This window comes from Capricornis sumatraensis, chromosome 2 (genome assembly GCF_032405125.1).
Source record: "Capricornis sumatraensis isolate serow.1 chromosome 2, serow.2, whole genome shotgun sequence".
In the NCBI taxonomy this organism is placed as follows: Eukaryota; Metazoa; Chordata; class Mammalia; order Artiodactyla; family Bovidae; genus Capricornis; species Capricornis sumatraensis.
Window position 1 is genome coordinate 95,769,725 of NC_091070.1, and position 144,179 is coordinate 95,913,903.

The 144,179-nt window shown below is 43.0% G+C and overlaps 1 protein-coding gene across 1 annotated transcript; it reads right to left on the minus strand.

Annotated features, from left to right (window-relative positions):
* Positions 1–14,559: 14,559 nt before the first annotated feature.
* LVRN (laeverin) lies at positions 14,560–83,934 on the minus strand. Its single transcript, XM_068966485.1, has 20 exons — positions 83,246–83,934; positions 62,039–62,181; positions 60,500–60,639; positions 56,265–56,391; positions 49,225–49,379; positions 47,837–47,950; positions 40,426–40,569; positions 39,367–39,432; positions 39,208–39,273; positions 38,397–38,569; positions 36,746–36,822; positions 36,238–36,377; positions 33,955–34,010; positions 30,465–30,618; positions 28,910–29,004; positions 26,872–26,979; positions 25,505–25,672; positions 25,150–25,290; positions 17,540–17,615; positions 14,560–14,700 (listed from the first exon to the last, which is right to left on the minus strand). Exons 1-20 carry the CDS (start codon positions 83,932–83,934, stop codon positions 14,560–14,562), a joined length of 2,973 nt encoding a protein of 990 aa, XP_068822586.1.
* Positions 83,935–144,179: the final 60,245 nt, after the last annotated feature.

Consider the following 144,179-nt stretch of genomic DNA (forward strand, 5'->3'; position numbering starts at 1 on the left):
ACTTGCAGCCAAATAATTTTAATAAACCCAATGTGATACAGGATGTGGCTTATAAAGTAATTAAACAGTCTGATTTTGAGAGTCAGGAGCATCGAGGAAGGGGCTGCAGTAGGAAACTCTCTAGTTTAACTTCCTAAGTGCATTAGAATCTTTCTCAGCAGCTACTGAACAGGCTTTCAGTGGGTTTATCTAAGCCTCTACTGGAAGGATCCCAATGAGATGAATCCTTACTGTCTGGTACCATTATTGAAGGTTATCGTTTGATTAAGGTACTGTTCTGTTGTGAAACTCTTATGAGCCGTACTTTTGAAAGGAAAGACTTCCTAGTGGGAATCAACATGAAGGTTCAGAAGTGAATGAAGCTGATAACCTGAACTAGGACCAGTGGCTTGATCACTGGAGGTGCTCACTGGGATCTATTATGACTGCTCTTTGAATCACTCACATAGCAAGCATTGATTAAATACTGGTGAGGCACCCTGTGAAAGATGAAAACACAAATAAGACATGATTCATCTCTTTAAAAGAGTCCTATCTCTGATGTGACCTCTCATTTCAAAGAGGAATGCTTCCAAACTTTTTTTTTATTCCATGGAGAATTTGTTCATGTTTTCTTCTTCTTTATGGTGTATGTGTTCTGCTGTGTATTCTTCACCGGTTAATTTGTTTTTTTTTCCCCCACCGCCTTTGCAGAGGTCCCATTCTAATCATTTCTGATTATCTCTGGTCATAGCATGGAGGCCATTCTTTCTGGCTTCGCATGTGCTCCTGGCTTGCAATTCCCCTGACTTGGAATGTCCCTTTTACTGATCAAGACTAGGAACTGCACGGCTGACTGCCACCCTGCCTCCCCCATCCTACCACTCCAACAGCAAGCATTGCTTCCGCGTGTCTCCACACTCTGCCCCATTTTCCTGGTCGCTCAGGTGCCAAGGATGTACTAGAAGACTACTGAAGACTTTCAATTCTAAGGGAAGGGTTTACAGCTTCCCCTAGGGTCTGCTACTTCGTATTGGAAGGCTCCGCATATTGTTAAGGATCCATCGGTGCTGTGTGCTCAGTCGCTTCTGTCATGTCTGACTCTTTGTGCCCCCATGGACTGTAGCCCACCAGGCTCCTCTGGCCATGGAGTTCTCCAGGCAAGAATACTGGAGTGGGTTGCCATTTCCTTCTCCAGGGGATCTTGCTGACCCAGGGATCGAACCCAGGTCTCCTGTACTGCAGGCAGATTCTCTACCCCTGAGCCACTGGGGGAAGCCAGATCCACAGAACATATATCTGCTCTCAGATTTCTTTCACAATTGGGTCCAAATTTTACTTTATTTAGCAGTAATTAGTCATGGGATGTGATTTTCTACTTTACTCTGACTCCTAAGTTCATTGAATAAGGCATTTTCATCTCTGTTTCATACTCCACACAGTTAACAGGCCAGCTTGGGGCCCTAGCCTAGTTTATCTGCCTTTGATCCTGCTATCTCCACACGTGACTACCAGGGCCATCCTCCTAAAATCGCCTTACACCGTGTCACCTTCCTTCCGCCACGGCGGTGGAGTTTTGTGATCCTCACCCCTTGATACATGACCTAAGTCTGCTCTCCCAGCCTCACGGTCACGGCATCCTTTCGTTAACCTGGCACTGAATGTCACTAGCCTTTCCTCAGTCCTGCTGCGCAATTAAGAGTCAGCACCCTGCTTCTATGTTTCCAAGCTTGTGTTGTAGTTGTTGTTGTTTAGTTGCTAAAGTGAGTTCGACTCTTTGTGACCCCATGGACTATAACTTGCCAGGTTTCTCTGTCCATGGGATTCTCCAGGCAAGAATACTGGAGTGGGTGGCCATTTCCTTAGGGGATCTTCCAGATCCAGGGATCAAACCTGGGTCTGCTACACTGGCAGGCAGATTCTCGATCACTGAGCTGCCAAGGAAGCCCTGTGTCATAGTTAGTTGTCTATATACTGGTCTCTGGTACGGGACTTATCTCAAAGCAACAGATTTCTTCATTTACTTTCCTTTTTAACATACTGACAAATTTAATTTAAAAAAAACCTCTTGTATCTGCTAGCAAAATATTCTAAATTATACATCAAAAAGGCTAAAAACAAAAGAATAAACAAAAATATAGGGAAACATTCAAACAAAAAACATACAGTTGGCAATCTTAATTTCAAACTTTAAGATGAAAAGAATTAGGAAGGACAAGAGAGCATCATTTTTTGTATTTATAAAAGATATATAGTCCCAATATAGCTGTGATGATAATGGAGCTTTATGTAAATAAATAACATAATATCGACATAATACAAGAACTGTTGGAAGCAAGGGGAGAGTAAGACTTCTTCAGTTCTGCAGCGTATGTCATGGCCGTGAGCACACTGGGGCTCAGCACATGGTTACTGCCATAAAGGAGCAGTGCCGCACTGGACTAGCAACTCAGGGAGCTGTTTCCTGGGAATCCAAGCAATAAAAGACACTTTCCCCAGGGTCTAACCCACACCCCCACCCATACCCCCTCCCACGCTGCCCAGGTAAGTTCAAAGGTAATAAGATCCCTGTCTCGCATAACTCGCAAACACACAATAGAACCCAAGAGCACTCCCACCCCATGAACCTCATCTCTGCAAAGTGCCCTCTCCTTTTACAACAGCTGCCACCCAAATGAGCAGAGTGCGGATCTCAAACTTAAACTTTTTCTTATTTAGAACAGAAACGGACTCACAGACGTAGAAATACAACTTATGGTTACCAAAGGGGAAGTGGGAAGGATAATTGGGAGTTTAGGATTAACGCATATATACTATTGTACAGAAAATAGATAAATAACTACCACCTACTATATAACACAGAGAACTATTTCAGAAGCTTGTGGTAACCTATAATGGCAAGGAATCTGCAAAACAACATATATGTGTGTGTATATGTATATGCTGTACACCTGGAACTAATGCAGCACTGTAAACCAACTCTACTTCAATAAAAACAAAACCCCAGAAAACACAAATCAAACCTAATGATGACATATTCGTAGGCTGTGTGTGCTTAGTCGTGTCCAGCTCTTTGCAACCCCATGGACTGTAGCCCATCAAAACTCGTCTGTCCATGGAGTTTTCCCTGTAAGAATACTAGAGCTGGAGTGGGTTGCCATTTCCTACTCCAGGGACACATTCTCATGTGTATTAAAAAACAAAACTAACTGCTAGATATTAGTAGTAGTTATCTCTGGATCTTTGTCTTACGCTATATTATTTCCTACACTTATCCATTTCCTGTAATAAACATGCCTTTTACAATTTTTTAAAGTATTAATATTTCAAAAAACACTTCTGAGAATAAATGTTCTCTTGTAGAGTGGCAAAATATGTCCAGCAGATGGCGCAAAACCTCAATCCAGAATTAAAATAGATTAATAAAAAATGATAACCCTACTCCTTCAAGAAAGCACATGTGGAGGGGACGTTTCCTGGTGATCACAGATCAGCCAACGTGCACGCTGGCTCTAGAATTTGTGTTCCTCGAAAGTGATCTGTTTGACCTCTTCTACACCCAAAGGCAAGTCACTGTAAAGGAAAGGAAGACTATACAGAGGGGGCGTATGGAACTTCCAGAGGGTGCAACATAAGATTTATAGAGTGTCAACGTGATGTCACACCTGCAAAGGGTTTTGCAGGTTGTAGAGTCCCATCAGTTTTCACACATTGTTTTTTAGATTTTTCTCAGAGTAAACCCCAATATATTGAGCCAATAAAACTCTAGCTATTCTAATTGGAGTGGGGGTTAGGGACAGGAGCAATCCTGAGCCTACTCTTTGTCCAAGTTTCCCCACCCCCGAACCCGGAGCTGCCATAATCAGGCATTGGCTATACTTAATCAACAGCTATGCAATCCATAAAATACTTCTAAGAAGCCCTAGAGAAACCCCCTAAGGGCAATCCAGTACTTTCACTTTACTATTCTCCTCAGAGGAGGGGAGTTTCCGCTTTGAAATGGAAACATGCATAAAAACAAGCCAAAAAAAGTCACTAATTGCTTTTAAAAGAAAAAATCAGTAAGGACATTCAAAATCCATCAATAAATTCAATACTCATACATTCCACACATTTGACATCTGCAATTAAAATTTATGTTGAATTAACTTTGGATTCACTTAAATCCTTTTTATGATTTAAAATCCTTTTCAATCCTTTCCATGGTTTATGCAACCTACGGGAAATCAGCGTTTCAGCTAAAGCAAGCTTTCCTTAGAAATGTAACCATATTCTTGGATAAGCACATTCATTTGTATCAATAAAGTTTACTTGTATCAATAAAATATTCTTAAGCTGTACTCTCTGTACCATCTAATTTGCAAAATGCAATTATAAACCATGACAAAAAGTGATCTGACAGCAAGAAACTAGGTTTGTTTTTTTTTTAGAACTTTTGGAATTCCATAAAGATCTGACTAAATAATGTTTACAAAGAAGAAGTAACAACCTATTTAAATGCATTCGCCTGAAGTTTCTTTTCAATGTAAGTCCAAATTTAGCTTTAAGAAATTATTTTTAGAAAGTTCCCCTTTGTTTTGAACAACATATTACCTGAAGCACTGCTTGTTATTTCTAAGAGTTGCCTGGCTGGTTAGCTGGCTTAGTAGCTCAATATTGTCCTCTCTGTGACCCCATGATTGCAGCCCCCCAGGGTCCTCTCTCCATGGGGATTCTCCAGGCAAGAATACTGGAGTGGGTTGCCATGCCCTCCTCCAAGGGATCTTCCCAACCCAGGTCTCCCGCATTGCAGGTGGGTTCTTGACCGTCTGAGCCACACTGTTTGGTTTATGGTAAGGATGTGGATTAGGGTTTCCCAGGTTGCACTAGTGCTCAAGAACTCCCATGCCAGTGCAGGAGACGTAAGAGGCACAGGTTTGATACCTGGTTAGGGAAGACCCCTTGGAGGAGGGCATGGATTAAAAGGTTTCACCTGTGGCTTCTCAGCATATTAACCATGTTCCAAGCTGATAGTCGGGAACTTCCCTGAAAACCTTAGCTGGTAAAGAATCCGCCTGCAGTGCGCGAGACCCGGGTTCAATCCCTGGTATGGGGAAGATGCCCTGAAGAAAGGAAAGGCTACCCACTCCAGGATTCTGGCCTGGAGAATTCCATGGACTGGGGTCGCAGAGTCGGACACGACTGAGCGATTTTCACTTTCAAGCGGACAGTCAAAACACAAATACCGAAGTAAACAGGGTTTGGCAGTAAATGAGCTGGTCTTAAATTCTGACTTCTGGGGAGGGGTGCTTCCCTGACAGGGCAGCCACCGCGTCGGCCGCGCCTGCAGTGGTTAGGCAAGCAAGGCCGAGGCTTGCCTCAGAACCGGCAGATGTTAGGTCCAGTCCGGGTGCGGCCCGGGACGTCGGTGGGCCTTAAAAAAACAAACCACGCACTGACTTCTGCTGTCGGTGGCACAGGTGGTAAAGAACCCGCGTTCCCAACGCAGGAGACGCGGAAGAGCCGCGAGTTCGATCCCTGGGTCGGGAAGGGAATGGCTACCCACCCCCGGGTTCTTGCAGAGTCCCGTGGACAGAGGGAGCCTGGCGGCCGGCACTCCATGGGGTCGCAGGGAGTCTGAAGACGGGACTGAAGAGTTCAGAGTTTAGACTGAAGAGTGTAAGCCACGGCTGAGGCGGCTGAGCACACACGCCCGCCTCTCCCGGCACTGGGGCCTTCAGCCTGTTTCCCCGGGTGCTAACATCACAACAGTTAGACTGACCTGAGCGGGTGACTAAGCGGTTGTGTCTCAGCTCCAAATCCACCGTCTCGCCCCCGCGGTGAGACGTTAGCACCCGGTTCTGCAGACCAGTTTGACTCTGCCGACAGGGGGCGCCGGCGGGCGACAGGAGGCCGGCGGGGGCGAGCGCGCGTGCGCCTTCTGGCTGGTTCCTGGTTCTGCAGCAACGGGTTCTCCTCGCGCAGGGGCTGTTGGGTTCCAGTTCTCAGGGCCCCCCACCCACGCTCCGTCCCCGAGGCCCAGCCTAACGCGTCCCCGCAGAACTACCAGCACCAGCTGTCCCGGGCCCCGCCCCAGCAACTGACCCATGAGAAGGCAGTCACCACTGCAGGGGCTCTCCCCGAGGCTGAGGAGCCAAGCCCCACACCGGGCTCGTCAGCCAGGGGCCACGCCACGGGAAGAGGAGCCCCCGGGAAACGTGTCTTGAAGGCCAGCGGGGCTTACTCTCAGGAAGGCCGGAAGGCCGTGGGTCACAGACTCCACTCAAAGGGCGCAAACAGAATCTCGCACTCTCGGGGACCCAGGGCACAGACCCACTTGCTGATCTCGGGGGAGCCTCCTGGAGAGGCAGGAGGCAGCTGGGACTCACCCCGGAGACACAAGCACTGTCAGCAGCCCCTTGTGGGAGCTCGTCCCACCACGAGGACGCTGGAGGTGGTAAACACCGTTTCAGAATGCTGCCTCCAGCTTATTAGTGCCGGTCCGGGCCCCACCCACCAGCCAGTTTGCACTGGATCTGACGGCCTGGGGCTGAGCAGCCAGCTGGGAAGAGACGCAGCCCCACCCATTAGCAGGCCGGCTGCTGCAGGACCCCCTGAACTCCCGGGGGGGGGTCACAGCAAGGTTAGGACACTGCCCCGCCCACCAGAGGCCTGGCACTAGCCCCCACTACCCCAGAGCACCACAGCCAGCGACCCCCACCCCCCAAGTGTGTCCATCGGTGGACTGGTACTAGCCCTGGCCCCTCCCTTTTCTAATTAGTAAAAACGCTAATTAGAAAAGATACAAGCATGTATGGATGTGAGAGTTCGACTGTGAAGAAAGCTGAGCGCCGAAGAATTGATGCTTTTGAACTGTGGTGTTACAGAAGACTCTTGAGAGTCCCTTGGACTGCAAGGAGATCAGCCCAGGGATTTCTTTGGAAGGAATGATGCTAAAGCTGAAACTCCAGTACTTTGGTCACCTCATGCGAAGAGTTGACTCATTGGAAAATACCTTGATGCTGGGAAGGATAGGGGGCAGGAGGAAAAGGGGACGACAGAGGATGAGATGGATATGAGTTTGAGTGAACTCTGGGAGTTGGTGATGGACAGAGAGGCCTGGCGTGCTGCAATTCATGGGGTCGCAAAGAGTCGGACACGACTGAGCAACTGAACTAAACATGCTCCCTATGTTTGTGTGCTGTGCTCACTGGCTCAGTCATGTCCGATTCTTTGTGACCCCATGAACTTTTGCCCGGCAGGCCCCTCTCTCCATGGGGGTTCTCCAGGCAAGAATACTGGAGTGGGTTGCCATGCCCTCCTCCAAGGGATCTTCCCAACCCAGGTCTCCCGCATTGCAGGTGGGTTCTTGACCGTCTGAGCCACGCTGTCTGGTTTATGGTAAGGTTGTGGATTAGGGTTTCCCAGGTTGCACTAGTGCTCAAGAACTCCCATGCCAATGCAGGAGACGTAAGAGGCACAGGTTTGATGCCTGGTTAGGGAAGACCCCTTGGAGGAGGGCATGGATTAAAAAGTTTCACCTGTGGCTTCTCAGCATATTAACCATGTTCCAAGCTGATAGTCGGGGACTTCCCTGATAACGTAGCTGGTAAAGAATCCGCCTGGAGTGCGCGAGACCCGGGTTCAATCCCTGGTATGGGGAAGATGCCCTGGAGAAAGGAAAGGCTACCCACTCCAGGATTCTGGCCTGGAGAATTCCATGGACTGAGGTCGCAGAGTCGGACACGACTGAGCGATTTTCACTTTCAGGCGGACAGTCAAAACACAAATACCGAAGTAAACAGGGTTTGGCAGTAAATGAGCTGGTCTTAAATTCTGACTTCTGGGGAGGGGTGCTTCCCTGACAGGGCAGCCACCGCGTCGGCCGCGCCTGCAGTGGTTAGGCAAGCAAGGCCGAGGCTTGCCTCAGAACCGGCAGATGTTAGGTCCAGTCCGGGTGCGGCCCGGGACGTCGGTGGGCCTTAAAAAAACAAACCACGCACTGACTTCTGCTGTCGGTGGCACAGGTGGTAAAGAACCCGCGTTCCCAACGCAGGAGACGCGGAAGAGCCGCGAGTTCGATCCCTGGGTCGGGAAGGGAATGGCTACCCACCCCCGGGTTCTTGCAGAGTCCCGTGGACAGAGGGAGCCTGGCGGCCGGCACTCCATGGGGTCGCAGGGAGTCTGAAGACGGGACTGAAGAGTTCAGAGTTTAGACTGAAGAGTGTAAGCCACGGCTGAGGCGGCTGAGCACACACGCCCGCCTCTCCCGGCACTGGGGCCTTCAGCCTGTTTCCCCAGGTGCTAACATCACAACAGTTAGACTGACCTGAGCGGGTGACTAAGCGGTTGTGTCTCAGCTCCAAATCAACCGTCTCACCCCCGCGGTGAGACGTTAGCACCCGGTTCTGCAGACCAGTTTGACTCTGACGACAGGGGGCGCCGGCGGGCGACAGGAGGCTGGCGGGGGCGAGCGCGCGTGCGCCTTCTGGCTGGTTCCTGGTTCTGCAGCAACGGGTTCTCCTCGCGCAGGGGCTGTTGGGTTCCAGTTCTCAGGGCCCCCCACCCACGCTCCGTCCCCGAGGCCCAGCCTAACGCGTCCCCGCAGAACTACCAGCACCAGCTGTCCCGGGCCCCGCCCCAGCAACTGACCCATGAGAAGGCAGTCACCACTGCAGGGGCTCTCCCCGAGGCTGAGGAGCCAAGCCCCACACCGGGCTCGTCAGCCAGGGGCCACGCCACGGGAAGAGGAGCCCCCGGGAAACGTGTCTTGAAGGCCAGCGGGGCTTACTCTCAGGAAGGCCGGAAGGCCGTGGGTCACAGACTCCACTCAAAGCGTGCAAACAGAATCTCGTACTCTCGGGGACCCAGGGCACAGACGGTAATGGGAAAGCAGCCTGGGCCAGACCCACTTGCTGATCTCGGGGGAGCCTCCTGGAGAGGCAGGAGGCAGCTGGGACTCACCCCGGGGACACAAGCACTGTCAGCAGCCCCTTGTGGGAGCTCGTCCCACCACGAGGACGCTGGAGGTGGTAAACACCGTTTCAGAATGCTGCCTCCAGCTTATTAGTGCCGGTCCGGGCCCCACCCACCAGCCAGTTTGCACTGGACCTGACGGCCTGGGGCTGAGCAGCCAGCTGGGAAGGGACGCAGCCCCACCCATTAGCAGGCCGGCTGCTGAAGGACCCCCTGAACTCCCGGGGGGGTCACAGCAAGGTCAGGACACAGCCCCGCCCACCAGAGGCCTGGCACTAGCCCCCACTACCCCAGGGCACCACAGCCAGCGACCCCCACCCCCCAAGTGTGTCCATCGGTGGACTGGTACTAGCCCTGGCCCCTCCCTTTTCTAATTAGTAAAAACGCTAATTAGAAAAGATACATGCTCCCTATGTTTGTGTGCTGTGCTTACTGGCTCACTCATGTCCGATTCTTTGTGACCCCGTGAACTTTTGCCTGGCAGGCTCCTCTCTCCATGGGGGTTCTCCAGGCAAGGATTCAGGAGTGGCTTACCATGCCTTTCTCCAGGGGATCTTCCCGACCCAGGGATAAAACGGGGTATCCTGAATTGCAGCCGGATTCTTTACCAACTGAGCTACCTTTATAACAGCATTTTATACAATAGTTATAATACGGAAGCAACTGCGCAGTGGTAAAGGATCTGCCTGCCAATGTAGGAGATTCAAGAGACACAGGTTCAATCCCTGGGTAGGGAAGAACCCCTGAGTAGAAAATGACAACCCACTCTTGTATTCTTGCCTGGAAAATCCCATGGAGGATCCTGGCTGACTACAGTCTATGGGGTCACAAAGAGTGGGGCACGACCGAGCGCGCACACACCCAAGTGCCCATTATTGAATGAATGGATAAAGAATATGTGGTGTATATACATATAATGGAATATTAGCTGCAAAAAAATGAAATCTTGCATTTTGCAACAACATGGGTGTACCCAGAGGGTATTATGCTAAGAGAAATAAGTCAAAGAGAAACAAATAATGTATGATTTAGTTTAGACCGAGAATCTAAAAAACAGGACAGATGAACCCACATAAGGAAACAGAAACAAGGTCACTGATACAGAGAACAAACAGGTCGTCGTTGCCAGAGGGAAGGAAATACTGGAGAGGAGAATAATAGGAAAGGGTGATGAAGAAGTACAAGCTACCAGCTAGTAAATAAATGTCACAGGTAGGAAGTGCACAGCGTGGGAAATATAGTCAATAATTCTATAATGTCTTCATATGGTGACATCATAACTGGACTTATTGTAGTGGCCATTTTGTAATGTACAGAAATATAAAATCACTATGTTGTGAACCAGGAACTCTCATAGTGTTGTAAGTAAATTATACTTTAAAAACATGAGCTTCCCCCAGTAGTTCAGCTGGTAAAGAATCTGCCTGCAATGCAGGAGACCCTGGTTCAATATCTGCATCAGGAAGATTCCCTAGAGCAGGGATAGGCTACCCACTCCAGTATTCATGGGCTTCCCTGGTAGCTCAGACAGTAAAGAATCTGCCCGCAATGTGGGAGACCTGGATTTTATCCCTGGGTTGGGAAGATCCCCTGGAGGAGGGCATGGCAACCCACTCCAGTATTCTTGTCTGGAGAATCCCCATGGACAAAGGAGTCTGGCAGGCTATAGTCATGGGGTCGAAAAGTGTCCAACTGGACTAAGCGACTAAGCATACACTTCAAAAACAAACCAACTCCTGGAAAAGAGATCAGATTTTTATGATTACCAAAGGTAGGGGAGGGATGGAGGGGTTACCTGAAGGTATTCAAAAGATATGATTAAAAGAGAAATTATCTCAACTTTCAGAGATAATAAATACTAAGGCTATAATGTATAATATGATAAATATAATTAACACTGCTTTATATGTATCATATATGAAAGTTAAGAGAGTAAATGGAGAATTCTCATCACAGGAAAAAAATTTTTTCTACTTGTTTAATTTTGTGTCTATGTGAGACCATGGATGTTTACAACCCCATGGACTGTAGCCTGCCAGGTTCCTCTGTCCATGGGACTCTCCAGGCAAGAATACTGGAGTAGGTTGCCAGGACCCCGCCCCCCCCCCAGGGATCTTCCCAACCCAGGGATCAAACCCGCATCTCTTATATCTCCTGCATTGACAGGCGGGTTCTTTACCACTAGCACCACCTGGAAAGCTATATGTGTAAATCTATCCAGTTACTGAGAACTGCTAACATCAATACCTTCAATTTCAATCCAACAACAAAGGGTTCATTCTAGTTTTTCCTTTTGCATATCAGCAACTCCCTTCTCCAGCAGTGAGAAATCTGCACCCTACTGTCATTTGTAAATTGTCTTATTTGATCCATACCCCAGTGGTAACCATGCTTCCATCTCTGCCTGCCCCTCATCCCATAGAATGACTTCCTCTTTCTCCTCAGGCACTGATACCTTATGCTGAACCCCCCTCCAATCTGAACGTCCTCTCCACCCCACTGTGGGACTCCCCGACTCTCACCCTGTTTGGGCTCTGATGGTCTGTGTCATAAGCTAGCTCCTTGCACCGTGTGACCACTCTACTCAGCCTTCAAGCTGCTCCCTGCTGGCTGGATTCCCTCTTCACCTACTCAAGCTCTTACACCCTGTTCCAGCTGCCCCTCAGCTCCCACTGATATTGATGCCTCACTCTTAGGACTGACCTGTTTATGAAAGGAAGGGGAAAGGAAGAGTCCAAATAACTCTTCAACACATGTACAGTGAAGAACGTCTTTGCTGAATGTTGTGTAATTGGACAGAAGATTGAGCTGGAGGCAATATATGTGTAGTTTCTAAAGCTGACTACTCTATATAATTCGTTTATACAAAGGAGCAGTTATATTTATTTTTAAGCCTCTCTTAAACCTTGAGATAATCCTGCTAGAGTCTGGATGGAAAAAAAGATAGCATTTACTGGAGTAAACAGGAAAAGTAATCAAGCAGGGCTTTTAAAAGCCCATTTTGCTTCTTCCTTCTTCAGAATAAATTGCTGTACAAACTGGCCCCAGAGCTCTAAGTTACGGAGCATCCAGAGTCCTCAAGACTAAGGCATTCGTTCTTTCACTTAAGGTCACCAATGGAAGGTCACCAAATGGGTCTGAGGAGCAAAAAAGGACAAGATTGTAAGGAAAACTTTAATTTCTGACTGTCAAATTGAAAAAAATCATGAATACATTGCATATCTTATGAACCTGTTGTAGGATGAACAGTACAAAGCAAACTGGATGGGTCAAAAAATTGTGTTACAGTTGTGGTGCTAGTAGACAAGCTGGCTCATTGGTCATGAAAGTATTTCTATCATTTAGACAAATCTGCCACAGTGTCACTGCCTGACTTACTGCTATCACAGTAACCAATAATTACTTCTTTTTATACTAAATATAAGGCATGATTTAATAAAACGTAATAAAATGCTTATCTGGAGTAACTGGCTTCCTCCAAGTACAAGAAAGTGTATATTGTTCAAAACTCTTGTTCATGTTTAGAGGAAGGACTATCAGCAAGATATCTGTGCATTTGGTTTGAATAAACGTTTTCAGTGCTGTGTAAAGACTACAGAAGCTATACTATAATAGGACTTGGTCAACAAATGGTCTGAAGAACCTGGTGTGCTCCTCTGGTGGGCCTGGCATCGCCTACCAACAGGCGTCAGGGCCCACTCGGACCCCCGGGCACCAGCGTCCAAGTACACTTGGTGGAGTGAGAGCACAGGAGGGGAGGAAGATCAAGGAGAGGGGATATGGACAAGCAGGTGGAAGGACAGCTGAAATGCCTGGAAAGGGAGAAGGCCAGGGGAAGCCAAGGGGAGAGAGCGGGTGGAAGTGGAGGGGAGGAGAGGAGGAGAGAGCAGTGGGGAGGATACGTGACACGGTGATGGAGAGATGCGCCGGACGATTGGGAGAGACACAGGAAATAGAGAATGCACATTTAAAAAAACACAGGGCGATAGTGCACAGTGATAATTCGAAGCCATGGAGGCGGTTTATTGCTTACATTTTAAATTGCTGAACTTAAAGAACAGTCTCCTGGACCCACAATCCATCATCAAGTCTGCGCAGACGGCTTTGGCTTGTTCTCACGCCCCATAGTTTCCCACTCCCTTGCAGGGAGAATCTTCCTGTAAGGTGAATATGAAAGTGAGCTAAAAAAAAACCCTTAGATCACATTTTCTTGAGCTTATATGACATATTTAAAGGCTTTTCCTAAAGGGCAGCTGCTATATAACACAGGGAACTCAGCTCGGTGCTCTGTGATGACCTACAGGGGCGGGAGGGAGGCTCAAGAGAGATGAGACCTATGCATACATACAGCGGATTCATGTGGCAAGCAGAAACCAACACAACATTGTAAAGCAATTATATTCCAATTTCTTTTCAATTTTAAAAAGAGGTTTTCCATTGACATAATCAGTCTTTACAGCATCACTCTGAGGTAGATAGGAGATGTGTAGTTTTACCCCCATTCTGTAAAAACAAAATCAAAATTAAACAAGAATTAAAACAGTAGACACACAAAGTCTAGAGTAGGGTGATTTGCCTTAGCAGTCCTGATTAAATCAGAGGTAACAAAACTGAGCTAATTCTGTACATGGGGACTGATGACAACGTTTAAAGTTGTCCAGACTACAAACAAGTTCAATTTGGCCAATTGAAACCCCATTTCGAACTTAATCCCCCTGAGTGCAAAGTTGTAAAGATGATGATGCTCTGGTTAAACCGTTAGTCCTATTTCTCTTTATTTGACCATTTTCCTTTGCACCAGAGATGAGCCCATAATTGCTATTTGTCTGTTGACATCACTATTTTTGTGGCTACACTTTGGCTGAAAGACAGTCCATCCCACAGGTGAAGTATACAGTCCAGAGCTTCAGCAGAGCCATGGTCTCCATCTGGTCTCCACAACAGCGATCCTCCAGGGACTTCCTGGGTGCTATGACCCGGTCTCTTTGTGACACCAGGAGGTCCAGTAGCCAGTAAAGTGTGAGGCGACGCAGCAGACACTGGGGAGAGAGACAGGGGCAGGAGCAGGCTCGTTTCTTGCCTCTGGGGCACTTAACGTGGCTCATAAAATTGTTCTTTTAAAAAGTTGCATTTCTGTGGCTTTTTCTGTCTACCAGTGAATATTATTTTTCTGGTTTCTGTTTCATTACACTGTTGTGTCATTTGCTTATTACTCTTTTCAGTATTGAACTAAATAAACCCTAGAATTGCAAATTTGTGTTTCCCTCAGAAAAGAATGCTCTCATTTACCTAATGATGTAATATTCCACTGGCCTTCACAACAGAATAAGCGAAATTTTGCAAGGTAAATTTGTTTTTCCAAGGCATTTAAAGTAAATTGTGTGGTTTGTAGCCTGACATGAAGCAAAATCTTCCCCAGAAATGCAGCACGGTTGGCCAAATCCCCAACAGTCGCTGAGCCACAGAGCCAAATGCGACAACATGGGAGGAACAGGACTCTGAGCAGCACATGTGACTGAAATGCAAACAACAAAACATGGGGTTTTCCAGACTCCGAGAATATTGGAAGACAAAACTGTGAGCACATTCTAATCTGCAAGTGAAAGGCCAAAAGTCACCAGTAAATCATGTGTTTTTCCGCAGCCACGCCGCTATCCTGGCACTTCGCTCTTTGCCTTTCAGGTTCTCGTCCCTTATTGTCTGTAACTTGGCCTGAACTGTGAGTCTCTGGTGCTCCTCCAACATGTTACTGCAAAACTGCTGCAGCTGAAAGAACAGATAGATGGTCAGTCCATCAGTGCCGCTGAACTTCTCACTTAGACACAGCAAGACACAGCTCATGTGAGGTAGCAGCGTGATCTTGCAAACAGATGAATGGCAGTTGGAATGAGCAGAAGTGTGTGTCCCTGAGGAGACTGCAACTGAGAAAATATGACGAAGAATATGCCTGTCCTGAAGAAGCCGATGTAGAGAGGAAGTTCCAGGAAGTAGAAAATTTGTCTACTTTATTTGCTGCTCTATTCCCCCAGCAGCACACAGTAGGTCTTCAACAAAGATTTCCTGATTCGTGTTGGATATTAGACCAGATTTGTGGACAGAGAGACCTTCCCTCTTCTCAAAAATAACGTAATTTCCAAAGTGCAAACCCAGTACACAGCATCTGTTTCTTTACAAACGTTATCCTTACGAGTACTTATAGTGGATCGTCCATTGGCTAAACTTCACTGAGTCAGGTCAGGCATTCAGTTATAAGAACATTTGTTCCAATATCACATACAAGCCAGATGCCAAGCGATGGACAAGATATATGTCAAAAGTCTGTTTCTGTGTCATTGGATAAGAACTCAGAACACACGTTACCATAAAATGATAGTGTACCCTGCTGTTTCTCCTCCTGGCAGGAGGGGAAGGGGACGGCAGAGGATGAGATGGTTGGATGGCATCGCTGACTCAATGGACATGAGTTTGAGCAAGTTCTGGGAGTTGGTGGTGGACAGGGAAGCCTGGCGTGCTGCAGTCCGTGGGGTCGCAAAGAGTCGGACAGGACTGAGCGATTGAACTGAACTGATCCTGTTTTTTAGTCGCTAAGTCTTGTCTGACTCTTTTGTGACCCCATGGACTAAAGCCCATCAGGCTCCTCTGTCCATGGGATTCTCCAGACAAGAATACTGGAGTGGGTTGCCATTTCCTTCTTCAGGGGATCTTCCTGATCCAGGAATCAAACTCCAATCTTCTGCATTGGCAGGTAGATTCTTTACCAATGAGCCAACAAACTTCACAAAAGGTCACTTAAACTTTTAATATATTTGAAATTAAGTAACAACAGGGTTGTCATGCCTAACTATATAATGCAGAAGAAAAGTAAGGTTCTAGGATAAAGTAGATTAAGGGGAAAAAGCAAACCTCTCTCTCTCCCCCACACCTGGGCATTCCTGCCAGGCAGTGGGAGCCACACGCCAGCAGCATGGTCCCAGACTGAGTCTGCAGGGGGCGGGAGGGGAGTGTGGGACTGTGGGGGGCTTCATAGGCGCTTGAGAGCACGAGAGAGGCCAGGTTCCAGCAGACAAGAGAAGAAAGACCAGATCAAGAGATGTGAGAGTGGATAAAAACTGCTGGTATGGAGGGGAAAAGGGATTCATGTGACTTTCATTTTCCTTTTTTAGTAATTATTTTCGATATTACCATGTGAACTGATACAAATAGGACTGTTGGGCATGAACAGCTTTTCGATAAGGATATTCATGGGAGCTAACTTACTTGTTTTCAAAATTGCAATAATTGAACCACTACTAAATCCATTTCTGTGTTTTTTAAAAAATGAACCATCAGTGATTGTAGACTTTTGGAACTTTGAGGAGTGCTAAAGTTATACAAACTTCATTCACTCATTCAATAACAATGGGAACACTTTTCCAGCTTCTGTAGAGATAAAGTTGAACTGAGGCACTTTTGAAGAGATCAACACACAAACTCAGTTTTGCTTGTAGGAGCTGCCACTTCAGCATTTTTGGGTGTGCCCCTCACTCTCTTGTCTGGGGAATCCCTGATAAATTAAATCCTGACAGCTCAGTCTCAGGCAGGCCAAAACTCAAGCAAAGATCCTTCCTCCAGGAATTATCAGTTTTTCCTCTCTCACAGTAACAACTACATAGGATGATTTGGGTGCATGGAGGAGAGGGTGTCAGTCAGTTAATTAGAAGTGTCCCAGAGTATGTGTGTGGAGCAGGGTCTAAAACGATGATTAGGAATTATCCAGCCAAAGACAGGCATGAAGAAGCCATGAGACAGAGGTAGACTGTTTCTGAAATCTAGGAAATGTGCAACGACATAATTTAAGAAATTTTCTAAGTGGAATGGTGTAACTAAAGGAAATGTGTCCAGAGGTGCCTATGTTCTTATTCTCTGAAACAGTTCGTGAAGAAGGCAAAACTTAAGACGGAGAGTAAGGCAGCCAGATTATGAAGGGTCTTGTGAGCTAATGAAAAGACTTCTAAATTTTTTGTGAGAACTATGATGAGCAGGGCAATGAGTGGCAACACTGTGACGGATGGGAAGGAGGGAAGACAGGACCAGGGTGCTGAGGCCGCAGTCTGTTCCAATGACTCAGATGTGAAATGGTGAAATCCAACCCTCCATGAATAAGAATCGGAGAAGGCAATGGCACCCCACTCCAGTACTCTTGCCTGGAAAGTCCCATGGACGGAGGAGCCTGGTAGGCTGCAGTCCATGGGGTCGCTACAGTTGGGCACGACTGAGCGACTTCACTTTCACTTTTCACTTTCATGCATTGGAGAAGGAAATGGCAACCCACTCCAGTGTTCTTGCCTGGAGAATCCCAGGGACGGGGGAGCCTGGTGGGCTGCTGTCTATGGGGTCGCACGGAGTCGGGCACGACTGAAGCGACTTAGCAGCAGTATGAATAAGAATGGTCTCTATTTCGGGAGCAAGGCAGAATTAAAAGACATTTCCTGCACAGCGATAATAGCACCGATAGAGCACAGAAGGTAACAATTCAGATAAGCTTATTATTTTTAATTTTAGCAACTCCAAATTACATAAAAATGGCTTCTACGTTATCATAATTCACACTATCTATACTACTTACCTCTAAGATCTGTGAATCTGTACGTATGGTTCTCCCGATTACATATAGTAGGGTAACCAATGATTGTGTTCCATACCTATAAAGCAACAAACCACTAATCAGGAGTGGAAAATGTTTCGTGAGACAAAGCTACACAGCAGGTAAATGCTAAGTATACAGTCCCTACTAACCCCTAACTCCCAAATCTAAGCAAAACATATATAAAGTAGTTTAGCTTCATCTTTTAATAGAAAATTCATGCTGTAGAAAAGTCTATTAGCACGAAGAAGTAATTCCAGTTAAATACTGATTTATGTAACACATGGTTTGAAAAGTTTCATATAAATGTAAAAAGCTCTCCTTAAAAACAGTAACAGCAACTGCACTCATCTTTTAAAATGAAGTGGTTAGAATAGATGTCACACACCCCAAATTAAGAACATTTAAAAGAGAACAAGGAAATATTCAATGTACATTCCTTAAAAATGTGGTTAATACAGAATCAGTTTCAGAAGCTCTGACTTAAATACCATGAAAGCTTATTGAAACTTTCGTATTTGTGCTTTTTCAGAAGAGGATCCATATCTTCAGGGATTCTCAAAATGCTGGTGCTCCCTGATGGCTAAGTACTCTGGGTTTCCTTGACCCCCCTCAAGAGGCCTGGCCACTGAAATTCCCTTTTAGTTTAGTGACCCTGAATGCCTGACAAGAACTGCCTGACAAACAGCCACGAAGCATTGCTGTGGAAAGACAGCAGATACGTACCTGCTCAGAGTGCTGCTGTGGTTAAAAAAGCAAAGAAAGACTTTTGGATGCGTTAAAAAAAGAAAGAAAATTAAAATAGGTTAATACAATGGAATGGACAAGAAAGGATTGAACTACCGTTGTCTTATTCATAGCTGAGTCACACAACTGACTTACTCCCAAAATGAATACTTGAAACTAAAACTTGTGAGAATTAACATTGGCATCTGTGTGACGAAGGTGGAAGAGAACAGTGCTTTTGTCCTTTTTTAAGTTCCCAGCTGTAAGGTAAACTGAATCTACTTCAGCACAGTGGAGAACAAGCGACCGTCTACATATAATTCAGGCAAGCAAACCTGTTTCTATGGGGAAAGAAGAAATGTTTCTTAGCTCTTCAGTTTTGCTGGCCAGGTATAAAAAGCCTGTGAAATGACTCAAGAAATTTGACACAATTTGAGAAGAAACTGAGTTTAAAAAATAAAAGGTAGGAAATGGGAAAACAGTGTGGAGATTCCTTAAAAAACTGGAAATAGAACTACCTTATGACCCAGCAATCCCACTGCTGGGCATACACACCGAGGAAACCAGAATGGAAAGAGACACATGTACCCCAATGTTCATCGCAGCACTGTTTATAATAGCCAGGACATGGAAACAATCCATCAGCAGATGAATGGATAAGAAAGCTGTGGTACATATACACAATGGAGTATTACTCAGCCGTTAAAAAGAATACATTTGAATCAGTTCTGATGAGATGGATGAAACTGGAGCCGATTATACAGAGTGAAGTAAGCCAGAAAGAAAAACACCAATACAGTATGCTAACACATATATATGGAATTTAGAAAGATGGCAATGATGACCCTGTATGCAAGACAGCAAAAAAGACACAGATGTGTATAACGGACTTTTGGACTCAGAGGGAGAGGGAGAGGGTGGGATGATTTGGGAGAATGGCATTGAAACATGTATACTATCATGTAAGAATCGAATCGCCAGTGTATGTCCGATGCAGGATACAGCATGCTTGGGGCTGGTACATGGGGATGACCCAGAGGGATGTTGTGGGGAGGGAGGTGGGAGGGGGGTTCATGTTTGGGAACGCATGTACACCCGTGGTGGATTCATGTCAATGTATGGCAAAACCAATACAGTATTGTAAAGTAAAATAAAGTAAAAATAAAAATTAGAAAAAAAAAAGGTAGGAAATAGAAGAAAACTACTTACATTGCTAAATGTGTGATTTTTCTAGCAAATAAAGAGAAAAGCTATGCTAAAAGCTGAGTTGGGTTCGAAGACACCTTGGGACAACTTGTAAATTGTCAAAATGGGGAATCACATATAGTTAAAAGCATCGGTGTGGACACTGAATGCGATGATGTGTGTTGAAGCACCTATCAGGGTACGTGGCACTCTTCCTTCCTATTCTTGAAAGTTTAAAGAGGAGATATTTTTGAGACAGATGATTTCTTTCTCCTGTTGAAAGAGTAATCTCTCTGAAATAGCACTCAACAAAAATACATGTTACAAATAGTTTATCTGCCAGTAGTGTATTAACGTGAGGGCAGGACCCAGTGTTTGTCGGTATGGCTGCCCCTTCAAGAAACTGGTGACATTCAGGGCTGCTGCTGCTAAGCCGCTTCAGTCGTGTCCGACTCTGTGTGACCCCACAGAGGGCAGCCCACCAGGCTCCCCCGTTCCTGGGATTCTCCAGGCAAGAACACTGGAGGGGGTTGCCATTTCCTCCTCCAATGCGTGAAAGTGAAAAGTGAAAGTGAAGTCGCTCAGTCGTGTCCAACTCTCAGCGACCCCATGGACTGCAGCCTTCCAGGCTCCTCCACCCATAGGATTTTCCAGGCTCAAGAGTACTGGAGTGGGGTGCCATTGCCTTCTCCAACACTCAGGGCTAGCCAGGGTGATTTGGAACGTTAGTCCATCTCACCTTGCACACCTTCCTCTTCCCTCCTTTCTCGCATCCGTCCCCCCCCCCCCACATCCCTTCTCCCGCCACATCTGGCTTCCTGCAACAAGCATGGAGGCACCCGGGCATCCAGCCTGACCCAGTGACAGGCGATGGGAATGGGCCCTCCCGTGCCTCAGCATGCCACTCTGATAACATCTTAATTCTCTTGGTTGTTTCAATCTAACCCTTTCAGCTGCATGTTCCCCATCATGAAATAGAACAGAGTAAAGTGAAAATGAGTGTAAGTTTTCAAGCTTAAGACTTCAGCCAGTGCAACACATTTGGAGAGAATTCCCTGCTGGTCTGGTGGTTAGGTCTCCATGCTCCCACTGCAGGGGATACAGGTTCGATCCCTGGTGGGGGAACAAAGATCCTGCAGGCTGTGTGGCTCAGCCAACATATACATAATTTATATTATTATAATTCATATATTATTATTAAACATATTTGTTACATACAATAAATAATAAATTTAAAGAAATAAACTGGAGCAATCAAAAAATGAAAGAGAAAAGTGCTGCCAATTAAAATGGCACAAAAAAATTAAATAAGTAAATAAAATGGCACAAAGTTTTGGGAAGTTAAAAAACTTATCTGGAGAAGAAATTAAGCATTTGGTGAAGAAGAGGGTAAGATTTATTCAGGTTGAAACAGATGACACTTTGTATTCTATATTCAAGTAAAACTAGGGTTTTCCTATGGGCCACAAAGTCTACATTGTTTTATAAAAGCCGAAAGCAAGGTAACAAGGATAATACAAATAACGTTTCTACTGCATCCAATGAAACATCACAAAAAAATCGTGTTGCTTTATGGCTATTTACATGTTCTTTCATAGGGTCTGTCCACAGCTGCAGATATATGTAATGACTTCTCTATAACCTGAAAGATGTCTTTATGGTTAATGGAAGCTCCTTCACTGGGATCAGGACCCAAAAGATCTCTCTCTAAGAATGAACTAAATGCCCCGTGACTGCCGGTACAGAGCCCTGAACAGGGGAGTGAGAGAAGCAAGAGCAAACCATTGTGCTCAAGCGAATAGTCCTACACACACTTTCAGATCAGGCTCCCTGGGCTCAGCTGGGAACAGACGTTCCTGGACTGCTACTGGCAGTGTCTCAACTGTTTCGCTTGGCCAGCCCTACCTGCTGCTTTCCGGGGCCTTACGCTCCAGCCAGTTATGCAGGCCTGTCCCCAGTCAGACTCTCAGCCCTGCCCTCCCAGCATTTACTGGTGTCCTCCTCTCCACACAGAAGGGGGTTTCTTCCAACTCAAGCCCCTTCTTCTCTCAATCCCCAGAGCCCTTTCCATCTGTCCTCTGTAGTATTTATCAGACACCATGTCTTCATCACTTTATAACCCCTACAACAGCTTGAACCAACTGTGCCTTGGCATAGAAAAACTAGAACATTTATTACCAGAAAAACCTTACAGTTGATCACATACAACTTCTTCCATTTTATACAACTTTTTAACCAAGGCCTAAAACTTAACTAGTGGGCCATCAATAAACAAAGGTTGGTCTAGTTTCAGTTCCAGATAAGAGGGTGAGAGAATTTAGTTTCTCATCTGTCTTTGTTTTGGAACAACTGAGGCACCGGCAGAATGACAGTTTATGTCAGCACAGACAGTACAAAGCAGGATCACAGTGACAAGACACTGGGCTAGATGCTAGATTTCCTTCTGAAGGGCTTCTCGGAGCTTTGTGATGCTAACATATACTGTGAATTTGAGAGAGTTAAAGTAGTTCCCAAACTGATTCGGCTACTGCCTCCCTTGTTTACACAAGGCTTGTCAGTATCTTCCATGAATAACGCTCAGTGACTTTCAGAAAACTAAGATCATGGCATCTGATCCCATCACTTCATGAGAAATAGATGGGGAAACAGTGGAAACAGTGTCAGACTTTATCTTTTCGGGCTCCAAACTCACTGCAGATGGTGATTGCAGCCATGAAATGAAAAGATGCTTACTCCTTGGAAGGAAAGTTATGACCAACCTAGACAGCATATTAAAAAGCAGAGATATTACTTTGCCAACAATCCATCTAGTCAAGGCTATGGTTTTTCCAGTGGTCATGTATGGATGTGAGAGTTGGACTGTGAAGAAAGCTGAGCACCAAAGAATTGATGCTTTTGAACTATGGTGTTGGAGAAGACTCTTGAGAGTCCCTTGGACTGCAAGGAGATCCAACCAGTCCATCCTAAAGGAGATCAGTCCTGGGTGTTCATTGGAAGGACTGATGCTAAAGCTGAAGCTCCAGTACTTTGACCACCTCATGCGAAGAGTTGACTCATTGGAAAAGACTCTGATGCTGGGAGGGATTGGGGGCAGGAGGAGAAGGGGATGACAGAGGATGAGATGGCTGGATGGCATCACCGACTCGATGGACATGAGTTTGAGTGAACTCCGGGAGTTGGTGATGGACAGGGAGGCCTGGTGTGCTGCGATTCATGGGGTCCCAGAGAGTCGGACACGACTGAGCGACTGAACTGAACTGAACTGAAACATTCTGGAGAAACACGAGTTTCAAAGCTAACTCACAAGTGATCAGTCACATTTTAGCAAATTCAGAATAAATCCTGTTCACTTAAATATGATAAATGTTAAATTTGTCATAGCATTTGTTTACTTGTCTCATATCATTTTATGAAGACTGGTGACATACAACTATTTGTGTTAAATATAACTGTTTAATAAGTGAGAAGTAAATATTCTGCTATACAAAGAATAAGGTAAGCATCCTGGTACCATTTTAATGTAGAAAACATTTGAATATTAATTTGAAATTTTATGTCCTCTTATAATCCACATACATTATTACTATTCAAAATCATTTTCAAAATTCAGCAAGACTGGTGACTATAAATTGAATCCTAAAAATAAATCTTTTAGATGTAGAAGGCAAATTTACTTGAGTCTCAAAGAAGTTTTGTAGCAGAATGGGCAAGTGAACTGAGATTAATTTATCATAAATAGAAAAGAAAAGCATCTATTTTATGAGCATAGCATTTTGTTAAAAGATAAAAAAATTTAAGCCATGGTTAAAAGTGAATGCATTTATAATTCTAAGAACTGCTCAGGGATGATGAAATATCCATTTAGAGTTGTTCTTTTAAACAAAGGAAGTCCTTCTATACTCGTGTTTAATACAGTTAGATCATTTAAATAAATTACAAGACAATGGACTTTTTAGAGTATTGCAAACATGCTTCTGTTCTCCAAATGCAGAAAAAAATTCTTCTGAGGGATAAAAATTAAAACACATTTAAATTAAGAGCAATCTTTCCCACAGGTTGATCAAGCCATTTGCAAGAGCTTCACTAGTTAGATGTGCTTTGTATGGTATAGAAAGAGAGGGAAAATGAACCGAGGGGCTGTTTTACCCCATAGAGCAGGGCTGTGCAATCGAATTCTCTCCAGGATGGAAACGCTCTCTGGTCTATTACGGTAGCTACTGGCCACACTGAGCACTTAAAACAAGGCTAGTACAACTGCCTTGAACTGAATTTCAAATTTATTTAATTGCAGTTAATTTACATTTAAACAGCCATATGTTAGCTAGTAGCCAGTGTATTGAGCAATGCAGCCTTAGTTAATTTTTTAATCTGGTGCCAGTTGGTTCCTTGTTAAACTACACCTGGGTCACTCAGGGGACTGTCGAAAGGTATAGATTTTGCACCTATTCTGACAGATTCTGATTTTTAAGGAGTAGGTGGGCTTGGAAGCCTTTAGATGTATGGGACACTCCAGGTGATTACAAAGCTCTGCCTCCCGGGGGCGGGGGCGGGGGCGAGTCAGTGGTAAACAATCCGCCTGCCAATGCAGGAGATAGAGGAGACCTGAGTTTGATCTCTGGGTTGGGAAGATCCCCTGGAGGAGGAAATGGCAATCCATTCTAGTATTCTTGCCTGGAAAACTCCAGGGACAGAGGATCCTGGTGGGCGACAGTCCCTGGGGTTGCAAAGAGTCAGACTAGACTAGGCACGCAACATTAGAAAGGGTCAGGTTTGTGCTTGCGCTCCCCTGTCTGTGTGTGGATATGACCCTGGACTGACAGGCACCATGTCACCTTCAGACACAATATGAAAGACCCTTAACACTTACAAATACACACAAGTGCCCGGCACTAGGAAGCACTGAGCCTGGGAAGTAATGTGAAGCTGGGTCTTAATTCTGGGCTTTTAAGAAGGCATGGTTAATTAAGGCTTTCAGTGACTGTGAAGCTGGGGAGATCTCAGCCAGGAGAAGGATGTTGAATCTCATTGTCTTCCTGCCCTTTGACCGTCGCCGAAGACCATCAGTAAAATAGCTTCATTCCCTCCCCCTCCAAAAAAGAATGTATGGTTAAGTCATGTTCTAAAAAAAGCAATTATTAAAGGCAAGCTATTTGATTCATGCATTTCAATGTCTATTTTACCTGACAGGCTATGAAGCAAGCATATTTAATCTTAAAAGGTGAAAAACATAAAATGTTCTATAATATGGAACCCAAATATATCAAGGGAATCTGACAAAAGACGCAAGCTCAGCATCCAAGCATATGTAGTAATATGTTGCATATGTTGTTTCTTAAAGATATGGCGATGTATTTCACAAAACAAAATGGAAAATGTACACTCATACCGAAAAACACGACTTACTCTAATCTGTGTCTCTGAAGACAAGATTCTTAGTGGGCAAAATGGGGAAACTGAGGTAGATAAATATCTCATGCAAAACTACATTCACAAAGAAAGCCAAAACCAAGGATAAGTGATCTTATCTTCCACGAAGCTGGTGTGTGGTAAGACTAAATGCAGGAAAAATAACCACTTTTCTAGGCAACATGAAGGCTTTTAGGGACCTAGCCAGACTAAACCTGAGCCATTCACCAGCTGGAAGACATGAAGAAAAGGGTGGTTTCACATTTCCTCCTCACCTTTCGCTCACAGCTTGCCAATTGTTGATTAAAAAGTCCTTTGCAACATATCGGCCAACTTCAGATGCTTCTGCAACAGCTTCGATGACATTTGTTTCATTAAAAGCGAAAGGAGACACAGTAATGGCATAATCCATATATCTGTAAAAGCGCGTTTGGCAGAAAATAAATATGTAAAAATTATTCAATAGAAAGAGTATAAGTGGAGTTAAAAATCCCATATGGTTCTAAGTTAGTGGTGCATAAATATGTTTCATATTAATTCTTACATTAGCTCATGTCTGTTTTTCTCCCTTCAGTTTATTAATTGCATTCCTCCACCAAGAACTTTTTCAAGTTAAGTTATAATAATCACCTGTTAAGTATCCATGGATCTTTACTGCAGCTCATTGCATAAGCAAGTTGAATCCTTTCTTCTTCCTTTGTGTTATTATTGTAGATTTTTAACAAAAAATCCCATTCTTTATCATTTCCCAAAGCAATGCCATAACATAAAATAACATTTTTAACTGGATTAGGTATTCTGTAAGACACAACATGCAATGATATTTTTCATAGCAGTTAAGATATATATTAATCTAGGTTGTCACATATTTAGAAGTATGCTGCTGCTGCTAAGTCACTTCAGTCGTGTTCAACTCTGTGCGACCCCATAGATGGCAGCCCACCAGGCTCCGCCGTCCTCGGGATTCTCCAGGCAAGAACACTGAAGGATAAATCTAGAAAAAATGTCTGCCATCTCAGATATGAATATCAAAAGCTGGAATCTAGAAAAGCAACTGTGAAAACTGTCATTCACACTAACATCTTGAAGTCATCAAATTAGTTTAGAAACTAAGGAGGTTTGAGGGAGAAACAAATTAGAATAGTACAAACAGTGTATGTTGATAATTCTGTTTGATTTCATATATTATTATCACATTTTCTAAGAGTCCATCTGAGGGCATATATTCAAGGTAATATAATGAAACGAAAATGACAGAGTATTGGTCTCAGCTGTCAATGAAGCTGAAAACTTAGAGATGCGCTGATGCACTTTTATATGTATGAATAAATAACCATAAAGTACAACCTAAATAAGCACAGGTGCTTTTTAGCGAATGTACTGGTAATGAGAGGTCCTGAGTGAGAATTCAGTGTATAAATTCTGATCTATTTTGAACTGTGGTATTAGAGAAGACTCTTGAGAGTCCCTTGGACTGCAAGGAGAGCCAACCAGTCTATCCTAAAGGAAATCAGTCCTGAATATTCATTGGAAGGACTGATGCTGAAGCTGAAACTCCAATACTTTGGCCACCTGATGCGAAAAACTGACTCATTTGAAAAGACCCTGATGCTGTGAGGGATTGGGGGCAGGAGGAGAAGGGGCCGACAGAGGATGAGATGGTTGGACGGCATCACCGACTCAATGGACATGAGTTTGAGCCAGCTCCGGGAGTTGGTGAAGAACAGGGAGGCCTGGCATTCTACAGTCCACGGGGTCGCAAAGAGTCAGACACGACTGAGTGACTGGACTGAATTGATTGTTATGCACAGACCTTCATGAGACAATTCTGTGTGTGTATCTGTTTTTAAAGGATATTTGAAAAAAAATAAAAAGAGAAAGAGATTATGTAAGTAAAAACAAAATGTTCCTTTCCAGAGTAAAAGCATCAAACATTGAGAGACACTGTTGGTGCTGAAAGAGGGCAAAAAGAAGAGCAATTATAATAGGACTCTTACTCATTCTCTGGATGGTTCATCCAGTTTCTGAAGAGTTCTCTGGACAGCTGAAGACAGTCCTCAAGACCCAACCAACATGCAGTTCCAAAAACTTTTTCCAGTAATATTCTTGAAGGAAAAGTCAAAGAACATTTATTTTTCATTACTACATTTATATTTTTCTGCTTCCAAAAATATGTGTTTCATAAAAAGATGGGTATTTTAAAAACATCCTTCCAATAATATCAGGTTTGTTAAAAAATAGCCTTTGTGGATGGCAACTATATTTAAGGTTCAGGGAAATATTTGCTGAGACGTTCTCAGGCACCAAATAAGCTCTCAGACTGGTATTTTTTTGAAGGTAAGAAATAAATTACTGCCATCCTTCATCTCCCTCAAACACACATTGGTGTACACGCACACCACATCTGTTATCAATTTATTTTTTCTCTCTCATACAACAATTGGCTTACAGATTTTAAAAAATGACTTTAGAGTATCTGATATAATACACTTAAAAATAAAGTTCTTTCTCTACACATGAAAACAGAGGGAATGGTTTATTTCTCTCCTCTGATGCTCTGCCTTCCCTCGCTTCAGCTTCCATTTTTCCCTCTGCCCCTCCTAGCTATTAATGTCATCTCCAGAAAAGGAATGGAGGTTTCTGTTTTGTTTTCATAGTTGAGCAGAGGTATGTGTTATGATTGCAAAGAAAGTAGGTTCAAAAGAACATGGAGAGAGAGAAACAATGATAAATCCAGATAAGTGTGACGTGTGACTCCTCACACTCTGCAGTTTGGAGTCAGAGTTTAAAGGAACTCAGAAGGGTCATAAGTTTTCCAGAAAATACAAGAGCCAAATCTCCTTTGTTCCACCCTCCCTCTGGTTTGCTCTCTGCCTGGCCTGACCTTCTGATAAGCAGTAGTAGTAAGACAGGGGTGGAAGGCTTCTGAGAGACAGCTCTGACCACTCACTACACATTCACTCCTCTCTCCACCCTTCCCAAGCTGGCAGCAGCAAGAAGGAATTCTCTGGAAGCACAATCTAACTCCCGAGGTTGGCCCCAGGATGCTACAAAAAACAGGTCATTTCAGGCCAGTGCAGGAGAGCCAAGGCCACAGCTGGTTAACAAAGGTGCTGCCTGGTTGGGCCTTTCTGCTCACCTATCCACTTGCCTATCCACTCTCCATTCCAGCTCCTCCCCCTGTCTTCCATCCATCTGGAAATCCAATGCCATGTCCTTCTAGTCACACTCTCTAGGCTAAAATCTCTCCCCTTTTAGAAGGGAACTCGTGAGAGAGAATAATCACCTTTTGTACAGTTTGTATTTTTTGCTTGGTTTAACTGACTTCAGCCTGATATTGACTAGAGCTGTAGATGGAATTCCTGCACCGTTCATTGTTGATCACAAATCCCCTCTTCAAATCTGGAAGCCCAGCCTACCTTCTGTCACAGGGTCCTGCAGCCCTGTCTTGCCTTTCACCCCCTTCCCAGACTAGCATTATAGCTTACTCCCCCACCAAACCAATGTCATTCACAATATTTGCTCATGCTCACACACCGATGATTGATACAGGTCACTGTATGATGTTTGATGATTTGATCACTAGTCATCAACCTCCCTCATCATATTTGCATAATGTTAGAATTTCTCTTTGACATACATAATGGAACTTTTCCCTGTTTCATCGATAACACACAGAGTGGAATGTTTTCTTCTGTGGCCTTCCGATACCCTTCATTTGTACTAGCTGGTTTTGCTTAGCACAACTTTTCACCAAAAGTACAACTTACTTAAGATTTCAACCTGGAGCATAATAGTTGAGAATATAAAGCTATACGTGTATACACGTATGTGCTTTGCAGGTAAATTAAGATCCCTAACTACTATTTCCCATTAAGATGTATGTAGCTCACCCATCTCAAAGCTACTATTCTCAAATTGCACACAAATCTCTCAGTGAATCGTTAACTATTAGGATCTTATTTTATGAATCTGGAAACCTGTCCATTAATAAGAATCATTTAATTCAATTGTCACTGTTCAGAAAGTACATACAGGGCTAAATAGTCCTCCTGCAAAGCTGTCACATTTTCACGAATCATGGTTGAGTAAGTATTCCATATTGAGATAAGTCTCTTCAACAGATACTTCTATAAACAATAAAGAGAATATTAGTTAGTTCTGCTCACAACGCTGTTTGCACTGCTTTTCCCTTGTCTGAAAAGACATTAACAGAGAGGTGACAGATATTTCTTCAGAAAGAAACTTCATTTGTTACTAAATGTTTAAATGATTTTTTAAAACATTTTAGGTTCACTTTCTTCATAAGAAAGCGATATGTAAACAACATGATGTGTGTAAGCACAGTGCCTGGCACAGAGTAGGAGCTTAATCAGTATTAGCCACTCTTATCACTTCCTATCACCCCAAAATTTCTAGTTCTCTTTAAAATAGAGGGGAAAAAAGGGGAAAAAATATAAGACAAACGTTCTACCTTGAAACTTTCAAACTTTCATGCTTAGTGTGTATATATATATACAAAAACAAGGAACACTGATTTATGCCTTGGACAAATGTAAACCCTGGATACAAAATAAGATTTCTTCAACTGAGCTATTGGCTGGTAAATAACAGCATTTTACAGTCATATATTTACCAATACATCCCTCAGAACAGTATTATTCATTGAAATTCTTTAAAAAAAATAAGTGTGAGCTTTTACTTCTTTACTCACCGGCCAAGATCAGATGTCATCAGTGAGCCACCTCAACCCCACAGACATCCAAGCGCCTCCTACTGGTCACTATGCCCACATTCAGGTACATTTACATCAGCACTTTAGACACTAGATGAAAGAAAGTCTGGAACTCCAAGGTGCTTGTGATTTTGCTCTCAGATGGCCCTGGAAACTCACTTGAAACCCTTACCTAACACATCTGCTGTTTTGTTTGTGGTCCCCAAATCTCCGAGGGGCTGCACCCAAACTTAGGCTTTTCCTATGCCATCTATCTTATGATCACCGGATCACTGTTAAAGACCTAATAATGGAAACTTCCCGTTTTATTGATGCTATTTCCCCCTTTTATAAGGACAAGATGGCACAGTCATTTCTTCATTCATTAACTCTAATTTCCACATCTCTCTTCCCAATATCAAAAGCAGCTTCAAAATATCTACTTTTCTAGAACATGGCTCTCTGGTTTCAAGGGCTGGCCCTATAAATCAGAGTATATAAATTGTGGATCGAGAACTGTGAAAAGTCATTCTGTTTACCAACAATCTTTTAGGAAAACAGTTGTTAATAGACACTATCCTTTCTTTATATAAAAAAGAAAAGTATATTGCTTCCATCCACTTCTGGTTTCTTAAGACACACTGACACCTCAGCAAGAACACAGTACCTTCTCTCACATACATCTCCCAGGGCAGATGTATGACCAAGGTATTTTCTTTTAAGAATAAGCAACTATTCCTAAGAAAATGAATATATACAGAACTAACAGGCTCTTATTTGGGGAAAGACTAGTTTCACAGGTGCTACCTAAAATATGGAAGGAAGATGAAACGAAAGAATTATTTTTAAAAACCATCTCACAAAGAATGAATTTACCTTTAACAATGGATATATTTCATAGTTGTTCCCATCAGAAACAAGATCCCTGGTTACTAGGTTCATCAAAACTGCATGCCACACTATGATTTCATCTTCTTCAGCAAGGTACTTGGTTAAATCAAGTGCTGTTTCAATTTTGATATAATCGTTTCTGTTTGGTTTTTAAAAACACAACAAAGATTCAAAAAAGCCTTTCTTTGCTAAATGATCTGCACACTTTCCATGTTTGTTACACGATTCAGTGCCTGATTTCAAGAAGGTATATGAAATCAAGAAGCTAGAGGGCAAAGGTCCCATCTCGTTGACTAGGTGGAACCCAAGCAATGTTGACAGGCTCTCCATTTCAATTTGATAGATTCAAGGTCAATGAATACAATAAAGTAGCAAAGAAGAAAAATATAGGTATGTGATGGGAGGGACAGGGAAGGCTTTCTGGAGGAGGAACTTGAAAAAAGAATGAAGGAAGAATAGGACTAGAATAAGCAGAAAGATAGAGGAAGGCAGTTAGGACAAAGAGGGGGTTCATGGCAGACCAACTTAACCAAGGCAGGGAATTTCTTCTGTGTGTACTGAGAGATGGGGACTAATAGGTAATCAAAAGTGTGGAGAGGGTTGATTATCAGGATAAAGAATTTACATTTGGTGGGAAGGTATTTAAACAATCAGGGTAACATCATGAAATTGATGCCTTAAAACTTTGTTTCAGTTTGTGCTGCAGAAGACAGAATAGAATTCTTAAAGGACTAACAGCTAGAAGCTTAAGGTGACAGGCCAGGCAAAAGGTGATGCAAATTTGACTTAGCAAGGAAACAATGAAGGTGATGAGTGAGGTGAGAATCCAAAAGACATTCCCCAGATCCCCAGAATGAATAGATAAGACACAGTGACTGGATGAGAGATGGAGAGAGACAGGAGGGTCAAGGATATCTCTAATGTTTCAGGTGGGGGAGATGGGAAGAATAGTAGTATCTTTGACAAAGAGAGATTGATAGTAGCAATTTAGAGGCCGAAATAAAGTTCAGCACTTTGGGTACTGAATTTAAATAACCTCAGGATGAACAGAGACAGGAGAAGACAAGTAAATACATAGATTTAGAAGTCATCAACATATCCTTTACAAACATTTATTGAATACCTTATATCTGGTGGGCACTGTACATATACATAATAAAATGACCACTGAAACCATAAGAAGGCAAGAATTACTCAGAGGAAAGAGAGAAGAAAATAACATAAGCATGACTGGTCTTAAAGATGCTCAGGGCAGCTGGAAAAAGAAGTCAGATACTGGAGGAGAACCACATTTGCACACTGCAGTCTCAGGAAGTCAAAAAAGAGGTTTGCAGGAGGGAGTGGTTAACAACACTAAACTCATGGTGATCTCAGAGAAATGCTTCAGTGAAGCAGGGGGTGGGGAAATGTGCTCTATGTCAAGAGGGGAAAAGTGGAAAAAAAAGGAGGGATAAAATACGCAGACATTCATTCAAGAAATACAACAGGTGAAGGAAAGAGAGAATACACTGGATAATTTATTATGTGTACTCCTTAACTTTACCGTCTAAAAATTCAAATTCTAAACATACATTCATTTCCCTGGTTAGAAACTTAGCAGTAGAGTAAATCCACTATCAATGAAATCAATAATTCTGTAATACATTAGAATATAGGCTCATTAAAATTATACATACAGGCATTACTTTTGGGTAACAAAAATCACTCAAAGTCCTAATTGATAGTCTATTTATTTCCAGAAACTCTTTATTTTGGATAAATCAGTTACTTTATTTCCTTAACTTCCAATATCTTAGAATGATATGAAAATATCTTTCATAATCTTCCTAAATTTATCCACTTGAACATTAACAGTCTTTACAAATCCAAGTCTGAACTCCATGTATGTTACCTAAGTTTTCACTCTTGATCTAGATTTTAAAATGATGATTCTTATACCTTTTGTAATAATCCTATAAATATTTAAACACTATTACTTTTTCCTATTTACATCATCTCTACTGCATCCTTCTAAAGGTTTTCCTTTAAGGGCTTCCCCCCCTTTTTTTTTTATCATGGAAAGGCATTTTATTTTATTTTAAATATAGCAGTGTGTACCTGTCAATCTCAGACTCCAGTCTATCCCTCTCTTCCCCTCAGGAGTTCCCTTTAAAACATTAAATTTTCTTTGCTGCTCCTTTAAGAGCCTTTCAAAATTTCTCCATGATCAGTTTAAATCTTATTTTACCAAAGTTAATTTAATCGAAAATACATGGGACTTTCATACAATTAACCACCAAATTTTGACTTGACAAAGAACATATATTCCTTCTTGTCAAATTGTTATAAAAAATATTGCGTCCTGTGGCTTTCATTTTTATTTGTAGTAGATGTTATTGCTCTTTCCTGATGATGACCTTTTTGAATTGTCTTTTTAAAAATTTTTTATTGCTGCAAAATACACATAACATAAAGTTTGTCTTCCTAACCATTTTAAAGTGTACAGTTCCCTGGTATTAAATACATTCATATGTATAACTGATTTACTTTGCTGCACAGCAGAAACTAACACTGTAAATCAACTGTTCTCCAATAAAATTTTTTAAAAGTACATTCATAATGTCCAACTATCATCACTAGCCATCTAGAGAACTCTTCTCATCTTGTGAAACTGAAACTCTGCACCCCTTAAACAGTGTCTCCCCATGCCCCCCACCCTCCCGCCCCAGTCCTCGGCAATCACCACTCTTTTTCTGTCTGAGATTCTCACCACTCTAAGTAGTTCATATAAATGGAAACATACAGTGTTTGTCTTTCTGTGACTGGTTTATTTTCTATAACATAATGTCCTCAAGGTTCATCCATGTTGTTGCATATTCCATCAACTTAAAAAAAATTTTTAAACCTTTTCTTTTGTATTGACGTATAGCCAGTTAACAACATTGTGATAGTTCCAGACGGACAGCAAAGGGATTCAGCCATACATATACATGTATTCTAGGTCCTCCAAACTCCATTTCATCCAGGCTGCCACATTACACTGATCAGAGTTCCATGTGCTATGCAGTAGGACCTTGTTGGTTACCTATTTTAAATATAGCAATGTGTACGTGTGTGTGCCAAACGTCATATCTCTTCCCCTCATCCTTCCCCTTGGCAACCATTAAGTTCTTTCTCTAGGTCGGTGAGTCTCTTTCTGTTTTGTAAGTAAGTTCATTTCTATCATTTCTTTTTACATTCCACATGTAAGGGATGTAATATGATATTTCTTCTCAGTCTGACTTACTTCACTCAATATTACACTCTCTAGGTCCATTCATGTTGTCCAGCAAATTTTATATCATAAAATTTCATAGTAACCACAGAATTTGACCCTAATCTTAATAAGTTAAGGCTCGTATAAACTAAAGAGCCAGCTTCATAAGGATGAGGTTATTATTTTTTGTAAATTTCTCAAGCTACACTGTTAAATGACGAGAGAAGAAAATATACTCACTTAGACAAGGAAAAGGCATCATCAACCAGCTGAAGTCTATGAATAACAGGAATAGCCTGCAGATGAGATCCAAAAACGCTCAGGAAAAGATGAGAACATTTTTAGTAGAAAAATAACTTTCAAAATAATAACAACATTTCAAGATCACTGCTGCTTACAAAGCACTTTCATGTGCATTATCTCATGTACAGAGAAATGATCATTTCTAAGGATAATTTCCATAATTTATTTATTATACATCTGCTTTTGATAAGCGATCCCTTTGGACATCAATCATATGGCTTCAATATGGCTGAGAGTTCTGCCAAAATACTCTGTGAAAAACAGCATATTAAAAAATAAAACAGGAAGCCAAGTTTAAAGGGCCTCTCCGAAACAAAAAGTATACATTAATTGTATCACAACGTCCAGATTGTTGTCAGGGGACTTTTTGGCATAGAAAACCTTAAATAAATATTACTTAGCACTATTTTGGCACTGCTGAGGTGCTCTTTTCAGTGGTATCTCTCTTCTCAAGAGTTTAGTAATTCAACACAGCACCACCAACACAGCCCTCTGAATCCTGAAAAGGAGTCAACTGCCAGCCTAGCTTCTCACGCTCCTGTTTGAGCTCCCCGGCACTGCGAGGCCACAGGACTGTCTCAGCTTGTGTCCCAAGGGTCCCCAAGTTTCCTACAGCATTCCTTCAACAGCAGCACCCCACCCCCCACCCCCGCCAAGTATATTCATATATGTGGTCTCAGAAGATTTATCTTCACAGCATCCCTCTGAGCATCTGAACAAGCCAAGCTTAATTCTTTCCTTGGCAGTAGTCACATATCTTTTCTGGCAGTAATAATAATACTTACATTTTCTAGATTAATATTAATAGTAGAAATGTTTTGTTTGCTCAGCAATTATGTTGTAGGAATAACTGTTTCAGTTTTTCAATAAGTAAAATCTACAAAGGCTTCAAGAAATCATTGCTATAATGGCATGACCTAGTGTTTCCACAGCTAAGACTGCCCTTAGAAATTTAAAAAATTTTAGCTACTCTGAAAAAGATTTTTGAATAAAGTATTACTACAGCTGGTTTTTGTACCTTTATTCAAAAGCCCAATGATAAATCTTTTAAAATTACTGATCATATTCTAAATGCCTGAATTGGGTTAGGCTTCTGTTAAACATCATACATACATCATCTTATTTAATCTTCACAACACGCTTGTAACATTGGTCCATTATACCCATTATTATACAGACAAGCAATCCAAGGCATGAGTGGCTAAATAAGAGACCCAAGGTCACACATCTGGTAAATGATGGCCAAAAGTATGAACACAAGTTGATCTGACCCAGAAGCCAAGCTCGGCCAGCTCTGTGCACTGCCTTTTTTGGCAGACTCACTGGGCGACTCACAGAAATTCTGATGACAGAGACACCTAAGACATCTTTTAGTTCAACACACTAGTTTTACAAATGGCATCTAAATGAGCTGCCCCAGATTTCACAGCAGAGCCAACTCTACAGACTTCTAAGCCAGCATCCATCTCCACTAATGGAGATTTGGTTTAATTCAACCAAGTCAAGTCTGACTGAGAAGAGCTAGCCAATATTTTAATTTTTATATGTTGTATAATAATTTAGTTATTTGATAATTTAAAGTGATATTGGATTATTATTGTTATCTTGTGAATTAAATTATCTCCTTGGCCAGAAGATGAAAATACAATTTTTAGAAAATTAACATTTTCTAGCATTTATGTACTGGCACCTATCATGGACTTAGAAAGCTTTTTGTTTTGGCCACACCAAGTGGCATGGGGGAATCTGAGTCCCTGACCAGGGATTGAACCTGTGTCCCCTGCATTGGGAGTATAGGTGTCTTAACCACTGGACTACTGGGAAAGTCCCTGGACAATTCGTTTACTTACATTACCTCTAATTCTCATTAGGAATAAGAAAGATACGATATTATTCCCATTTTAAAGTGAAGAAATTGAAGCAGAACATTTAAGTAACTTGCCTAAGATCACAAAGTTAACAGTTAATTGGAAATTATTTTGATTTTCACTTAGAAAGGCAAAATTATTGTGGAAAAGTGAGAGAAATGTTCAAAAACGCAATACATTCAACCAAAACCTCTTTTTTCTAAGAAAAAAAAAAAAAATCTAGCATGCCTTGGTATGAGGGGTGGCAAAGGGGTCAGGTTCCCACCAGTCAGGTTAATAAAAGCTCAGCCTATAAATTCTAGAGAGTACAGTATTAACGATAGTCAATAAAAGGTATAAAATTAAAACTTACCTTAGGATCTTTTTCAAGCTGTTGACTTAATTTCTTCCAACCTAATTCATCATAGTTAACTCTATAGTATCCAGTCATATTCAAATTTAGTATCACCCAGTCATGATCAGAATCTGAAATTTGCATTTCAGGAAATACTTCTGCAAAGAAGCACATGAACAGTTTGAACTGGCACATTTTAAAAATATTTCACTACATGTTTTACTTTGCCCTCTTAATTCTAAACAGCAATCCAGTAAAACAAAAAGTAAAGATATTCCAAAATAGGTATTGATCTCACCATATATTTTTTCACATACAATGTCTTTTGATTAGAAATGTTTCTTTAAAGCTCTATGTTCAACAAGAATGATATTTTAGTTTTAAATAAGCTATTCAAAAGCTAGACATTTTAATATTTTATTCTCTGCTTTTATATATATGTGTGTGTGGGGTGTATATATATACATATATACACACAGATATTTGCATATATATGTGAAGGTATTTTTAAAAATTTGTTACTTACTGCTGCTTTTATCTAGCCAGACTAAAGACTGTGTAGTTCCATTCTTTATCCAAAGAACAGGTATAATCCATGTGTCACTTTTTGGAAAAAAAGTGGAAACTTCAGTTATTGTTCACACATAAGAATAAAAGCTTTGAGCCAATATTAAATAAGATGATAAAATAAAAGAACTCAAATTCTTCAGTCATTCCTTGTGGATATACCGGACTTTGCTCTTAGAATTATTCACTGTTGTTTTACAAGCCAGCTTTGGCTATTTATTTATTCTCTTGTGCCTCACAGATTTGCTTCTTCTTGCAACTCAGGGTAGCTTCTAAGGTTCTCCCATATCTGAAACTTTCAAGGCCTGTTTATATTCAATTATAGCCATCTGGCCTTACTCAGGGGTCATTCAAATGCTGCAGACATACCCAAGCTATCTGTGCCAAGAAAACTGAATAATCATTTAAGAAGAAAAAGCATGACAAACATTTCAAAATGCTTTTCCACCTCAAGTTGTCTCCCAGTTTGAAAAGTGTTCAACAGCAATCAGCCAGATTATTCATATTCACTGAATGCTGGCACTCCTCCCGTGTTGGTGGATGTGACCTGGATGAAGTCACTGACCACGAGGGGGACATTAGTCATCTGAAGACACACATTACTCGGAATTTAGACAATATTTCCAATCTTGCTCAAGTGCTCGCACGTCTGGCTTCTCAGACTTTGAACTGAGAGTCTTTGTTCATATGATAGCTAAGGCCACCTCTTCTCAAAAGTCATGAAATATCACAGGGAGAAGGGACCTGCAGGTCTATTTCCTCCCCTGGAGTTTTAAAGAAAGAGTGGGACAACCTGAAACTTTTGGTGATGGTACATGAAAATAAATTACTCATTTGTGCTTATACTTAACACAATGTGATCTGAGAATCAAACCCTTTATCAAAAACAGTTGAAAACTACCTAATAAGTTAAGAAAGAAAAGGAAATGGAAGGAGAAAGTGACGAATGCTAAGCCACGGTATACTTACTATCTCATTTCACTTCTACAACAATCCCCTGGGGTTTGTATTATTACATTTGCTTTATAGATAAGGAAACTGAAACTCAGAGACTTTAAATAAGATTAAGGTTTGAATTTGGGATCTATAACTCTAATATTTTATGTATGGTTACAAAAGCACACATTCATGTGTGGGCATACATGCACAGAATTATTCCTCAAGGATATGGTCACCATTCAGTTCCATTTCTAGAGAAGGGAAGATGACCTGGCAACCATATCCCCTTTTCTCTTAATTAACATAAGGCCATTCAGATTCTATTTCACTGGCTTTCACACAGGATTCTGAGTAATTCATTACCTCTGTCTAAACGACTAAAAAGAATGCCTAGCACTCAAAGCTCTGGTTGTGGGTGTGGCCCTAAATCCCAGGGGAGGAACACTGCAAGAATCCCTAAGGCAGGTCTCTGGCCTTGCTCAGGACCTCAGGGCTCTGCCCTGTCCTAGCACACAGCGGCATCCAGCATGGAGCACCGCGTCACCATCCCCAAGTCATCTCATGGAGGGGTGTGTATCCAGTGGGAGTTATGCTTCCTCATCCATAGGCTGGTTTCCTTTTGATCAGAGCTCAACCCCAAGGAAGGTGAAGACAGGAGCAAATCTACCTACTTGTGGGTTAGAAGAGTCTGATTTTTAACCTTTCCGAGATAAAATGGCTCCTGTTTCATGACGCCCGTGGATACATTTAAGGTGATAACTGGAAAACCACTCTGGCGTGTCCAACTGTCCATGATGCTTTTTACTGTTGCTGGCAAAAGAATTTTACTCTGGTCATCTATGGCCTGTTTTTTTAAAAAAAAAAATCATCACAAAAGCGGTTATTTACCATCCAAATCTTTTGAGGTAGCCAACTCCTAAAAGAAACTATCAATAACAGCAATTGTATTTCTCATTTATAGAGTAAAACCCAGTGGGGAATTTCTGGACCAAATTTAATTCTGTTCATCTCTGTATATATGAGTGGTTCCTTAGTTCATCCTTTCACTCATTCATTCAATCACAGAACACAATTTTTACGGATCTAATATATGCAGGCTCTATTCTGGGCACTGGAAACAGTGTGTGTGTGTTAGTAGTCGCTCAGTTGTGTTCAAAACGCCGTGGACTGTAGCCCACCAGGCTCCTCCATCCATGGGATCTTCCAGGTAAGAATACTAGAGTGGATGTCCATTCCCTTCTCCAGGGGACCTTCCCAACCCAGAGACTGAACCCGGGTCTCCTGCACTGCAAGCAGATTCTTTACCTTCTGAGCCACCAGGGAAGCCTGGGAATACAGTGGCGAAAACTTAAGAAGTAACCTCTGACTTAAAGGAGTGTCACAGACACGGGAAGGGGGTCTTCCTGTGGCATCAGCACACACACGTGGCCTCACGATCTTACAGCACAACCCAGCAGACACATGGCAGAGAGTGAGAATTACCATTTGAAAATGTCTCCATAGATCATCTTGCTCAGCATTTGCGTAAGAAAAAGTCTCCAAATATGACTGTTAAAATAGAAAAGGTAAGGTTAAGATGAATAACCTGCCAAAGCAATTCATGTTTCCTGTCTTTAGGTAACAACAATTTTGTAAACTCACCTTAAGTGCCCTGATAAATATTTTCTCATTCAAGAAACTAGAAAGCATCCGGGCCAGAGACGCTCCCTAAGACATAAGAAGTTGTCCATTATTTGAACAAAATTCAGTATCTAAATACTGACACATTCCATTTTGGCATGCAAGATTTTGGGCTGTGCTCCTCATTGCATCATATACCTCAACTGAATGTCTGGGTTAACCTAAAATGTGCTAATAAAATAAACTGTCACTAATTAATAGATAAAAGATGAGAAAATGTCCTACGTATAAGAATTCAGGGTACAGAAAACTTTTTAAATTGAGATACTCACACGATAGGTATAAATAAATAAATGTTGCCGGTTGTTCCAGTTCTACAAGGATCAGCAATTAGCCGCTGTGGTTGCCTACTGACGATGTCCCTGGGTGGTGTAGGGGGCGGGCAGGGGGGATTCAGGATGGAGAAAACTAGGAAGCATTCTTTGTTTTGAATATACGAATGCCAAGATAGTTCAGATACATATCTAAAGAAAATTTTCAATGACCCCAGATTCTGGCATCCTTCCATACACAGAAAAGCACTGAAAGTATTCACTTGGGATGTTCCTTGGGACTAGCAGTTGTCTTTTTATACCTGACCGGATGTTTTTCCCAGGAACAACACAAAACCAAACCTTCTACTATATCCTGGCTCCTCCCTTCTCTCTTTGCAACAGTTTCTCGGAATACTCTGAGAGGCTGTCTCCTGGGCTAGAGTCCTCAGTCAGGCTCCTGAATAACACAGCTTTTATGGTGTGTGCTTTTCTTTCAGGGACACAGGAACAAATTTCCACCAGGCAGAGGAGTTCACCTTAAAAGTGTCCAGCTGTCGGTCAATATTAAAAAAGGTAGCTGGCATTGAGCACCTGTTCTAGATTAACATTTACTAGATAAGAACTGATTTAACCACGTTTTCTGAAATCCATCTAAGGTCTCTGTACCAAAATTGTGTAGTAGCACATTAGTCTAGAACCCAGAGAACCCATTCTATGTAGCTTTCTGCAAGAGTGCAGCATGAATATAAATGTGAAACTGTTTTACCTTGTTGTAAGTAAATAAGTCAAAGAGCTCATTTATTTCATTGGTTTCTGTGAAACTTTCCACATTCACGGAGACGGCTCTAGACACCAGGGCATGATCTTCTCTGAGCGCACCATGTAAAATGTTAAAAAAGAAGATCTCATTCTAAAAGGAAAACATTGAGACACACTAACTTCTGAGGCATCACAGAAACAGGAAGTTCAATGCTTCTAAAATATTTTCAGAAACTATCATTGAAGAGGGGAAGAAATCAATAATTGAGAAGTAGCCCTTAAATGGCAACGCACTCCAGTACTCTTGCTTGGAAAATCCCATGGATGGAGAAGCCTGGTAGGCTACAGTCCACGGGGTCGCAAAGAGTGGGACACGACTGAGCGACTTCACTTTCACTTTGGGCTACAATGTGCCAAATAAGTCAGGAGTCCTTGAATAACAAAACTCTATGATACTCTCCTTCCCATTCGTTTTCCTTTTTTATTTCAATTTGAAAAATCAATTACAAAAGTTAATGTGGTTTCCAAGACAGCCATCTATTGGATTGGCCAAGAAGTCTGACTTTTCCATAAGATAGAACAAACTTCTTGGCCAACCCAACACATTACTTATGTAAGGAGGTCCCTGACCATCCAGACAGGTCCTCCAGGGAACAGCATTTCTAGGTGGTTTTAATCCTCTAGAGTTTTATTGGTAACTTTATTAGTAATCCCTTAAAATCTATCAGTCTCTTATATGGACATTTATAAACCAAAAGCAATGCCAAATTTACAAATTCACAGTGATGATGATGTAGTAATATCAGTTATTAGAAATAAATCAAAATAAATCTACAAACTGGATGCTGTAATTTACAGCTCATGCATTAGGAATTTTTTTACTGTAAAAGTGTTAGTTGTTCTGTCATGTCTGACTCTTTGCAACCCCATGGAACTTCAGCCTGCCAGGCTCCTCTGTCCATGGAATTCTCCAGGCAAGAATACTGGAGTGAGCAGCCATCCCCTTCTCCAGGGGATCTTTGCTATCCAGGGATCAAACCCCAGTTTCCTGCACTGCAGGCAGATTCTTTACCCTCTGAGACACCAGAGAAACTGGCAGTTATTTATATTTCAGTAAGGTCTAGAACTCTCCGAAAGATTCGATCTCTCTTAGACACATGAGAAGGGCCATTTCTTTTGGAAGGAAAGCTAGAAGGAAGACCAAAGAATTAAGAGGTGCGTGCAAAGACAGAGCCAAAGAAAGGGCCGTGGAGACGCCGCAGGGGTGGCAGAGGCATACCCTGGCGAGCACCTGGAAACCACGGGAAGTCTCAGCTCGCAGGGCATTCTCTCTGTGGTCCCAGGTTGACTCCCTCACCCCTCGACAGTGTCAGATAAGCTTTCAAACTCTGCCCCACTGCCATCTGCCAATGTTTCAACCAACCCTCTCTAGTTAGCATATTATGTGTAGATTTACGAATACTTTGGTTACGTTATCATCAAACTGAGCTTTTCTCAAAATGAGAAAGCCTGTCACTTAGAAAAATGCAGGTCAAACTTTACTGTTCATACGGATCCCCTGGGGATGTCAAATTGTATTCTAATTCAGTTGGTCTGTGCTGGGGTTGGGCTTTTTTTTTTGGCAACACCTTGAGACATGCAGGATCTTAAAAGTTCCCCTGACCAGGGATGGAAACTCATGCCCGCTCCAGCGGAAGCATGGACACTTAACCACTGGACCACCAGGAAGTCCGGGGTCTGTATTTCTACTCAATGAATAGGTGATGCTGATGTTGGTATATAGCTCAAGAACCACACTTTGCGTAGCCAAGATTTACAGGAGACATCTGCATAAAGTCCCACCTTACTCGTTAAGTATAGGTTTTATTAATTTAACACCTAAGAGCTCTTGAGAGTGTGCACTGTCAACCCCTGTGTTCATATAAACACAATGAAGAAAATAGCAAAAATAAAAAACACCCGTAAGTACACACCCTGCAATAACTCCCATTAGAATGCTGTTAATCCAGCTCTTTCTAATCTTTTCCCCCATTTATTCATTCTTACAGTTGTAAAAACTTTTCGTCTTGTTCATTCACTTATTATCATATTCATTTAGAAATTTTGCTATCTTATCTTCATAACTATTCCTAATAACGGCTGCTGTATTATAAATGAAACAAATACAAATTGGAAAGAAATAACCCCAAACTTAATCATGATTCTCACAGGGAAGATATAACTTTTGCAAAAGCAAAACACTAAAATAAACAAATGCACAGCTGCATAATACCCCTTCAGGTTGATGGACTATAACTGACTTAGTCATTGCCCTACTGGGTAGGCGTTTAAGTTGTTTCCAGTTTTTTTTTTTTTTTTCTGTTATAGACAAAGTATTAATGAATACCTTTGTACACATAACCTTTTCCATATTTTTCTTTCAGAATGGATTGTCTGTCTCTCTTGCGCCCGCCTAGCATAAGGTTTATATAATCTTCTTGGTTTCTTCCCAATCACACAAGATAACTGTGATGAATGAGGCGAACACCTCTTACTCAACATTCCTCGGTTTTTCTACTCTGGGCCTTCCATAAGGTGATGCTCGTCACAGTCTGTTCTGGTCTTGTGGAAGGGAAACTCTACGTAAAAAGCAATATCAGCTTTTTAAAAAACATTATCTAGCTACTGCATATAATGATTGGATAAAGTGAATCCGTACACTTTCCATTTCTTTCTTCATGCAAGCTGTGAGATCCCAGAAAACAAACCTATTTCTATCAAATCTGTGATTATCCTAAGAAATGTAACAGTATTTATCATGAAATTTGTATGGACTATCACTGAAGTTGAAAGCACAGGGTCTGGAGTCGAGCTACCTGGGTCTGAATCCTAGTGCAGCCTCTTAGGGATTGTTTGACTCACAAAAGGCAACTAATTTCATCACTCAGAAATTCAGTTTCACCTCTGAAAATGGGATGAACACTGTCCTCACTGGATTATTATCAGGTCTAAATTAATTTACATAGAATTTTTAGCACTGCGACTGGCAAATAGAACATGCTCAATAAGGGTTGGCCACTACCGTAATTAGATCATCATCACTAGTGCTTCTGAAGGGCGAATCAGATATTGTACCTAATACAGGCTAAGCACATAATGAATGCTTAGTAAGTGATGGCTGTCACAGTAGTGCCCACCAAATACTCAATCTATTGAATGCCTGCATGAAACTTTACCTTACAGGTGAGGAATGAATGCTCACACGTGTTCGACTACTTGCCTCAGCTTACAGTGATCATAAAAACATAGCGAGACCTGACTGGTTGCAAGGCCCCTACGTGCCCTTTCCCTTCATGAGATCTGCTGCTTCCTTAGACCAGTCAGAAGAGGGATACAGAAAAGTCAGGGAGTAGCAATGTTAAAGCTGGAGCTTCAGGGATCAAGAAACCAACTGGAATGTTCTGAATATTTGACCATGACCCATTCATCTTGTATGTTAATAACTTTCAGCTGAAAATAGACCAGAATTAGAAAAAATGGAAATCTGTTTCTGCATATGTTTCTGTGATGCTCTTTAATTAATTTCAATCTAATGACTGATTCAAAGGAAGCTAAAGTTCTGATTTCTTAAAGACCATTGAAACAAAGCCTTAAGCTTTTCAAAAACAAAGCTCATGGCAATTTTTTCAAGCTCCAAGATCTGATACTCTTCTGGCAAGGGTTATGGTTCACTCAGCTCTACAAGTGATTGAGAAATGTACACTCAGGAAACAGTGATTACGAACCAATGATAAAAAAAAATAAAACTAAATGGTATGAGACGATAATCTTACCATCTTAGCTTCAAAAACATTGGTAACATGTTTTCATCGATGTTTCCCAGAAATGATAATATCTTAGCCATTTTTGTTGCATTAAAAGTTGACTCATTGGCAAAGACTTTGATGCTGGGAGGGATTGAGGGCAGGAGGAGAAGGGGACGACCGAGGATGAGATGGCTGGATGGCATCACTGACTCGATGGACATGAATCTGAGTGAACACTGCGAGTTGGTGATGGACAAGGAGGCCTGGCGTGCTGCGGTTCATGGGGTCACAAAGAGTCGGACACGACTGAGCAACTGAACTGAGCTGAACTGATTGATATTTTTAGTACAGTCTATACAATTGTTTCAAGGACTGGAATGTCTTTCCATATTGACTCTCAGCACAGGGGTGATTTGGGGTACAACCAAATGCTTTCAAAAATAGTTACAGATAACACTAACCTTGTGTAGATGCTGCTTTATAAAAGAGAGAGATGAACAGTGTCGTAGGTGTAGCATATATGGAAGGACTAAGACTTACTATATACACATATAGTTCACATAAATGAAAAGCGTCACAATGAACACGCTCACACACACCATAAGCCCCTTGCGAACGAGCACACTACCAGGTGTTTTCTCCCCAGGGTTAAAGGCACGGACTTTGCAGCTAGAGAAACCTGGGACTGAATCTCATCTCTGACCTTTAACGACTGTGAGATCTTGAACAACTTACCTAGTACTTATACCCTCAGTTTCCTCAATAGAAGATAGAAAAAATAATAACTATACTCATAGGATTATTTTGAAGATTGATTAAGATGATATATAAGACTCACACTACCAGGCAGTTAAGTCTCAAGTGCTCAGTGAATGGTATTAAATAATATTTTTGATTAACTATTAATATTTATTATCATCATTATCCTCATCTTCAGCCTAGACCCAGATCACTGGAATGTAGTCACAGTTTAGCCTCAACCAGGCAAATGACCTTGGGCAAGTCAATTAACCTTTCAGTACTTCATTCTGCAGATCTATATAATGACGTCTAGCCCAGGGGAGGAAGAGCAGAGGTACTGTAGAGTGGCTGGACTGTGTGATGGTGGGCATTTTGTAGGATGTTCACAAAGGGCAGGAGGAAAATTCTTAAAGAGATGGAATACCAGACCATCTGACCTGCCTCTTGAGAAACCTGTATGCAGGTCAGGAAGCAACAGTTAGAACTGGACATGGAACAACAGACTGGGTCCAAATAGGAAAAGGAGTACGTCAAGGCTATATAGTGTCACCCTGCTTATTTAACTTATATGCAGAGTACATCATGAGAAACGCTGGGCTGGAAGAAGCACAAGCTGGAATCAAGATTGCCAGGAGAAATATCAGTAACCTCAGATATGCAGATGACACCACCCTTATGGCAGAAAGTGAAGAGGAACTAAAAAGCCTCTTGATGAAAGTGAAAGAGGAGAGTGGAAAAGTTGGCTTAAAGCTCAACATTCAGAAAACTAAGATCATGGCATACGGTCCCATCACTTCATAGCAAATAAATGGGGAAACAGTGTCAGACTTTATTTTGGGGGGCTCCAAAATCATTGCAGATAGTGATTGCAGCCATCAAATTAAAAGATGCTTACTCCTTGGAAGGAAAGTTATGACCAACCTAGATAGCATATTAAAAAGCAGAGACATCACTTTGTCAACACAGGTCCGTCTAGACAAGGCTATGGTTTTTCCAGTGGTCATGTATGGATGTGAGAATTGGACTATAAAGAAATCTGAGTGCTGCAGAATTGATGCTTTTGAACTGTGGTGTTGGAGAAGACTCTTGAGAGTCCCTTGGACTGCAAGGAGATCCAACCAGTCCATCCTAAAGCAGATCAGTCCTGGGTGTTCATTGGAAGGACTGATGTTGAAGCTGAAACTCCAGTACTTTGGCCACCTGATGCGAAGAGCTGAGTCATTTGGAAAAGACCCTGATGCTGGGAAAGATTGAGGGCAGGAGGAGAAGGGGACGACAGAAGAAGAGATGGTTGGATGGCATCACCAACTCAATGGACATGGGTTTTAGTGGACTCTAGGAGTTGGTGATGCACAGGGAGGCCTGGCGTGCTGTCGTTCATGGGGTCACAAAGAGTCAGACACGACTGAGCTACTGAACTGAACTTGCAAAGTGGCATGGAACTGGGGCAGTAAAAGACTGCTACATCAGTGCTCCTCAGAAGCTACAATTTCACAAACAGGTAAAAAAATTTGTTTTTTTTTAAAGTTTCTGTGTGGCCAAGAGAGGTCTGTCAATTTTTTTTTCTGCCAACTTTTTAATAAACGAAAGATAAATATCATCTGTTTACTATCTTCTTCCTTTCATAAAAGAGGGAAAAATTTACAACCAATATATTAATGGGCTTCCCTGATGGCTCAGACAGTAAAGAATCTGCCTGCAATGAGGGAGACCCTGGTTCGATGCCTGGGTTGGAAAGATCCCCTGGAGAAGGAAATGGCAACCCACTCCAGTATTCTTGACTGGAGAATTCCATGGACAGAGGAGCCTGGCAGGCTACATAGTCCATGGGGTCGCAAAGAGTTGGACATGAATGAGGGACTTTCACTTTCATAATAATAGAAAGAACAATCTTAGATTCTCCTTCAAAGTGAATAAATTTAGCCTGTGACTATCTGACCAGTGGAAATCAGCATGTCAAACGTCAACACACTCTAATGAGCAAGGGTATGGAGAGGAGAAAAGAAGCTTGAAGTAGAGCCTTGGAAACACTTGGGAGGGGAGAGGAGAAAAAGATCTGCAAAAAGCAGCAGAAAGAGCAGCTCTGAGCATCAGAGGGATGGCAGGAGGCAGGAACAGAGAGGCAGGAAGAAACCCTGACTTGCTGGGAAGAAATGAGGTCTGTGTCAAAAGATCATGTTAAATCTAAACATTTAAACACTTAAATCAATTTAGCTTTATCATGCCATTCTGAAAGCATTACCTAACTACTCGAAATAAAATATTGGAAATATAACTTTCAATTCAGATTTGCATACACATAAATTAATTTTCCATGTTACTATTTACTCAATATAGCAAAATATAATAGATACAATGTCAGCTATGAGTATCATATGCAATCTCAGCTACATTATGGGTAATATAACATAGCATATTACTTTTTATTAAAGTTGTAGATTACTGATTGCAAGTGCTTTAAAAGTCAGTCTAGGTAGAAATAAATGAAAATAACCTAAAATCTAACAGTAGGGAAAATATTATATATATATATATATAATATATATATATACACATATACACACATCTTATAAAGTTATATGATAATACTAGGCAACCCTTAAAAATCTTATTTTCAAGGATGATCTAATGACCTGTGGAAAAGCTCTTGATATAGTATGAAGTAGAAAGGGCATTACACATTTCTGTGTAATTTTCACTTCTAGGAATATTTGCAATCATAAAAGCCTGACAAAAGAAAACAAATCAAAAAGACAACATTGATCATCTCTGATATTGCAGACAATTTATTATCTCTATATTTTTCTGTATTTTACACACTTTCAACAATGAAAATTAACTACTATTATAATTAGAAGAAAAATTATAAATTAATTTAACAGACATACTTACCCTTGGGAATTTAGGATTGAAGTGGTTAATTATTCCAAATTCAAAATAAGATGCAAAACCTTCATTGAGCCAGATATTATTCCACCAATTCATGGTAACCAAGTTTCCAAACCACTTTTGGAGTTGGGGATAAAAAGAACAATCTTAACTTCAATTTAAGTAATATTTATTGTAATTACATGTTAAATAAATGTAAGGTCAAAGACAAAATTAAATGTAATTTGCTATCAGTGATAAAACTTGAAAACAGGATTCCAAAGTCATGTTGTTGTTTTACTAATAACATGAAACCATTTATTTTTTTCTGTAAAATTTCACATCCAACAACTGGAAGCAATTTTTGCTTTAAAACTGTGATCCTCAGAAATAAAGTAAGCTAGAAGAGCATTTCTTAAATTGTCCACTTTACTCCAAAGTTAAGTTAAAGGAGAAGGCCTGAATGTCCACTTAACACCTACTAATGACAGCATCTCATACTCTAAACAGACTACATCAGAATTTTGCTCTAAGCAGTCGATTATGTTTTAAGGACATAATTTGATCTGTACCATGTAAGAATCACTCAAGTATTCGTTTCTGCAAAGTGGTCCAGTTATAATTATTTTCTATTTGAGCTTAACAGAAGGAAAGTGTCACATGATGATGAATAGAATCAGGAAAGAAAAACACAATAATTTCCAAAACCAACAAATCCACACCCTGGTTTTTAACCAAATTCTTATAATAGCTGTGATGTACTAATAGTTAGCACCCTATTTTCCAAAACAATGTGTCACTTAAGCTATAATAAAAAATGACACTTTGGGTGATGATCAAGACTTGTGAAAGTATGTGTTGACTGTGTAACAGGGTATAATTTAATCACAGTAAATCATTCCTCTCCAAAACTTCTTAGGGGTCCACATAACAAGAAGATAATTTCATAGTTTAGATGGTTGCCACCTCAGTGATACTAGCAAATTGACTATAATCCTTTAACTTGTAACTTCTCGCAAAAAAAAAAAGTTTGTGACAATCTACTGATGAGATGGAATATCTTCTGGTGTCTCTTTTGAATATCTCTATTTTAAGATGGAATGAAAAGCAGATAATCATAGGTCTGCTTGGTTTACTTTTCCTGAAGCGAACTTTGTGGCACACAATTACTCTTTGAATATACGACCTGCTAATGTTCTGAGATTTCTCATCACTATGATCTATCACCGAAAGTTCAAATCCACCCAGGGTCTGCTTACATAGATCCTTCCTTGTTTTCACTCACTGGACCACTTTTCAAGTTATTTTTTGAAATTTGCTGTACGGTAGAGTTTGAGGAGTTTTTGCTGCTTTCGGTACAGAAGCTGGAGAATATTTTCGTGTGAAATAAGAAAGAACATTTTACCACATGCCTGATGTCCGATTTCGTGGGAGACAGTAAAGGAGATCACGATCTTTTTTTCTGTTAGTTTATCATTTGGTTGCAGCAACAATAATGACTCGTCAAATATCAATAGTCCCCAGTTTTCCATTGCACGGTTGTCAAAAGTAGGCAAAGCAATTATATCTAAGTGGATTTAAATGGAGGGAAAAATGAATCATCTCTTTCCAAAGATTTGAGAGTTCCAGATACAACATCTCAAAATGAAATCATAAAATTACTGAAAGAAAATGCAAGTGAATATCTATAACTTAAGTGGCAGGAGAAAGGCATTAAAGACATAGAGAAGACAGGCTCAGGAAACAAATTGTTTTGACTATATGAAAATTAAGTACTTTTGATTAAGGACCTATATCCAAAATATACAAAGAACACTTGAAACTCAAAAATAAGAGAATGACTTTACAGAATTAGCAAAAGATCTAAAGAGACAGTTCACTAAAGAGACACTTCACTAAAGAGACACACAAATGGCAAATGAACAGATGAAGATATGCTCAACACCATATGTCATTAGGAAATTGCAAATTAAAACAACAAGATACCATGATACAGCAGTTCAAAACAAAATATTAATGTTGGAGAAGATGTGGAACAATAAAAACACTCATTCATTGCTGGTGAGAATGCAAAATGGCACAGCCACTTCAGAAGACAATTCAGCAGTTTCTTATAAAGCTGAACACAGGTTGGCGATACAGTCTAGCAATTGAGCTCCTAAGGGTTTACCCAAATGAGTTCACAACTGAAGTCAGCAACATGCACGTGAATGCCTAAAGCAGCTTTAATCATAACTGCCAAAGCTTGGAAGCAATCAAGATGTCTTTTAATAGGTGAATGGATAAATAAACTGTAGTACAGCCATACAACAGAGTACTATTTAGTGCTAGAAAGAAATGAGCTATTAAGTTATGAAAGGACATGGATAAAACTTAAGTGAATGTTACTAAGTGAAAGAAAAGTGAAAGTCGCTCAGTGGTCTCCAACTCTTTGCGAACTCATAGTCCATGGGGATTCTCGAGGCAAGAACACTGGAGTGAGTTGCCATGCCCTCTTTCAGGCGAACTTCCCAACCCAGGGGTCAAATTCAGGTCTCCTGCATTGCAGACAGATTCTTTACCAAGTAAGCCACCAGGGAAGCCCAAGAATACTGGAGCGGGTAGCCTATCCCTTCTCCAGGAGATCTTCCCAACCCAGGAATCTAATCCAGGTCTCCTGCATTGCAGGTGGATTCTTTACCAGCTGAGCTACCAGGGAATCCCACTAAGTGAAAGAAGCCAATAAGAAAAAGTTACACATGGTATGATTCCATTAGTACCTAACATTATGGAAAAGGCAAAATTATATAGACAGTACAAAGATCAGTGGCTGTCAGGGACTGCGGGAAACGAGGGGATGAGCAGGTAGAGCACAGGGGATTTTTAAGACAGTGAAACTATCGTCTGATGCTATGACGGTAGACATATGTCATTACTGTGTACTCGGTCAAATCAGTCGGGTCCGACTCTTTGCGACCCACTGGACTATAGCCCACCAGGCTCCTCTGTCCATGGATTCTTCAGGTAAGAACACTGGAGTGGGTTGCCACTCTCCTCCAGGGAATCTTCCTGACCCAGGGATCAAACAATCCTATGTCCCCTGGGTCTCCTGCACTGAAAGAGGATTCTTTACTGCCGAGTCACTGGGGAAGCCCTCATCACTGTATGCATTTGTTGAAATTCACAGAGCTGTACAACAGAAACAGTGAACCTTCATGTAAGCTATGGACTTTAGTTACAAAAATATATCAGTACTGATTCATCAACTGTAGTTTTTAAAAATCCACACCAATGTACGATGTTAACAAGAAGAAAAACTAGAGGTGGAGCAAGGGGAGGGAGAGGAAATATATGAGGACTCTTCACACTCTGGGCACACTTTTTTTGTAAACTGTTCTAAAAAAATTAAGTGTCTTTAAAATTAAATGTTTTAGTGCACCAAAAACACCACAAACAAATTTGAAAGGCAAAACACAGACTGGGGTAAATATCTGCAGCCTATATCACAACTAGATAATATTTTTTCAATACTTAAAGAACTTTGATGAATCAAAAAGGAAAAATGTGAACAATTCAATAAAGAAATAATTCAAACACCCAAAAATCTTATTTAAAATTTTCAGCTTCATTAGTATCAAAAACAAAAATTAAAACAATGATATAACTTTCAAATGCATGAAATACATTTTCAAATATAATAATTAGTATTGGCTAGAATTTATAATTAGGTATGGGAAAACTGACACATAGCCTATTGGTGAGGGTGTGAACTAGTAGTTTTTCTGGAGCAGACCAGCAAAACGCTTCGTAACTTTTAAAAGTTCCTAGCCTTTCAAATTTTGCAATTTCTACTAAGGCAAATCGCATGGATATTTGTAAACACTTCCTTATGTTTTCTTTCGTGTTTTAAAAGCAGCCCGCTCCCCCTCAAGAAAGAAAAATCAGTCCAAATTCTCAACCACTGAAGATTAAAAAAATTATTTTGTCAAATTGATATGTAGGCAGTCTATGCGTTAAAATGACAATAAAAAAGAACAGTTACCTGGATCATACTGCTTTATATTGTTCTTTTTTTTTTTTAATCAATGAATAGTATCAATTCCATGGTGTCATTTTTTGTTAAAAACAAAGAAGCAAATACAGAGAAAGATGGAAATTGAGACAAAGACAGATACCGGGGAAACCAGACATCAAAACGTTACCCACGGTCATCTCTGCATGGCAGCATTCCAAGAGATTTTGCTTCTCTTTTTTTGTGCTTTCCTTACCTTTCCAAATTTTTTACAGCGTGATCATTTGTTACTTCTAAAACTAGAATGATACAAGTTTTAAAATTTTCCTTTGCTAGTGAAAGAAATATCATTGCTATAGTCCAGGCTACGTTGGCCTCATGAATGCTTTAGCTATGCTACGCTCAGTAATTTAGTTGACTTTACACTTGGTTGAAGCTGACAGTGTATAGTGAGAAATATTCAGGTCATTGCATAGCCTCAACAGGTAATGCTCCATTATCTTTCGACGTACTTAGTTGCCTCAGCCTGAGTTTCCCACTCTACTGGATAGTTTTTCGTTGTGTGAATGACCCATACCCATTCTATCAGTGACCACTTTGGTTGCTTTTAGTTTGGCACTAGTATGAAAAGTGCAGCTTCAAACATGCTTGCACATGTCTTCTGGCATGTATGTGCTCAAATTCCTCTTGAAGATATATCTAGGAATGGAATTTCTGGGTTCTAAGGTATTCTGATGATCAACATTATAAGACAACAAACAGCTTTCTAAGTTGTAACAACTGATATTCCTTTCAACAGTGTCACTTTCTAACACTTGTATTTGTGAGAATGCCTACTCTTTGACAACTGAGTAGGTTGTCACTGTGACCTTGCGTACTCATATCTCAGACTGCTTAATAAGCTTAAATATTTCTTCATAACTTTGTTAGCCACATGTGTTTCCTTTTCTGTATAACATCTATTCATATATCTTTTACTTGTTTTTTTCCTATTGTATTTTTCTTATTTATCTGTAGGTGTTCTTTATATATTGGGGGTACTCCCATTACCACTTATTGTCCTTTCTTTTTTGCTTAACTGTTTCTTTAAAATTTATTTATTTGCAATTGAAGGACAATTGCTTTACAATACTGTGTTGGTTTCTGCCACACAGTCCTCTTCCTGCTGAGACTTCATGCTGACTTTATGAGTCAGTGCTATCTCCTCCTTCACAATTTGTTTGCTTCTGTTTTTAACATGTAGATGCTATCTTCCAACAGAGAAGGCGATGGCACCCCACTCCAGTACTCTTGCCTGGAAAATCCCGTGAACAGAGGAGCCTGGTAGGCTGCAGTCCATGGGGTCGCAAAGAGTCGGACACGACTGAGCGACTTCGCTTTCACTTTTCCCTTTCATGCACTGGAGAAGGAAATTTCGGCAACCCACTCCAGTGTTCTTGCCTGGAGAATCCCAGGGACGGGGGAGCCTGGTGGGCTGCTGTCTAAAGGGTTGCACAGAGTTGGACACGACTGAAGCGACTTAGCAGCAGCTATCTGCCAAACTCAGCTACCTGAACAGAGCCTCTGCCACCTACTGCTTCTGCATTCAGAGAGCACCTAGAAAAGTAGTAGGTGGTTCTCATTTACTCAGTAGATTCTCACTAATTATGGTAATCATGTCACTGCGTTATGATTTATAGAGTACTTGAGTTTTATTGCTCCAAAAATTCAAACTTTGCTGAGATGTACCATATATATCATTAGCCTGCTATGGTTATAAGTTAAGAAAAATAAAAACTTAAAAGGGAAGTTGCTATTTTAAAAGTCTGCAAATCTTAAACACCCATGTGAGTGAAGTGAAGTCGCTCAGTCGTGTCCGACTCTTCGCGACCCCATGGACTGCAGCCTACCAGGCTCCTCCATCCATGAGATTTTCCAGGCAAGAGTACTGGAGTGGGGTGCCATTGCCCATACTTACTCCTAAAAGCATCATGATGTCACTTTTTCTTTTAAAGCTTCTAACAACCTAAACAGCCAACTCCACCAGCGGCTATAATAGTTTTTTTGTTTTGTTTTTAAATGACTCAACCAAAAGTCAAAGTAATTAGGAGACATTAGTTCATCTTTCTCTTAAAGATCCAGTAACAGAGAAACTCTATTGTAATCATCTGTCCATCAAAAGACAGTTTTGACTAAGCACCACCTACACGTGCTCGTAGAGAAACACTGGCTCAGATGCTATGAAAGATACAGAAAAAAAAAAAGTGCCAACATAACCTTGACTTCCAACATAGCCTTGACTTCCAGGAGCTGGTAATCTAGACAGAATTTACATGGAATTATGGAACTCATTGAACATATTTTTCCCCCCACTAAAAAAAAAATTGTTTACTGTTTACTAGTTTGAGAGAGGGCCTTCCCTTGTGGCTCAGTGCTAAAGAATCTATCTGCCAATGCAGGAAACGTGGGTTTGATCCCTGGGTTGGAAAGATCCCTTGGAGAAAGAAATGGCAACCCACTCCAGCATTCTTGCCTAGAGAATCCCATGGACAGGGGAGCCTGGGGTTGCAAAAGCGTCAGGCATGACTTAGCAACTAAACAAAAACTCTGAGAAAAGCAGCATCACAGGCTCAGAAGGTACTTAAAAAAGGACAGTCCAGACCCTGACCCTCAACTTGCCCTTGACCTAATCCAGAGATGATTAGGATCTAGCAGCTCAAGAACTTGAATACAGGGATGCACAGAATGCTGTGGAAGCTTGGGAGAGAGAGAGTCAGGGAAGACTTCCTGGAGGAGGAGGCACTGCGTTGAGAAATATAAGAATCAACAAGTTGGGTAAAAGGAATGGCAGGATGTGCAAACTGAATATGCAAGAGCCTGACCAAGAGGAGAAGAAGATGAAAGTGTAGAAGAGGACAGAGATGCTGCTAGAGAAGCCTTTCTACTCCGAGAAACTGTCAGAAGTCCCTAGAGGTTGGCAAGAGATGCACTGTTAAAGATACGGTGTGAACTTTGGACTTTATCCCCAGGGCATTAGGAAGCCACAGAAGAATTTTAAACAGGGCAATAACACGATCAGATTTTGCTTTGGAAAGATCCCTCAGGCCTCAGTGTGGAAGATGAACTGGAGGAGACAAGAGGGACGGTGGTCAAACTAAGCAAGGTCAGTTGTGGTCGAGACTTTGGTGATATGAACTAGGGAGAATGAGAGGGATGGGGAAGAAGTGGGTGGAGGTGGAGATAATAAGGAGGCGACTAACTGGATGGAGGAGATGTTTTGACAGAAGAGGATATCAAGAATAACTCTGGACTTCTCCTTATCTAAATAAAGATAAAGATAAATTTTCTTGCCTAGACAAGGGTCATTTTGAGACCTTCCCGCCACAGAAGTGCCAGAAACTTGGTCTCCATGCTCAGATTCCTGTTGCTGCTAACTTTCTTTGCTTCTTTCCTTCTTTTTCTAGTTTTTTTTTGGCTGTGCTGCGTGGCATGTGGGATCGAGGATCTTAGTTCCCTGGCCAGGGATCGAACCTGTGCCCCCTGCAGCAGAAACTCAGAGCCTTAACCACTGGCCTGCAGGGAAGTCCCTGCCTCCAACTCTCTAAGGGACAGGCATAACCTCTGGGATCCACAAGCAGGCCACAGTTGGCCCACGTTCCTTCATTCCCCGTCCCTCTTCAGCCAGGCTTGAGCGGCAGAGGCCCTGGCTACGCAGCATTCGGGAGCCTGGAGCGCCCTAATTTTTACTCCCCACCTTCTTCCACTGTCTTCCAGTAAAGGCCAAGCATATTTTCCCCCAAGACTTCGACTAAATAACCTTTCAGAGGAACAAAACACACTGACATGATACCCTCAAGCGAGAGAGAAAAAACATGGAACAACTTTCTGAGCTGAGCAGCTCACATAATTTTAAGGGCATTCCATACAGATCTACGAGAAATAAAATGTTTACATATTCCTTCGAGGATCGTATTCTGTTCACACATGATTCCAATTTTATACAATAAAAATTCACTGATGGGACCCCCAAGTTCTAATCCAATGACTCACAGCTAAAGAACATATGTTGCAAAAAACAACAAAACCTTCCTAAAGGGAACTGGAGTAATTCGCGCAAGCGGTTAGAAGGATCCAGCACATTGCATTGCATGCTTGCAGTATGAGATGAAAGGACAGAAAGCCAGGGAGAAGGCAAGGTCTGGAGGAGGTAAGCCGCCAGTGAGCACCCAGGAGGAATCTGAAGCCGGGAGCCCTCTGAGCACCAGCTAGTCACGCGGCACCATGCAGAGAAGGAGCAGACAGGCCTCTGCGTGTTTAGGAACGTGTAGGACACAATGATGGGAAGCCAGCAGGGTTGACTCCAAAACAGCAAAAACAGCAAAATGCCAACGGGTCCTTGGAGGCCCATCTAGGTATCTTTTGATCCCAACCTAGAGCACCCATAACAGGAAATCAAACCCACTGTAAGGGAAGATACTTCACCTGTTTTTGGAAGAGGGTAACTGATATTAAATAAATCCTCCAGAAAAGAGAAGATGGGACCTGTGATGTTCAAAGCGAAGTCTGCGTTTCCCTCTGCGATGGCATCTTTCCGGGCCCAGATGCGTATCTAGACAGAAACAATTAAGCAGTGATTAGGAAAAGCAACATGTACAGTGATGTTTGAAAGTGGCAGCCTGCCTGCTCCAATTTCCTGATACTCTGGAGCCAAAGGTTATCTTTTCAGAAGAAGTTGCATGACAAAATGTTTACATGTGTCCATGCGAGGAGAAAAGCCCTGGAGGCTACTCATTCAGTTGGGAACAGTGACTCTCCAGAAAGTGTGTTGTTTCAATCTTTTGCAATAATGTGTAAAACTTCTATAATTCAAAAATAATCCTGGTTGCGGGGGGTGGGGTGGGGGTCTTCCCTGGTGGCTCAATGGTAAAGGGTCAGCCTGCCAATGCAGGTTTGATCCCTGATTCAGGGAGAGCCCACAGGCTGTTGAGCAACTAAGCCCGTGTGCCACAGCTACCGAGCCTCTGCTCTGGAGGCCGGGGGCCACATGAGAGGCCGTGCTCCGTAACGAGAAGCCACAGCGATGAGAAGCCCGCACACCACAGCGAGAGAGCAGCCCCCGCTAGCAGCAGCTAGAGCAAAGCCTGCATAGCAACACAGACCCAGCACAGCCAAAAATACATAGAAAATAAATTAAAAAAAAAAAAAATCCTGGGGAGTGGTATCTACCCCCACAGAAAACATGGATTCTATATTAGAGTAAAAGGGCCCTTTGGATGCTAGCTTCCCTTTTCAGGACATATTTCCAGTGATTCAAAACAGAGTTGTGCAGTTAGTAGGGGTTACACAGTATAGAACATATGAAACAAATGTGAATCATGCAAATTTAAAATGACTTGTTAATAAAAAACACGAACGCAAGTGTGCTCAGTCACGTCCAACTCTTTGCAACCTCATGAGCTATAGCCCACTAGGCTCCTCTGTCCATGGGATTTCCCAGGCAAGAAAACTGGAGTGGGTTGCCATTTCCCACTCCAGGGGATCTTCCTGACCCAGGGACTGAACCAGCATCTCCTGCACTGGCAGGTGGATTCTTTACCACTGTGCCACATGGGAAGCTCCCAAAACATGAAGAGTCCCATCTTATTTTCAAAATTTGAAATCAGGTTAATTCCCTTAATTTTAAAAAGTTCATCAAAAGTCTCATGACTTCTACAGTTATTGAAGTAAGCAAATTATAGCCTCTGTATATGACACTTCCATGTCAGTAGAAGATGGAAAGAAAGCTCTGCCATGCTTTGTTAGTTTAGTGTGACTGTATTGTTGTTTGGGTGCTTGAACTTGTTTGTGTTATTTGGGTGACTAATTCGCTGCTGTTTTACCATCCATTGCCATTTTATTTTGAAATCGTGGTACTCCTTCAACAACACCATCTGAGCACTTTTAAATGGCATTGCTGGTGTCAGTGCTTAAAAACACGTCTGAAACACCTGATTCTAGAATGAAAGTTAGCGAGGAGGGAAATAAGATAATCGTCCTGAGTGTGAATGCAGTTCATTTGAGAAAAAGCTCTCTACAAAACACAAGAGACAACGTGAAGAGAACCAAAAGCAGCACAATGCAGATTGCTGTCCCCCAACCAAACGCTCACTTGTCTTTGCTTTTATTTCTGCTGGAAAATTTGTCTTGTGTTTTGTGACTTTTGAATGACATGAGGTCTTCAGAAAGCTTCCCTTTCACAAAATGCAACCACCTGTTTTAGAAGCCTCCTGCCTGGATGCTCTCCTTTCTTCCAGCCTCCTCCCACCCCAAGGCCTCAGTCCTGCCCCTACACTCCCGGTCTCAAGCCCTCACCTCCAAGGCAAGGTCAGGAGGACATTGAAACCAGAGCCCACACTGCTGAGCGGAGGCAACAGTCACCATGTTCAGGATAATACGCGCATATTAACTGCAGCCTTTTGGGAGGGAAGGCAGTAATAAAGTGTGTATATAAATTTCCAGTTCACAAGGCTCCTCCCACAAATGACCACTCTAAGCCACAGTGGAGGCAAATGATGACTTCAAGCTGTGGGGGAGGGCCAGGGCAGTGAGGATCACAAATATGTGCGGAACACGCTGAAGAAAAAGTTGCTTCCAAATCACACCTAGCCCACCACTGTGTCCCTGTGGTCCTGCTTAGACCCAGCAGACCTCACCCTCTAAAGGAAAAATATCTTTACACGTGCACATGTGTGATAAATTCTACCCAAAATGTTATTTCTGAGAAACAGAATATTTCCTGCTGTATCAGGAAACGAAGATGTTACAGTCGTCAATGATTGCAGCCCTCCCGCACGAGCCGAGGAGCCCCGAGAAAACACAGCAAGGTAAAGAGCACGTGGCCACTAGCAGCCATCAGACTGTAGCCACTCCCCCTGGTGAGCAGCCCCAAGGAAGCTCAAGGTGTGAAAAACACAGGGTACCGGTCCCAGATAGCTGAGGGTTCCCGTCCCTTCATGGCTGCCATAACTGTCGAGAGAAAAAATATAGCAACCTAAAAGTTGAGAGTTATGGCAGAAATTTTTAGGGCTTCAAGCCCGGGAGATAGCATCTCAAGCAACCAGAGAGAACTGCTCTGAGGAGGCGAAGGGAGGAGTGAGTCCTGAGCTTCCTTGGGGCTCACCCTAGGGAGTGGCTGTCATCTAACGGCTCCTAGATGACAGCTATTCTCTTCCCTCCTGAGTTCCCTCAGGGCTCACCAGCTCACACTGGAAGGCTGAAATTGCTGACGACTATGACATCCTTCTCTATTGATATAGCAGAAAATATTCCGTTTCTCATTTCCAACCTCAGTTATGCGCGTCTTATATTGATCCTCGTGCCACGCATGAACCACATTTTCAACTTTGCTAAATTTTTTCTCTTATTTAGGGAGTCCTTTTTGTAGAGTCCAAGAGTACAGTCTGGTTCCCTGTAGAGTATATGGTGAATTCCTTAGCTTTCCAGAACTGAGTCATAGCCAAACACAACATTCCACTGATAAACTCATCCCAAATTTCAACTTTCTGGCTAAGACCAGTACTTTCTTAGGCATGTTCCATTTTCTCTTTGCTTCCATGGCAGCTTTCTTTTCAGGGTGACCTTTCATGAAGAAACAGATACAATCCGTTTATAAGAATTATTCACCGTGCAGCAGCATTGAGAGCAACAAGCCAGCGGAGACGAGGATGCTGACAGCCATCTCCATCGCTCGCGAGCTCCAAGTCACTCCTTCATACCAGGTACAAAGCATAGGCTTCCACACCGTGTCTGAGTGGATTTATCAATACACGTCATGAATGTTTGACTTGGCCCGAGTTCTATCTGTGAATATCAAGGATCTAGCAGTGATTACTCAGTAAGGGAAATCAGGCCGGAGCCAACAGCTGAGGGTGATAATGAGCTGTCCTTTGCATCTGGTGCGTTCATCCTTCGGAGGAGAAACTTTGAGCAATTCTCCCCCGGTGATAACAGCTGGTTCATCTACAGCTTGCTTATCCGCACAAGCCAAAGGCACAAGCCTGGAAGTTCACAGGCCCGGGAGACAGCCTTAGCCTGATGAGGCCCATCTGATTAGAAAGAACTGGGCCTAAGGCACTGGCCCTACCTACCCCACATTCTACATAGGGAGTGAGCCAGTCCAAAAATACTGTTACAGTCACCTTGATGTTTTCCCAAAGGATTGTTACGTAACAAGTGTACAACTGGGTGAAAACTAGGTGTTCCAGGACAGAGCACCTATTTCCACAGCTCTGGGGAAGTGTTCATACGCAGCGGCCCGGTCCTTCATAGGGACGGTGCTTAACCTGCCTGCATTTCAGCCAGAGCAGCTGCCTCAGCTGGCATCAGGAGCGTGTAGGCAAGGTACACAACACATAACCTGAGCTTCAAGAAGCTAGCATGGCCCCTTGCCCTCCTCTCTCTGCGCTCTGAAAGGCAGCGAGGGCCCCGGGAGAGGGGGCTCAGAACCTGCCTCCAGGGGATGTGAGGCGCAACCTTTCCATAGAAACCCCGCCGCAGAGCCCCAGCGGGAAGGGCTGCGCTCCACTCTGCAGCGTTTCGCCCAGAGCAGTGACAGGGCTCGGGGAAGAACCAGGAGAAGTCCGTGAGGGGTGCAGGCCCAGCCCCTGAGGCGAAGGAGGGCGCGAACAGTCCGCAGCCAGCACAAATGTCCCCGCACCTGGGGAGTCTCCCTCACTCACCTCTTTGCCTCTCTCGATCCTGCTGATGTGTCCATAGTCACAAATGACAAAGGCAGCTAAGTAAGTGGGCATGTGGGGCGTGGTGTGAAAGGTGGTAACAGTCCACTTGCTTCCGTTCACATCTTCTTTCTCAGACTGACCTAAAGAAATTGATTTTAGTCCAAATCACTGTAAATAAGCGATAAGGAACACAATTATCTACCTTTGAAACAATTTGCCAAGTTCGACGACCACTCAACTACCATCTTCCTAACTACACAGCACGGTTCAGTGGCTTGGATTTCTCTACCTTTGAGCTATCTATTAGGAAGGCCTAAGGACAGTGTCGGGCTTCGCTCCTAGCTCCGTCAGTAAAGAACCTGCCTGCAATGCAGGAGACCCGGGTTCAATTCCTGGATCAGGAAGGTCCCCTGGAGAAGGAAATGGCAATCCATTCCAGTATTCTTGCTTGGAGAATCCCATGGACAGAGCAGCCTGGTAGACTACTGTCCATGGGGTCGCAAGAGTTGCATACAACTTAGCGACTAAACCATCACCAAGCCAAGGACTGGATTCCTGGTTCTGAATTAGCACCATGAATAATATGGTCTGGGTGGAGGGCAAATCCACGAGCAGCTGTCAGTCAGGCCCGTGAGCTGCTTTCTCTTTCCATCCGCTGCTGTTTCCTACTCCAGCCCGTCTCTCTCAGCACTTAATCTAGCGTTTCCCAGACCCATGGCAGGTCAACAAGGTACAATTCTGCCATTCTCAGGTTTGGGGCAGGTCCTCAGTGGAGTCCCGCTGGGGTCTCTGAACCTGAAATCACAAACTCAAAGGCCTGTGCCGGCCAGGTGCTCAGTGTTAACGGGCTGATGTCCATAACAAGGCGGGGTGGGGACCACAGCAGGCAGCCTCTTCTCACCTGCAGTCAAACTGGCAGGTAGGAAGTGCAGGGCCAGTGCTGTTAGGTGGCCTGAGTTTCCCTTCAAAAAACCAAGAATTTTAACTTTTATGAGAAATATCAGAATTTTTTTAAGTTGCACACTAATTCAACCAAAAGGAAAAAAAAAAAAAAGTGCTGTGAGCTAACAGCAAAAAAAAACAAAAACAACCCTTGAAACAAGAAAAAAAAAAAAAAAACCTGAAACGAACAAAAAACCCACATCTATGTACCAGATTTAGACTAAATCCACTAGCTTGCTATCGTTAATGATTATGAGACTGAAACCCAAATTAATGGGCAGACAGGATACCAATGTATGAAAACAGTACAATGTTCCCAGCTCCTAATACAAAAAGGATCAGGATTTACCATCGCCAAGATGTGGGTGCTGACACTTATCCTAGGTGACCACCCTCTCTGGTTATAATATACCATAATTAAAATACATTCTCAATACACTGCCAAGAAAATCTACCATTGTAAAATCTATTAGAGAGTTAAACACACACACACACATATATATAAAACATGTAATACACAAATATATGTGCATATATAAAAATATATAAGTATATATATAAACATATAGATACAAGATGATAGAAAACATTACTTACGTAGCTTTGGCATGTTAGAAAGGGCCACATAAAGTGGATGATGAATGATTGTAATATTAAAAGTTGCCTTCAGAGCTGGCTCATCAAAACAAGGAAAAACATTCCTGGCAAATGTTGGTTCCATCTGAGATGCTAACAGGGCCCTGAAACACATTTGGGGGACAAATCTACTTATTTTTATCTTCAACCAGTGGAAGCAAATGTGTATATATACATATATGTATATATATACACATATATGTATATACAGAGAGAGAGAGAGAGATGGATTATGGCTTAAAATTATCTGAAGAAAGGAGCTGGAATGTTTTCCCCTCATTTTCCTTATTCCCCTTCCCATAATATACACAAATTCCAGTTCTCACTACCCCTGAGATTTCCTGTAAGACCTAAAATACAAAAGAACTCTTTAATTTTCAGCCACAAAATAACATTTCCTTCATGACATCATATGCCTTTAAACCCTTTCACAAACAAAATAGGAACAAATACGCAATGCCAGGCTTTTGAGAACCAAGGATTTTTTAAACTAGGATTAATTCTTTGGGGAGGGCCTATTGCTTTTATTCCCCACTAAAGTGCAAGTCAGAAGAAGAATGTCTATATTTTTATCTTTTTCTCACATGTTCCTTCTTTTTCCTGGTTGGAAATTTTAAAAGGTTTTATTTTGCATACCCTTGGTGCTAAACAATATCCCAACTGAACAAAACAACTTTCATTTGCATATGGGTGGATTTATCGAATCCCTCATCCTCTGCTGCCCTCTTTTTCTGCCTTCAATCTCTCCCAGCATTAGGGCTTTTTCCAATCAGTCGGCTCTTCGCATCAGGTGGCAAAACTACTAGAGTTTCAGCTTCAGCATCAGTCTCCATCAGTCAGAGGATGCCATGGTTAGATAGTATCACTGACTCAGTGGACATGAATGTGAGGTAACTCTGGGAGATGGGGAAGGAAGGGAAGCCTGGCGTGCTGCAGTCCATGGGGTCGCAAAGAATCAGACACGACTTAGCGACTAAACAAGAACAACAATCGGATCCTTACTGCTCCTTCCTGCATCTTCATGGAAAAATTCCAAAGTGACATTATCTCACAATGGACTGGTGATTTACAGGGAAAAGCTTAGGAACAAGAGTACCCTGAGGAAATCTGGAGGTTGCCAGTTTCTCCCTCTGTAAACAGTGCTGGAGACAAGACCATGGGTGGTTTCTCCTCCGAAGAAATCTGCAGTCTCATTAGCCCATTTTCCAAGGCTCTGTGACCGGGGAATTGCTTTTAGGTGACAATTACAGATGCTAAATTCCCCTTTTTCTCAGGTGCTGAGACTTAATGTCTCTCATGCTAATGTCACTCTAGCTTCAGGCCCACTTCTTCTTTTTTTAAATGTGGACCATTTTTAAAGTCTTTAAGGAATTTGTTACTGTCAGCTACAAATTGGCACTTCCCAAGAGCACCTCCTAGCGAGTGAACAAGAGGATTTGCCAAACGCCTCTGTGGAGACTGAACCCTGTGCAGCTGCAGCTGCTGACCTTCAGCAACTGCTGAGAGTTCAGGGCGGAGTGAGGCACTCTGTGCTCCAGGGAATCTGGTGGAACAGATCTTTCAGTTCAGTTCAGTTCAGTCACTCAGTCATGTCTGACTCTTTGCGACCCCGTGGGCTGCAGCATGCCAGGCCTCCTTGTCCATCATCAACTCCCAGAGCTTGCTCAAACTCATGTCCATCAAAATGGTGATGCCATTCAACCATCTCATCCTCCGTCATCCCCCTTCTCTTCCCACCTTCAATCTTTCCCAGCATCAGGATCTTTTCTAATGAGTCAGTTCTTCATATCAGGTGGCCAAGGTATTGGAGTTTCAGCTTCAGCGTCAGTCCTTCCAATGAATATTCAGGACTGATTTCCTTTAGGATGAACTGGTTGGATCTCCTTGCAGTCCAAGGGACTCTCAAGAGTCTTCTCTAACACCACAGATTAAAACATCAATTTTTCAGCACTCAGCCTCCTTTATAGTCCAACTCTCACATCTACACATGACTACTGGAAAAACCATAGCTTTGACTAGACAGACCTTTGTTGGCAAAGTAATGTCTCTGCTTTTTAGTGTGCTAACTTGGTCATAGCTTTAGTCATGGTAGTTTAGATCTTTAGTTAGATATTTTCAGGAACTGAGTTCATGATCCAAATCCTTGCATCTCTTTGTATCTAGAAAATAACTAAAATCCCTTCATAGTGACATCAGCTCCTCACGACTAGCAGAAAGCCTTCTGTAAAGTAAGCGCTTGATTGTATTGAACTCTTCCTTCACCAAAATCTTATATACCGACCTTCCATCATTGCCTCTTTGGAGCAGTCTCTCAGAGCTCTCCGATGTGCTGCCTCCCCAGCTGTAGTCCTCATTTTGCCCCCAATAAAACTTAACTTGCAACTCTCCAGTTGTGCATTTTTCAGTCGACATTATGATACGGTTTTTGTGTTTTGGTTTTTAGGGCATTAGGCATGGGGGATCTTAGTTTCCCCAACCAGAGATGGAACCCACACTCCCTGCCTTGGAGGACAAAGTTTCAACCAACGGACCCACTGGGGGAGTTCCAGACCAGTTTTTAGATAAATAAAAGGTGAATTCAACGCCATCCGCCTCCGTAAATCCCTCCTCCACCGTGATAAGGGCCCTGTTCACATGAAACTTCACACAATTTTCGGAAGAGCACACAGAACGGGGCACGTTCAAACGCTTCACATCAGCTGGTTTGATGGGCTCTCAACGTCACAGTGACAAAACTGTAATTTTCAACAGGCCTATTTTGCTTTATTTGCTTTTTCCAAATTTACTACACTCTTACTTTCATGGGCTGAAAGGAGTTGAGGCTCTGACAGCAGCCACTTCGGTTCCAAGACTCTGCTCTATGTAATGATAACCCTGAACTAGTTATGTACCCTTGGTGAGCCCGTTTCCCCTTCTAGAAAACAATTCCACTAGCTCTGTTTCATTATTAATTGAGGCTTTATATTATTAGTAACTGAATTTAGCAACAAATGATCTGTGAATTCTCCTCTATTCCTCTGCTCTCACAAACTGTTCTTGATATAGATGAACCACAGAAGAATTCAAGGAGGGATAAATTACAGATTAGGGGTGGAGAGGTGGAAATCACTAATTACAAATGTGTCTAAAAAGGTTCCATCATTTTCCCATACAGCAGAAATTAAGCATAACATTGTAAATTAAAAAAAAAAAAAAAGAGTTCCAGAGATCATAGGTGGCCATAAGCTGGATATAAACCAAGTTTGTCTCCCCAGTTAATTTTAAACTACCAGAAATCAGGGATTATATATTTTTCTTTTGTATGATTTTTTAAAACTTGGCAAAAATATGGGTTCACAGCAACTATTTTCTCAGCCTTGGAGTTACTATAAAGTAAAGGAAGCTTGATATTAATATATACAGAAGAATATGAAATATTTTGGTAGAGTTCGTCACATGCCACATTGGCATTTCTTTGCTTTGTAGTATTGGTTGGTATCTGTAAAGGGGATGGGATAAACTTTAAAGGGGATGGGAAATATGCGAGTAACGAACAATACAATAAAAAGAAAAAATGAGCAGGGGATTCAGCAACCTGAGTCATGGCTCAGGACCTGCCGTGTAAACATAGTGGTGTAATGTTGGAAAAGCTGCTTAAACTCTCTGAACATCCACTTCTGTAAAATGCGGGGATGGGACTAGATGAGTCTGTAAGTCCACTTACAGCTCTAAAACTGATTCCAACAGAGATAAAGACTCCAACAGGAGAGAAAAAAGAGCCCATGAGGTGGCCAAGATTGAGCCATCTAGGGTGGTGACAAACAGTCCCCTCGGGAGTTTTCACACATGACCTTCAGAAGATCTATGAGCCTTCTGAAATAGCAGGATACTTTGTACAAATGGTGATCTGTCAGCATGAAAAGTCAATGTAAGTTGAAAAAGCACATTCAATTATGTAACAGACGCTTATATATTTGGAAAGCCAACACATGCCTGTAGTTTTTGTAATGGAAACTATAGATAATACAGCTTGGTAACATCTTTTCTGCTGCCATGACTTCCCAAAACACGCAAATCTCAAGGAGGTGGCAAGGTGGGGAGGAGGGAGAAAATCAGACTCTTCAAGGAGGTGGGAAACTTTCATGCTCACCTGAAGGAGCTGCACGTTCAAAAAGACTAGGAGACACAAGTTTAGGGAGTCACTGCGTTAACAAATCCATCAAGCGAGTCCTTCCAATTCTGTGATTAAGGTCTCCAGAGAAGTGAAATGAAAGAAAAACACTTGGGTTTTACTCAATTATTTCCCTCCCTGGTTTCATACAAACAAACAAAAAAGGGGAAAGCCCTACAACATAGAGCCACTCTGGCTAATCCTTAACTGCAAAGGTCTGTGCCAGCCAGCACCACACACAATCTGGTTATGCCGTGTCAGGACCCGAGGTTGATATTTATTTCCCTTCTCTCTCTGCTTCGGATTCAAGCAACCCTGTGAGGATATCCTGGTCTCAGAATATAGAACCTCCACCGCCCTCTCCTCCCTGCAAACCTTACTGAACCATGTTATTATGGTGCCTATGAAGTCTGGGTTTAGAGTGGTCAGCTGGGGAGAGAGTTAATTTTGGAGAATTTGTCTCCCAGTGGCTCAGTATTGCAAAGCCACTCTCCTGCCCTCTCGTATAGCCAGAGAATTGTGGACTCACCACGTTCTTGTGCTGGAAAAAGTCTTAGCAGGCAAGATACGCAATGCCCTTGGGGATTCATCTACTCTCATAGAAAACACACCCATTCAGTACAGTATTTCACTCCAAATTATTTCATGAACGCTGTCTACCTACAGCTCTAGTTAAGAAGTGCTAAATAATGTGGCTGGTTAAAGATTAAATAAGATGCTCTGGAGCATTTTCCCCCAGCCCTGATTTTTTTTTTTTTTTTTTAACACAGTAACAACACTCAGAAACCAGAATGTTTAGTAAAGACAGATGGTACACCACTGGACTGTGGTTCAAGGATTGGCCCATGAATCATGTTTGTTTATTACTTATGTAATACAATCTTAAAACTGAAGGTTCCACCCGACGACAAAACATAATAGATGTAAAATTCCAAAGAAAGGTGCCAAACCATGTTATGAAGATTTTGAAAGTAAATGGCCTCAAGAACCTCCGAGCCAATCTTGGGATTCTCAGCTACACTGAGGACACAGGAGAAGGGTCAGGGAACAGACAAGAGTGATCAGAGAAAAGATTCCTTGATGGGGAGGGACATTGTGTTGCCAAGTCGTCCTGCATTCAGGCAGCTACTCTCTAAGCCTGAGCTAGGCAGAAAAAAATCCTTCAGAGAGCAGAGAAAGTGCTTCCCAAGGCTGAGAGACTTAGAGTGTGTGTGTGTTGTGTGTGTGTGTGTGTGTGTGAGTTTCTCAGTCATGTCCAACTCTTTGGAACCCCATGAACTGCAGCCCGCCAGGCCCCTGTGTCCATGGAATTCTCCAAGCAAGAATACTAGAGTGGGTTGCTATTCCATTTTCCAGGGGATGGTCCCAACCCAGGGATTGAACCCAGGTCTCCTGCATTGCAGGTGGATTCTTTACCCCCCAGGAAAGCCCTGAGAGAGGGACTAATTCACTCTTGAGAAAGCTGAAATTGACACTGGCTGGAGTCGAACTCCTATCAGGTAGGAATCTATACCGACTGTTTTGGAGGCAAAACCAGGAGAGTGTTGTTGTCTTGCCACCCACATCAGCCTTGGGCAAGGGATGTATGAGTGTTCCTTGGAAGAGCTGTGGTCCCTGACACACACAGTGAGCCAGTATGAAGACTGCCTGGGTTCTGTCCAATAGAGCCACTTGGAGGAGTTTGAAGAGGCATTACTGTGTGTCTAGGGCCTGAGGAAGGAGTCCCAAGTGACCCTCAGAACAGAGAAATAAGAGAAACATGCTGCAGGGACAAGAGAATTGTAGGAGAAAAGAAACAGGGAGAAAGCTCTGAAGAGTCTGGGAACATGACATCTCAAGGGAAAAAGGCATCTAGACCAGAGTGAGAGCAAACAAGATGACTGGTTTGAGTCAGAGCTGCCCCGTGTGTTGCCTCTGTCATCCCCCCAGGACCTGGTGGGGTTGAAACAACAGCTCTCAGGATGGAGATGGGGGACTCAAAATAGGAGATGGCGGGAAGGAAGGACCACTGCTCTCTATCTCACTGCAGGCTTCCATCCTGACGTCAGCCCAAGCTCCGAGAAGTAAGGTTGGAGAGAGGAAAAGGGAGATTTAATAGTAACTAAAGTTCAGAGTTTTGAGTATCATCCAAGACTGGATTTTCTAAGTTTTTTGCATCTGGATAATGATTGTAACTTAGTGAACATAGATCTTCTGTTACTTAAGAATTAGTAGACAATTATGGGTTGCTAGAGCATTCATCAGAGGAGGCAATGGCACCCCACTCCAGTACTCTTGCCTGGAAAATCCCATGGGCGAAGAGCCTGGTGGGCTACAGTCCGTGGGGTCGCTGAGTCAGACATGACTGAGCAACTTCACTTTCACTTTCCACTTTCATGCATTGGAGAAGGAAATGGCAACCCACTCCAGTGTTCTTGCCTGGAGAATCCCAGGGACAGGGGAGCCTGGTGGGCTGCCGTGTATGGGGTCACACAGAGTCGGACACGACTGACGCAACTCAGCAGCAGCAGCAGCAGCAGCAGCAGCAGAGCATTCATGTGGGGCTTCTCCAATGGCTCAGTGGGAAAGAATCCACCTGTAATACAGGAGGCACAAAAGATGTGGGTTCGATCCCTGGGTCAGGATGATCCCCTGGAGAAGGAAACGGCAATCCACTCAAGTATTCTTGCCAGGAAAATTCCATGGATAGAGGAGCCTGGCGGGGCTACAGTTCTCAGGGTCACAAAAAGTCAGAAATGACTGAGGATACCTGCATTTTCATATATATAATATTAGAGGATTCAGGCAGGAGATAAAACTGTAAAGAGAAAGTGAGAGGAAAATGACTGCATTTTTGCTGAAATATGAGGTATGCTTTTTCAATATGCTAGTTACACTTGTTTTCAAAAAAACAAGCTCTAAAACCCTGCAGAGTAAACCATCTCCCAGAGAAAACAACTCAGCCACAGAAAATACATGGGTTTAACACCTCTATAAGATAATGAACTGACCTCTTTTCTCTGTGACACCAACGATATCATGTGCCTGGCACTTGTCTTGAGACTTTTAAATTCTTCCTTAATATTACTCAATCTCTCTTGTGTGTCACACCCTGAGGACTGTGCCAGATTTCTTAGCATAAAAAGCAACTGGAGTCTTTTTCAATTCACTGTTCACTCTTTAATAAGACACCTGCACAAAATGATTGATTTTGATCATGCTATCCTCATCTTAATTTGTCCAAATAAAGATCTTAATTTTCTATTGTGAAGGCAGCCATGAAATTAAAAGATGCTTGCTTGCTCCTTGGAAGAAAAGCAATGACAAAACTAGACAGCATATTAAAAAGTAGAGACATTACTTTGCCTACAAAGGTCTGTAGAGTCAAAGCTATGGTTTTTTCAGTTGTATGGATATGAGAGCTAGGCAATAAAAAAGACTGAGCACCAGAGAATCCATGCCTTCCAACTGTGGTGCTGGAGAAGACTCTTGACAGTCCTTTGGACGGCAAGGAGATCAAACCAGTTAATCCTAAAGGAGATCAGTCCTGGATATTCATTGGAAGGATTGAAGCTGAAGCTGAAACTCCAATACTTTGGCCACCTGATGTGAAGAACTGACTCATTTGAAAAGGCCCTGATGCTGGGAAAGACTGAAGACAGGAGAAAGGGACAGCAGAGGATGAGATGGTTGGATGGCATCACTGACTCAATGGACATAAGTTTGAGCAAACTTCGGGAGATGGTGAAGGACAGGGAAGCCTGGCGTGCTGCAGCCCATGGGATCAGGAAGAGTTGGACATGACTAAACAACTGAACAACAACACATTTGTAGTTAAAAACCATCCCACAAAGAAGCTCCAGGCCCAGGTGGCTTCATTGGTGAAAAGCAATGAAGCATTTAACAAAGAAATAATACCAATCCTACATAAGTTTTTCCAGAAAATTAAAGGAATACCTCCAAATTTATTATTTGAAGCCAGTGTTACTCTGATGCCAAAACCAGACAAAGACATTGCAAGGAAGAAAGTAAGGCAACGTAAAAACCACAAGTCTACATGTCTCATGAGCAAAGATAAAAATCATAAGCAGAAGTTTAGTACACTGCAACAAAGCATACAAAGGATAATACATCAAGACCAAGTGGGATTTGTCACGGCAGTAGAAAGTTAGTTTAATATTAGAAAGTCAATCAGTCAGTGTAATTTACCATATTAACAAATTTAAAAAGAAAAATCATATGATTATCTCAGTGAGCAAATCTTATACAGAGGAATAACAAAGTTTCTAGACTTCTCTTCAGAAATTATTTAATTCATAAGTCAATGAAGTAACATCCTTAAACTGCTGAAATTAAAAACAAAAACCTGCCAATTTAGAATTCTATACTGAGCAAAAATATCTTTCAAAAATGAAGGAAAAATAAGACATTTTCAGACAGACACAAACCAAGAGAATTTATCACCAGTACACCTAAACTTGAAGAAATATTAAAGCCTTCTGGGTGGAAGCAAAATAATACAACATGGAAACTGAAATGTACACAAAGGAATGAAGAGCCCTAGAGATGGTATGTATGTAAGTAAATAAAAAGAATGTGTTTTTTTTTTGTAAAAATTCATCTTAAAGCAATTAACTGTTTAAAGGAAAAGTAGTAACAGTATACGGTGGGGTTTATAACCTATGTAAAAGTAAAATGTGTAGCAGCTATAGCCCAAAGTAGAGGATGGGTAAAATGAAAGGATATGCTTCTAAGATTGATATATAATATGAGAAGTAATTTTATTTGACTTTAGCCTGTGGTAAGTTCGGGACACATATTATAGACCTTAGAGCAATCCTCTTTCCCTACTTCCCACCTCAACCACATACAAAAGGACATAACTAATCAGCTGAGTTAATATTAAATGGAATACTAAAAACTACTTAATGCAAAAAAAAAAAAAAGAAAAACAGAATGAAAAAACAGTTTAGACAATAAAGAGCAAATAGCAAGATAGTTGATTTAAGTCCAATCAACTCAATAACTACATCAAATGCAAATAGCCTAAACACCCCAATTATAGGGCAGAGATTGTCAGACTTTAAGACCCAGGAGAAGGAAATGGCAATCCACTCCAGTATTCTTGCCTGGAAAAGTCCATGGAGAGAGGAGCCTGGCGGGCTGCAGCCCACGGGGTTACATGACTGAGCAAGCATGCAGAGGGTGGAGGGAGAGGGGCTGGTAACAACAAACTGGTAGAATTAAAAAACAAAAAAAGGACCCAATACTAGGTTTCGATAATAAATTCATTTTTATTATTAAGACACATAGAGGTTAAAAGTAAAACTTTAGAAAAAGATGTATCATGTACATAGTAAAGAAAGCTGGAACGGGAATACAGGGAGAAGATCACTGGTGTATGGCCCATGCAGGGCACATTCTCTCAAAAGTGCCATGAGCAGGTTAGGCAAGGGTTGTTGTTTCTATGTAGATTTGACCTTCAGAATTTTTTCAAACAAAAGGGGGCTATTTTCTTCACAGTAAACTTAAAATATTTTATTTGTTAAAAACAAGATAACAGATGGGGAAACAGTGGAAACAGTGTCAGACTTTATTTTTGGGGGCTCCAAAATCACTGCAGATGGTGACTGCAGCCATGAAATTAAAAGACGCTTACTCCTTGGAAGAAAAGTTATGACCAGCCTAGATAGCATATTCAAAAGCAGAGACATTACTCTGCCGACTAAGGTCCGTCTAGTCAAGGCTATGGTTTTTCCAGTAGTCATGTATGGATGTGAGAGTTGGACTGTGAAGAAGGCTGAGTGCCAAAGAATTGATGCCTTTGAACTGTGGTGTTGGAGAAGACTCTTGAGAGTCCCTTGGACTGCAAGGAGATCCAACCAGTCCATTCTGAAGGAGATCAGCCCTGGGATTTCTTTGGAAGGAATGATGCTAAAGCTGAAACTCCAGTACTTTGGCCACCTCATGTGAAGAGTTGAATCACTGGAAAAGACTCTGATGCAGGGAGGGATTGGGGGCAGGAGGAGAAGGGGACGACAGAGGATGAGATGGCTGGATGGCATCACGGACTCGATGGATGTGAGTCGGATGAACTCTGGGAGCTGGTGATGGACAGGGAGGCCTGGCATGCTGCGATTCATGGGGTCGCAAAGAGTCAGACACGACTGAGCAACTGAACTGAACTGAACAGGCCCCAAATGGAGTCATTGTCCTATGCCCACATTACCAAACCAAGACTTGAATACTTAATTATAGTCTCAGCCTCTCCCAGGAATGGAATTTTAAACCATTCAGCCTGGAATTACCCTAGTTATCACTAGTGAGGCTGTGTGTCTGATAGACCCTAGCTGTTCCCTGGAGAAAGATGACCTTGCCGTAAACAGTCAGCTCTTTGCCAGCATAACTTCTCTGTGCTGCCCACTTGTGCCAGTACACCTGTCATTCTTTAGCGCTCCTGCGGGCACTTCTCTTATCTGCCAGATGGGATACTGCCTGATTGATGCATCACTGAATAAAGCCACTAACATCTTTACATTTATGCAGTTGAATTATGCTAAACACATTCTAAGCCCTCTCAATCTACTTATGCTAATAAGGAGGTGGCTCTTGTACTGTCACGGTTTTAAACTGCTTTTCATGGAGTTAGATTCCATGCTTCTCATGTCCACCCTATCCTAACATAAATCTTGCACACAGTAAACAAAGAGATGCATATTTATAATCCTCATAACTAGTAATGGCAAAGGGTGTATATTTATTAATTGGAATTAGTGATTATGGGCAAGCGTCTCAGGGAAGGCCAAGTGCATCTTCAAGAGGTATAAGTGGAACATGGTCCCCTAATATTCTCAATACTGCTGTAGCCAATTTTACCCTCAGAAAAGACATTTTAGAAAAGACCAATTTACATCTTTAAAACAGCCAAACACAACTTGTTAGCCATTCTGTAGTCCAAGGCCATTTGAGTAACTCATACTTACCAGGAAAGAAAAGAATATGTTTTTAATCTTAATTTTCATAATACGCCTGTTATCAGATGGCTAAGTAAAGCTTCATGAGCTGAGAAACTGGCATTTAGCCTAAGTATTCTCTGCAATAGATTCCAAAGGTCAGAAGAAACTGGTATGAAATATTGTTTCATGGAGAAGAATGGTTTAGAAAGCTTGGATGAGTCCAAAGGTTATAAGCTCTACTTATTCATGTTGGAGGAAAGCTTTATTTTACATGAAGGGAACTAATTGTCGAAATTTACTTACCAAAACTCAGATATGTACAGCAATCTTGCCCTATGACTTCATACTCTGGAACCCCTGTACTCAAAGTTGGTAGAGGAAAAAGATGCAAGTTTGCCAATTATAGGTTACTCATTGTTACCGATTTTAAAACAGTCTTGTTTGCAGGGATAGTCATTCAAAATCCAAATTACCTTCCAGGGATCTTTTATTTCCTAAGTACATGAGAACTAAGATGCTTTCTCCTACACCCGAATGTCAGCAGAGAAAGAGGAGATCTCTTGAAAGGAGAGGACTTCTTGGATTTGCCATGCTGGTCTAACTGCATTCTCTTGACTGGTATGACTTGTGAACAATTCCTTCACGACAGTCAAGGTCCAGCAGCTCTCACTGATAGCATGGTGCTCATTTGGGCTCTTGCTCACAAGGCCAGTCCTCTGAGCCTGGCTGCAGCCCTCTGGAAGCTTGTGCATACCTTGCACAACCACTCCACAGCATTCACTGCGACACAGTTACTCTGATCCCTGGCATGGTGGCCCCTCTTTAGCTCCCTAGTCAATATCCTTATCCCATGTAAAAAATTCTACATCCCCTCAGGTCTCAAATAAATCACAAAGATAACGTGCACAATCCAGGGCCGACTGGCCTAAGCCATTTCTAGTATATAAATTAGATGCCACATTGACTGCCAACCATGCTCACCATAAAGGGAAGAAGAAGGGTCTTGCTCTGAGGTCTTCCTCAGGTGCCCTTTGGCTAATTTTGCTGTATGCTCCATTATCCATTACGTTCTATCCTGTGACAGCTAATGATAATGTGTGACAAAATCCAACACCTATTCACGATTAAAAAAAAAAAAAGCAACCCAGAAATACTATGACTCAACAGGAACTTTTTCATCTTAATAAAGAGCACATACAGAAGGCTAAGGCTAAGTCACGTCAGTCGTGTCCGACTCTGCGACCCCATAGACGGCAGCCCACCAGGCTCCGCCATCCCTGGGATTCTCCAGGCAAGAACACTGGAGTGGGTTGCCATTTCCTTCTCCAATGCATGAAAGTGAAAAGTGAAAGTAAAGTCGCTCAGTCGTGTCCAACCCTCAGCGATCCCATGGACTGCAGCCTTCCAGGCTCCTCCGTCCATGAGATTTTCCAGGCAAGAGTACTGGAGTAGGGTGCCATTGCCTTCTCTGGCACATACAAAAAGTTCCACCTAAAATCATACTTAATGGTAAAAGGCTAAAAACTTTCTCCCTCGGAAAAGAATCTCCAGTCTTTCCACTTTTATTCAACACAGTGCTGGAAATTTCAGCCAGCAAAGTAAGATAAGAATGGAAAAGAAATGGCATATGTATTGGAATGGCAGAAATAAAACTGCCTCTATAAGCAGATGACATGATGCTCTACACAGAAAATCATGAGAAATCTATTAAAAAAAAAAACAACTTCCTAGATATTTCAAGTGAGATCACCAAGTCCTCTGATATAAGTACACAAAACTCAGCACTTCTATGTAGGAGAAACAGATGCATGAAAACGAAAATTAAATGTTTATAATTGTTTATACTTGTTCTGTTTATAATTGTTCAAGTAAACACTGTTTATAATACTGTTTATAATTGTTCAAGTAAAAATAAATACTTAGGCAAAACTCTAACAAAACAGGTATAAGATTTATATGCTGAAAATAAAATGCTGATGAAAAAAATTAAAGACTTAAATGAACAGTTATTTCATGTTCATAGATTGGAAAACCCAACATAGTAAAGAAAAGCAGAAAAATAGAGGAAGACAAAAATAAGTATAAAGAACAAGGGCAAAAAATAGAAAAAAGTAACACTTATGGTGTATATTCATCCCATTATATCGATACCCGTATCAGAAACGAAAGAGGAGACATCACTGCAGATCCTATGGACGTTAAGTGGATAATAAGGAATGAACTGATTTATGCCCATAAATTTGATAATCTAGATGAAATGGACCAATTCCTAGAAAGAACCAAGCTACCAAAACTCATATAAGAAGAAACAATCTGAGAAAGCCTATATCTATTAAAGAAATTGAATCAATAATTAATAACCTTTCAAAACAGAAATCACCAGGCCCAGATGGATTCACTGGTGAATTCTACCAACATCTAAGGAATATCAATTCTTTTACAATCATTTTCAGAGGACAGAAACAGAAGTAATCCTTCTTAGCTCATTCTATGAGGCCAGCCTCTCCCTAACACCAAAATTAGAACAAAACATTATAAGAAAAGAAAACTACAGGCCAACGGCCCTCCTGAACACAGACACAAAACTCCTCAACAAAATATTAGCAAACCAAATCCAGCAAGGCATACAAAGAATTATGCTCCACAATCAAGTGAGATTCATCCCAGGTATGCAAGACTGCTTTCAATATTAAAAAAATCTATTGGTATAATTCATCACATCAACAGACAGAAAAATCACATGATCACCACTTTATAGAGGCAAAGAAAGCATTTGCTGAACTCTGACACCCATTTATGACTAAATTTCTCAGTAAAGTAGGAATAGAGGGACTGCCTAATCTTGATGAAGTGAAAGTGTTAGTTACTCAGTCCTAAAAATCTACAGCTAAGAGCACAATTAATGATGAGAATTTGAAGCTTTCCACTAAGATCAGGGACAAGACAAGGATGTTTTGCCACTTTCCAACACTGTACAGGAGGTCATTACAAATGCAATGAGTCAAGGAAAGGACATAAAAGGTGTATTCATTGGGAAGGAAGAAATAAAACACTCTTATTTGCAGATTACATCATAATCTGGGTTTTCTACAAATCCAAAAGAATTGAAAAAATCCTCCTGTAACTAATAAGCAGTTATAGAAAATTTGCAGGATACAAGGTTAATACACAAAAGTCAATTTGTTTCCTATATACCAACAATGAAAAAAATGGAATGTGAAATTAAAAACATGATACCACTTACACTGAAAAAGTAAAAGTGTTAAGTCATTTGGTCCCAATGGACTGTAGCCCATCAGGCTCCTCTCTCCATGGAATTTTCCAAGCAAGAATAATGGAGTGAGTAGCCATTCCCTTCTCCAAGGGATCTTTCTGATCCAGGGACTGAACCTGGGTCTCCAGCATTGCAGGCAGATTCTTTACTGTGTGAGTCACCAGGGAAGCCCAGCTATTTACATTAGTGCCCCTAAAAATGAAATACTTAGGTATAAATCTAACAAAATATGTATAAGATCTAGGTAGAGAAAAAAATGGAAAACTCTGATGTGTGAAACTTTAAAAAGAATTAAACAAATTAAACAAATTCATATTCACAGATTTGAAGACAATATTATCAGCATATCAGTTCTTCCCAACTTGATCTATAGTTTCAATGCAATCCCAACTCAAATCCTAGCAAGTTAAGAACAAACTGATTCTAAGGTTTACAGTGAGACGCAAAACCAAACAAACAAAACCTCAGAATACTCAACACAATGCTGAAGGAAAATAACAAAGTTGTAAAATTTATACTACCTGATATTAAGACTTACTTTAAAGCTACAATAATCAAGACAGTGTGGTACTGACGAAAGAACAGACAAATAGGCCAAGAGCATAAAATAGCCCAGAAGTAGAAAGAAATACTTCCAAATATTTCTGGGCTTTCTAAAATAGAGAGCCCAGAAATAGACCCACATAAATATAGTCAACTAATCTTTGGCAAAGAGCAAAGACAAAACCACAGAGCAAAGAAAACCTCTTACTAGACAACCACACTCCAAAAAAGAGAATCTAGACCCAGGCCTCACACCCTTCATAAGAACTGACTCACAGTGTTCACAGATCTAGACGTAAAATGTAAAATTATAAAACTCCTAGAAGGTAACACAGAAGAAAATCTAAATGACCCTGGGTGTGGCGATGACTTTTAAGATACTACACCAAGTACAAGATCCACAAAAGAAATAATTGGTAAGCTGGACTTCTCCTGGTGGCTCAGAGGTTAAAGCGTCTGCCTCCAATGCGGGAGACCCGGGTTCGATCCCTGGGTCCGGAAGATCCTCTGGAGAAGGAAATGGCAACCCACTCCAGGATTCTTGCCTGGAGAATCCCATGGATGGAGAAACCTAGTAGGTTACAGTCCACAAAGAGGGGTTGCAAAGAGTTGGACACGACTGAGCGACTTCACCTTTCACCTTTCACTAAAAGTAAAAAACTTCTGTTCTGTGAAAGGCAATATAAAGAGAATAAGAGGACAAGTCACAGACTGGCAGTATTTGCAAAAGACACATCTGAAAAAGGACTGTCATCCAGAATCTACAAAGAACTCCTGAAAATTCAACAATCAAAACACAAGGGGGAATTCCCTGGTGGTCCAAATGCTTAGGACTCACTTGCACTGACTTGGCCTCGTTTCCATTCCTGGTTGGGGAACTAAGATCCTGCAAACTTCTCAGCACAGTCCCTCCCACACCCAAGGAAGAAAAAGAAAACAACTCCATTCTATGTCTGTGTAACTGAATCACTTTGCTGTACTGCAGAAATTAGTACAATATTATAAATAAACTATACTTGAATAAAATAAATTTTAGAAAGGAAACAAATACCTCAGTTAAAAATTGAGCCAAACACTTCAACAGATAACTCACCACAGAAACTCTACAGAGAAGCATAGGAAAGGATGCTTTACCTCATATGCCATCAGGGAAATGTAAATGAAAACAATGAGATACTGACTAGAAAACAGGCCAAAATCCAGAACACTGGTACCCCAAATGCTGACAAGAATATGGGGCAAAAGAAACTCTCACTGCTGTTGGGAATAGAGAATGGTACCTCCACTCTGGAAGACAGTTTGGCAGTGTCTTACAAAATTAAACACGTGCTTACCATGCTGCTGCTGCTGCTGCTGCTAAGCCGCTTCAGTCGTGTCCGACTCTGTGCGACCCCAGAGACAGCAGCCCCCCAGGCTCCCCTGTCCCTGGGATTCTCCAGGCAAGAACACTGGATTGGGTTGCCATTTCCTTCTCCAGTGCATGAAAGTGAAAAGCGAAAGTGAAGTCGCTCAGTCGTGTCCGACTCTTCGCGACCCTATGGACTGTGGCCCACCAGGCTCCTCCATCCATGGGATTTTCCAGGCAAGAGTGCTGGAGTGGGGTGCCATTGCCTTCTCCGCATGCTTACCATATGACCTAACAATTATGCACCTTGGTATTTACTTAAAGGAGTTGAAAATGTATGTCTACACAAAAACCTGGCCATAGAGTTCGTAAGAGTTTTTTTTCATGATTGCCAAACTTGGAAGCACACAAGATGTCCTTCTGTAAGTCAATGGATAGATAAACTGTGGTACATCCAGACAACAGAATATTATTCATCACTAAAAAGAAAGGAGCTCCTGCGGCATAAAAGGACATGGAGGAAGCTTAAATGCATACTGCTAAGTGAAAGAAGCCACGCTGAAAAGCTGATACACTGTATGATTCCCCCTATGTGGCATATGGAAAAGGCAAGACTATGCAGGCAATGAAAAGATCTGTGGTTGCTGGGCAGAGTGGATGGTGGGAAGATGAACAGGCAGAGAACAGGATTTTTAGGGCAGTGAGAACACTCTGTATGATAATGTAAGGATGGATACGTCATATATTAGATCAAACATACAGAATGCACAACACCAAAAGGGAACCTCAAGGTAAACTATGTATTTCTATAGATGCAGCCTCAGTTTTTAAAAAATAGTGTCACTTTAATGATTGCCTGGTCATGGTGGGTGGAGAAGGCAATGGCAACCCACTCCAGTACTCTTGCCTGGAGAATCCCAGGGACGGGGGGGCCTGGTGGGCTGCCGTCTATGGGCACAGAGTCAGCCACCACTGAAGCGACTTAGCAGCAGCAGCAGTTCATGGGGGGAGGCTATGCATGTGTTGGGGCAGGGGACAGATGAAGAATTTCTATACTTCCCTCTAAATTTTGTTCTAAACCAAAAACTTCTCTTAAAAAAACAAAAGTCTCTCTCTTAAAAAAAAAGAATTCTTAGACATGACACCAAAAGCATGTTCTATTAAACGTTTTTGATAAACTGGACTTCTTTAAAATTAAAACTTTTTGCTCTCTGAAAGACCTTGCTAAGAAGATTAAGAGACAAGCTACAGACTAGGAGAATGATATTTGTAAGCCATATATCTCACATTGGACTCAGATGTAGAATATATAAAGAAATAACAGAACTCAACAGTAAAGAAACAAAATTCAATTAGAAAATGGACAAAAGACGTGAAGAGCCATTTCACTGAAATGATATAAAGATGGCAAATAAGCATGAAAAGATGATTATCTGCAGCAATTGCTAAAAAATACAAATTTCCAAACCCTCACTCAAAACTCACTGCTCTAGAAATTTTTTGCTTTTGAAATTTTTAAATGGTCAAAAATACACATAACATAAAATTCACCATCTTAACCATTTTAAAGTATAGCACTGAGTGGTGTTAAGTACATTCACATTGTTGTACAACCAGTCTCCAGAATTCTCATCTTGCAAAACTAAGATTCTATATTCATCAAACAAAAACTCTCCATGCCACCAGCCCCTAGCAACTACCATGCTACTTTATGATTGTATAAATCTGACTGTTCTAGGTCCTTATATAATGTCCTCAGGATTCATCTGTGTAGTAGCATGGGTCAGAATTTCCTTCCTTTTTAAGGCTGAAAAATATTTCATTGTGAGTATATACCACATTTTGTTTCTTCCCTTCATCCATAAATTGATACTTGGGTTCCTTCTACTTTATAGCTCCTGTGAAAACAGTTGCTATGAGCATCATTGTACTGGTCTGGCACTTTTGAGGGTGCACCCCTGGAATCTGCATGTTTAACAAGCTCCTCTGGGGCTTCTGATGCACCTTGAAGTGCGAACCACACTGCAATGCAAGATTTCCCAAAGCATAGAAGGAGAAACTTTTTTGGTAACCCTCACACACACTATTAGATAGATTAGGCTCACACATGATAAAGTCAATCTTTTTCCACTTTTACGAATCATTCTGATTTGGTCAAGAGAAAGCATTGGCTTGGTGTTATTTGTCTTGAATAACTAATTCTAATGTCCCTTTTTAACAAAGAGACAACAGTCTTCCTATTCAAAGCCTTCAGATCCTTCAGCAGGCAATAATAATAGGTTGAACATATTAACAATGTTCTGTTTTGTTGTATTTGTGCCCATTCCTTTCTGTAAATTTCAAGTGGGTTTTCATCTATAATGATACAGAGTGGCTTCAATAAATCTATTTAACATTTATGCTTAAATCAAGAAGCTTTTTTAAGCAAATAATATGGCCAGAGATGGGCTTCCCTGATGGCTCCGCAGTAAAGAATCTGCCTGCAATGCAGCAGGAGATACAGGTTGGATCCCTGGGTGGGGAAGATCGCCTGGAGGAGGAAGGCACGGCAAACCCACTCCAGGATTCTTGCCTGGGAAATCTCATAGACTGCGGAGCCTGGTGGGCTACCGTCCGTGGGGCCACAAAGAGTCAGCTATGACTGAAGTGACAGCACGCACCGCCAGAGTCATGTGAATACAGCCAAATCTGAACATTGATGCAGCCAATGAAGCTTGGGAAATGCTGCTTAGAGGGACGTTAACGTTTGGGTCTTCCTCTCAACCTTCCACACGTGGAAGACACGCCTGTCCAAGGCATCCAGTAGATGGATCCTATGGCAGAGACGCAAAGTCACCTGTCAAATAAAGGCTGAGAGTGAGGAGAAGCCATCCCCAGCAACTTCTGAAGCTAGAAAATCGTTCCCTAAACTTTGCAAGTGTCAAATGGTGATGCTCTCTGTATTTCCTGGATTGACTTTCTCTCTTTCCTTGTGTGTGTGTGTGTGTGTGTGTGTGTGTGTGTTCACTAAGCTGCTTCAGTCGTGTCAGACTCTTTGTGACCCCATGGACTGTAGCCCACCAGGCTCCTCTGTTCGTGGGATTCTCCAAGCAAGAACACTGGAGTGGCTTGCCATGCCCTCCTCCCAGGGGTTTTCCTGACCTAGGGATGCAAGCCGCATCTCTCTTCCCTTAGAGTTGAGTAAAATTATTTAAAAACATTAGCCTGTCTGGACTGTGATAAGAGACTCTTCCTGGTTTCAGAGGCAGAGACTCAAGAACAACTTCCAAGCAACTGCTCCTCTCAGATGCCACAGTCCCGGAGCCCCACCTATAGGTCTATGAACATCTGTAGGACTTCATTAAAATTTCTGCTTATTTGAATTTGAATGCTCTCAAAATCCGGTTTCTAGTTACCGCTAGAGCTAGCAGCACAAGAGAAAAATGAAAAGGGACTTTCCTTTCCTGTGTCTGCTAGGGTCGTTTGTCCTGGCCATAGCCTCATGAAGACAGGAGGAAGGAAAAGAGTGGTGAACAGCTGAAAATTTACTGACAGCAGAAAACACTGGCAGATAGGTGTGTAAAAAGCAACCCCTTTTCAGTTATTTCAAAAGGTTTCCAGAGCCCCGTAAGTACAGGAACGCATGACCCTCAGATTTTCAAAACTTTTCCTCGAGCACTGATGCATTTTTAAGGAAAAATCAAGCATGCTGTCCTAAAAAACAAAACTTACACACCCACCTAGGCCAGCTTGTTAAACTTATTTTAAACCCTCGAAGTTTTGAAAATAGTTCAGAAGATTTACGGGGTAATTTAGTGGGTTTCTTTCCCTCAGAGAACATCTGAGAACATTTTCTCTAATAATAAAGGGGAAAGTACATGCAGTTGTATAAACCGCAAATGCTCCACGAGTACATGAGTGAAGCAGGAGCTCACAAGTTTGAAAAAAATCAGTTTCCCTGGTGCTTGCTTGAGGTCAGTGATGTGGTCCCAGAGCGTGGCAAGAGGCAATTCTTGAGCTGGAAACATTCCGTGTGGGAGACACTATCGCAGAAGAGTGTAAGAGAACACACGTGTACACTCTGTGCGCTTGCAGGCGCAGAGGGGAGGTCCCCGTAATTGCTTTTACTTTTCTTGAACGCTGGCACAGAGCCGGTCAAAGAGCAGGGGATGTCCGCTGCTCACCAGCAAAACGGCTCGCGGGGCCGGGCAGGGGTGGGAGGGCAGGAATGAAAGGTGATTCTGAAGTTTTGGGAGAACCTTGGCAAAAAAAAGAAAAAGCGATGACACAAACAGCCCGGACGTGTGTCTCTGTTGCAAGAGCAGCAGTTAGGGCGCCTCCAGTTAACAGAGACAGAGCAGGAAAAGCGCAGAAGGACGCTAAAGAGGAAGAGCCTCAAGGGTGCTCCAGCGCCGAGCTTCAACTCGAACGCGGGCGGATCACCCGAGGACCTCCGTTAAAATGCATATTCGGGTCCCCTTGGGCGATGTTGGGCCCACGCGTCTGCGTTTCAAACAAGCTCCCAGACTGTACACCTATCGCTGGTCCGTGGACCAAACTTTTGAGTAGCAAGGGGTTTACTCATTGCCCTGAGGATAATCTGGGTTAGAGAACGTCCTGAATTAGAGGTAAAGGGGTTCTCTGAAGAGAACAAGAAAATTAAAAGGAACAACGATAGGAACAATCTGGATGGGCAAGGATGGGGGCTGAAACCTGGCCGGAAGAAGCATCACAGTCTCCAAAGCCTTTTATTCCGAGCAGTTTCTGGAGGGATGGGAGGAAGGAGGCGCTCACCCTCTGACTCTAGAAGAAAACGTCGCGAGGGCTGGGCTGGCGATCTTTGCGAAGGGCCAAGAGATGCGCCCCGAGGCAGCTAGACCCGCAGCCTGCGCGGGGGCCCTCGAGCCAGGGATCGACGAGGCCTAGGCCGGTCTGCCCTTACCTGCGCTCACCCTGGTCCGTGTAGAGGTTAAGGAAGAGGCCCTCCCTGGTGTCCTGGCTCACTGGGCCGGAGAAGCTGAGCTGCAGCTCATAGAGGCTCCCGGGCTGCAGGGCTTCTCCGAGCTCCAGCACCAGGTACTGCATGTCCACCGCGAACCACGTCTCCACTACAGATAACCGGCCCGCGGTGGCGTCTCCAGCGTCCGGGGACAGGGGTCCGTGCACCTCCGCGCGCTCACAGTCCAGGAAGAGGCTGTGTAGCAGCAGCCGCGCGGTGGCCGCGGTGCAGCGCACCGTGATGTTCACGCGGCCAGTGAAGCGCAACGCCGACGCCGAGAGGTCGTTCGGCCGCAGCCGGGGCCACAGCTCCAGCTGGTAGTGCAGCGGCACGAGCCAGGGCGGCAGGCGCAGCTGGTCCCAGGGCCCCGGGGGTCGCCAGGTGGGCGGGGTGGCCGCCGCGTCGGGCTCCGGAGTGGGGCCGGGCTGCGAGGCCGGCTCCTGCTTGCCGGGGAGGGAGGGCGCGGCAGCCGGAGCCCCGCGGTCCCGAAGCTCCGACGGCGGGACGCGCGCGCAGCGGCCGTACAGCGAGGCGAGCACGGCCAGCGCCAGCAGGAGCGCGGCGGCCAGCCCCGCCAGCAGCAGGGCTACGGCGCGGCTCACGTAGAAGCCGGACCTGGAAGGGGGTCCCATGGCCGCGGCCCAGAGTTCAGGAGACGTGAGCGTTCAGACCCCCGGGCCTGAGCGCTCAGTGATGGGACCCCTGCCCCTCCTCTGGAGCACCGTCCCTCCCTCCTCCTCGAGGACACACGAGAGAGTGGCTGGGACCACAGCTTCCCCTCCCAGCTAATCGGATCCAGGTCCTCTGCCCACCCACCCTCCGCCCCCTGCCAGGGCCGGGGGAGGAGGCGGACGCGCGCAAACAAGCGCGCGCGCCTCTTGGAGTCCGCAGCGAAAGACACCGCGGAAGAGGCTTTTAGAATCGGCGCGGCCGGACCAGACTGGAAAGGGGGCATCTCTGACGAGGGTATCTGGATTCATGGGATTTGTTGAGGCTGCCCCGGTGTGGTACCGAGTGCTGTCGCAAAAGAACTGTTACAGAGGACCCTCAGTTCCCTGACAGTAGTGACGCGCTTCAGGCTGCACACCTGCAGCCCCCCACCTGGGGATTCTAGAGCTAGGCGCCGAGGTAGCGACTTAAGGACCAGGACTTTGGAGGATACGCTCTGAGATGATCTCCAAGAGACAGTCCCTCTGTCTGAACTAACTTCCGGAACCAAATTTTTGACCCTAAATTAGCTTTCTAGATAAGTTCGGGACTCACGCGGTCCAGGCAACAAGTGCGAGGTTGGAAACAAAGTCCAGGGTGTCCTGGAGCCTCTTCCCAGCTTGGGAAGAGGGGCGGGAAGAGGGGACAACAAACAGACAGACGAGCGTGGCGTCTGCGTCTCCAGGTGAAGGGGAAGAAACCAGGCATAAAGCTGTGTCTTGGCTCTGCAACGGCCGGGGACGGGCTTTCAGTACTGGAGCTCGGACTGGCTCCTCACACCCTGCGTGGGGCAAGAGGACGCCCTGCTTTCGAAACCCACTGGTTTCAAGTACAGGGAACGGCATAGTCCGGCGGTTAGCCTTTCCACTTGAAAACAGCCGGCTGGAACTCGTTTCCAGGCGGAGCCTTGGTCAGCGAGGTCTTTGGCGTCCTGGGCATCTGTTTGCTGTTTACCAGATGCTTCCGGGGGAGTTCCGCGTGCTGTGAGCCGGGTTCCCACCTACGTGACTCGCACTCGAGTGAACTGGGAAGACCCAGGAGGCGCTGGGGAAGAGGGGGGAGAGGTGGGTGAAGATTCTGCTCCGGACATACCCCATCTCTGGACTCCTTCAGTGTTTTTGTTTTCAGAATGAAGAGATTTTTTTTTCTTCGCAGCCATTAAAAAGTCTTCGCTTTTCTGCTTGGAACCGTACCTCCATTCCAATGAGGAAGCCCTTTCACCAGAGGTCAGAGTCGGGGTAACCCAAAGTGATTCTCCTGGGCCTTGTGATCTTCACAGTTCCTCGAACGGAAATTAATCACATTATTAACAAAAAGACCTCTGGAACAAGACCGGGGACTTAACACCAAGCTTGTGCAATGGTTGTGCTGTGATTACAGGTGGGGTTTGCTTTCTTCAGAGAGGGAATAATCATATTTAAAAATAATTAGGATCACGCACACCACTCTCAGAAGATTCTGGGAAGCGGTGAGGGAGGAGAAGCTCCGTTCCTTACCCTGGGCAGGACCTACCGCCATCAGGCTGTCAGAATTGCGAGCTACTGAGCTAGGAAGTGATGGGACCAGATGCCATGATCTTCGTTTTCTGAATGTTGAGATTTAAGTCAATTTTTTCACTCTCCTCTTTCCCTTTCATCAAGAGGCTTTTTAGTTCCTCTTCACTTTCTGCCATAAGGGCGATGTCATCTGCATATCTGAGGTTATTGATATTTCTCCTGGCAATCTTGATTCCAGCTTGTGCTTCTTCCAGCCCAGTGTTTCTCATGATGGACGTTAGTCTGAGTGAACTCCGGGAGTTGGTGATGGACAGGGAGGCTTGGCGTGCTGCGGTTCATGGGGTCGCAAAGAGTCGGACACGACTGAGCGACTGAACTGAACTGAACTGAACTGAGCTAGGAAGGCCCTCTGGGCGTAGGTCATGGCCAGATGGGGATCGCCACAGATATGGAGATGATTAATTACTGGCCTTACCACTCACTGGACAATTTCTTGAAGCATTTTGATGGATTCCAGACTTCCAAGGAAAGATTAAGAAACAAAGGATAAAAAAGAGAAGAAAGGAAATGGAAAGAGTAGAAAGAAAAAGAAAAAGTCAGTAACAGAACTGCTTAACATTAGAGCTGTCCCTCCCCTCATTTTTAAATTAAAAACCCTACTGAAAAGTGTCTACCTGGATCTAATTATTTATTTCCACTCCTCTAATATCATTGAAGAAACAGAGATTGGCTACCACACAAAAAGCCTAAAAGTCATAAAATCATGTCAGGTGGTTGAGCAATTTAAATATCTTATTAAAGGGAAAATAGTTCTGATAAACCATTAATGTCACTAAAAAGAAGTTGCAAAATAACATACCGATTGAGTCATGCTTATGTTAATTTTTAAAGGACTGGAAAATACTATTATATGCAATATTTGACATTTCCATGAAAGAGCAGTTTTGGAACCCAGATCAACTGCTGGGAAAACAGTTACTAGAAAATTACAAAAAAAAAAAAGTTTTAATGAGTTGCTCAGAAAATCAGCTAAATCAGATCAGCTAAAGCAGTCATTCACAACTGGGGGTGCTTCTGGTGTCCCCCTTCCCTGGACATTCGGCAATGTTTAGAGGCATATTTGGTTGTCACAATGTTTCAGGGGTGGTGCTACTGGTAACTAGTGGGTAGAGGCCAGTGATTCTGCTAAACTTCCTAGGCACAGGACAGTCTCCTCCAATGAAGAAATACTCCACCTAAAATATTGTCAGTGCTGCCCTTCAGAAATCCTAAGCTAAGCAAGAATCCAAGCCTTTTCTATGCCACCCAAGTGAAACTTCTCCCTTGTATCTGTGTCTGTTTACTTTCGTTATTTACGTTTATTGTTTGGCATGTCAATTATTTTTCCATCTTTTTTTTCTTGGTATTTATTATAGGCCTCCGTAATACTTTATTATCCCCCTTGGGTCACATGTTCAGTTCAGTTCAGTTCAGTCGCTCAGTCGTGTCCGACTCTTTGTGACCCCATGAATCGCAGCACGCCAGGCCTCCCTGTCCATCACCAACTCCCGGAGTTCACTCAGACTCATGTCCATCGAGTCAGTGATGCCATCCAGCCATCTCATCCTCTGTCGTCCCCTTCTCCTCCTGCCCCCAATCCCTCCCAGCATCAGAGTCTTTTCCAATGAGTCAACTCTTCGCATGAGGTGGCCAAAGTACTGGAATTTCAGCTTCAGCATCATTCCTGACCTAGTTTTTATTTTCCTTTTTTCTTTATTTACTTTGAAATTTTAATTTTTTGAATGGGAATATTCATAAGTTTCGAAATCAAAACAATATGAAAATTGTATCTTGCTTCCATTACTTCCATAGTTACTAATTTAAATAGGTTTTTTGTATTCTTTCATTATTTCCTTATGCAAATCAAGCAAATACAGTTATATACCCTTGTATGTCTCCTCTTTACTACATAATAAAGATAGTATACCAAATATACAGTTCTGCACCTTGCATTTTCATTTATCAATATATCCTGGATGTCTTTTCATATCAGTCCGCAGATACCTTTCATGTTCCTTTCCATAGCTGCATGCTATTATACTGTATGTACATACCATTGCCAATATCTCCCAGTTTGGTCATTTGAAAGGATTCACCAGCTTTCACAGAGTACTTTCATTTAAGCTTTTATTTAAATGAAAAATAATATGGTGCAGGAAGAGAAAGACAAGACAGGCAAGCATAGGAAGTCTGATAGACCTCCCATCTGCAAGCTCCTCCAGGGCCCTTATTTGCCTAAGTGGGCCATGCCATGTCACCAACTAGAACCACTAAGGTCTGTGAAAGGAATCTTGTTTACAGAGGGCTCAAAGGAGAAACTCTTTGGGAGGCTCTTGAAATAATCAAGCTAGATTAGTCAGACCATAAATCCAGTTGTAAACTGTCAGTAAAGAAACTGACCCTAAGGGTCTCCTGGGAAAATTTTAGACCTTAATCAACACATCATAAATTGATCCAGAGTCAAAAATCAGATATCCAGAAAGAAGGCAGGGCCAGGATCACTGAAAGTCTTCTTCATGAAACCAATGTGAACACTGGAAACATGGTCAGAATTAACTATTTCAGAACTCAAGAAAGTAGCCAAAAGCTTGCAGCCATTAAGAGAGGGTTTGTTCAAGAAAAACAGCCGAATTTCAGTTAAAAAAAAAAATCAGTGAGCTTTATGGCATTTTAACTTGCTTTATTCTCATTCTCCTCTCTTCAGTTCTGCAGTAGACTTAAAAATCAACAACCTGGTATCGTGGTGAAAACCAGCAGTCTGGCAGCCATCAATGTTAAATTCCTTTAACGCCTCATTCTGAGAGAATTGTCATTTATTTGAATCATCTGGTGATTCCCTGGAAGACTCTACTGTCAAGACTGTCTTTATTGACCTGACTCGGGGCTGATTCAGTGCAAACAGCCTTTCCCCAGGGGCGGTGGTTGACAATAAAAATAGGCGATTGTTTAACATTGCAACTGCCTGGGTGGGCAAACAATTGAGGCAAACATTAAGCTCAATAGAAAGCCTAACAGAAAAATTCAGGAATTAGGCACCTATAGGGGGCTCTGAAAGCTCCAGCATATTCCTGAAAATCTAGAGGGCACAAGCGCGTATTCAGCTGTGCACATGACCATGTTCAGACAGGCAATGGAAAGGCCCTAAACACTCACATCTGGCTAATCTGGAGGCACTGCTCTCGGCAGATGTGACGGCTGCGGCAGAACTGCCGACTCTGCCTGAGTGTTAAAGGGTTGCCTCGACACACACAGAGAACCCCTTGGCAAAAACTGGGGAACGCACCGATTCTACCTTTTCAAGGAAACCTCTGTCCAGCTATCAGCTGACCAAAAGGCTTACTGAACATAGATGTCAGTGGCTACTTTAACAAAGAATACAGACTTTACTTAATTAGTTTAGAAAAGTCTTTAAGCAAACAAATGACAACAACAACAGCAAACCCTGAGGAAGCAAGAAAATATTTTTTTGAGAGCTTTCACATTATTTAAAATATATTTCCAACAAAAAAGTTATGAGAAATCCAAAGAAACAAGAAAATATGCCCATACACAGGGGTGAAAATGGTCAATAGAAAATGTTCCTAAGGACTTTTAAACTTTGGCCTTAAGAGACAAATACTTTAAATTAGCTATTTTAAATATATTAAAAGAACCAAAGGAAACCATGTTTGAAAAACTAGAGGAAAGTATGGAAATGATATCTCATCAGATAGAGAATGTCAAAAATGAGATAGAAATTCTTAAAAAACACAAAATAGAAACTTTGAAGTCAGAAGTATAATAACTAAAATAATAAAAATTTCACTGGAGGAGTTCAAGAGCAGTTTTTAACCAGGAAGGAGAAAGAATCAGTGAAATTAAAGATAGGTCAAATTAGATTATCCAGTCTGAATAAAAAAAGAAGAAAAGCAAACAGGGCCTAAGAGCCCTGTGGGATACCATCAAGGCCAGCATGCAGACTGTGAAATACCAGAAAGAAAAGAGAGGGAAAGGGACAAAGAGATTACTTGAAGATATAATATATAAAAACTGCCCCAAATTTTTACAAGATATATCTCTATAAATTTAACATGCTCAACAGAGTCCAAATAGGATAAACTCAAAGAAATTCACATTAACATGTATTATAATCAAACTGTCAACAGCCAAGGACAAAGAGAATCTTGCAAACTACAAGAAAGAAGTGCTTCGTCACATACAAAGGATTTCCAGTAGGACTCTCACGTGACTTCTCATCAGAAATCTTGGCGACTAGAAAACAGTAGGTTGACATATGCAAAGTACTGGGGGGAAAAAAAAAGTCTTTGTGGATATAGACAACAAAAACTGTGGCGGTAGACAACAAAAACTATCTATATCAATGAAAACTTTTGATATGGACAACAGAAGCTGTCTATATCAACAAAAACTGTCCATCAAAACTGAAGAAGAAATTAAACATTCCCAGATAAACAGAAGCTGAAGGAGTATGCTGTCATTATGTGTGCCTGTAAGAAATGCTAACAGGAGCCCAAGTTAAGATGAAAGAACAGCAGGGAGTAACTCAAAGCCATTTGAAGAAATCAAGATCTCTCAGAAAAAGTGAACACATGGGCAATTACAAAAGCTGATATTATTGTAATTTTGGCTCGTACCTCCGCTTTTTATTTCCTATGTGATTATGGCCACACAGTATATAAAGATGTGACATCAATAACAGGAAGGTAGGGGGAAGAGACTCAAGCTGTATAGGAAGAGAGTCTTTGTATGCTTTTGAAATTAAGTTGGTATAAATTCAAATTGGATTGCTATAACTTAAACGTAACCTCTTTTGAGATTTGTAATCAGTTTTTTTTTTACTTTAATAATGTTTCATAGACTTCTGTTTTTAATTATTGCTTCTTCTGTTTCATTTTTTTTCTCCTTTATCAGATACATCCATAATTCTTGCGTTGAATCTCTGTCATTTTTTTCTTCTTTAACTATTATGCTTTTTCTCTTTATTTTATCTTAAGTCATTTTTCTCTTGAGTTCTTGGAGAATCTATCAAGTATTTCCTCCTCACGATAAAGATGCCCCAAAGGAAAAATTGATCCACTCTTGGGACTTGGACAAGCTGCCAGCTGAGTACTGAGGAAGTCATTTGCCCGAGAGGCCTACACACCGTGGATGATGACGGTGGCTGGAACGCAGGGATCCACGGGGCTGAAGTGAGGCCTCCACTCTCTGCCTCCCCTACCAGTAGCCCCGCTACCTTCTCCGTCGCTGCGTATCAGCTCAGGAAACTCTAGAGCCCAAAGGCTTCGCTGCCGCTTGTCTCTATTCCCACTTGAAAAGCTTTATCTGTGGCAATAATACTACCTCAGACGCAACATGTCACTCATTCCCTGCATACCTTCCTCAACTCGTTAAATCCAATGTCATAAAGACTTTCTCCAAGGCTTTCTTGAATGAGTTTCATATTTTTATGAAATGAAATGAGTTTATGAAATGAGTGAGTTTCATTTTTCTTCTGTTTGTCTTTGATGCATTTTGAGGGCTTTTTTTTTTTTTGATATGTGTTGTCAGGTAAGAGTCTCATTTTGTCCTGTTTGCACATGGATCTCTAGGCAGAGCAGAGGGCTTCTGGTGTGTTTCCAGGCAATGAGAGTTGCCCTGTTTCTGACATCATGGAACTAGTCACTAGAAACTCCTCCAAATGCTATCAGTAGTCATTACTCCCAGTTTTTGGGGGTGCTATGTTTAACCTTTTCAAAGCTCTCCTGAGAGGCTGGTTTAAAGAAGCCTTAACTCCATTATTCAAAGCTTTATATAAGACAAGTGCAAAGAGCTCTCTTCCCTTCTATATATTAAAGGCCTTTAATGTTGGCCCAAGTGTTAAGAAACATTGAGTCCAGTACCCTCACAGCACAATATAGTCAATAAATGTTTGTGGAATGAACAATGGAATTCAAATTATCAGTTCCCAAGCATTTTATTTCTTCTACTCTGTCATATCAGATATTATATTTTAGTCACTTTCACTAAGCTAATGTGTTTAAAATGAAAATCAACTGTATGTAAACCAACCCTCTTGCCTATGGGGAGGTGTACACATCACACGTGTACACCCGTGGCGGATTCATGTTGATGTATGGCAAAACCAATACAATATTGTAAAGTAATTAGCCTCCAGTTAAAATAAATAAGTTTATATTAAAAAAATAATAAACACACACACACACAAAAGAAAATACACTTCCTGACTTTGACAATTCACGTAGAATAGCTGAGAACAACTAAGAAGAGGAGGATAAAGATGTGTGTTTTCTTCTCTGTAGTCTCTTGCACACAATGTAGTGTGGGAACCGTACATATGAAAAATAGTGATTTTTTTCAAAGGAGAGGAAAAAAACACATGAATGAAAAAGCACACGAATGAGAAAACTGTCCTAGAAATAATACCAAAAAACACACATTAAAATAAATGTTCATTTCTGTTTTCAGCTATCCATTTAAGCACATAAAACTAATACAAAACCTCCTTTTCGATAAAATATTTTGTTTGGTCACCTGTTCCTTTAGATGGGAAGCTAGGGCTTACAGGAGAGTTTCTCAGACAAGTTTGCACAGAACAGCCCATTGTCTGTGTAACTTTTGGAAAAACCCTGATGTATCATCACTTAAGGTTCAGGCTAAACTGCTAATAACAAGGGAATTCAAAAACACAGTGGCTCAGCAAGGCAGAGATTTACTTCTTCACATGACAGCCAGTGGTAAGGCTGGGACCCTTGGGAACCTAGGTGGGCAGGTGGTTCTCTCCCATGGTGTCATTCGTCCCCTGAGGGGTGGCCTTAGTCCACTTGCTCTCACGGCCTCACCAGCTCCACAATTGCACCCTGGCCCTGACCAAGGAAAAGGCAGAAAGTGGAGGGCAAGTGTTTCTATCTAGGAAAATGATACAGATGTGTTGCACATGTATTTTTTGTCCATATTCCAGGGGTAAGGAAGTCATGTGGCCATATCTGGCTCTAAGGAAAACTAGATTTGTTTCTAATATGCTAGGTGGTGATTTTTAGGACTAAAAGGAAGAAAGAATGGACATTGGAAGACAATTACTAGTCTTTTCCATTCTTGAAAAAAGAAGTTTAGTATAGTCATTCTTACCTCAAAATTAAATTAAATAAGAAGGAAGCTACCACAAAGCTAAACCTCAGGGAGAGTGTTGTGTATTGCCAAACTTAAGGATGCACAAAGGGTCTCTCAGGGTAGTTATTATTTGTCACACCGTTTCTGAGCCAATGAAGCTCACCTGAAAATGAGCTGCCAAGAGCACCTTCAATTTTCCAGGGTTCCCTCTAAAAGTACAGCTCCGTTTCCTGAGCCTTGAGGAGGTGGGGGCTTCCCTGAGCCCCGCCCTGTTACCGGCATCTCGCTCAGCCTGCTCAGAGGCCACAAGCCTCCCACTGGCATCCTGTGAAGTTCAGCCTCTGAGTAAGTCACCATGCAAAAGGAAGACGGGGGAAGTTCTGAAGTTCAGGTACAGAGCTGAACAGCAGGTAGGGGCTGGAAAATTCCACTTCCTTTCCTGTTTCTACTTCTACCTCGCTGAGAAGCTTTCCTGTGGACTGACAGTATCAAAGTAAGATCAGGAATTTTTTTTTTAAATTCCCACATCCTGGGAGCATCCAATCAGTCATCATACTTGCTGTTCAGTCATTAGATGGTGTCCCAGGGCCCACAGGCTGCGGTTGGAGCTCTGTGTCTATCTGACCCAGCGAGGAGAGCCCATAGCGGGAGGCGCGGCCTCCCTTGGTGACAACTTTTAAGCAAAGCAACTGGGGCCTGGGCTTATAGGGTGGCTCTGGGACTCCCAACAGCCTTATCAACCCTTCCACCAGCCACAGGGCAGTCCAGGAAACCTGTACCCAACTTTCTTTCCCTCTCTCCTTCACTCAAGGTCAAATTTACGTTGAGGTCTAATGACTCTCCCATTTTCCCCCCAGCTCGCTTCCTATTTTCTTCCCCACAGACATTTCCCCTAATAAAACCCTGGCACATTTCATCTCTTCTTGGCATTTGGTGTCTGCTCCTGAAGGGTGCCGACTGAACACAGAGCTGTGACTTTGTTCCGACAGACAGATAACTTACTTGTTAAGTCAGCTGGGACATCTGAGGCTTGTTTTTAGGCTTAGGTGGGCCAGGTCTCAAATAGCCTTTTCTTCTAAGGTTAGTCAGCCCAAAAGCCAAGGAGTTTCCCTTCTAGGGTTTCTGATTAAGTGCCTCGAAGTACAGCAAGGACTCTTCACTCTGACTGGCTGGAACCTGAATATCCTCCAGAGTTTTATAAACTCTGGAATCAATCTTCTTACAGCTTCCTGTTTTTTGTTTTGTTCTGTTTTCTGGCTAGCTTCGTGGCCTTTTAGCCTATGCACGTGCAGCTAAGTATGCGGCAGTCGACCCAAGGGAGTCCTGTGCTGAAAGGACAAGAGGAAATGGTTTTGCTGACTCAGTGGTAAAGAGTCTGTCTGCCAGGACAGGAGACACAGGTTCGATCCCTGGTCTAGGAAGATACCGTGCAGAAGGAAATGGCAGCCCGCTCCAGTATTCTTGCCTGCAACATCCCTTGCACAGGGGCGCTGCTTCTCTCCAGGAACCACACCTCTGCCATTTCCTATTGGCCTCTCTTTCTGCAGGGAAACTAAGAGCAAGTAGGTTAGCGGGATGTCCTGTAGTTCTTGACCTGGCAGTTGATCTCAAGGCCACAGCTGAAACTCAGCCCCTCCCTCCTCCACCATTTATGCTGAATTCCCTTCACCCTCAGCAGGTCTAGTGGCTTATCTGATAGCAGGAACCAAACCTTCATTCCCAAGGTTGACCGTGTGACGATCACTCGATCGCCACACCTTTCTCAGTCTCGGGTTGGTGTGCATGTCCACTCACAGTTACAACGGGGCAAGGAAGTACCTCAAGGTGCCCAGCTGGATCATGACACTGCTCTCACTGCGTAAAAGCATCTGCCTCTCCCCACCGATCAGGGTCAGCTAGCCCTGCCAGCACTGTAGCGCCTCTGTTTGCTGGCGAGTCCCCGAGCACAGTGAGTCCAAAATGCTCTGTAGCCACCATAGCAATGGTTCAACGGTACCCTTGCTGGGTCCTCTAGGAAGAGTACACTCACTTAGGGCACTGGGACTTCCAACCACACATAGAACCCAGATTGCAGAGATGAGAAATACAAATTTCCCCATGAGATCCTGGAAGGAATAGTAGGTAGGGCCATCCTGGTTTTGTTGTTTTCCATACCGAACCCTTCCAACTGGGGAAGCAGCACATCAGAGGGTCTCTGATTCAACAACTCAACCGCACTCTGAAGGGTGAGACCCCATTCTTTCAAAGTTTCCTTCAAGGCAGCAGCTGGATTACACCTTAGATGGCCTTTTCTGCATCCTATTATGAGGGATATTATATATCCTAATGCAAGGTCAGGATATTCTATATTCTAAAACAAGGTCAGCTGCCTCTGGATGTTGCAACCTGTGCTACAACCAGGGAATCCCATAGGCAGAGGCACCTGCCACGATCTTGTTACTGTAAAGTGGGTCCCCACATTAGACCCTACACTGTATGTGATTCTGTGTCTATGGATCAAGCGTTCCCACAGCCCCTTGATAATGGTTCTAGCCAAGGCTTTGTGCAGCAAAGGCAAACCCATACTTCAAACAGGTCACCTATCCTTGTGAGAATGGGCCTTTTCAAAATAATCGTTCACGAATGCCATTGGTGCTACTTGGTCAAATCTGCAGTAGTCTAGTCATTCTCTAGGGTTCATCTGGTTTCCGTAGGAGCCAGACTGGAATTAAATGAAGATATGATAGGAACCACCATCCCTGCATCTTTCAGGTCTTTAGCGGTGGCATTACTCCCTGCCATTCTCCTTGGGGTACAGGATTGTTCTGATTTACTATCAAACTGGGGAGGGAGGTACAGATTCAGAGGCTCCTGTTTGGTCTTTCCCCCTGTGATGCTCTTTACTTCACAGACAAGGGTCTCAATATTAGGGTTATCCCAACTACCAAGTGTAACCATGCCAGCTGTGTGCACTCAGGGACTGTGAACCAGACTTTAGCCAGGACTCCATTTATTAGACTCCAAGGCTCCAGTCTAACAACCATCCATGAAGACACTTTAGGTCTCTAGTATTTTGTCAGCTCAGATTCTGTGTCCAGAACCCTTCAAAATTGGTGATTTCCCTTTTCCCAGTGTAAAGTCACCGTAAAGGGTCGCATATCTTTTTTCAGGACAGGAAGCATCCTGTCAGTAGACACTAGTGAACATCGTGGTACTCCTTCTATAATTACTTCTCCAGTCAGTGTGCTTCAGATCTAAAACTGGCTTGAGTCTGGAAATAGAACGAGGACTTGTGAGTTTTCAGTGGGATGACCACCCTAAGCCTCCTAGTCTTCAATTCTAACTTGCTGTTCAATAGATGTGAAGGAGCAACCCTACTGGCTGCCAGTAGATTTTCATCCTAGAGACACTATATTCTCATAACTGTCTCTATAACTTCTGGGCTTCCCAGGTGGCACTAGTGGTAAGAACCCACTTGAAAATGCAGGAGACATGAGACACAGGTTCGATCCCTGGGTCTGGAAGATCCCCTGGAGGAGGGTATGGCAACCCTTCTCCAGTGTTCCTGCCTGGAGAATCCCATGCACAGAGGTGCCAGGTGGGCTACGGTCCATAGGGCTGCAAAAAGTAACACACAACTGAAGCGATTTAGCACATGCACGCACACACAACGGCTGGTGGCTTAAGCCCCCTCATCTACAAACAGTAAGCAAAGCCCTATGGAGACTCAGGTGGAGTCATTGATAGTCAGGTTTCTAGAAGAGCTCTCTTTAGAAGGGTTGAAAGGGCAAGTGGAACTCAGAAGTGTGGTTGCAGGGGCAGCTCCTAAGTAGCCAAGCTTTGATCCAAGTTCCAGAAAAACAAACCGTGAAGTCAAACAAAATTTAAAGGATAAGTAAAAAAGAGAAAAGATCTAAAGTTAATACGGAATCAACATTTGAGAACTGATTGACTCAAAATTCAGAATAAAAAGAAATTTAAAAGAAAAAGGAGAAAAGATAAAATTCTAACCAAAGAAAAGAATCTTGTCAGTTTAAATTAAGAATATAAAATAATGGAAATTTAAAACAAAAATAAATCATAAGATTCTTAAACACAAAAGATTAGAAAAATAGAAGGATTTAAAAAATAAATGATGAGATCATGAATAAACATTTAAAACTGTCATTAGTAAGATAGAAATAAAAATAGATTTAAGAATATAAGAATTTTAACCTATAAAGGAAAATAATCTGAAAAGGAAATATTTATATATGTGTGTGTACATATTTTCCACAGGACTGGAAAATATAAATATATTTATATATTTATAAATATAAATTTATAAATTAATATAATTATTAAACATACAAATTTATATGTTTATATGCCCACACACAGATATGTTTAACTGAAACACTTTGTCTTATACCTGAAACTAACAAAACATTGTAAATCAACTATACTTCAATTTAAAAAAATACAAGAGTTTAAATGTAAAGATTAAGTATACAAAAATAAAGGAAAACAAGGCAGAACCAGGAAGACAAAGATTAAAGTGATAGATATTAAATTAGGAATGAATGGAGCAAAGGATGACTCCTATGAACTACCACAAAACCTCCAGAAGCAGTACAGATATAGTCTTCGCTAGCTGCCTTGATAGCAAGTAGTCTGTTATCTCCATAGTAAAGCTTTCCTCTACGTGGCACCACCCAAATTGTCCTGCACTCCCAAAGAATACAGGAGTGGTAACTTGTTTAAAAATTGTGTCGAATGACTCTATCTCCAGCCACCTTTTTCTGAAAATTCTCAGTGATGGAAGGTGGGTAGGGAGGTCACACCCCAAGAGGAGAGAGACAGAGCTCTAATTAATTCTACGACTGGCATTGCTTTCACTGTCGTATGAAGCTGCTTTTAAAAACTGCTCCTGGTGTATATACTGCCCATTCACCCAAGATGTCCTATTTATTTAGATCCTTGCACAGGCCTCTCTGGTTCTTGAAGAATGGAGGAGCTCAGCCAGGCCCCATGCTGGGAATCCCAAGACTGCAGCTCTCAGGGGTCAGCTCTTTCTCCTCCCACACAAGGCACCCTCAGGCACCCCAGTAGCACTGGGTCGAGCACAACCAGTGACTCCAGGGAGCCAGGCCACACGTCTTCTAAAGAAGACCACTCTGCTTGATTCCAACATGCCACAAACATCCTTCCAGAGAAAGGCTGATGTTTGGGCACTTCTTTCTCCAGAGAAGAGGTAACTAAAGCAGGAGTTGAATCCATAGTCAGGTGCCTTGACAGAATATCCATTCCATTAATATAATGGAATATATTCTAAGATATTGAGACACACAACACACACCAGATAAGGCCTTAATATAAGAATATAATATAATGTAAGCCCTTCAGTTCAGTTCAGTTCAGTTGCTCAGTTGTGTCCAATTCTTCCCAACCCCATGGACTTCAGCACGCCAGGCTTCCCTGTCCATAACCAACTCCTGGAGCTTGCTCAAACTCATGCCCTTCGAGTCAGTGATGCCATCCAACCATCTCATCTTCTGTTGTCCCCTTCTCCTCCTGCCTTTAATCTTTCTCAGCAGCAGGGTCTTTTCCAATCAGTCAGTTCTTCGCATCAGGTGGCCAAAGTATTGGAGTTTCAGCGTCAGCATCAGTCCTTCCAATGAATATTCAGGACTGATTTCCTTTAGGATGGACTGGTTGGATCTCCTTGAAGTCCAAGGGACTCTCAAGAGTCTTCTCCAACACCACAGTTCAAAAGTATCAATTCTTCAGTGCTCAGCCTTCTTTATAGCCCAACTTTCACATTCATATATGACTACTGGAAATTGTGACTAGACTTTGTCAGCAAAGTAATGTCTCTGCTTTTTAATATTCTGTCTAGATTGGTCATATAGCTTTTCTTTCAAGAAGTAAGCGTCTTTTAATTTCATGGCTGCAGTCACCATCTGCAGTGATTTTGGAGCCCCCCAAAATAAAGTCTGTCACTATTTCCATTGTTTCCCCATCTATTTGCCATGAAGTGATGGGACCAGATGCCATGACCTTAATATAATATAAAAGCAGAATAGAAAAAGAAAATCTAAAACATAATTAATGAAACCCAACTATAAACAGGCCAAGAGTCATCTCCTTTAAAATTCCTACTTTACTATTTCTCCCTATCTGGGGGCCTTGAACAGAAAGGAAGGGGCAGAAAAGAAAGCTGTCTTCCCTGGAGCCCATGCCGAGGGACATGGCGTCCCTGTGATGGGAGTGGTAGGGCCGCATGCCACCCACACACAACTCAGCATCATTCGATTGGCAGGTCATCACGTCACAGAATCCAAACCCAGATAACAAAGCACTGTTCTCATTACCTGCTGAGGTGCTGAGCGTCACAAATCACATTAATGGAAAATCAGCGTTTTGTACTATGTCTCACAAGGGGGTGCTATTTATTTTCCACTGATTGTACTTGGACATGCTGAGGAGATTCTGAAGAAACACTGACTAGCCCTTCGCCTCACGTGTGTCTAGAGCAGTAGGCTTATTTTGTACCTCCATCGTATATTTCCAGAAGACTAAGATGGACTGAGAAAAATAAATGTAGCAAACCAAAATGGCAGTCTGAGAAGGCCTTACAAATAGCTGAGAACAGAAGAGAAGTGAAAGGCAAAGGAGAAAAGGAAAGCTATCCCATTTGAATGCAGAGTTCCAAAGAATAGCAAGGATAGATAAGAAAGACTTCTTAAGTGAACAATGTAAAGAAATAGAGGCAAACAACAGAATGGGAAAGACTAGAGATCTTTTCAAGAAAATTAGAGATACCAAGGGAACATTTCATGCAAAGATGGGCTCGATAAAGGACAGAAATGGTATGGACCTAACAGAAGCAGAAGATTTTAAGAAAAGGTGGCAAGAATACACAGAAGAACTGTACAAAAAAGATCTTCATGACCCAGATAAGCACAATGGTGTGATCACTCACCTAGAGCCAGACATCCTGGAATGTGAAGTCAAGTGGGCCTTAGGAAGCACCACTATGAACAAAGCTAGTGGAAGTGATGGAATTCCAGTTGAGCTATTTTAAATCCTGAAAGATGATGCTGTGAAAGTGCTGCACTCAATATGCCAGCAAATTTGGAAAACTCAGCAGTGGCCGCAGGACTTGAAAAGGTCAGTTTTAATTCCAATCCCTAAGAAAGGCAATGCCAAAGAATGTTCAGACTACAGCACAATGGTACTCATCTCACACACTAGTAAAGTACTAGCCTGTAAAGTACAGCACAATTGTGCTCATATCATATGCTAGCAAGGCAACACTCAAAATCCTTCAAGCTAGGCTTCAACAGTACCTGAACCAAGAACTTCCATATGTACAAGTTGGATTCAGAAAAGGCAGAGGAACCAGAGATCAAATTGCCAAAATCTACTGGACCATCAAAAAAGCAAGAGAGTTCCAGAAAAACATCTATTTCTGCTTTATTGAGTATACCAAAGCCTTTGACTGTGTGGACCACAACAAACTCAGAAAAATTCTGAAAGAGATGGGAATACCAGATCACCTAACCTGCCTCTTGAGAAATCTGTATGCAGGTCAGGAGGCAACAGTTAGAACAAGACATGGAACAACAGACTGGTTCCAAATAGGAAAAGGAGTGCGTCAAGGCTGTATATTGTCACCCTGCTTATTTAACTTATATGCAGTGTACATCATGAGAAGTGCTAGGCTGGAAGAAGCACAAGCTGGAATGAAGATTGCCGGGAGAAATATCAATAACCTCAGATATGCAGATGACACCACCCTTATGGCAGAAAGTGGAGAGAAACTAAAAAGCCTCTTGATGAAAATGAAAGAGGAGAGTGAAAAATTTGGCTTAAAGCTCAACATTCAGAAAACTAAGATCATGGCATCTGGTCCCATCACTTCATAGCAAATAGATGGGGAAACAGGGACAGACTTTATTTTGGGGCTCTAAAATCACTGCAGATGGTGATTGCAGCCATGAAATTTAAAAACGCTTGCTCCTTGGAAGAAAAGTTATGACTAACTTAGACAGCATATTAAAAAGCAGAGTCATTACTTTACCAACAAAGGTCCATCTAGTCAAAGCTATGGTTTCTCTAATAGTCATGTATGGACGTGAGATTTGGACTATAAAGAAAGCTGAGTGCCAAAGAATTGATGCTTTTGAAGTGTGGTGTTGGAAAAGACTCTTGAGAGCCTCTTGGACTGCAAGGAGATCCAACCAATCCATCCTAAAGGAAATCAGTCCTGAATATTCATTGGAAGGACTGATGCTGAAGCTGAAACTCCAATACTTTGGCCACCTGATGCGAAGAACTGACTGATTGGAAAAGACCCTGCTGCTGAGAAAGATTGAAGGCAGGAGGAGCAGGGGCCAACAGAGGATGAGATGGTCGGATGGCATCACCGACTCAATGGACATGAGTTTGGGTGATCTCTGGGAGTTGGCAATGGACAGTAAGCCTGGTGTGCTGCAGTCCATGGGGTTACAAAGAGTCAAACATGACTGAGCGACTGAACTGAACTGATTGGATCATAGAGAAAGCAAGGGAATTCCAGAAAAAGAACTACTTCTTCTCCACTGACTACGCTAAAGCCTTTGACTGTGTGGATCTCATCAAACTTTGGAAAATTCTGAAAGAAATGGGAATACCAGACCACATTACCTGCCTCCTGAAAAATCTGTATACAGGTCAAGAAGTAACAGTTAGAACCGGACATGGGACAATGAACCAGTTTCAACTTGGGAAAGGAGTACATCAAGGCTGTATATTGTCATTCTGCTTATTTAACTTCTATGCAGAGTACATCATGTGAAACGCTGGGCTGGATGAAGCACAAGCTGGAATCAAGATTGCTGGGAGAAATATCAATAACCTCAGATATATGGATGACTCTAACCTAATGGCAGAATGTGAGGAGGAACTAAAGAGCCTCTTGATGAAAGTAAAAGAGGAGAGTTAAAAAGTTGGCTTAAAGCTCAACATTCAAAAAACTAAAATCATGGCATCCAGTCTATTGCCACTTCATGGCAAATAGATGGGGAAACAATGGAAACAGTCACAGACTTTATTATCTTGGGCTCCAAAAGTCACTGTGGACAGTGACTGTAGCCATGAAATTAAAAGATGCTTGCTCCTAGGAAAAAAAGCTATGACAAACCTAGATAGCATATTATAAAGCAGAGACATTACTTTGCCGACAAAGGTCCATATAGTCAAATCTATGGTTTTTCCAGTAGTCATGTATGGGTGTGAAAGCTGGACCATAAAGAAGGCTGAACACCAAAGAATTGATGTTTTCCAACTGTGGTGTTAGAGAAGACTCTTGAGAGTCCCTTGAACTGCAAAGAGATCTAATCAGTCAATCTTAAAGGAAATCAACTCTGAATATTCATTGGAAGGACTGATGCCGAAGCTGAAACTCCAATAATCTGGCTACCTGATGCGAAGAACTGACTCATTGGAAGAAACCCTGATGCTGGGAAAGATTGAAATCAGGAGGAGAAGGGGGTGACAGAGGATGAGATGGTTGGATGGTATCATTGACTCAATGGACATGAGTTTGAGCAAGCTCCAAGAGGTGGTGATGGACAGGGAGGCCTGGTGTGGTGCAGTCTCTGGAGTCACAGAGACTCAGCAGCTGAACAGCATTCTCTTTCTTAGGAAGCCAGTGAAAGATGTGCTTCTCCACACACTGAAGACAGATGATGATGTGGGGCTAGTCGTCCATGAGCCCTGGGGATGAAAGCCATGTGACAGACCTAGAAAGAATCTGTCTAATAGGGTGAAGGGCCATATTATTTCCAGGCTAGAGGAGGTGTGGGAGTAGTGATGGTGGGATGATCTGAGATGTTCTGTTTTTTGAGAAACTTTTTTGCTGAAAGTTTGACTGATCATTGGACCCTTTACAGAAAACTGCAATGCATACGTGGAAATAAATGGATACAAACAAGTGAAGTCCCTTGGACTGCAAGGGGATCCAACCAGTTCATCCTAAAGGAGATCAGTCCTGGGTGTTCATTGGAAGGACTGATGTTGAAGCTGAAACTCCAATCCTTTGGCCACCTGATGTGAAGAGCTGAGTCATTTGAAAAGACCCTGATGCTGGGAAATATTGAGGGCAGGAGGAGAAGGGGATGACAGAGGATGAGATGGCTGGATGACATCACCGACTCAATGGACATGGATTTGGGTGGACTCTGGGAGTTGGTGATGGACAGGAAGGCCTGGCGTGCTGTGGTTCATGGGGTCACAAAGAGTCGGACACAACTAAGCGACTGAACTGAACAAGTGAAAAAGCAAGATAATTACTAACTCCAAAAAGAAGGAAAAAATTGTCTCAGAACAGAAATATACTCACAGCTAGATTATTGGTTTATCAGTGAATAATGGGCATTTCAGTCATTATTGATATGAATTAAACTGTGACAAAACTATTAGGAGGATGGGAAGAAAGAGATTGAAAGGTGATGCTATAGAAGACAGCTTAATTCATAATTTTGATTTAATAGAATGTCAAAAGATACTTTCTAAAAATGACAGTGAAAAATATCTGTCTGTGCATAGTATTTTGAAATATGGAAGTATATAGTCAAGGAAAAATTGAAGTAGGTACAGGGATGTGTGGAGAGGGGTATGGTAATAGATTGCTATTTTTTATTATAAATTTTTTAGCATTGTTTGGTTTTCATTTAAATGTGTACATATTGCTGCTGCTGCTGCTAAGTCACTTCAGTCGTGTCCGACTCTGTGCGACCCCATAGACGGCAGCCCACCAGGCTTCCCCGTCCCTGAGATTCTCCAGGCAAGAACACTGGAGTGGGTTGCCATTTCCTTCTCCAATACAGGAAAGTGAAAAGTGAAAGTGAAGTCGCTCAGTCGTGTCCGACTCTTAGCGACCCCATGGACTGCAGCCTACCAGGCTCCTCCGTCCATGGGATTTTCCAGGCAAGAGTACTGGAGTGGGGTGCCATTGCCTTCTCCGGTGTACCTATTACTCTGATGAAAATATAAATTCATTTCAGAAGTAAGTATGTAGATGAACACATATAAATGACACATGCTCATTAAGAAAAATATATAAAGGGGCTTCTCTTGTGGTCCAGTGGTTAAGAATCAGCTGCCAGTGCAGGGGACATGGGTCCGATCCCCGATCCGGGAAAATCCCACATGTTGTGGGACGACTGCGCCCACGGGCCCGTGAGCCCTGGAGCCCGTGCTCTGCAACAAGAGAAGCCACTGCAATGAGAAGCCCGCACCCCACAGCGAGAGAGCAGCCCCTGCTCACCGCAGCAAAGACCCAGCACAGCCAAAAGTAAAAATAAATAATAATTTTTTAAAAAGTAGTTTAAAAAAGAAAAATTTAGAAAATAACAACAAAAAAGGGGGGCAGGGGAATCAACCAGTTTCATAACCCAAATCAACTACTATTGATTTTATAAAAATGGTATTGTAACTAAAATTTTGTACAATTTAAATCCTGTGTTTTTTAAAAACACTTTATATCATTCCAGAGCATTTTTTGTCAACATTTGACAAACACTCCCCTGATCTGCCTCTCTTTTGATTCTTTGTCCTCACATGCAAAGGATCTCCAAAGAAGAGAGGACTGAGGAAGTAGGGGCCTTCTTTTAAAAACTGAAATCTTGCATCAGGGAAAAGCCCTTTTGAAAACTCAGTCCAAACTACCTCAAGGAAAAAGGGAAACTTACTGGCTTCTGGAACTGGAAAGGGCAGGGTATCATTCCAGACATCGCTAGGTCCAGGGATCAAACAACATTGCCAGGAAAACCTCTCTCTCTCTCTCTCCATCCTCAGCAACATTTGCTCACTTAGTGAGCTTTTAATTGGTTCTTCGTCATGGTGGCAAGATGGCAGCAGTAGTTTCAGCCTTTCTTTCTCCCAGGAGGGCCTCTTTCCCTGGCACCCCCAGGCACAGAAACAGCTAATGGATAAATTTATGATAGTGGGAACTCAGGAGTGTACCCAGGGTGATGGACGGTAAAAGAAACATCCCAGCACTCATGGCTGATTCGTATTTTCTTCTTCATACTTTTCTCTATCTTACTTTTGCTGTTAGGCAAAGCAAAACAGGAGAAGGTAACATGACCGGGCAGGCTGGTGACAGTGTAAACCCATGGTGACCAGCCTCTGCTGGGTCCTCAGTTCTACCACTTATTTAGAGCCAAGATACTTTAAAAAGTTAGGCATTCTATTTTCTCTCCTGTTACTCAACTCTCCAAATAACCGCATTTGAAATTCCAAACTCATCTGCTGGAACTGCCCACTCTGTGGTCGCTAGTATGTGCATAGCACTGAATCGAAAGTCCTGACCTCACCTGGCTTCTCTGCAGCAGTGGTCACAGTCAGCCACTCTCTTCTCTTTGACCTCTGGGACCTAGCCAGCTCTCCTTGGTTTCTTCCTCTCTGGCCCTTCTTGATACCTTTACCCAACCTTCTCTTCCCTCCAAATATTAAATATAGCAGTTTCCTCAAGGCTTGGTCCTGGGTCCTATTTTCTCACTCTGCTGATGGACCCTACATCTGTGTCCAGTGTCTGTGGTCTTGACCCATGTCCCTCTCTGCTCCATCTTCACTATCTCACAGGCCCCTCAGGCTGAACTGGACTCATCCTTTCTCCCAGAGTCTTGTCCCACATCTGCTCCTCTTCCAGAGTTTCCCTCTGGGAAATGATATCACCACTCCCAGCCCTAGTTGTTGCAGCCAGAAAATCGGGAGTTAGCCACACTTCCTCCTTCTTCCTCACTTCTTGCATTCAATCAATCAGCAGATTTAGGAAGTAATCTATGTTTCCCCTTCGTCTCTACTGCTTACGTCCAAAAAATTGCCAAGTTGCCTCCAAAACATCTCTCTAGTTTTCTCTCTATACACTTCCAGGCTGACATCACGCTTGACCTGAAGAGTTGCAAAAGCTTGTTAGTGGTCACTTGGCGTGCAGCTGCTTGTTTGAGGTCTGTTGTGTCTACTTGACTGTTTACTCCATACAGGCAAAGATAAGGACTGTCTCATGCACCACTGTGTATAATTCCTATTTTACTATTTGGCATAGTATAAGCCTAATAAATCTTCTCTAAAAACTAGCGAAGAAATATAAGATTCTTGAACTCCAATCAACTACTATATCACTTTGAGCAAACATCTTTCACTCAGCCCCAAATCCAAATGTAAGAAAAATATCCTCCCAGCTGTGATAGAAATAGATGTCACAAATTCAGGTACTCTGCTTACCAGCAGCCCTAGGACAATATCTTCAAGACCTAGAGACAGAGGGGGGATGGGAATCCCTGTGCTTCACCCCCACCACACAGCTGGGTGGTAGAGGAGTAAGCTACTACTTACTGAATAACCTACTACTTATCTACTTACTAAGTAGCAAGTAGTAAACTACAGCTCCCAGCTTCTGGGTCCCATTCTAGCTTCACGTGGCCACAGTCAAGACCTATTAATGCAGCAACATACATAAAAATTAATCTCACTGCCCTAACATTTACTTATCTAGCTTCCCTCGGAAACCTTGGAATTTTTGTAGGTTATAACCATAGTTCATAAGGAGCAGCTGATTATAAAAAGCTAGGAGTGGAAATGGAAGTTCACACCCTGAGAAGTAAGGAGATTACAGAGCCATCAAACACTGTGCCCACTAATATTCTGGAAGTTACATGCAAACAGTCCAATACGTTCACAATTCATTTGACAAACACTTAGTTAGCTCTTACTGCATGCCAGGCATTGTTATAGTTGCTACGGATGTGGCAGTGAACAGAACGGCCAAAGTCCTGCCCTCAAGAAGGTGCTATTTGAGTCGGGGAAAGAGTAAACAAGAAAACAGATCAATAATATTGGGGTGAAATAAATGTTTTAGAGAAATAGAAAGTCAATAAAGGAAGAGAGTCATGGAAGTGGGAGCAACTGCCATTTTAGACAGAACAGCTAGAGATCTCTTTGAAGAAGGGACATTTAGACAAGTGAGAGAGCAAACCACGCAAAGACCTGGGAAGAAAGCGCTCCAGGAAGAAGGAGCAGTATGGACCCTGAGGCAAGCGTGTGCTGAGTTTCAGAAACAGCAAGGGATGTGGCTTGCACGGCATGAACAGTGAGGGCAGGTGAGGCCAGGGCTGGACCATCCAGGGCCAAGTGAGGACTCAGGCTTTCCTTCTCCGTGTGATGGGAAGCCAGGGCAAGGTTGCAAGCCGGGAAGGAATACAACCAGGATGACCCTGCTGCTGATGGAGACCAGTTAGGAGACAATCTCAAGGCAACACATGATGGTGTCTTGGACCTTGATAGTATCAAGTTGAAAGTGTTGAGAAGTGCTTAGATTTTGGTTATATTTTGAAAGTAGAGTCAAAAAGAATCTGCTAATGGAAAACACATGGAATATGAGTGAAAGAGCCGAGCCAAGACTGACTCCAAAGCTTTGACTCCTGGGAGAAACAGGATAAGTGGAAGTGTCATTTATTGCCATCTAGAATTTTTGGCAAGGATTAGGCTTGTGGAGGAAAATCAAAGTTCTGTTTAAATCATTGATTTTTACATGTCTGTTGGATATTCAAATGGAGATAATAAGTAGGCTGCCTGGAATCTAGGAGAAACATGAGGACTGTACATGTAAATCTGGAAGTTATCAATAGTTGGGATCTTTTTATGGCTTTGGCCATATGATTAAGTGAAGTAATCTAGGAAAGATGTATGCATGGAGAGGAGATTGTGCATGCCAAGATTTAGATTTCAGTACACTGAGGAAGGACAGAGGACACAGAAACGAGGATGCCAGTGAAGGGAAAATCAAGATGAGTGCAAAGGCTTGGAACCCAAGTAATGACATGTTTTGAGGAGGAGAGAGTGATCAGTTGTGTTGAATGTGCTAAAGAGGTAAGGCCGTGAGGGCATGGATTTAGCTATAGCACAAGCTTTTGAGCAGAAACCCACAGTTGACTAGAAGTAAAGCATTTCATTTCTTGAAGAACCTTAGAAACCCATCCCTAATTTTAAATGTGAGAAAATAGACTCGGATAAAGTGATTTGTCCAAGTACTAGAGTTAGTCATAAATAGATCTCCTGATCCTGTGTTTTTTCTAATACATCACTGCTCTACTTTCCAGATATTCTAAATGATCACCCTGAGTTACCCATATCCAAGTCAAAAAAGGTTTAGCTATATTCTGTTTACTTTGCTTACTGCTACTGCTGCTGCTGAGTCGCTTCAGTCGTCTCCGACTCTGTGCGACCCCATAGATGGCAGCCCACCAGGCTTCCCCGTCCTTGGGATTCTCCAGGCAAGAACACTGGAGTGGGTTGCCATTTCCTTCTCCAATGCATGAAAGTGAAAAGTGAAAGTGAAGTCGCTCAGTCATGTCCGACCCTCCGCTATCTCATGGACTGCAGCCCACCAGGCTCCTCCGTCCATGGGATTTTCCAGGCAAGAGTACTGGAGTGGGGTGCCATTGCCTGGAAGCTGAAAATGTAAGAGTGCCTCACAGAAATAAAGGTTTTTTTTTTTTTAAGTTTTCTTGGTTCTTGCCTACAGAATCTATTTGGGTATGGCAGCTTGTTCTCTGGAAATACCTGATAAATTACAAGTTATTGTTTAAAGAAAAAAGTTGCAAATTTGGTGAACAATTTTAAACAGCTCTGATTTTCCCTCTATGTTCTACTCTATTTCCATGGAAGTTACATTCACTAGCACAGAATCAGCATCAAGGATGTTACTACTAAGGCCAAGAATCATTTGCAAAAACTAGAAAGCTGTGGAGGATGAAATTATTGCATATAATTTAAACATTCAAATCCAAACTAAATCTGCCTTTCAAGATGAAATCAATGGTCTATGATTTCCGGTGTATTTTGACTATGGCTACGTAACCAGTTTTCCAACTCTTATCCAGTGGCTTTATACTTACATTACACAACTGGCTGTTGATTTTTATTGCAGGCTGTTAAAGCTTGTTGGTTTAGATCACAGGGTTCATTTTACCCCATCCCTTTTATTTTCCGCATAATATAAATTCACCATTGCTTCAAACAGTCTTTTGCTTTCTGGGACACAGTTAGCTTTCCTGACTTCAGATAGGCTTGAGTTAGCCAGAATTAAAACCGTTAGAACTGTATTGAGGTCATACAGTACCTACAGCCTGGGCAGTCTTTACTTTATTTGATGTACTTAGACTGCAACTCTCTTTGAAAGTGGCAGCTGCAGCCAGTCTTACAAAAGATGCTTCTGCACTGCCATGAACACTTAATTAAAAAAAAGATGCTACCTTTAAAAATGTTTTTTGTCATAGAAGCCCTTCTCCCTAATCTTTTAACTTCCTTTACCATCTCTCTTTGCATCAGACATACTAAATCTGTCTTATTCACTTCAGTTCAGTTCAGATCGGTCACTCACTCAAGTCCGACTCTTTGCAACACCACGAATCGCAGCATGCCAGGCCTCCCTGTCCATCACCAACTCCCGGAGTTCACTCAGACTCACGTCCATCGAGTCAGTGATGCCATCCAGCCATCTCATCCTCTGTCGTCCCCTTCTCCTCCTGCCCCCAACCCCTCCCAGCATCAGAGACTTTTCCAATGAGTCAACTCTTTGCATGAGGTGGCCAAAGTACTGGAGTTTCAGCTGTAGCATCATTGCTTCCAAAGAAATCCCAGGGTTGATCTCCTTCAGAATGGACTGGTTGGATCTCCTTGCAGTCCAAGGGACTCTCAAGAGTCTTCTCCAACACCACAGTTCAAAAGCATCAATTCTTCGGCGCTCAGCTTTCTTCACAGTCTAACTCTCACATCCATACATGACCACTGGAAAAACCATAGCCCTGACTAGATGGACCTTTGTTGGCAAAGTAGTGTCTCTGCTTTTGAATATGCTATCTAGGTTGGTCATAACTTTCCTTCCAAGGAGTAAGCGTCTTTTAATTTTATGGCTGCAATCACTATCTGCAGTGATTTTGGAGCCCCCAAAATAAAGTCTGACACTGTTTCTGTTATTTCCCCATCTATTTCCCATGAAGTGATGGGACTGGATGCCATGATCTTAGTTTTCTGAATGTTGAGCTTTAAGCCAACTTTTTCACTCTCCTTTTTCACTTTCATCAAGAGGCTTTTCAGCTCCTCTGCACTTTCTGCCATAAGGGTGGTATCATCTGCATATCTGGGGTTATTGATATTTCTCCCGGCAATCTTGATTCCAGCTTGTGTTTCTTCCAGCCCAGCGTTTCTCATGATGTACTCTGCATAGAAGTTAAGTGAGCAGGGTGACAATATACAGCCTTGATATACTCCTTTTCCTATTTGGAACCAGTCTATTGTTCCACGTCCTGTTCTACCTGTTGCTTCCTGACCTGCATACAGGATTCTCAAGAGGCAGGTCAGGTGGTCTGGTATTCCCATCTTTTTCAGAATATTCCACAGTTTGTTGTGATCCACACAGTCAAAGGCTTTGGCATAGTCAATAAAGCAGAAATAGATGTTTTCCTGGAACTCTCTTGCTTTTTCCATGATCCAGCAGATGTTGGCAATTTGATCTCTGGTTCCTCTGCCTTTTCTAAAACCAGCTTGAACATCTGGAAGTTCATGGTTCACGAATTGCTGAAGCTTGGCTTGGAGAATTTTGAGCATTACTTTACTAGCATGTGAGATGAGTGCAACTGTGTGGTAGTTTGAGCATTCTTTGGCATTGCCTTTCTTAGGGATTGGAATGAAAACTGACCTTCTCCAGTCCTGTGGCCACTGCTGAGTTTTCCAAATTTGCTGGCATATTGAGTGCAGCACTTTCACAGCATCATCTTTCAGGATTTGAAACAGCTCTACTGGAATTCCATCACCTCCACTAGCTTTGTTCATAATGATGCTTTCTAAGACCCACTTGACTTCACATTCCAGGATGTCTGGCTCTAGGTGAGTGATCACACCATCATGATTATCTGGGTTGTGAAGCTCTTTTTTGTACAGTTCTTCTGTGTATTCTTGCCATCTCTTCTTAATATCTTCTGCTTCTGTTAGGTCCAGACCATTTCTGTCCTTTATCGAGCCCATCTTTGCATGAAATGTTCCCTTGTATCTCTAATTTTCTTGAAGAGATCTCGAGTCTTTCCCATTCTGTTGTTTGCCTCTATTTCTTTGCATTGATCACTGAAGAAGGCTTTCTTATCTATCCTTGCTATTCTTTGGAACTCTGCATTCAGATGCTTATATCTTTCCTTTTCTCCTTTGCTTTTTGCTTCTCTTCTTTTCACAGCTGTTTGCAAGGCCTCCCCAGACAGCCATTTTGCTTTTTTGCATTTCTTTTCTATGGGGATGGTCTTGATCCCTGTCTCTGTACAATGTCACGAACCTCATTCCATGGTTCATCAGGCACTCTATCTATCAGATCTAGTTCCTTAAATCTATTTCTCACTTCCACTGTATAATCATAAGGGATTTGATTTAGGTCATACCTGAATGGTCTAGTGGTTTTCCCTACTTTCTTCATTTAAGTCTGAATTTGGCAATAAGGAGTTCATGATCTGAGCCACAGTCAGCTCCTAATCTTGTTTTTGTTGACTATATAGAGCTTCTCCATCTTTGGCTGCAAAGAATATAATCAGTCTGATTTTGGTGTTGACCATCTGGTGATGTCCATGTACAGAGTCTTCTCTTGTGTTGTTGGAAGAGAGTGTTTGCTATGACCAGTGCATTTTCTTGGCAAAACTCTATTAATCTTTGCCCTGCTTCATTCCACATTCCCAGGCCAAATTTGCCTGTTACTCCAGGTGTTTCTTGACTTCCTACTTTTGCATTCCAGTCCCCTAGAATGAAAAGGACATCTTTCTGGGGTGTTATTTCTAAAAGGTCTTGTAGGTCTTCATAGAACCATTCAACTTCAGCTTTTTCAGCGTTACTGGTTGGGGCATAGACTTGGATTACTGTGATATGGAATGGTTTGCCTTGGAGACGAACAGAGATCATTATGTTGTTTTTGAGATTGCATCCAAGTACTGCATTTTGGACTCTTTTGTTGACCATGATGGCTACTCCATTTCTTCTAAGGGATTCCTGCCTGCAGTAGCAGATATAATGGTCATTTGAGTTAAATTCACCCATTTCAGTCCATTTTAGTTCTCTGATTCCTAGAATATAGATGTTCACTCTTGCCATCTCTTGTTTGACCACTTCCAATTTGCCTTGATTCATGGACCTGACATTCCAGGTTCCTATGCAATATTGCTCTTTATAGCATCAGACCTTGCTTCTATCACCAGTCACATCCAGAACTGGGTATTGTTTTTGCTTTGGCTCCATCCCTTCATTCTTTCTGGAGTTACGTCTCCACTGATCTCCAGTAGCATATTAGACTCCTGACTTGGGGAGTTCCTCTTTCAGTATCTTATCATTTTTCCTTTTCATACTGTTCATGGGGTTCTCAAGGCAAGAATACTGATGTGGTTTGCCATTCCCTTCTCCAGTGGACCACATTGTGTCAGACCTCTCCACCATGACCCGCCCATCTTGGGTGGCCCCACGGGCATGGCTTAGTTTCATTGAGTTAGACAAGGCTGTGGTCCTAGTGTGATTAGACTGACTAGTTTTCTGTGAGTATGGTTTCAGCGTGTCTGCCCTCTGATGCCCTCTTGCAACACCTACTGTCTTACTTGGGTTTCTCTTACCTTGGTCATGGGGTATCTCTTCACGGCTGCTCCAGCAAAGTGCAGTTGCTGCTCCTTACCGTGGACGAGGGGTATCTCCTCACCACCGCCCCTCCTGACCTTGAACGTGGAGTAGCTCCTCTAGGCCCCCCTGCACCCACACAGCCACCGCTCCTTGGACGTGGGGTAACTCCTCTTGGCCGCCATCCCTCGGGCATGGGGTCCTCCTGGCTTCTGCCCCGACCTCGGATGTGGGGTAGCTCCTCTCGGCCGTGCTCTGAGTGCCGTCGCAGCTGCCCACGCTCTTATTCACTTCACTGGTCGTGAAAAAGAAGGTTATTAATCAGGCCAACACTCTGGGTGGTGGAAGAGCACATATTCTGCTTATCATGTGTTGAAGTAACCACTATGTGATCAAACAGGAGACGGCAAGAGTGAACGTCAACATTTTAGGAATCAGCGAACTAAAATGGACTGGAATGGGTGAATTTAACTCAGATGACCATTATATCTACTACTGCGGGCAGGAATCCCTTAGAAGAAATGGAGTAGCCATCGTAGTCAACAAAAGAGCCCGAAACGCAGTGCTTAGATACAGTCTCAAAAATGACAGAATGATCTCTGTTCATTTCCAAGGCAAACCATTCAATATCACAGTAATCCAAGACTATGCCCCAATCAGTAAGGCTGAAGAAGCTCAAGTTGAACAGTTCCATGAAGACTGACAAGACCTTTTAGAATTAACACCCCAAGAGATGTCCTTTTCATTATAGGGGACTAGAATATGAAAGTAGGAAGTCAAGAAACTCCTGGAGTAACAGGCAAATTTGGCCTTGGAATACGGAATGAAGCAGGGCAAAGATTAATAGAGTTTTGCCAAGAGAATGCACTGGTCATAGCAAACACCCTCTTTCAACAACACAAGAGAAGACTCTACGTGTGGCCATCACCAGATGGTCAACACCGAAATCAGATTAATTGTATTCTTGTAGGCAAAGATAGAGAAGCTCTATACAGTCAGCAAAAACAAGACCAGGAGCTGACTGTGGCTCAGATCATGAACTCCTTATTGCCAAATTCAGACTTAAATAAAGAAAGTAGGGAAAACCACTAGACCATTCAGGTATGACCTAAATCAAATCCCTTTTGATTATACAGTGGAAGTGAGAAATAGATTTAAGGGCCTAGATCTGATAGACAGAGTGCCTGATGAACTGTGGACTGAGGTTCGTGATATTGTACAGGAGGCAGGAATTAAGACTATCCCCATGGAAAAAAAATGCAAAAAAGAAAAATGGCTTTCTGAGGAGGCCTTACAAATAGCTGTGAAAAGAAGAGAAGTGAAAAGCAACGGAAAAAAGGAAAGATATAAGCATCTGAATGCAGAGTTCCAGAGAATAGCAAGGATAGATAAGAAAGCCTTCCTCAGTGATCAATGCAAAGAAATAGAGGCAAACAACAGAATGGGAAAGACTAGAGATCTCTTCAAGAAAATTAGAGATACCAAGGGAACATTTCATGCAAAGATGGGCTTGATAAAGGACAGAAATGGTATGGACCTAAACGAAGCTGAAGATATTAAGAAGTGGCAAGAATACACGGAAGAACTGTACAAAAAAGATCTTCACAACCCAGATAATCACGATGAACAAAGCTAGTGGAGGTGATGGAATTCCAGTTGAGCTATTTTAAATCCTGAAAGATGATGCTGTGAAAGTGCTGCACTCAATATGCCAGCAAATTTGGAAAACTCAGCAGTGGCCACAGGACTGGAAAAGGTCAATTTTCATTCCAATCCCTAAGAAAGGCAATGCCAAAGAATGCTCAAACTACTGCACCATTGCACTCATCTCACATGCTAGCAAAGTAATGCTCAAAATTTTCCAAGCCAGGCTTCAATAATACACGAACCATAAACTTCCAGATGTTCAAGCTGGTTTTAGAAAAGGCAGAGGAATCAGACATCAAATTGCCAACATGCTCTGGATCATGGAAAAAGCAAGAGAGTTCCAGAAAAACATTTATTTCTGCTTTATTGACTATGCCAAAGCCTTTGACTATGTGGATCACAATAAACTATGGAAAATTCTGAAAGTGATAGGAATACCAGACCACCTGACCTGCCTCTTGAGAAACCTGTATGCAGGTCAGGAAGCAACAGTTAGAACAACATGGAACAACAGACTGGTCCCAAATAGGAAAAGGAGTGCGTCAAGGCTGTATATTGTCACCCTGCTTATTTAACTTCTATTCAGAGTACATCATGAGAAATGCTAGACTGGATGAAGCACAAGCTGGAATCAAGATTGCTGTGAGAAACATCAATAACCTCAGATATGCAGATGACACCACCCTTATGGCAGAAAGTGAAGAACTAAAGAGCCTCTTGATGAAAGTGAAAGAGGAGAGTGAAAAAGTTGGCTTAAAGCTCAACATTCAGAAAATGAAGATCATGGCATCGGGTCCCATCACTTCATGGCAAATTGATGGAGAAACAGTGAATACAGTGGCAGACTTAATTTTGGGGGGCTCCAAAAGCACTGCTATTCTTGCCTGGAGAATCCCAGGGATGGGGGAGCCTGGTGGGCTACCATCTATGGGGTTGCACAAAGTCTGACACGACTGAAGCGACTTAGCAGCAGTAGCAGCAGCAGCAGAATCACTGCACATGGTGACTGCAGCCGTGAAATAAAAAGCCGCTTACTCCTTGGGAGAAAAGTTATGACCAACCTAGACAGCATATTGGAGAAGGAAATGGCAACCCACTCCAGTATTCTTGCCTGTAGAAACCAGGGACGGAGGAGTCTGGTGGGCTGACTTCTATGGGGTTTCACAGAGTCAGACACGACTAGAGCAACTTAGCAGCAGCTGTAGCAGCAGACATCATATTAAGAAGCAGAGACATTACTTTGCCAACAAAGGTCTGTCTAGTCAAGGCTATGATTTTTCCAGTGGTCATGCATGGATGTGAGAGTTGGACTATAAGGAAAGCTGAGCACTGAAGAACTGATGCTTTTGAACTGTGGTGTTGGAGAAGACTCTTGAGAGTCCCTTGGACGGCAAGGAGATCCAACCAGTCCATCTTAAAGCAAATCAGTCCTGAATGTTCATTGGAAGGAGTGATGTTGAAGCTGAACCTCCAATACTTTGTCCACCTGATAGGAAGAACTGATTCATTTGAAAAGACCTTGATGCTGGGAAAGATTGAAGGCAGGAGGAGAAGGGGACGACAGAGGATGAGATGGTTGGATGGCATCAGCGACTCAATGGACATGAGTTTGAGTGAACTCCGGGAGTTGGTGATGGACAGGGAGGCCTGGCGTGCTGCAGTCCATGGGGTCGCAAAGAGTAGGACACGACTGAGCGACTGAACTGAACTGAACCACTGTGTATCACTTGCTATGTTGATGTTGTTGTTTAGTCGCTGAGTCATGTCTGACTCTTCAACTCCATGCACTTTAGCCCACCAGGCTCCTCTGTCCATGAGATTTCTCAAGTAAAAATACCTTAGTGGGTTGCCCTCTCCTCCAGGAGATCTTCTCCACCCAGGAACTGAAGCTATTGGCAGGTGAGTTTTTTACCACTAGGCCACAAGGGAAGCCCCTTTGCTCACTCTAGCAAGTACTTTATACACACATATCTCATTTACCCTTTACCATAGCCTGCAGGCAGTTGTTTTATCTCCACTGTATAAACGTGGAGGCTGAGGCTCAGTGAGCTTGAGTGGTTTCTCAAGAACACAGAGCTGAGAAGTGGCAGAGCTGGGATTTAAATCCAGGTCTGTGCCCTGAATGCATTGTTTAGCATGCTTCTCTTCAGAACCATTCTGCTTATTTATTAATGTTGTGAAAGAACATTTCAATGAAACAAAATCTTTTCAAGTGTGTAGAATATATTCACTTTTAGAAATGAAGGTAACTTCTTCATATTTTCAATTCTGTCATTCTACGTATTGATCTTCTTAAGCTCGTCTCATCCTTCCTTGAAGTAACATGATTGCATGGTCTATCTCAGGCTTTCTCCCCTGTCTCCAGTCACAGTAACAGCTCCTCTTTCCCGTATCTGCAGGGGTCTAGTTGGTTTTCTGGCACATAGTTCATAGGATAGGGGCAGCCTAAAATATTCTATGTTACCAAAGAGGCCCACAAATGTTGTGTTCAATAGCCCTCGTAAGGGGGACAGTAGTCTTAAACCGCTGACCCTTGGATAGCAAATAGTAGTATCTGATGATATGTAAAAGTTAGATTTTGCATCTTTTCTGTGGAAGCTTCAAAAAATTGCCTCACTAAGACAACTCATGCAGTTTGTGGAGACATGACAGTGTTATTACTGACGTCATTGGCACTGGTCTTTGCCATCCTGCTTAACTCTGCCCAGGATCAGTCAGCCAGCCTGGCATCTTTCTGTCCCAGCAAGGCTGCTCCCCTCCCTTTGTTCCTACCAACCCCCCTGCCAACAGCTGCTATGTGAAAAACTGCTTCTCTTCCAGTTCCTTCCAGGATTTAACATGAAGGTTACAAGGTGAGGGGCAGCTGGTTCGGCTGGGCCATAATGAAAGTCTAGGAGAAGCAAGATGAAAATAAAGAAAATTTTTGAAAAATTTTAAAGAAAAGAAGGAGAAAATATCTCAGGGGAGAGGCCCTGGTAAAAAGCAGTTTGCTCCACTGGCCAGCAGTACAGCTTGAGAGGAATTTTGCCACAAATATTTGCTAATTATTGAATTTAATTAAAGTAACCTTGGTAACCAAAACCACAACTTACTGTTAAAGGTTTGTGTGTAAAGTACTGGAAAGGAGATCAGTATTTTACAGTAACATACTTTGTAAAGAGGAAATTATAAATATAGGGAAAGGGTAGTTGCTGCCACCTCTTCCAGGGTGAGGTTCCTCTACTAACTCTGCTGAAGTGTTTTCCTTTTTTCATTAGAATTGGAAATTTCACTTGATCTTCTTTAGATGCAACTATGCATTCATTTGACTTCCCTGCTGGCTCAGATGGTAAAGCGTCTGCCTGCAATACGGGAGACCCTGAGTTGGGAAGATCTCCTGGAGAAGGAAATGGCAACCCACTCCAGTATTCCTGCCTGGAGAATCCCAGGGACGGAGGAGCCTGGTGGGCTACAGTCCATGGGGTCGCAAAGAGTTGGACACGACTGAGCAACTTCACTTCGTACATTCATTTATCCATTCAGGAATACTTACTGTTTATTTCTTATATATACTATGTCCTGGGCTTAGGAAGTTAACATAAACACATACACAAATAATCACAAGAAGGTGATTAAGTGCCATCAGAAAATGTGACCTGTTCTCTAATCAAAGAATGTACAAACGTCTAAGGCCCTCAGTGGAGCAGAGTCGTCATGGGCTGCCAGACAGCTGCCATGAGAGGCCTTCAGTTCAGTTCAGTTCAGTCGCTCAGTCGTGTCCGACTCTTTGCCGCCCCATGAATCGCAGCACGCCAGGCCTCCCTGTCCATCACCATCTCCTGGAGAGGCCTTACTGCATAATGGCTAAGGGCACATACTCAGAACCAAGTGTTAACCTAGTGCCTCCATTAGTCAGCTTGTCATCTGGGATGGTTTTCTGCCTTATTAAAGATATAATTTCCTCATGCATAAAAAGGAGACAAGATGCTACTTACTTCAGAGGGTGGTAGCAAAGCTTAACTGAAGTCACCCAGGTGGAGAAATGGGCACAGCACCTGGTCCAGGGCAAGTGCTGAAGACATACGCATACTAGGACTATTGTGCTTGATGTATCCATCAGGATGATCAGGCTTAAGCAATAAAGTATGGCTTTAGCTAGCATAGGCAGACAAAAAGGAACATGGTAATTTAAGGGGATAGCTTAGAGACTTAAGAGGTAAAGAATTAGATCGTGGAAGGACGGAAATCAGGGATCTGCATAAGAGCAGGAAGAGTCTTTGTAGGGGACTGCTGTCTCTGTTTTTCACCCTGAATATCACTGGGCTCAGACTCACATTCCAGGGAGAAAGTAGGTGATTGGCTTACATGCTGGACCCATGATTAGCCCACCCACCTCTTGGAAAGATAAAGATGCAGAGAAAACTTAGAAGCTGTGGTATTTTTTGGTCAAGGGGAAGAGAAAAGGGGATGTTCACAGTGAGAAGTCTAAGGCCAAGCAGCAGCGTCACTACTGGTAGGAGGGTGGAATCTGCTGATGTGGTCAGGGAGAGAGAAGACTGTGGTGACGCACATAACGAGGGCCAGACTTTCCAGGAGTTTCTGGAAGGCCAGCAAGAGGGGCTCAGAGTTGGTGTTAGGAATTTAGGAGGCACTGAAGGGATTAAACATAGATTAACATAGATTAAACATAGATTAATGTATGTTTCACATATAGAGTTTGGCAGGGTTGGGTAGTATAATTTGGAAAGGGGAGAAAGAAAGCAGTTTAGACTCCAGAACACTGCATAATTCTGCATTTCTGTATTGAACTAGATGGGGATGTTGGGAAAGGACAAAAAAGGTCTAGACGAGAAAGATGTTGCCTTTTTTCAGAAAAAAATAATTTTTCAAAAGTCAACAGGATAGCTAACATCAAAATGTCAGATAAGAACAAGAGTTAGAGAGTATGTAAAGAAAATGGTACCCTGATACCTTACTAGTGGAAATGGAAAGTGGTACAGCTTTTATACTTTGGAAAACAGTCTGACCATTTCTCAAATGATCCATCTCAGGGTTACTATATGACCCAGCAATTCTATTCCTTGGTGTGTGCCTAAGTAAAATTAAAACATATGTACACATAAGCAGCTGTGCATGAATGTCCATAACATCCTTATTCATGGTAACCAAAAAGTGGAAAAATCGAGATGCCCACCAGCTTATGAAGGGATAAACAAAACACGGTATATCTAGACAATGGAATATTATTTGGCCATAAAAAGGAATACTGGTGCTGCTAAGTCACTTCAGTCATGTCCGACTCTGCGCGACCCCATAGACGGCAGCCCACCAGGCTCCCCGTCCCTGGGATTCTCCAGGCAAGAACACTGGAGTGGGTTGCCATTTCCTTCTCCAGTGCATGAAAGTGAAAAGTGAAAGTGAAGTCGCTCAGTCGTGTCTGACTCTTCACAACCCCACGGACTGCAGCCCACCAGGCTCCTCCGTCCATGGGATTTGCCAGGCAAGAGGACTGGAGTGGGGTGCCATTGCCTTCTCCAAGAAAGGAATGAAGCACTGATATAAACTACAGCACATACGGAGCTTGAAAGCATTAAGCCGAGTGAAAGGGGACTGCGTGATTTATTCATACCAAAGTCCAGAACAGGTAAATCTATAGAGACCCGAAGTGGAGTAGAGGGTTCTCAGGGCTGGAGGAGGGAAGGACTAGAATGGGAGGGTGCAGAGGGCGGGGGGATGGCTTGAGAGAGCACATTTTCTTTTTGAGGTGTTGCAAGTGCTCTAAAATTGACTGTGATGATGGTCACACACATATACAACTCTCCTAAAAACCCACTGACCTGTGCAATTTAAATGGGAAAAATGGCATGATATGTGACCTATGTCTCAATAAAATGCTTTGAAAAAAGCCATCAGGATGTGGCAACTTAGGATAATGGGGAATGAAGCAGAGGAATAAATCTATGATAGTCATAATGCAAAGTACTTGGGTCAGTGGGAGACTACAGGATAATGACAAGAAGAAGGTAGACAGAAGGAACCTGACTGGGTGGCAGAAAGAAATATACACAGGCGCACCTGTGTACCTGATACACAGGCAGTGAGTCCACAGTGGAAGAGCCGTGCCGAGTGCTGAAGAACTGATGCCTTCTAACTGTGGTGCTGACTCCTGAGAGCCCCTTGGACTACAAGAAGATCCAGTCAATTCTAAAGGAAATCAACTCTGAATATTCATTGAAAGGACTGATGCTGAAGCTGAATCTCCAATATTTTGACCAACATCATGATGTGAAAAGCTGACTCATTGGAAAAGACCCTGATGCTGGGAAAGATTGAAGGCAAAAGGAGAAGAGGGCAGCACAGGATAAGATGACTGGATGGCATCATTGACTCAATGGACACGAGTTTGAGCAAACCCAAGAAGATAGTGAAGGACAGGGAAGCCTGGTGTGCTATAGTCCATGGGATTGCAAAGAGTTAGACACGACTTTGTTACTGAACAACAATAACAAAAAAGTTTTACAAGTGACCAAGAAACAAAGGATGTGAGAATGCTCTTGGGTCAGCTAAAGTTCCTCTTCCTGGAGACACGGGCTTGTTTTATAATGACAGAGGAATGCATCAGACCAGATTTCAAACAGGTTGTACAAGTTTAGATGTAGAAGAAAGACGTTCATTTTCTTCCCAGGGCTAGGTGGCAAGTTATTAACAATACAGTGTTTCTGTTACTACAATACTGTCTTCAATTCTGTGTGTTGACTTCAGATCCTGGCTGGCTCACCTCAACGTGCCCCTCCCCAGCTAGTTCACTGTCTTGCACTTAAGGACTACTCAATAATTCTTAGTAATCTCAATTTTAGATTTTCACTTTCACTAACCTACCCAACATTGGAGATACAAAGAGAGTCCATACGATCAGCCCATACCCGCCCCCCCCAGCTCCATCTGCGTCCTCCCACAACTCCGCGCAGATATTTTGATTGGCTCTCTGTGATTCTGTACCCTCTATAAGATTGTTCTTGTTGATTCTAAGACATGAGTGAAACAATGCCCTGCAGATGACTTCATCCTATTTCTGGCATTTCTTCCCTCCTTGTTTCTGGTATTTCTTCCCTCCTTGTTTCTGGTTTACAAAAATCCAAGGAAAACCAATAATGGATGAAACCTAGAGAGAATGGTGGTAAGCCCCACCTGCTGATCTGAAGATGTTTTTAAAATCAAATCACTGACCAGTCTCTACACATTGTGTCAAACTGACCAATCTCTACACACCGTGAAAACACACACCTATGTCAGATTGGGCCTAATACATGAAAGGTTAAGGTCTCTCTCTTGCAGTGATAAAAATTGACTTTTCTCTCTATTGAGGAATCAAATAAATCTCTGGTCATGAATATTTCAGGTCTGAACTTGGCACTTCGTGGACAATGTCTTTTTTAATGTTCACTGAGATGAGAAAACAGGCCCAGAAAAGCAAAGGGATTTGCCCTCAATCACTTAGGCAGGATTTCTGCTTACGAAGACTGGCTGGTAGCTAATATACTACAATGGTTTGGAATGTTTAATGCCCACCATTCAATAATGCCTTTGGATAGTGGCGGCTTCTCAACTCCAACCCAGTTGCGTTGCTCGGCCGTCTCCCAGCTGGGACCGGCCTCAGCAGAACCAAATTCAGAAGCTCCCGGCTGCTCAGGGATGGAGGAGCCTGAAGCAGGCCTGGTGTTCTGCCTCACTGTTCAGACACTTTGATACTGACCACCTCTCAACTAAATATTACCAAATAATTCATTCCCACCCTTCATTTTAAAGACCATGCTCATTTAAAAGGAAATGTAATCCATATGTTTCCAGTTCTTTAACATTCAAGTCACTAACAATATATGCTTTTGCAATGGCTACTTCATGTCCAAATGTCTTTGGAGACTTTTTTTTTTCACGAGGGCAGGAAGCTGTATTTTGGACAAGAGTAATCACCAAAAGGTTTAAGTTCACAACTTGAAAATTCAAACCCATAAGGTTTAAATTGAAAACTTGCCCACTTCGTATTCTGAAAGGGCTCTAAAGAGCAATAATAGCAAGGATCTGGCAAGTATTAATACATGAACATCTGGAAAAGGGAGGTGAGGTGCAATAAGCCGGGAGGACAATGACCGATGCGGATGCCCTCAGGAAGCCAGGCCAGGGCAGGGTGCTTGGACGGATCCAGAAGACACTGCGTGCTTGTACTGCTGATGTTCCTGTTATGAAATCAGCAGCGGCAGCAGCAGCCAGGAGAACACACCAGGAGCCACAAGGGAATCAGGGTCGAAAACAGAGCGAGTGCCTGGATCTGTATTTTACATAAAGCTGAAAAATCCATGGCTGGGCTCTGAGGCCCCTATTTGTTCAAATGTCATAGGAAAGGGTCTCTCTTTCTGCTGCGTTACAGGTGAAAAAAAGTATGGAAAGCTAACTTTTCAGTCTGTGGATTAAACAGTAACTCTCTTGATGAGCTCTATTACACTGCAGTGCCTTATTACGTGTTTCTTTTTATCTTGATTTAGATAGGACCAAGGATTTTCTCAATTGTGATGAACATCACAAAATGGAAATAAAATTTGACTAGCTTGGGACTTCCCTGGTGGTATAGTGGAAAAGAATCTGCCTGCCAATGCAGGGGACACAGGTTCGATCCCTGGTCTGGGAAGATTCCATACGCCTCGGGGCAACTAGGCCCGAGAGCCACAGCTACTGATCTTGCATGCTGCAACTCCTGAAGCCAGGGCACCTATGCGCCGCAGCAAGAGAACCACTGCAATGGGAAGCCCATGCATGGCAACAAAGAGTAGCCCCCGCTCACTGCAACTAGGGAAAGCCTGCACATAGCAGCAAAGACCCAGCGCAGAAAAAAGTAAATCTATAATTTTTTTAAAAAGCACTGTTTCTTTAAAAAATAAAATTGACTGGCTTGAAAAGAATAAATAAATTCTTCCTAAAATTGTTGAAATGTAAATATTTTCTATTATTAATTGTAGATAATAGAAAACGACGACTGAGGGCTGTATGAAATCTGACCAGATGGGCATTTTCTTGGAGAAAAATTAAAATTCCATGATTCCTAGCTAAAGGACTAGTGATGGAAGTAACGATTTAAAAAAATGCATGACGGGTTTCTCCCATGACATCATGGGCCTCACGGAGAAGTAGGGAGCACAGGAGAACGTGAAATGACAGCCTCACAAAGTCCACACTGACGAGCTCCAGCTCCTTCTGCCATGAGCAGCCGTCTTACCCACATCTGCACTGAGTCTCCCTTTGGGTCTCCTTGGCCTAGTTTCTTGTCTACTCATGGAGTTAAGACAGTGAGCTCCTGCTGCTGCTGCTGCTGCTAAGTCACTTCAGTCGTGTCCAACTCTGTGCGACCCCAGGGATGGCAGCCCACCAGGCTCCCCCGTCCCTGGGATTCTCCAGGCAAGAACACTGGAGTGGGTTGCCATTTCCTTCTCCAATGCATGAAAGTGAAAAGTGCAAGTGAAGTCGTTCAGTTGTGCCCGACTCTTAGCAACTCCATGGACTGCAGCCTACCAGGCTCCTCCGTCCATGGGATTTGCCAGGCAAGAGTACTGGAGTGGGGTGCCATTGCCTTCTCCGAATGAGCTCCTAACAGTCCTCAATTCCACAAAAGGAGCCAACAGTTAGGGCAGGACATGGAAGGAATTTTCAGCACTGGAAGTACACACACCGCATCAGGTCTGAGCTCATACGGAGCGAATGGGGAGCTAGCTTCCTGTCAGTGTCTCTGCATCATTCACCCTGTTTCTGGATCAAGCAACACAGAAATTGAAAGGAGATGGTTCTAACCGCCACTGAATTCTCCATCACCACTTCTCTTGCAAGAAGGAAAAATTATATTGATTGGGAAAGAAGACTTGTAAAGAGGCTCCAGGTACATTGGATGGAAGAAAGAGTGAATCTCCTAAGGAGAAGGTCCCAGGGCATCTGTGCACAACCTACACGTCCTGTGTGTTTCAGGCAGGCCGTGACACTGCATAGGCCAACCTCTGACGCCGCCCTACAGTGGCCAACATGAGCAACAGAATTTGGAATCATCAGGAAAAATATTCTATTGCTGCCTAGCTCTTCAGCCTTTACCCTAAAACTTCCCACAACTCCCTAAACTGCTGTAGTATTTACTTGCTCATTCGTGTCTGACTCTTTGGGACCCCATGGACTATAGCCCACCAGGCTCCTCTGTCCATGAGATTTCTTGCCATGAGGCAAGAATACTGGAGCAGGTTGTCATTTTCTTCTCCAGGGGATCTTCCTGACCTAGGGACCAAACCCATGTCTCCTGCGTTATAGGCAGATTCCTTACCACTGAGCCACCAGGGAAACCTACTCCCTAAGCTACTGTAATGCTAAATGGGGCCACACTGAAGAAGCAAAGATGGGGGCAGAAAGAAGGATATGGAGCTCTCTGTCTCCTACCTGGCCTGATACATACGGAAGCCACGGCATCGGTAAGCAACTCAGACAGGAAATACAAGGGCACAGGTATTCTGCAACCATCAAATAATGAATATAAATGTACCTATATGTCCTGACCTTTGGATAGAGCCAATCTTTAGAAACAAATGAGGTCACATGTATGGTACTGCCCCAAAGAAACTGGTACACTAAGAAGCAGAAATTGCAGCACTTTCTGTCCAAGAGTTCTTTGGGCCCCGACAGCTTCATATGGTGTTACCAATAAGCACTGGAAATTTACTGCTGTCTCCACACCTCTGCTCTTGGAAGAGATTAGGATTAGGCCTCTTGAGACCAGTGGCGGCCAGATGTAGAAGACAAGTTGCACATTCTTGAATGGCCTAACTTTTCTAGTTCATTATATACACTTGACACATTCTGGGCGTGCAGTATTGGAAGCTGGGTGGGCGGGTCCTCCAGAAGCAGATGCTGAGATGAAGTTTGGAATATGAGATGTTTACTAGGAATCAAAACCTGTGACAGGAGGCAGGATAAAGCAGGAATGAGCTGAGGGTGAAGTCAAGCTGTGGCATAGACCAAACCAGTGCGGAAACCTGGGCTGAAAACAGCCCTTCAAAACCTACCCAAAGCAAAGATCTGAGAATTTATACCCCCGAAATAAATGGCCAGCCCATGTTCAGTTACCAGATGTAGACTACTGCCCTAGAATGGACGTGGCCTTGGGCAAAAGCAAGTTCTCTGCAGGTGAGGTAGAGTCTAACGCAGATGATGGCTAGAGGCTGTTTGCTGATTGCACGTCTCACTGCTCGTTAGCAAATGCTTCCTTGAAGAGAGATCTCCATGGTGCCTATCACTGTCTACCATACGGATGGGTTAGCCCAAACTAGGGAGGAGGGGAAAGAGATGAAAAGATCAGTTCAGTTCAGTCGCTCAGTCGTGTCCGACTCTTTGCGACCCCATGGACTGCAGCACAGAAGATAAAAATATATAAATGGGACAAGGAGTGAAGAAGCTGGAGCCACCGTGTGTGTGTGTGTGCGTGTGTGCGTGTGTGTGTGTGTGTGTGTATCTGTTAGTTGCTCAGTCATGCATGATTCTTTATGACCCCATGGGCTATAGCCTGCCAGGCTCCTCTGTCCATGGAACTCTCCAGATGAGAATACTGGAGTGGGGAGCCGTTCTCTTCTCCAGGGAATCTTCTGAACCCAGGGATCAAACCTGGGTCTCCTGCATTATAGGAAGATTCTTTACCATCTGAGCCACCAGGGAAGCCCAGAGCGACCTAGACTTGAGGTCAAACCCACTCCCAGTCCTCGGCCTGGGAAGACCTGGAGTCAGAGGCCACTTTCAGCCTCCACTGTAACGACCCCCACCATGGAGCCTCCAATGACCTGATAAGCTTGCCGATTGCAACTTGATCCTCTTGGCTTGGGTGTCAATCTTCTCAGTGATGATGAGGCATGGGACCACTCAGTGCCCACATTTGTACAACCCAAAAGGGGGAGTGGTTAAGGAGGTGGGCAGTTAAGGTCTTATTTGACAATCAGTTCAGTTCAGTTGCTCAGTTGTGCCTGACTCTGTGACCCCATGAACTGCAGCACGTCAGGCCTCCCTGTCCATCACCATTTCCCAGTGTTTGTCAAACTCATCCAGCCATCTCGTTCTCTGTCGTCCCCTTCTCCTCCTGCCTTCAATCTTTCCCAGCATCCGGGTCTTTTCTAATGAGTTGGTTTTTCGCATAAGGTTTTAAAGTATTGGAGCTTCATCTTCAACATCAGTCCTTCCAGTGAATATTCAGGGTTGATTTCCTTTTGGATTGACTGGTTTGATCTCCTTGCAGTCCAAGGGACTCTCAGGAGTCTTCTCTAGCACCACAGTTCAAAGGCATCAATTCTTGAGTGCTCAGCCTTTTTTATTGTTGAACTCTCACATCCATACATGACTACTGGAAAAACCACAGCTTTGACTACACAGATCTTTGTCAGCAGAGTAATGTCTCTGCTTTTAATACACTGTCTAGGTTTGTCTTTGCTTTTCTTCCAAGGAGCAAGCATCTTTTAATTTCATGGCTGCAGTCACCAATCTGCAGTGATTTTGGAGCCCAAGAAAATAAACTTTCTCATTGTTTCCATTGTTTCCCCATCTATTTGCCATGAAGTGATGGCACTGGGTGCCATGATCTTCATCTTCTGAATGTTGAGTTTTAAGCTACTTTTTTCACTCTCCTCTTTCACCTTCATCAAGAGGCTCTTTAGTTCCTCTTTGCTTTCTGCCAGTAGGGTGGAGTCATCCGCATATCTGAGGCTATTGATATTTCTCCCTGCAATCTTGATTCCAGCTTGTGCTTCATCCAGTCTGCCACTTTGCGTGATATATACTCTGCATAGAAATTAAATAAGCAGGGTGACAAATATACAGCCTTGATGTACTCCTTTCCCAATTTGGAACCAGTTGGTAGTTCCATGTCCGGTTCTAACTGTTGCTTCTCGACCTGCACACAGGTTTCTTAGGAGGTAGGTAAGGTGGTCTGGTATTCCTATCTCTTTCTTTCAGAATTTTTCACAGTTTTTTGTGATTCACACAGTCAAAGGCTTTAGCATAGAGTCAGTGAAGCAATCTCACTCCTGGGTATATATCCAGTTCAGTTCAGTCACTCAATCGTGTCTGACTGTTTGCACCCCCATGGACTGCAGCACGCCAGGCCTCCCTGTCCATCACCAACTCCCGGAGTTCACTCAAACTCATGTCCATTGAGTCGGTGATGCCATCCAACCATCTCAACTTCTGTCGTCCCCTTGTCCTCCTGCCTTCAATCTTTTCCAGAATCAGGGTCTTTTCAAATGAGTCAACTTTTCACATCAGGTGGCCAAAGTACTGGTGTTTCAGCTTCAGCATCAGTGCTTTCATTGTATATTCAGGACTGATTTCCTTAAGGATGGACTGCTTGGATCTTCTTGCAGTCCAAGGGACTCTCAATATATCCAGACAAAACTGTAATTAAAAAAGGAACATGCACCCAAATGTTCATTGCAACACTATTCCCAACAGCCAAGATATGGAAGCAACATATATGTCCATCGCCAGATGAATGGATAAACGTGGTACAAATACACAATGCAATATTAGCCACAAAAAAATCAAATAATGCCACTCGCAGCAACATGGATGGATTTAGAGATTACCATACTAAGTGAAGTAAGTCAGAAAAAGAAAGGCAAATACCATATGATATCACTTACATGTGGAACCTAAAAATATGATGCAAATGAACATATCTATGAAATAGAAACAGACTCACAGCATAGAAAACTGACTTGTGGTTTCCAGTGGGGAGGAGGGATGGTGGAGGAAAGGAGTGGGAGTTTGTGATTAGCAGATGTAAACTATTATATATAGGATGGATAAACGGCAGGGTCCTACTCCAGAGCACATGGAACTGTATTCAATATACTGTAATGAAGCATAATGGAAAAGATTATGAAAAAGAATATATATATATTTATGAATACATATATAACTGAATCACATTGCTGTATAGTAGAAATTAACACAGCATTGTCAATCAACTATACGTCACTAAAATTTAAAAAAATTTCCCCTCCCCACCCCACTACCCACCAAAGGCAAAAAAATCTGCATTCTAACTTAGCCCCTTCCCCGCTTCCCCTTGTAATTAGAGCTTTAATGCATGCAAGTTTCCCCCAATCTCTTGCCTTTCGCTATGACCAAAAATTCAGGGAAGTACTTATATCATTTTTTCCCCCAGCTTAGAAGGCTGGGACTATTGAGTGTACTTGTATTTCTTCTTTGAAGGTGAAAAGTGAAAGTGAAGTTGCTCAGTCGTGTCTGACTCTGTGCGACCCCATGGACGGTAGCCTACCAGGCTCCTCTGTCCATGGGATTTTCCAGGCAAGAGGACTGGAGTGGGCTGCCATTTCCTTCTCCAGGGGATCACCCTGAGTCTTTGAAGGTAGGGAACTCAAATCAAGAACATAGAGTCAGAAACATTTCTATGACCTGAACCTTCCTCTGGTATCTGGTGTCCAATACAGAAACATTGTTCCCATTGTTCAGACACACGCCCGGCCTCTGACACACCTACAAGAGGCACATTTCAGATGTGCTTTTATGAGGCATTCCTTAGGGCCATAGCGGAACGGGGGCAAAGAAAAACTGCAGTGCATTATACCAAGCAGTTTCATTTGTAATTTCCAAAGAAATTATCACCAGACTAATGTGGTACGTCAACTGAATCCTCTTAGCAATGGGACTTATGTTCATAGTTGCCAGCTGACTTGCACCTAAAAATACAATAATGTGGCAGAAACACCTGCTGGAGATGGACTACACTGAGTTCCCTGCATAGGAGCCTTCAAGTTGTGAACTTTCAACGTGCAAGCACGTGCTCACATGTCCAATCACACGAGTTAGTTCACGTGTCTGGCACACACTGCCACGTGTGCTTCCTCTACAGGGAGTCGCATTTTCCTGGCAGTTGTTTGTGATGTCTGTGGATCTGAGAAGGCAGATGAGGAGTCCAAAACGCAACTTACTGACCCTCAGCGAGAACCTAGCGGTGGGCCTGCAAAGGGACGATTTCACTGAACTTGTGGTGCAACACGAGACGCTTACCAGTGAGGACCTGATGGAATCGGAGGCCCAGAGAGGATGAAGAGAGACAGGAGGAAGAACTCACTGAAGAACTGAAGAGATTCGCAGCCCAGGGAATAGCAAGGGGGTTTTCTTTATTTGAGGAGGCACTTTTAGCTTTTTGAGGCACAGGATCTGAACATAGAATGGCACACGAAGGCCATAGCAGCCATCCAGAATGCAATCCAGGGCTGCCGTGTTATCTAAAAGAGCTACTACCCAGACGTCACTGGATCATTTCTTCAAGAGCACAGATATGTTGCTGGTGAATCTGAGGGTTTCTCTTCAAAGTAAAAGAATTTGGAGATGAAGCAGAGAGGTTAAGAAAGTAAAGTGAAAGTTTACTTAAGTAAGAATACACCCTTATTGAACGATGGAAGCTGAAGCTCCAATACTTAGGCCACCTGATGCAAAGAGCTGACTCATTGGAAAAGACCCTGATGCTTGGAAAGATTGAGGGCAGGAGGAGAAGGGGGCGACAGAGGATGAGAGGGTTGGGTGGCATCACCGACTCATCAGGCAGAGTTTGAGCAAACTCCAGGAGACAGTGAAGGACAGGGAAGCCTGGCATGCTGCAGTGCATGGGGTCACAATGAACAACAGCACCCTCAGAGACAGAGCAGGCAGACAGTGAAGGACAGGGAAGCCTGGCGTGCTGCGGTCCATGGGGTCGCAACTGAACACCACCACCCTCAGAGGGAGAGCAGGCAGACAGTGAAGAGCTGCCACTTGGACCTCTCTGACAAGCCAGTTATGAGGGGCATAATAATGAAGGGGCAGAATATTCACTGGGGAAGTAGGAGTCTGGGGGCTGACTTCTGTGACTTTCATCCCAGCTCCATTTTCCCAAGAGGAGGAGGGATTTCTGTTGCTACTCAGCTTAGATCAGAAGGTCATGTTGTTGGTACAAGATGAGTAAGAGCTGTAAGGCTAACCTTCTGGCAATGAGAGCGCAATGAGCAAAAGTTTGCATGGGGAGGCAGGGGGGGAGATTCCCACCTTTCCCCACCTTTCTTCGCTACTTGAACCCGTCACACCCAAAATGCTTGGTGTCCCATCAGTACGAAGATTCCTGCTCTCCTCTGTCTGCCTATGTTGCCGTTCTGTAGTTAATTTGTGTCTGACTCTTAGCGACCCCGTGGACTGCAGCACACCAGGCTGCCCTGTCCTTCACTGTCGCCCAGAGTTTGGCCAGACTCATGTCCATTGAGTCGGTGATGCCATCCAGACATCTCATCCTCTGTCGTCCCCTTCTCCTCCTGCCTTCAATCCTTCCCAGCATTGGGGTCTTTTCCAGTGAGTCGGCTCTTTGCATCAGGTGGCCAAAGTATTGGAGCTTCAGCTTCAGCATGTCAGCCTGTGGACCCCGGTACTTACAAGATGCATGATTTCCTGCCCCTGCCTCCATTTCTCTGCTCATACCTAGCTACCTCCCTGCTGCAACAGATAGAATCCAACCCAGCAAGAAACCAGAACCAGTGTCGTCAACGTCAGGCATGAGTGAAACTGCAGCTTGCCCTCCATCTCCTACTGCTAATGACCCTTCGGCTCTCCCATCTCCCATAACCCCTCCCTCCTCCAGTTGGTAGCTGTTCTTGCCTGCTCACTAGGCTGTGAATATTTTTTGACACCCTGTATGCCAGCTGTTGTACTGTACTACTGCCCTTTTTAAGGTACTGTACTGTAAGATTAAAAAGGTTTTCTCTATTTTTTTGTGTTTGTTTTATATATTATTTGTGTGAAAAGTATCATAAACCTATTACAGTACAGTACTATATAGTTAATAGTGTTAGTTGGGTGTTGTTGACTTAAAAATTATTCACAACCTTATGTCTGGAGTGATGTTTCATTTGGTGGGAACTTTTAGGACTTTAAGCCCAGGAGACAGCAACTTAAGTAACCCTGAGAGAAGTGCTTCGAGGACGTGGGGGGAGGAGCCAGGTTATAGAGAAGTTTTGCAACAAAAGGCAGATAGTCTGAACATCAAAATATTGTTATTAATTAAAGAAAGCCAGATAACTCAAGTTAAGGAATTTAGCGCTTTCTATGTATGGGAAAATGCAAGAGTCTGGATTCACTGGAATCATTCCTTTGATACGTGCCTCAGCTGTCTGGGGCTAATCTCCCGTGTTTTCACACCCTGAGCTTACTTTGCTCCGGTTTCACCGTGGGGAGTAGCTGTAATCTGACGGCTGCTAGGTAGCCAGTTCCCTTGGTGCTCACTGGCTCACACTGGAGGGCTGCGATCTCATTGCTGACTGTGATACCCTTGTTTCCTGATACAGTAGGAAAGACTCCATTCCTTAGTACCAAGGCTAACTTTGCTGGAGTTTGCTCTCAGAATGAAACTCATTCATATATAGGGGATTTACTGTGATTTTTCCCTCTTCAACTTCGCAACGGGGAGGCAGGGGATGCCGTGGGGCAGCCCTTGTTGGAATAGCACGAGGGTCCTGTTGTTGAGAAACAGGGCGGGGTCGGGCTTCAGGTGTCCCTGCTTGTTACACTCCCAGAACACCCCGGCTGCCTGCAGGTGCCGTGAGCTCGGGAGGTACCTGGACACTAGGGCGTTGCTCAGAACCTGTGGCTCCCCTCCCTGGAGGTGGGGAGCCTGTTCTGCAGGGATGAGCTAGGAACCTGAGGGACAGAGAGCAGGACCCGTCAGGACGCCAAAGCTATGCAAGCCTTCAGCTCCGTGACGCCCTCCCCCAGTCCTCCAACAGTACAGAAGCGGACGCTCCACCAAAGAATACAGCAGGAGGCCCGGAAGAAATAATAAGCGATCCAGAGAGCTTATCGAACTTTAGGCCGTCACTGCAAGGAGGCAGAGGCCTGAGACAGCTGTCCAGACGTTACACCTCGGCCGTCTCTCTCCTCTGCGCTCCCAGCGCTCTCTTCTTCTGCAGCCACAGCTCCGTGCAGAAGCCTGTGAGCCCGGTGTTGAAGGGACAGTGCTCCCGAACAGGTAGAAAAAAATCAAAGAAGAGGGGAAGTAGCTTCATCTGAATTAAGCATCAGGGGCTGGAATAAGAGAGGCTGTGGCATGGGAGCAAGAGCTCTGGGCTAAGAAAGAGGCCGCCTGACTCCCGTCCCTCACCCACCCAAGAGAGACATCCATGAGTGCCCCAGTAGGGCCCTAGCCTCTTGGAACCACAGAGGTCTCACCTCTGAGGAGGTTGGCTGTTCACCCATATGAGAGATTTTCAAGCTTGTTGTGAAGCGGAACACTCTATTCAAAACAGATTTTTTATTTTATTTTTTTCAGGAACTGTCTGGTTAAACTTGGAAAGGAAACAGATGAGAATTCCTGGTCTCAAGGATTGAAAATTCCCCAGCATGACTCCCTCACGCCCTGCGCCCTCCCCCGACACAGATGATGTCTTACCCTCCACATTCACGCAGCAAGACCCCCTAAAGGGACTCTTAAAGTTGCTAAGTGATATTCAAAGATCAGAACTGTTATTATGTTCTAGCAGAAAAGAGGGAAGATGAAAGATGATCTGGGCCCCACTCTGTGACAGTTAGTTGTAAATACAACCACAACGGGACCAACTCTCCATAAACTGGAGAAGAAAACATACTGAGGAATTTTGTCCTGGTCGGTAGATCCTGAATGGGGGCCCAATAAATGCGTCCAGAGTTGAGATCCTGTTTGCTCAAGGCTTTGCGGCTTACCAGTCTTCCTTGCTCCGCAAGAGAGTTCCTCAGTCCCTGCAGGCCTCCTTTCTACCAGTAAAGACACCCTGGTTCCATCCTGGCTCGTCCCAACACGTCAAGAATTCAGAGGCCTTTGGCTGGATGCCAAACATCTCTAGCCTAAGAATCTCCTTCAGCATGCTGTCATTAGCTTCTGAGGGTCTCTATTTTCCAGAGACCCTGGTACCCCTCATGCACCAGCTGGTATAAAGTAAAGGCGGCATTCTAAGCCTGCAGTTGGCTTGGAAGCCCTCACAGACTGATCTGTAGCATTCCCAGTATTTTCCAAATGTGGAACAAAAATTGTACACACACCTCTTAGGAAGTCAATCGATCCATCAGCACTGAATGTACTTCTCGAGAGCAAGGAAATATTCAAAATATGAACCAAGTTCTACATCACATGAGTGGACAAATGAGGATGGATGAGAATGTAGTGGGCCTTGGAGACCTCCTGTTGGGCCAGGTGTTGACTTTATTTGATAAATTATGTTATAGGTTGAATTGTGTCCTTCTCAAAATTTATGTGTTTACTTCCTAACCCCCAGTACCTCAGAATGTGACCTTATTTGGAAACAGAGTCATTATAGAGGTAATTAGTTAAAATGAGATTACACTGGACGGTGGCAGGCTCCTAATCCAATATGAAAAGGGGACATTTGAACAGAGACACCCACACAGAGAGGACACCATCTAACGTGAAGGCAGAGATCATCAGACCAACGTGTCAATAAGCAAGGACACCAAAGATGGGCAGCAAGCTCCAGGCAGCTGGGGAAGAGGTCTGGAATAGACCCTTCCCTGAGCTGAAACTCCAGTAATCTGGCCACCTGATGAGAAGAGCTGACTCACTGGAAAAGACCCTGATGCTGCGGAAGATTGAAGGCAGGAGGAGAAAGGGACGACAGAGGATGAGACGGTTGGATGGCATCACCGACTCAATCGACATGAGTTTGAGCAAGTTCTGGGAGCGGGTGATGGACAGGGAGGTCTGGCGTGCTGCAGTCCATGGGGTTGCAAAGAGTCGGACACGACTTAGTGACTGAACTGAACTGAACTTGGCATCTTCAGATGGAGTATAACCCTGCCAGCATCTTGATGTCAGATTTCAAATCGAGCCTCAAGCACCGTGAGACAGTAAATTTCTCTCGTTGAGGCCACCCAGTGTGTGGTCGTCTGTTACAGCAGTCCTAGCAAGCCAGCATGGATAGGGAGTGGGGTCTGGGAGTCCTGGGGCAGAGTCTGGGTGGCAGAGGGAGAACCTTCTGAGGCTTATGGCAGTGTGTATTTTCCGACAGGTACGAAAGCACTTCAGTACTTGAGCAATCAGCTCGGCTATGCATCAGTTTGTACACAAACTGATTAGCCGGCCAGACTCTGCGGTGGGCGCTCACAGTCTGTCTCTTCCAAGGATGTGTAAGAGGAAAGAGAATTATGTTTTCAGGAGAGTTAGACAAGGCACCTGCTTTAACGGGGGTTAGAGAAGAAGATGCTCATTCAGGTCCATTTTAGCTGTGTGAGTGCCTCCAGCTCCATCCCGGGTTACGCACCTACTACAAGCCACTTGCGCTTCCCGGGTGGCTCAGGAGTAGAGAATCCACCTGCCAACGCACAAGACATGGGTTGGGTCCTAGGGTGAGGAAGATCTCCTGGAGGACGAAATGGCAACCCACTTACTCCAGTAGTCTTGCCTGGAGAATCCCATGGACAGAGGAGCCTGGGGCATACAGTCCATGGGGTTGAACAGAGCTGGACACGACTGAGCGACTAAGCATGCTCTCACCAGTTGCTTACGTGGCCCAGGCACCAACAGAGGACACAGAGGCTAAGATTCAGCCTCTGACCTCCTATAATTTGCATTTAGTTGGAAAGACAAGAGTATGTCATTCAAAAAAGAAGCTTATATAAACCCATCAAAACTTGAGTTCAATATAACTTATACACATTGTCGTTGCTATTATTGTAAGAACCCACTCAGGTGACTACACTGAATTAAAGATTCCCACCACTCTAAGAGCTCCTCCATGAGATGAATGGCTATGAATTGCTCAAGCCAACGGTTCACACCTTCTCTCTCAGATTGTGGGCTCTTTCTAAACAAATCAGAACAGATCCATCAGCTTTCCACATATGATCTCAATGTTCCCCTCACAAAGTTTTATAGTCGCGTCCTTGACGTTTGAATTCATTTTACATTTGGTTTCTGTGAGTCCATCCTGGTTGTGAAACGTTAGGGGGCCTAGCTTGTGTCTCATTGACTTGCCTTCAAGCCTGCTGAGATTTCTAGTCTGCTTAGGGCATGTGGATGTGGGCCAGACACACAGATAAGAGCTGCGTACTGACCCTTTCTTGGAGAAGGCAATGGCACCCCACTCCAGTACTCTTGCCTGGAAAATCCCATGGACAGAGGAGTCTGGTAGGCTGCAGTCCATGGGGTCGCTAAGAGTCGGACACGACTGAACGACTTCACTTTCACTCACTGACTCTTTCTAGAGAAAACCCAGGAAGCATTCTCCGTGCGGTGAGGAAGGCAGGTCTGACCGAAAAGGAAGGGTTGGGTGAGGCTGAACAGCAACAGGAGGATTTGCCAAGGGCCTTCCTGGGACCCAGGGCCCACCAGGAACACGGTGCTCTTTTTAGCCCCATTTATACCAGGAGAGCACGCAGCCTCAGCATCATTCCCTCTGAATGAGAATGTGCGGGAACAGAGAGGATATGGACGAGTTCCCATCTCTCAGAGAACTGTTGTTGGAGATTCCATGGGATATAATCCTGGCCACACAATCCAGGAGGAAGCTCCACCATCTATCTGCTCCCTTTGTCTCTGGGTCCAGTCTGGAGTCCATGAAGCCAACTGACAAAATGTGTCCTTTCCTCTGGCCAGAAACACAGCGTCTTTTGAAATCTGAACTCACCTTGACTCTTCTTCCCTCTTTGTTCTTGGGCTTTGCTTTCCTTCCCGTCCGATTTTCCTCGTTAACTACTTCAAATCTGAAACCTGGACACCCACTAAACAAGGAAAACACGGTCACTGCAGATTCTGTGAGGCTGGGAGACAGGAGCTTCAAGAATAGAACTGGGAACAGATGCATTCTGAATATCTATTATTTAGAAACGTACCTGGATGTTTTCTAAACATCTGAATCGACTCTCCACAAAACTCCTGTTGGATCTGCCTGGATCCCTCCATCACCGTCACAGGCCCAGCGGTAGCGCTGCTGCGGTGCGAGTGACGCTTTACTTTCATCATCACAGCCCCAATTATCAGCCCTTTACAAATGATCGCAGTCACGTGCATGTGGTGTGTTGCTGCTATAAACAAAGGATAAATTACGCTATCTTTTCATTTTAGTCCTAGCCCTAGAGTTGGTCTGTTGGTTACAAATTCTCCAGGAACTGTGTCAGCCTAGGATCGTCTGCAGGCAAATACCTTCTCAGGGTGGAGGCTTCAGATGAGTGTTCACTGACACTTAGGTGGGCTTTAACACCCTGCTAGTAAAATCTTCACATACTCCTAAGAAGACAATCAGCAGAGTCATATCTAAACCCAGAATGTATCAGTTTCAGTAATCTGGGTAAATTAAAGCACTAAGACACACACTCACTAAAAAGTCCAAAATAAAGGCCAATTGAAAAGTAAAAGATTTAGAAGAATTTTAATATTTTCTACTTTCGAATTCCTTTCTGTGTAGGTTGGTTTATTTCCTTGGAAATCTACATAAGCAGACACTTGACTTGTTCTAGCCAGACGTCTGTGGGCTCTTGGCCTGATGTACAGACAGCCACGATGGGGAGGGAGATGGGGACGCCAGAGAGTGGAGGTGACACTCAGATCCTGGCGGTTGTTCCTTGTTGATGGACTCTGACGATATCTAGACCTTGTATCGATCTGTTTGCAGAATCAGTGTTTTCTCCAGGGTCTCCTATTAGTTCACAGTGGAGCCGGAGTCTGCCTCTACCATGCTTGGCGTGCCTCGCGCAGCGCCGTGTCCACAGGAGACGTTCAGGGATGAGTTCTAAAGGTTCTGGGTGGATTCCACGTTTATAACTTGGATTATACGCTAAGAACATATGCAGGGCGAGAACATATGGGGAACACATTTAAAGGAGTACTGCATTGGACCATTCTGTAAAGTTAGAATAACTTCCTGATTTATTTGTTTCGTAAGCAGAATTGGGTTTATCAGGTTTCCTTAAAATCGAGACGCAGAACACTCTGTTCCTCCATTTCTAAAGTAAGGGGATCAGGCTCAATGATTTTCAATATTTTTCTTTTTATTGAATATTTCTTTCAGTGCTAGAATTTTAAGGTTTTCGAACCCGCCTTCAAATAACATTGAAGTTTAGAAATTGAGAATTTGGGCTGCCTTTTCTGCTTTGAGGGATAGAGAGAAAAAAATTGAGTGACTCTTCTCAAGTTTTGTCTTCATTTATTCACAATCAACTCATTATTGCAATTATATCCTCCTGAAATAATTATTTGTATTATATCAGCCCTACCTGTCCTATTAGGCAGAGCTGTACTCTGGGTTAGGCAGAGCTGTACTCTGGATTTGGAGAAGGCAGTGGCACCCCACTCCAGTACTCTTGCCTGGAAAATCCCATGGACGGAGGAGCCTGGTAGGCTGCAGTCCAAAGGGTCGCCAAGAGTCAGACACGACTGAGTGACTTCACTTTCACTTTTCACTTTCATGCATTGGAGAAAGAAATGGCAACCCACTCTGGTGTTCTTGCCTGGAGAATCCCAGGGACGGGGGAGCCTGGTGGGCTGCGGTCTATGGGGTCGCACAGAGTCGGACACGACTTAGCAGCAGCAGCAGTACTCTGGATTAAATGTATTGTTTGCGTTTAGATATGCTTTACTTCTTGACTGCAAAAGAAATGAACCCTACTGGATTGAAGCGGCAACAACAGAGCACACCCCCCCCCCACCCCCCAACCCTCTGCCCCCGCCTCTGCCCCATAGTGGCTGACTGTAAAGGTCATGTATCTTGGAAGCAAAAATCACGTAATTAAGACCCTTTGTGTGTGTGTGTGAGGGAGTTTTCACAGGGAAAATGTTTAAATGCTTTTTGTTTTTTCAGATTATGAAAGTAACAACAAAAAAGTAACGCATGCAAAGGTGCCGATGGACTATGATAATTCAGCAAGCTCTCTCTTGAGCCAGGCATCCTATAAATGCCTACAGAAGGAAACTATGTCGGTTCCTTTCCTACGGTAGCTAGGATAGCATCGGGTTCTGGGTGATTGGCACTTCTCTCTCCAACGCCTTTATTTAAAAAACATAGTGACTTCAATGCTTTGATAAAAATAACATGGTTATTAAAAATAATTGAGCTAGTTCAGAACATCACCACAAATTTCATTAGTTAGAAACAGTAGTCCTTACAATGTGGCAGACAAACCCTTGCACACTCTTGGAGAGAGTGTGAACTGGTGCAGTCATCATGGAAACCAGTATGGAGGCGCCTCGAAATTTGCGAACAGAAATACCATACAATCTAGCAATCCCACTTCAGGGTATTTATCCAGAGAAAATGAAAACACTCATTTAAAAAGTACATATATGCACCCCCCCCCATTCACAGCGGCTCTGTTATACAATAGGCAAGGTATGGACGCAACTTGTGTCCCTCGACAGACGAACGGATAAAGAAAAACAGATCACACACACCAAAATGAAATACTACTCAACCATATAAAAGGGTGAAATTTTGCCATTTGCGGCAACATGGATGGACCTAGAAGGTATTATTATGCTTAGTGAAATAAGTCAGAGAAAGACAGATACTGTGTGTGTTCACTTATATGGGGAATCTAAATATCTAAACGAAACAGAAACACACAGATACAGAGAATTACACATACAAACTCATACAAACTTCCTTCTGTGGCTGCCAGAGGGAAGAGGAGTGGAGAGAGGGGCAAAATGGTGAGTGGAATCAAAAGGTACAAACTGCTAGCTATAAAATAGCTGTTACAAGGATGTCATGCATAACACAGGGAATATATCAATCTTTTATAGTAACTTTTTATATGGGATATAGTCTATAAAGTTATCAAATTAGTGTGTGAATACCTGAAACATATGTAGTATTGTCAACTATAGTTCAGTGTTTTAAAGTGTCATTCAGTACACCCATGGCTGATTCATGTCAATGCATGGCAAAACCAATATAGTATTGTAAAGCAAAATAAAGTAAAAATAAAAATTAAAAAAAAACCAACCAACCAACCAAACAAACAAACAAATACAAAAAAAGTGTCTTTCACTGGTCAGAAGAGTCAAAATCAATAAGTTTACAATAAATGCTGGAGAGGGTGTGGAGAAAATGACTCCTCCTACACTGCTGGTATGAATGTAAAGTGATGCACTGATGGAGAACATTATGGAGCTTCCTTAAGATACTAAAAATAGAGTTACCATACGACCCAGCAGTCCCACTCCTGGACATAGGGCTGGTGAAAAGGGAAACTCTAATTTGAAAAGACACATGTACCTCAATGTTCACAGCGGCACTATTCACAATAGCCAAGATATGAAAGCAACCTAAATGCCCAATGACAGATGAATGGATAAGGAAGATGGGCTATGTATGAACAGTAAAATATTACTCAGCCATAAAAATGACACAAAATAGTGCCATGTGCAGCAATATGGATGGACCTAGAAAGACAGGTATATGTCACTTATTTGTGAAATCTAAAAAAGACATGAATAACTTACAAGACAGAAACAAGTCACAGATGTAGAAAACAATTTTACAGTACCAACGGGGAAGGCTGGGAGGGATAAATAAGGAGTTTGGGGTCAGCCACCATATATAAAATAGATACACACTACAATACACACTGGGCTTCCCTGATGCCTCACTGGTCAAGAATCTGCTTGTTATGCAGAAGACGCGGGTTCGATCCCTGGGTCAGGAAGATCCCCCGGAGAAGGAAATGGCTACCCGCTCCAGTGTTCTTGCCTGGAGAATTCCACGGACAGAGGAGCCTGGTGGGCTACAGTCCATGGGGTCGCAAAGAGTTGGACACAACTCAGCAACTGCACAAAAATAACAAGCAAGGGTGGTATAGGGGGTTCCCTTATGCCCAGCTATCCTGTCTCCAGTCATCCCCATTGTTAATAGCCCCCATTAGTCCCATAATGGTTAGTATCCCCCATCAGTAGGATGCTGTTGATCAGGGGGAATTTCCCCCCTATCGTTCTTAAGTTCTTTCAGCTGGTCTGGCAATTAAATTGATACAAGACAGAAAAAAACAGGAGAAAACAATTTAATGTGTATGCATGGAGGTCTCATAGAACCAGAATCCCCAAAGTGACCAAAGCAAGCTGTTTATGAATCATATTTAGACAAAGAAACGGCTATTTGTGAAGACTTGACAAAACAGGGGGGCTTGCGCTTGGAGTAGCAGGCTGAATGAAGAAGCAACAGTTTGTTGACACAGTTTTCCCAGCCCCGAATTCCCTAACTGGTGACCAGGATGCTTTCTATCCTCCTGGTGGGAGGACACCTTCAGTTGGGAGATTTATTTCCTGTTTTCAGGGGGAAAGACCAGGGTCAGAGTCGGTTTAAAAAAAAATTTTTTTTTTCACCAGCAGCTTCTCAAGTAACTTTAGTCCAAAGCAATCAATATGCCATTGAGGCATGTTTTTAAACAGCCCTGTGTGGTAGCTGCGCTCAGTTACGCCCGACTCTCTGCGACACCCTGGACTGTAGCCCGCCAGGCTCCTCTGTCCGTGGAATTCTCCAGGCAGGAATACTGCAGTGGGTGCCATTCCTTTCTCCAGGGGATCTTCCCAACCCAGGATTGAACTCAGGTCTCCTGCACATCGCGTCTTGGCCTTTTGGCTAAGATCAAGTGGTGGCTCAGACGGAAAGCGTCTGTCTACAATGTGGGAGACCTGGGTTCGATCCCTGGGTTGGGAAGTTCCCTGGAGAAGGAAACGGCAACCCACTCCAGTACTCTTGCCTAGAAAATCCCATGGACGGAGGAGCCTGGTGTCCATGGGGTCGCAAAGAATTGGACACGACTGAACAACTTCACTTTCTCCTGCACTGCTGGATTCTTTACCGTCTGACCTAACAGGGGACAGCCCTGGACCTCAACAATACGTTTGTCAAAACTAATGAACTAATTTGTCAAGGCTAATGAACATTATTACTGACAAAATTCCATACTTTATTCAAACTTCCTTCGTTTTCACTCGATGTCCTTTTCCTGCCCCTGGGACTCCTCTGTTGATCGGACACCACGTTACATGAAGTCATCACTTCTCTCGGCTTGTCCGGTCTGTAACAGCCTCTCAGATTTTTCTGTTTTTTTTTTTTTTGAACTTGGGAATTCTGAAGAACATGGGTCAGAATACTTCGTAGCTTGGCCCTCCGTTTGGGTCTGTCTGGTGTTTTTCTCATGATTGGAGTCAGCATGCTTGGGAGGAAGACTGCAAAGATAAAGTGCCATTCTCATGCACCATGTCCCCAGGGTATATGCTATCAACATCAACGAGGATGTTAAACTTGACTGTACATCTGCGGCAGTGTTTGCGGTGTTTGCCAGATTTTTTTCCACCCTTGTCCTCCTTTCCAAACTGTACCCTTTGGAGGGAAGTCATTCTAGGCAGCCCATATTTAAGGGATAGAGAGTTATGCTCTATTAATTTCAGAATATAGCCCCTACATAAATTATTTGAAATTGGTTTTTGGTTTTTGCCACAATGCTCAGCTTGTGGGATCTTTGTTCCTCAGCCAGGAATTGAACCCAGGCCCTTTGCAGTGGAAGTGAGGCACCCTAAGCACTAGAATGCTAAGGAATTCCTTGAAATTCTTTTGTACAGAAAATTTGCCTATTCTTATTTATTTACCTACTCATTCATTTGTGTCGGTATGGACTCAAAGGTATTTATTTTGTACTTTGGGTTATAATCCAATACTACATTATCTATTTTGCTGTTCCAATTGTTTCTGCTTTGGCCAAGGATAGCGCTTTCAGATTGTCCTTGAGTCCCTTTGACATACACCCACTGTCTTTTTTTTTTTTTAAGGATAATTGCTTTACAGAATTTTGTTGTTTTCTGTCAAACGTCACCATGAATCAGCCATAGATACACATATATCCTCTCCCTTTTGAACCTCCCTCCCATCTCCCTCCCCAGCCCACCTCTCTAGGTTGATACAGAGCCCCTGTTTGAGTTTTCTGAGACATACAGCAAATTCCCTTTGGCTATCTATTTTGCATATGGTAATGTAAGTTTCCATGTTACTCTTTCCATACATCTCTCCTCCTAAGTCAGAAAGAGAAGGATAAATATCGTATTCTAATGCATATATACGGAATCTAGAAAAATGGTACTGAAGAATTTATTTACAGGGCAGCGATGGAGAAACAGACATAGAGAACAGACTCATGGACTGTCTTGTGTTTTTGAGCATTTCTTTACTTTCTGGCACCATAAGATGCTCCAGGTTCATCTTGTATATTCCCGTCCCAGCCCTAGGATCAGGCATTTCTCCAGTGAGTCCTGTTCCCCTTTATTGAAAGATGGTATTTAGAATCCAAGATCTGGTGCTGGGTGTTCTCTTTGTCATTGGAATCTAGCACATTTTTCCTTTTTATTTCTTCTAGACCCTCTCAGCTGACAGAGTAGAGAATTTTTTCTGTGTATATATATCCACATATCCCTTGGACTACAAGGAGATCAAACTAGTCAACCCTAAAGGAAATCAACTCTGAATATTCATTGGAAGGACTGATGCTGAAGCTGAAACTTCAGTATTTGGACACCTGATGCGAAGAGCTGACTCACTGGAAAAGACCCTGATGCTGGGCAAGACTGAAGGCAAAAGGAGAAGGGGACAGCAGAGGATGAGATGGTTAGATAGCATCACCAACTCAATGGACATGAGTGTGAGCAAACTCCAGGAGACAGTGGAGGACAGAGGAGCCTGGCGTGCTGCAGTCCATGGGGTCACAAAGATTTGAACATAGCAACTGAACAACAACAAAAATATACATATCTATAACTATTCCTTATGCATCTGTCTATATATTATGATAAACATGAGTCCATACTAATGTCTGCAAGTCTAATCCATTACCATACATTGAAAAAATACCGTGACAGTAGAGAAATATAAAGCCAATGTGATTTTTTTCTCTGCTTTTATTTAATTCACTTTTTGTAGCAATTTTATCTTTGGCATTCAGTAACTTTACCAGGCCCTGCATTAGAGTTGACCGTTTTAACTGAATGCAGGCTCCATGAGTGGGACAGGAGTGTTCAGAGGACAAGACAAGGAGAGCACCTCCTCCACGACTTCCAGGCTAAGCTCTTCGGTGGTCGCTCCATTCCTGGCATGAAGATTTCCCTTTGGCTTCTCGTATTGTTCAACTAGGGTAAAAACTCTTCTAGGGCAAGTAACTTAAAGTAAGGAATTGTAGTTCGCTTAGTTTTAAAATATATGCTTACATTTGTGCAGAGTAAAAGTCACTGCTTGTGATGTGCAATTCCATGTCTTTTTGCAAACGTATAGACGTGTATCTATCACAACAGTCATGAGACAGAGCAGCTCATTCACCCCCTAAACTGCCCTATTTCCCTTCATGGTCAACCTCTTTCCCTTCTTGCCAGCATTTGATAACCACAGCCCTATAGTTTTGTCTTCTTCAAAATGTCATACAGCATGCAGTCTTTTGGATTTGGTATTTCACTTTGCAAAAAATGCATTTGAGATTCCTTGACATTATTACATAAAATCTCATAATTTTAATATTAATATCTATGCACTATATCAGCATAGCTTAGATTTTTGCTCTCGTGAAACCCCAGAATACCTTTTCTAGTTTTCTTTTGCTACATAACAAATCAGTGCAGTCTTAGGAAGTTTAAACATCAGTTTGGACTTCCCTAGTGGTGCAGTGGATAAGAGTCTGCCTGCCAGTGCGGGGGACATGGGTTCGATCCTGGTCCAGGAAGATCCCACATGCCGTGGGGCAACGAGCCCAAGCTCTAGAGCCCGTCAGCTGCAATGACTGAAGGCCACCTACCTAGAGCCCAAGGGCTGCAACGAGGGAAGCCACAGCAGTGAGAATGCGCACGGCCACGAAAAGCAGTCCCCGCTCATCACAGCGAGAGGAAGACTGTGCCAAGCGACGGAGACTCAGCGCAATCATAAAAAAAAAGCCCAATAAAATTATATTACAAAAAAATCCCACCAGTTTATTAACTCACAGTTTCCATGGGTCTGGAGTCCAGGCACAGTGGATTCCTTTGCTCAGGGTCCACCAGGCTGCAGCCAACATGTCAGTCTGGGTTGCCATCTCACCTGAGGCTCACAACCCTCTTCTAAGTTCACCTCCAGTGGAACTTCAGTTCATTGCAGCTACAGGACTGAGGTCCTTGCCCTGTCAACACTTTGACTTCAGTGCTGGGAAACTGA

Bases quoted from the DNA above. Each gene is read 5' to 3' on its own strand.
- LVRN (XM_068966485.1), bottom strand. From the start codon at position 83,934: ATGGGACCCCCTTCCAGGTCCGGCTTCTACGTGAGCCGCGCCGTAGCC. The intron at 38,570-39,207 runs GTAATTCTCACT...TTAAAAAAACAG, and splicing joins TATGGAGACATTTTCAAATG to GCCATAGATGACCAGAGTAA. The intron at 29,005-30,464 runs GTAAATTCATTC...TATTGTTTATAG, and splicing joins AAATATATCCATTGTTAAAG to AAGTATCTGTTGAAGAGACT.